This window comes from Mustela putorius, unplaced genomic scaffold (genome assembly GCF_011764305.1).
Source record: "Mustela putorius furo isolate JIRA1106 unplaced genomic scaffold, ASM1176430v1.1 tig00000228_pilon_pilon_pilon, whole genome shotgun sequence".
Taxonomy (NCBI): Eukaryota; Metazoa; Chordata; class Mammalia; order Carnivora; family Mustelidae; genus Mustela; species Mustela putorius.
Window position 1 is genome coordinate 24,634,743 of NW_025421322.1, and position 113,081 is coordinate 24,747,823.

A 113,081-nucleotide genomic window follows, 5' to 3' on the forward strand; every position below is an offset into this window, starting at 1 on the left:
TGCATTCGACAAATGTCTGTGCGGGGGCCTTAGCAAGTGTGAGGTGAGTCCCAGGCCCCGGGGATCCTGCGACTATCGCAGCTGTCGCGGTACCTTCTCTCCTGGAGCTTACATTCTAATGAGGATAGACAACTGCTAAATAAGTGAATACGGTAATTTCAGCGAGTGAAAAAAAGTAAAGAATATAATAAAATAGGAGTGGCGGGGTGGGAGCAGGGGACTGTGGAAAAGATAGCTACTTTAGATGAGAATGATCAGGAAGAACTTCTTCGGTGAGGTGACCTTTGAGCTGAACCACCCCCGCTACCCCACTACCGCCCCAGGCAAAGAACTGGGGAGTTTTCCACGCCGAGAAAACAGCCGCTCCAACCAGCTTCGAATGTTGGAGGGGCTGAAGGTAGAAATGATCTTAACTATCAAGTAGGATTTTAAATTACAAGTAGAAGAGAATCCGTCCTATTCTTAAAAGAATCTGTAAAAAGATAGGAAGATAGAACTTTTCCTGTTGTTTTCAGATGTAGGTCCTGCAGTTTAAGTTTGATTACACTAAAAAAAAAATTTTTTTTGATTAAGCCATCCAATAAAAACCACTAGGGACACACCTGTAGTCCAGAATTAGCTTTATTTGCTGCAGAAGGGGGCACTGCACTCTAGAGGAACCTGGACCATCTCATCAATCAAAAGAGTGGGTGAAGTAAAATTTTGGTAAAACTTAAATGAAGCAGTGTTTTGGTGGGTTCAAAGCAAAGCAGTGCTGTGTGTAAAAGTGTTAACATCAAGCCTAGGCCTGAGCTGAGAAGCAGACCAGAGGTCCTCTTTCCTTTGAAATCTCAAATTTAGGATAAATGTGGACTATTGGGTCTGACCTTTCAGATCAGACCTTTCCTTATGGAAGGATTTGCACCTAGATTGAAAATCACGTGTTAGAATGACCCATATAGTTCAGATCTGTCGGGGGAGAATGGAATTTTCCATCTATACCAATAAAATTTCAAACAGCAAAGTGTGTTCAACAATGGATTTTATTTTTTTTATTATGTTATGTTAGACACCATACAGTACATAGTACTGTATGTACTATGTACTATGTACATACAGTACATAGTTTTTGAATGATATACTATTTTAGAATTTCTTAGCACAACATCCCTGATGTCCATTAGCAAAAAACAGTTTGTACACAATAAAAGGGCACTAAGTATTCCACAGTCTGATAAAAACATGTAACATTTGGGGAACTAATGGATATCAAGCGTAGTGAATATATGAGAAAACTCATCATTTATACAAAGCTGGTAGGAATATAAATTAGTACAACCTTAGAACATAATTTTGATATACAATAAAAGCCAGAGCATTGTATAAATAACATATTTGAAGATACTGCCTGAGATTCATTCTCTGCACCTCCCAACTACCCATTGTATCCAAGGTACAATAAGAGAAAATGGGTTATCTAGCTTTTGTGGAAAGCCAAGGAAGGTTTCTCTGATGAAATTGTAAAAATTACAATCTTGCTGTGCCTCAGTTTCCTCATCTGTAAAATGGGAGAAGGGAGAACAATAGTACTGCATTCATAGGATTGTTGTTAAGATTCAAATGAGATAAATTCATGTCTAGGCCTTAAAGGAACATCAACATTATTACTATTCTCTTTTCGAAATGTTTTACAGTGAAAGCGTATCACTTTTAGAAATAGAAATCTGCATTTTCAAAACCCTATCCTCTCCCACCATGTGATTCTGATCCAAGTTATCTGCAGACCATTCTTTGAGAACTGTCAGACTAGATGGACATTCAGGATTTTTCTGTTTCTCTCTGTAAAATCACTATATATTGTGATAAACTATTCTGGGCAAGAAAAAGGTGGTTTATTCTTAGCTATCTTAAATAGAGGACTTCCCCAATGTTCCCAAACAGCTTGCTCTAGACTTTAATTGCTTACCTTGTAAGGAAGTCCCAGTGTTACTGTCATTAACACAAGTTATCATTTTAAAACATGCAGATAATGATTAGGTAAGTTCTAGGAAACATTGTGGAAGCATGGGGGAAATAGGCGTTCTTATGAATTATTGATGAGAATATACATTGGTATAGCCTCTCTAGCAAGCACTTTAGCAATATTGAAACGCATTTCTAGGAATTGAAGCTTTAGATAGACTCCCAACTTTTTGTTTTCTTAAGTGCACAAGAGATTGGAAATATCTGATTATCCATCAATAAGAAACTGATTAAACTATGGTTTGTCCCTATGCTCAAATACTATCAACCTTTACTGGAAAACAATAACTTCCTACACCCCAAAATGGAATGATCTCTAATAATATAGCAATAAGGACACGAGAGTTACAGTACAATGTAGACACTATGCCATGACATGGTTGTATTGTACAGAAAGCACACACACAATATACACATGGTATTTGCTTGGAACAGCAGTTACCTCTAGGAAGGGAAACTCAAAGGCTGGGAGACAAGAGTAGGAAAGAGACATTTTACTGCATATTCTTTTATACCTTTTATTTTTTTTAAAGATTTTATTTATTTATTTGACAGAGATCACAAGTAGGCAGAGAGGCAGGCGGGGTGGGGGGAGCAGGCTCCCTGCTGAGCAGAGAGCCCGATTCGGGGCTCGATCCCAGGACCCCGGGATCATGACCTGAGCCCAAGGCAGAGGAGAGGCTTTAACCCATTGAACCACCCAGGCGCCCCCTTGATACCTTTTAAATGTCCCAACTATATGTACTATGTATTTTAAAATTAATTTTCGAAATATGTAGAAAGGAGGTTTGTTCAGAAAGGAACAGGTTCAATGTCAAAAACTTAAGATTGAGAGGTAGAAAAGATGACCGTAACTGTCTTTCCTGCTGTGTTAAAGTGTATTTCCAATTGTTTCTCTTTAAAAAGGAGTTTAAAAAGCTGGTGGGGGAGACCAACAATTACGAGCACAATATTGCCTAGCTCCGAAGCTTGGCACTGAGTGATGCTGACAGACAGGGGCGGTCACAACAGTCACACAGGAACACCATCCTAATGGATGCCTGCAACCCACGTGGCATCTTTGAGAAATTCAAAGCATATTGCAAAGATGTAATTAATCCCTACGTGAACTAGTAGGCAATTTCATTAGCCCCATCTTACAGGTGAAGCTATGGCAAGAATAATCATTTATCTGTCATACCTGGCAGGACCGGTCCTATATTTTTAGTCATAAGTCTGGGAAGCTTTAAAGAGTTTGGCACACCGGGCTGGGGGACAAGGCAGTTACTAAACACCATATAAAGCATTTCACATGTGTTATTTTGATGTGCAGGTGTGCGCATGTATGTATGTGCTTATGTACTAAATAAAGTCAGCTTCTACAACCATAAAAGAATGAATCTGGATTCCAGTCCTGCCTCTGTCCTTTGCTGACTGTATGACCTTCACTGATCCTACGGGACCATGGGCAAGTCCCTAATAATTGTAATAGTATTATCTGCCGCTACATCAAAGTTGTTTGTTGTTTGTCTGTTTGAATTGAGAGGCTGCTGTTTACCAAACTCCAGGCTTGAGGTTCCCAAGTACTGTCTCCCTTCATGGGTACACTAACCCCACAGGCAGGTATAGAATTATTACTGTTACAGAAACTGAGAAACAGACCTCATCTAACTCATCCAAGGTCTCATAACAATGCCTGGTGATTCCAGTGCAAGTCTGAGTCCATCTTTGAACCGCTTTGCTAGACTTCAGTGACAATGTCACTGACAAATGTCAAAGTTCTTTATAAACTCCAAAACATCTCACACATACTAGTTTTACTCTAGTAACCAACACAGAGGGCCAGCAAGTGGGAGGCACTTAATGTTTTTTTGGACGAGTAAACCAGGCTGGCCGGACCAGAGTTTATGCGGAAGTATTTGGGAAAAAATAATCCCTTTCATATTCATAACTATCATTGTAATGACTAAATAATACTCTGCTAGTGGTGTAGCATGATCCTTTGACAGTTGTCAAAGCTGTTAAATACAGCTTGAACATCTTCACATGTATGTTTTGTATACTAATAGCTAGCTTCTTTTTCTTTTTACTAATAATATGTGTTGAGTATTAATAATTTGACACTTTATGGGTATGGGCTTAATAAGTCTTCACAAGAACATCTCAACCTGGGGGGCCCGGGTGGCACAGTCAGTTAATCATCTGACTCTTGGCTTCAGCTCAGTCAGATCAAGATCTCAGGGTCCTAGGACCGAGCCCCATGTCAGGCTCTGCGCTCAGTATGGAGTCAGCTTGAGATACTCTCTCCTTCTGCCTCTCCCGCTCTCACTGGCTCTCTCTCTAAAATAAATAAATAAAATCTTAAAAAAAAAAAAAGAAAGAAAGAAAATTTCAACGCTTCTAGGTACTTTTATTCTTATTTGTAATTGAAGAAACAGCCTCAGAAAAGTGAAGTAACTTGCCACTTGCTAGCAAGTGCAAACATAAGACTTAAAACCAGGTCTACGCAGAGCCCAAGGTTGTACTCTTTAATTCAGCCAGCCAACAGAGTGCTCTAGTCTGGGTGGTTACAAACAACGGAAATTTTTACCTCACAATTCTGAAGGCTAGAAGTTCAAGATCAGGGTACCAGCAAGGGCAGGTTCTGAATTTAGGGTCTGTTTTGAAAAGTCAGTCCAGCCCTACTGGCCCTCCCTCCCACTCCAGCCAAAACCCTCCTCCTCTTCCCTTTTCTTTCCATCGGAAAACATTTCAGATGCCTCAAGGGAATGGCCTTCCAGAATCTTATGACTATATATAGTTTTACAACATCAATAAATTATGTTCCATACGCACTAACAAGTATTGATTGCTTCCACCAAAAAAGATCTCAGTTTGTGACTTCTAGCTGTGAGTTCCACAGGGATAAGATGCTTCTTTTGTTCGCTTCTGTATCTCCAGTGCCTACAACTGTGCCTAGTACCTAGTAGGTGCTCAAGAAATACTCACTGAAGGGATCAATTATTCATTTTAGAAATTGTCCCTAGCCCCCTCCCCACTTCTCGTCACCATCCCCCTGCCTATGTTAGCGCTTCCCCACTTCCTCCACATCCGAGAACACCACACAAATCACCATCATTGCCCTCAGCATATTGTTTTATAATTGTTTCTGTGTCTGTAGGGTAAGGGTCTCATCCTCTAGAGTATACGCTCCTTGAAGTGGAAAAACTGGCTTGTATAACTCTTCATGCAAAACTGAATAAATCTGGGGCACCTGAGTGGCTTAAGTGGGTGGGTTAAGCCTCTGCCTTAAGCTCAGGTCATGATCTCAGGGTCCTGGGATCGAGCCCCGCATCGGGCTTTCTGCTCAGAGGGGAGCCTGCTTCCTCCTCTCTCTCTGCCTGCCTCTCTGCCTACTTGAGATCTCTGTCAAATAAATAAATAAAAATCTTTTTAAAATAATAAATAAATAAATAAATGAAATCTTAAAAAAAAAAAAAAGAAGAAGACTGAATAAATTTCACGAGTGAATCCAGGTTTCTCCAGCTTCAAAATATATCCCCAAACCAACTGCTTTGCAACACCTCCCCTGGACTACCCTCCATCCTGACCTCCTACCCCTTAGCACCTGGGCTTCCTCCGTGGACTCCTGATGGATGCCCCGGCCCTCCAGGGTGTCCTCTGCGTTCTCACACAGGAGCCTAAATCAGCTCCTGCCACTCCCTTGCTCAAAGCTCTGCTGAATTTTATTCTAAGTGTGATGAAAAGCTCTTCCCATGACCTTCAAGGTGCTCGATGATCTGAACCCTGGTTACTTCTGTGACTCATTCCTCCCACGTCTCCCCTTGTCACATCGTTCCAGCCTCATTTGAGTTCCCTGCCCTGGAAAAGCCAAGACAGCACACATGTTTGCTGGACCCATAGCTGGAAACATGCTTCCTCTAGAGAAGGAGTGCTGAACCCTATCAGACCAAATACCCTCTTCTAAAACAAATATTAGCTCCCCAAATGAAAACCATCAGTCACGAATTATAGTTCCAATAGAATAACTCTAATGCTTACTTGTCATAAATGATAAAAAGGAAAATAATTTATACTATAATATGCATTCTAATATATTAATTCCCAGGCACAACTACATTAGCAGATGTAATGCAATAGTCTGGTCTAGACTGAGTAATGTGACCAAAAAGCTACAAACGCAGACAGATACCCACGTGTCGTGTTTGTAACTCAAACATCACCACAGCCCCGCACTGGTTACACGATTATGCGTAATAGATGACAACTGTTGGGAAAGTTCTGAATAAAGAAAAGACATCAAGGGCGCCTGGGTGGCTCAGTGGGTTAAGCCGCTGCCTTCGGCTCAGGTCATGATCTCAGGGTCCTGGGATCGAGTCCCACATCGGGCTCTCTGCTCAGCAGGGAGCCTGCTTCCTTCTCTCTCTCTCTGCCTGCCTCTCAGTGTACTTGTGATTTCTCTGTCAAATAAATAAATAAAATCTTAAAAAAAAAAAAGAAAAGAAAAGACATCAAAATTCATATGTCATAAAATAGCAGTCTGACCAGATTGAGCTATGTAAAAATAAAATTTATTTGCATGACAAGAAAGTCACCAAGTCAAAAGGTAAATGACAAAGTGGGAGAAAATAGTTTCAAGATTTATTACAGGTAAAAGACTACTACCTCCAAATATATGAAGAACTAGTTTAAAAAAAAATTGAGGGAGGAGTACCTCACTGGCTCAGTCTGTAAGGTGTGAAACACTTGATCTCGTGGTTGTGAGGTCCAGCCCTATGCTGGGTGTAGAGATTACGTTTAAAAAAACTTATTAAAAAATGAGAGGAAAAAAGACCAAAACCCAATAGAGAAATGGGCAAAATGCACAGATAATTAACCAGAAAATAGATTATCCTGAAGCATTTTAAAAGATATTCAACTTTTCTCATAATAAGAGAAATGCAACTTTAAACCATACTGAGATAACTATTTTTCACCTAGCAGGTTGGAAAAAAAAATAGTATAATCCCTCAAGAATAGAAACACATATACATTTACCCTTTAACATAACAATGGCAATTTTAGTAACTTACCCTGAAAATAAAGCTGGAAGAGTACCAAAAAACAAACAAATAAACTGTACAAAAGTCAGATACCAGGTTATTTATTGTGTTTTTATAATTGCAACATATTGGAAAGGACCCAAGTGCCCATACAAAGGAGATAGGTTGCAGACTTTTGTACATTCAAACATCAGAATGATTTGAAAGAATAAGGAAGATCTCTCTGAATACATACAGAGTGATTTTCAGGATACCTTAGTAAGTGAAAAAAAAAAACTGCAAATAGTTTATATATAATATGCCATTTTTTATGTAAGACAGAGGAAATTGTACACACATACACATTGGAAACAGTAAGTATATGCACCATAAATTTAAACAATGGTACATGTCAAATACATTAAAATTTAAAAAATGAAACCAAACAAAAAAGAACAAATACAATCATCTCAGTGAGTCCAGTAGCTGCATTCCGGGAGAATTTGGAGCATACTAAGTCCCTGTAAATATTCTTTATGTTTCCATTTAAAACAGAATCAGGATCTGGTTCATATATTACTAACAGGATTTTCACTTAACAGGAATACGTTGGAAACGTTCAGAAGGATGCAGGACCATTTTGTACACTGTAGGATGTCTGCCTAGCCTCCCTGACCCCTTTCCTAAACTCCTGTTGCGCCCTTAGTCATTGTGATAACCCCAAACAATCATGTTAGAAGCTGAAATACGTTCCCCAAATAGATGTATTAAAATCCTAAACCCCGGTACCTGTGAATGTGATGTTATCTGAAAATAGTATTTGCAGGTGTAACCACATTTAAATGAGATCATACTAGATGAGGGTGAGTCTGTCCACTGGATTAGCAATGACTTGCTATACTTACAGAAAGAGGAAATGTAGGGGGAGAGGGCTATGGGAAGACAAGGGCAGAGACTGGAGTGGCACGTGTGTAAGCCCAGGATTGCCCACCCGGACCAGGACCTAGGAGAGAAGCATGGACCGGACTGTCCCTCAGAGCCTCCAGAAGGAACCAACCCTGCCAATGCTTTGCTTCTGGACTTCTAGCCCCTGGAGCTGTCTGAGAATAAATTTCACAGTTTTAAGCCAACCCGTTTGCAATACTTTGTTACAGCAGCCCTGGGAAGCCAATATATATGTCTTCCACAGAGCAGAGAGTACGCTGCCAAAAACCTGTCTTTGTGTCTCCTTCCTGCACGGCGCTCAGCTATCTGCTCAGACAATACCGGCCAGCAGTGACTTCCTTGCACACCTCAACCCAGGTGTCGTCGTGCCCTTCCTGCTCAGCCCTTTACCCTGCTTAAATGTGTCTTCACTTCGGGGTGCATGGGGGGCTCTGTCGGCTGAGAGTCCTGGGATTGAGCCTGGGATCAAGTCCCGACACCCTGCTCAGCGGGGAGTCTGTTTCTCCCTCTGTCCCTCCCCCCTCACATTGTCTCTGTCTCTCTCTCTAACAAATAAAATCTTCAAAAAATTATTCACTTTTCATTGCCTGACGTGATATAAATTATTTTCTCAATCTTTCTCTGTCTTCTCAACCAGAATGCAAGTCCCGGCTAAGGGCCATTTTTGTCTCATTCACAGCCATTCCCCAGCGCCCAGAACAGCCTTTGCCCACACAGGAGCACCACGGATATTTATCGAACTAGTGAATGAGGACCTCCTTTGCAGGGAGAGGGCAAGTGTCGTCTTAATACCATGAGGAGTGGAACAAAATAGCTTACCTGGCGAAAGCAAAGAGCACCTGTAAGCCAGAAGACTTGGAGGAAAAGTAATTCAAGGTGTTTCGTGGAAGCTGGCTATGCAAACTCCTTTAGTCATGGGACGTTGTTGCCGATGCCACAGATGTAATGTGCAAACATGGATATGCTTGACTGGCAAGGCACTGGAACCGAAAAAGCTACATCTGTCACGTTTGTCTGAAGCCAGTCCAAGTAGACTGGACATGCGTTTAGAGAGCTCTGAAAGCGTTTTCTATCTTGTACATGCTGTCAAAGGCAATAGGAAAAAAATGTGTTGGCAAGAAAGAGTGCACGCTAAGCAGCCAGATTTGTGTGTGTGTTGAGATCCACGCGGGGTCTCACAGCCCCAGCACTGTTGACACCTCGGGTCAAACAGTTCTTTGTTAGTGAGGGCTTCCCTGTGAATGGTAGGATGATCAGCAGCATCTTTGGCACCATGAGACAGTAGCACCCGTCTTCTCGGTTATGACAATCAAAAATGTCTGCAGACATGGCCCAATATCCTCTGGGGTCTGAGGGCTTAACTCTTGGTTAAGAATCACTGAGTTGCTTACAATGCTTGTCCACTCTTCCTCCTACATTTGCAACATCCCTTACCTCCCCAAGATGCGCTCGCGTGTGTGCATGCACCCGCGCGCGCGCACACACACATACACACACACACACAGTAGGACAACCCTCTCATACCCCTTCAAAGGAGGATGTATTCCCATATGTACTCCCACTGAATGTGCCTCTGGGATTTCCTGATGTCATCTGTGGTCAACCATCACATTAGGCATCTCCAACAAAACACATCTCTTGGGATCATGCAGGTGTGTAGTTCCCTTCTCCACTGAGTCTAGACCGACCCATGTGACTTGTTTTAGCCAATGGGACATTAGCAGGCCTGAGGAAGCAAGCAGAGGCTTGGTAAACACTTCTTCATGCAGGCCTATCCTACTAGAGCATTCCTGTCTTCGAGCCCAGTGCCATATAAAGAAACTCCAGCTAGGCTGCCAAATGAGGAGAGGCCCTGTGGGCAGAGACATTGGTAGATGAGAAGCCATCTTGGATATTTAATCCCCAGATGAGCTCCATTCATGACCAAGGCTGTAATCCTTGGAGCAGCAGGACTGTTGAGCTGAGCAGGGTCAACTCACAGAACTGTGGAATTTAGGGAATCATTTTTGTTTTAAGCCAATAAATTCTGAGGCAATTTGTTACACAGCCACAGACCACTGAAACGTTGGATGACTTGAAAAAATACCACGTTTTACAATTATCAGTGGTCTTGAGGTTATTTGTGTCCATTGTATCTGTAGAGGGATAGAGGGAACATACTACGTAACAGTGTACTATTGCTGACCTCTTTCCGATGACATCCCGTTGCTAGCTTGAAATTGGTCTTGAATTGTAGGAATATTTGCATGCTACAAACCAGGGCTTTTTTTTTTTTGTCCAGAGGGTCAGTTGTTCCATTTATCAGCACATCACTGGTACTTTCCTTAGAAAGGCTTAAATAGCAATAATGCGATATTTAGGAGTCTGTGGTGTGTTGAGAGGGAACAAATGAAATCATCACGCAGAGGATGGATTCCCGTCATAGCTTAGCAGAGTATGCTTTGAGAATACAGATGAAGGTAGCACCAGAGACATCCTGGGTGTGCACATTTTTATCGTATTATTATTTTGTGTATATTTGTAGTGCTAAGTAATGGTCATGGAGCCCTCCAAATGATTGCTCTGTGCTACACTGCCAGTGAGAAAAGCATAATGTGGTTGCCCATTTCTTGTCTGTAGATAATAACCAGCAACGTCTGTAACATTCTGGGTGGTCTCATAAGGGAAGATATAAAAATTAATAACAGTCATGATAACAGCCAGCATTCATTGAGGACTTCCACATGCCAATACTGTTCTAAACTCTACACAATTCTATGGGCTTGCTCCTATCGTAATTCCAATTTTACAGATGACGAAATCACAGAGAGGTTAAATGCTATGCCCAAGGTTAGCGTACTGGGAGACGTTGGAGCCAATGGACTTAGGCAACATACTTCCGTGGAGAACAGGTCGGACTATGCAAAATTAAGACTCTGTGTTCATGGTACGCATGAGTTAGAGATTTTAATTTTATGCAAACCCAGATTACTCAGTCCCATGGGACATAGCCCCATCATTCTCTGACTCCAGATAGGTTAGGCCACTACAGGCAGAGCAACACCCTTTTAGTTCTCGGGGTGAAAGAGGCAATCCCATAGTGCATACCCTATCTTACCTTTCCTTTTCCTCATGCAGGAAGTTGCTTGCAGTATTTTTCAAAGCCATTATTTAACGACAACAGAAGTACTTGGGTAAAAGGGAGACGGGAGGGACGAGTAAGTGCAGAACAGAGGATTTTTAGGGCAATGAAAATACTCTGTATGAGATTATAATGTCCACATCCATAGAATGTACAACACCAGGAGAGAAACATATACCCCAGGGGCTCTGGGAAATAATGATGTGTCCATGTAGGTTCATCAGCTAGAACAGAAGTATCCCTCTCTGGGGTGCCTGGGTGGCTCAGTGGGTTAAGCCTCTGCCTTCAGCTCAGGTGATGATCTCAGGGTCCTGAGATCGAGCCCCACATCGGGCTCTCTGCTCAGCGGGGAGCCTGCTTCCTCCTCTCTCTCTGCCTGCCTCTCTGCCTACTTGTGATCTCTGTCTCTCTGTCAAATAAAATAAATTAAAAAAAAAAAAAGTATCCCTCTCTGGTAGGGGCAGGAGATATACGGGAAAATCTGTTTACCTTTCTCTTAATGTCTCTGTGAACTTAAAACTGCTCTAAAAAAATTATTTTAGAAAAATTACTTGGGGAGGCACATGGGTGGCTCAGTTGGTTAAGCATCTGCCTTTGGTTCTGGTCGTGATCCCAGGGTCCTGGGATCGAGCCCTGAGTGGGGCTCCCTGCCCAGCTGGGAGTCTGCTTCTCCCCCTCCCTCTGCTCTTCTCCCCACCCCCAGCCCCGCACAAGCACGCTCTCTCTCTCTCTCTCTCTCAAATACATAAATAAAATCTTTAATTACTTGGGAAAGATGGTTTTTACTGTTGAGTAAGGCCACATAAAAATCAGAAGAGACTGGAGAGCCTGCTCTGTTAGGGGCAGATTTCTTGCGGGTCCCCCTCACTGGGCTGTCACACACGGCCCAGAGTGTGCACTGGAGGAAGAAGGCCACACGGTCCTCGAATCCTTTAATGCACAATAAACACTTTGTCCAGTTCGCCTACCCTCCCTTACACAATTCGAGGTATTTTACTCACAGTTTACTGGCATCCTGTCACATGTGATTGATAGCCTGTCCTCTGAGCCCGCAAATGTCATTAGGAATTTGTGAATCAAGATTAGTTATTCAGCTCTGTGGGACGTACTCCCCACACTCTGACCCTGAGATCCTCTGCTCAGGGAGACCTTGGGGATAGACTACCACCGGCAGAGCACAATGTCAAGGTTTAAGCTTCCAACAGAACCTTCCCATGCTGCCTTTGACTAGTGCCTACCCTACCGCACTTAGACATTAATGTCTCTGGCATAAAGTCTGCATATAATTTTTTAAAACCCAACGGCCAACAATAGAGGGATGATAAAATTACACCCCATCCGTCAGAGGGGATAGGATGCGGTTGGGACTAAGAGGGTGGCTACCGGCTGTCTTTCTTAGTACAGTTGTGGACATGATCCGGGTCAAGAATTCCACAGCCGCCTCCTCTCCCGCCCACGTGAAATGGCTGTAAAGACTGGAACGTTGCAGCCACGGCCCATTCTGCCATGGAATAGGGAGCTTAGCTCTCTGATCTCCTCCTTCCTTCAAGCCTGCCCGAGGCCTTTTAGAAACCGCAATCTATGTCAGCAGTGGGAATGATCATTGCATATGGGGAGGGCCTGGTCGCCTGTCTCAAAATCAACATCACGTTTCCCCCGCCACTTTGATACTGGGCCATTCCAGCTGTGGTCGCCACATCCTTTTGATGACACAGGAAACACTGCCCTCGGTTGCTTTCATGTCTGTTTTATATGAGAACACCTAGACATGAATATTTATTTAAGTAACTTGGAGCATGTCTCTTTGATTTTCTTTTTCTCTTCTGAGTCGTGTTGAACGGGTGGGGGAGGGGCGCTGTGTCACAGTTCACCTGTAGTGGCCCTTGCCTCGTGCGCCCCCTTCCCCACCACGCTGAACAGCTGAGTCATCTAGGAAATGGAAAACATGGCCTGGGTTTGCATCAGTTAGCAGCGTAACACCCATTTCTGTTTCACTGATGAAACACAACTCTTTCCTTTGCGATGTCAGCTTTCCTACAGGATACATCAGGGCACCCTTGTCATCGTAGCTCTTGCCTGTTTGGATTCCTTTTATGGTGACTGTCTCACGTGAAACAACAGCTCCCACCCTCCTCCTGCCTCAAGCCTCAAACTCTTTTAAGTAATCTTTCTCCTGCAGTCAGAGGGATGTGTCCAGAAACCACAAGTTTCCCTAGAACCTTTTTTAGAATAAGATCCAAAGTCCTTAGAATGGCAGTCTGGGTCTCTTCTATTCTGACTTTGACATGTGTCTCACTCTTCACTATTCATCCACATAACAATAGTACTTGCTGTTGTTATTATTATGGAGGGTTTTTTGGTGCTGAACACTTTACCTGCATAATATCTCCTTGTGCGTCCTGTGCTTTAATTACGCTAAGCATTTTTAGTTTCTAGAAGTGCCCCTGTCTTTCTGCAGATGCTCTTTCCCTCCCTAACGTCTCTGCCTCTAAACCCCTATTCATCTTTCCAGACCCAGCTCATGTATCACCCTCTTGAAGCCTTCTCTGACTTTTTTTCCTTCCAATTACATCTATTTTAGAAATAGAAAGCAATGTTTTAGCTCAAATAACCAGAGTATAGGAAGGACAGGAGTCCAGGAAAGCTTCTGGGACATTTAGAGCAAGAGACATAAATGCTGCAGGAATAAAATGTTCTTTCACTATCTCTCCTTTTTTTTTTTTTTTCTTTCTCCTCCCCAAGCTCCCAGCCTTTGCTACCAGAGACTTGGGAGCACTCAGTCTCAACTTCAAAAATCCCAAAAGAGGGGCACCTGGGGGGCTCAGTGGGTAAAGCCTCTGCTTTTGGCTAAGGTCATGATCTCAGGGTCCTGGGATGGAGTCCCACATCAGACTCTCTGCTCTGTGCAGAGCCTTCCCCCCCCTGCCTGCCCCCCCGCCTGCCTCTCTGCCTACTTGTGATCTCTCTGTGTGTGTCAAATAAATAAATAAAATCTTTTTTTTTAAATCCCCCCAAATCTCTGATTGGCTCAGCCGAGTCAGACCCCACCCCTGAACCAATCATTTGACCAGTGAGATGTGGGCTAGAAGCATTTCCCAGAAGTGTGTGTAACAGTGCAGGGGCAGGGAAGTGTTGAGGAGATAGGGGGCCAGGGTAGGGACAGTGCTAGACAGGCAAAATTATCCCTGTCTACTGTCTAACCATACCCTCCCCCAGCCCCACTTGACTCAGTGCTTTATTATTTTTTTTTTTTTAGTGCTCTCAACATCTTTGTTTACCAACACTCCTTTTAATGTGCAAATAAACCCTTTTTCCAAGGAGATAAAACAGAATCTTGTTACAAAAGTTCCCAGAGATTTTTAACCCACGTTCGCAATAAATTATTTTCTGGTCCAGGAAATAGGTCTTCTGGAAGAATTCAGAACCACACCAATCCGGTGCAGGAACAGCAAAGTGAGATAATGGAGCCAGAGAGGTCTACATTTGTTTTATTTTGTTTTGTAGTGTTATTTATTTATTTAATTTTTAGTAATCTCTACACCCGGTCTGAGGCTAGAACTCACAACCCTGAGATCAAGAATGACATTCAGTTCCGACTGAGCCAGCCAGGCGCCCCAACATTTGACTCTGGCCTCAATAGTTTCATGACCTTAGACAAGTAAACAGGGATGCCAATACTTGTTTCCTCATTTGCAAAATGGGAACAAAATTACTCTATGAGACAGGATGGTTTCCCTTACGCTGCAGTAACAGCAGGGGGATCCCGAATGCGTGAGCAATCAATGTTCATGGTTGAATGGCACAGAGTTTTGGTGGCTGCATTTTCAGAACAATACTGCAGCTCCTGGTAACTGACTCAGGAGGACTGCACTTCCTGGCCCCTTCTGTTTGGATGGAGCCATGGTTCTGGTGGTGAATTGGAAATAAAAGTTATAGTGACATTTCTGGGCTCTGGAGTGTTTAATTGCTGGTATGAGACCCTTTAGAACTCTCTTCCCCCTGGACAGCAACCCAAAACTTTTGAAATGTTGGCTACTCTGTCAACCCCATTTCCCTAGAGACTAATAGGAGTGACACATGCTGTTGAGTTGTTTTAAGCCACCGAGTTTTGGAGTCGTTAGTGATTATGGCATAACTTCGTCTAACTGAACTGAATGAGGGGAGAAAGGGTATTTGAAGAAATTTGCTAAAGGCTATTAATTGCTTTTTACTTGGTGCTCTTTGAGAGATTGCAGGAAATACTTGAATTGTATTTTCAGTTGTCTTTGGTTACCATACCGGTCTGATTGACTTGCTCTCTCCTTGACTGGCATAGGTGTGGGGGTGTTGGAGAACTGGGTGCCAGGGGATAGCTGTCCTTTACCTTTTAAATATGTTGGGATTTTTTTTTTTCCCAAACAGAAAGGGTTTTCAGATGTTAAGCAATCCAAATGTCCACTAAATGCCCTCTAGCAAAGTTGGCAAAGTGGAAGTGCTTCTCTCTCCGGATGATAGATTATCATTGCAAAAAAGAAGTCATTCGGCCTTGGTAAAAGTGGGATAAGCAAGAGGGCAAGGAGAAAGGACTTTGCAAATCAACTCCCTAAAATCCCTTGGACACACATAACATTCCGTCCATTCTGAGGATGTATTTGAAATATACATAAAGAAGAAACCAGGAGGAAATCTTTGTGACCGTGGATTAGGTAAAGATTTCTTAGATATGACACCAAATACACAATTCACAAAAGAAAACACTGTTGGGTTGATCTTCATCAACACTAATAGATCTACTCATTAAAAGACATTGTTAAAGGAATGAAAAAACAAGACACAAAAGGGAAGAAAATATATGCAAAGTGCATATGTGATTAAGGGCTTAGATCCAGAATATGTAAAGAACTCTCAAAACTCAATAAGAAAAAAACAGCCCAATTAAACATAGGATAAAATATTTGAACAGATACTTCACCCAAGATACACGCAGAAAACAAACGATCACATGAAAAGATGCTGAATGTATCATTTGTCATTCAGGAAAGGGCGGTTAAAATCACTGTGGAGTACCACAACACTCCTAGTATGGCTGCAATCACACAGATTCATCATAGATAGGGAGCATCTGGAACTATTCTACACAGTTGGTGGGTTGCAAAATGACACAACTACTCTGAAAACATCTGACACTTTCTTAAAAAGTTGAGTCTCTGCCTACCTTATATGGCCCGGCTATTCCACTTCTAAGAATTTACCCAACAGAACTGAAAACATATGTTTACGCAAAGACTTGTACTGGAATGGTCATAACATCTGTCTTTGCAATAGCCCCAAATTGGAAACAATCCAAATGTTCCTCAAAGGTGAATGGATACATTAATTGTTGTGTATCAATACCATGGAATGCCACTCAACAATAAGAACAGGTAAACTGCTGGGGCACCTGCCTGGCTCAGTGGGTTAAGCCTCTGCTTTCGACTCAGGTCATGATCCCAGTGTCCTGGGATCAAGCCCCGCATCAGGCTCTCTGCTTAGCAGGGAGCCTGCTTCCCCCTCTCTCTCTCTCTGCCTACTTGTGATCTCTGTCAAAGAAATAAAGTATTTTTTTAAAAGAACATGTGAACTGTTGATATACCCAACAACATAGTTATTCTCAAAATAATTATGCTGAATGAAAGTACCAGGCCAAAAAAAAAAAAAGAGTACATAGTTTAGGACCTATTTATATAAATCTCTAGAAAATATTCACTATGAGACAAAAAGCTGATTAACGGTTGCCTGCAGGCAAGATGTGGTGGGGATAGAAAGAGATTGAATTGCAAACAGGCAGGAGGAAACTTTTAGGGGTGATGGATATGTTCATTATCTTGATTATGATGATAGCTTCGCAAGAGCATATTTATGTCAAGTCATTAAATTATACAATTTAAATACATGCCGCTTATTGAATATCAATTACACCTCAGTTAGGCTGAAAAAATGTATTTATAGGATTCATCAGTTATTGACTGAGTAATGATTCAGGAAAGAACTAGCAAATGGTCTACCAACTTGGATTATAAACATTGGGAAATTATAATAAATAGAAGGCTGACAGCCTTTGGGGGCATGTCTCGTCATTCGCCAGCCTGACCTTCAGATATGGCCCAGATTCAATCCAAAGATAAGCGCAAAGTGGGTGTCCAGAAGATCTGTAATATGGAAACCTCTTTAGCACATACCTGAAGTTGGACAGGATGGTCACATGGGCTGTGACAGCCCATTCAAGCTGAACTTCAGTCTGGTTAAACCAAAGTAGTTAAGGAAATCATTCAGCACGTTTGTCTCTGCTACTGATAAAAATGTTGCTTGGTTACCTGCATGGGATAGAAATATGAGAAATAACCTGTGTTTCAAGTTAAGTGCCCATAAGCTTAATATCCTAAGTTTCCTGACGAAAAACGCAAACATTCACACGCACAGTTTATTATCATCTCAAATCATATAAATAAAAATGAGGAATGTGATTGTCTCTCCTGCAATAGGTTATTAAAAGTTGTGTGGTCTCTTAGAGCCACCCCTTAGTAACAATACGAAATATAAAATCTGCATTGGTCAATTTTTGTGAGAGTTTTACTTTTCGGCAGAGTTTGAGATTTTCAAATATCATGGCCTTATAATTTTGTAAAAACTCATTTTTCTGTTGTAGAAAACACGGAGACCAAGAATGAAAAGACTAAAAATCTAATCACGGCTCTCTTACTAACTCAATTCCTTGTCTGCAAAATGGGGGTAGAAGAAGTACCTACCTGTAGTAGGTTGAACACTGCCTCCCCGAAATATATATCCACAACCTAATCCCCACCCAGAACATGTGAATGTTGCCTTATTTAGAAACCAGTCTTGGGGTGCCTGGATGGCTCAGTGGTTTAAAGCCTCTGCCTTCCACTCAGGTCGTGATCCCAGGGTTCTGGGATCAAGCCCCACATCAGGCTCTCTGTTCAGCAGGGAGCCTGCTTCCCCCTCTCTCTCTGCCTGCCTCTCTGCCTACTTGTAATCTCTGTCTGTCAAATAAATAAATAAAATCTTTTTTTAAAAAAAGAAAGAAAACAGTCTTTGCAGGTGTACTTAAGAACCTTGGGATGAAGAGATCATCTTGGATTACCCAGGTGGACCTTAAGTCCAACGACACGTGTTCTCATAAAAGAAAAGCAAGAGAGATTGGAAACAATGCAGAGAGTGGAAGGCTGGAAGGGAATGATGTGGTCCCAAGTCAAGGAAGTCACCAGCTGGAAGATGCAAGGAATGGAATCTTCCCTAGAGCCTCTGGAGGGAGCCGCTGGGCCAACACCTTGATTTCTGATTCTGGCCTCTAGAATATGAGAATAACTTTTTTTTTTTTTTAAACCAAGTTTGTGGTCATTCATTTCTGCAACCGCAAGAAACCAATGTACTGCCTCACAGAGCACAAAAAATGAGAATAATAGTACTACCAACATTGTAGGTTTGCTATAAGGATTAAATGGATTAATATTCGTAAAGCACTTAGAAGAACGCTTGATACCTGGCAGGCACGAGAGAAGGGCTAAGTGAATATTTACAAAAAGGAACTCTGATGTCAGCGCCACTGGTTGTTGATGACATTGCTTTTCTGGTCCATGACCGGTGAACTAGACACCATGATACCGGCGCCTCTTGTTACATTACAACTGAAAAAGGAATTGCGACGGTGAAAAGGACAAGAATAGACTCTGTTGAGGTTCTTTTAAGCCCGAACGCTCCATAAAAAGGAACACCGCTATCCTCAACGCATTTGCATGCTTCTCTATTAGTGGTCTCTACGACCCCTTAATCCCTAAACGCAACGTAGAACGCAGCGATCACGGGAGAAAACCACTTTTATTGGCCTGGGTGGGGAACCTAAAACCCCGCGAGGCCCCAAGAGTGCAGAATTCTCAAGCGGATTGCCCACGACCCGTGCCACCTGCAGAGAACTACCAGTCCCAGAAGGCTTTGGGCCCCGGGCTTGGGGGCGGACCCCTAAAAGGGGCGGAGTCTAAGAGAGGGTCGTTGGCCGGTTCCATTGTCCAGGGTTGCAGGGGTTGCCTGGGCGGAGTTGGGAGGAAAACCGCCTCCCTATTGGCTGTGAATAGAAAGGTCGGCGTCGCGGGGATTCCCGGACGCCGGGGCGGGAGCTCCAATCTCCCGGGTCGGGAGCTTAAATTTCCCGGGCGGGGAGCGCGGGGCCTGCCGGGAAGGCGCCCGGTCGGTTGCGCACCCGGCAGCGGTGGCGGCGGCGGCGGCCGCGGGTGGGCTTCGCCATGCAGAGCACAGACCTGGGCAACAAGGAGAGCGGCAAGCTATGGCACCGCAAGCCCTCCCCGGCCGCTCGCGACGGGTAAAGGCGGCGGGCTGCGGAGGGGCCTGGAGGCCGGCGAGGGGCGGCTCTGCGTGCTTGCAGAGGCGTTGGAGACGCTGTTGGGGAGGATCTCCGGGAGGAGTGCAAGGGGCCGGGGGTGGGGGGAGATTCGAGCTCTGCCTCGGATCCCTGGGCGGGATCCCTGGCCCGGATGACCTCTTGAAAGGCAGGTAGCCTTAGTCCTGCCGTGCTCCGGGCGCCGAGGTCGTCGGGGAACCCTTCCTGGTCATGGGGCGGGGGTCGGCGAGGTGCACGAGAGGATGGGTACCGGGGTTCTGCCTGCCTGAATGATCGGAGCAGTCCCGTAGCATTCCCGGCGCTCAGTAGATGCTCAGTAACTCTTTTTTACGATTGCACCTGGAAAAGAACTCAGGAAGAACGGTGCAGGGAAAGGGGAAAGGTGCACGTCGACCCCTTCCAAATGCGGCAACTTACCCATCTTAAGTCATCGTTTATATTCAGACAAGCATACATCCATCAGCTGTTTGTTGAGCATCCACTCTGTGCCAAGCTTCTAAGGTCTGGGGGACAGCAGTGGAACAAATCAAACTTCTGGCTTTGTCGAGTTGACACGTTAGCGTGTATGGCACGTGACCATGGGACTACATTGTACAGTGCAAGGTGGTTAGCGCTGCTGCTGCTGCTGATGGTGGTTTTTTTAAGTAGACTTCTTTTTTTTTAAGAACAGTTTTAGGTTCACAGCCAAATTGATAGGGACAGATTTCCTATATACCCCTGCCCTCACATATGCTTAGCCTCCCCATTATCAGTATTACCCATCACAGAGGTGTTTTAATTGCAGCTGATGAGTCTGCATTGGGACAGCATTATCACCCAAAGTCTACAGTCATGCTAGGGTCCACTTTGGGGTTGTATGTTCTATGGATTTGGGCAAATATACAGTGACATGTATACATCACTGTACTATCATACAAAGTATTTTCACTGCCCTAGAAGTTCTCTGTGGTCTGCCTGTTTTCCCCTCCCTCCCCAGCCTCTCCTTTTCATTCTGGTCCCGGATAGCTGATCTGTTTGAGTCTTAGCCACTCAAGACTTTAACGGAAACCTTTGCCCCAAGTGGTGCCATCTTGGTTCCAATTGCTGCACACAGATTGGTGCCATTGCTTTTAATTTCCAAAGATTTTGTGGCCTTTGGAGCATCACTTGAATTCATGTTTTTATTCCTGGTAATTTTTCTGTTGATCCTTTGGTAGCTTCTCAACAAATCAGCAGACTTCACGTGCCAACTTTCCTCGCTCGAACCACCGTGTAGGACGTTGTACTAAGAGCTCCTTTGATTTCTGGTTCTCTCAGCCCCCTAGCCATGCTGCTGTCCCATCAATTGTATTGAATAAAAATTTTTGGTTAGGGATTCTTCAGTAGGGATTTTCATTTCCAAACTTGAAGTTTATGTAAATACTACCCTAACTTCTGATGCTCTCTAAATGTTTTAAACGTTATTGCCAACCCACAGTAATTCTGTTTTTTGCTGTTATAAAATATCCAGATATACATGCAAGATCGAAGGAAGGAAAGAAACAATTTTATGGAAATGTTATTCGCTTCCACTAAACCACAGCTTTCTTTTTGTTCATCAAAACCCATTGCTATGGTCTCAAGAGAGACAAGGGGCAGAGACTGAGTTGAAGTTAATGTCCAGTTACTAGTTCTGTGACCTTGGGCAAGTTAATCACCAAGACTGCAGGTGAAGATAATCGTTCCTACCAGACAGGGTCATCTTAGGGCATTAAACAGTGTCTCACGCATCTTGGTGTTCGGTAAATATTTGATCTTTTAATTATGTTGAAGGCCTGAGAAACTGTCAGGCAACCTGTGAGCAATTGAAAGGCAGTTCTGAAATAAATGCTGGTAAAGACAGTTCTAAAATAAATGTTGGTATGTGTGCGTTATGTGAAATCAGAGGGGTGGGATGTTGCTATTAATTGTGATTATTATCTAGATGGTAGAGTTATAATCAATTTCATTTATTAGTGTTTTTCTGTTCTTTTCTTATTTTGAACAATGATCAGATAATTTTGTAACTCACACACATAGTAAATGTTATAGAAATAAAACCCGAGGGAAGAGTGGTTCACTCTGTCTGGTTTTAATTGCCTGGGAACATTGATATTATTACTCATTTCACTATATTTATTCTCACCCTCTCCCCTTTGGGGATGTCAGAGGAAAACCAGAGCTTGGCAGTAGTTGAAGTAAAAACAGATTTTATTCCTCTGTTGCAATAGAGGAAAGGAGACTTCAGTATAGAACTGGGCTCAGCTCCGGCTACAGGCTAGGTGAGTGAGGATGTACTGCCAAGGAGCATGGGGAGAGGCAGGAGATGGAAAATCACTAAAAGGAAATATCTAGGTTAAGGGAGTTCTGGGTAAACCAGCCTAAAAGAGATTCTTGAAGAAAAATGACTGGATGTCAGCTGGGAGCTGGTGGAGAATGAGAAACTGATCAGTTACCAGGGATGATCAGGGGTTCTAATTAAACAGACTGAACAGGATGTTAAAATTAGATTTTACAAGGGAAGCCCACGGATGGAGAAGTGCCCCCTGAGAAGGTTCAGGAGCCAAACTAAAGCTTTGGTCAAGCAAAGAATCTTTGTCCAGATCTTGATAAACATGAAGTATCATAAGAATTTTGCTGTTTCACCCAGTGAAAAGCCTTATGTTTAAACTGAAGAAAATGTTTAATACATTTAATTCAATTTAGTATTTTTTTAAAGAATTTATTTATTTATTTATTTGACAGATCACAAGTAGGTGGAGAGGCAGGCAGAGAGAGAGGAGGAAGCAGGCTCCCTGCTGAGCAGAGAGCCTGATGTGGGGCTCCATCCCAGGACCCTGGGATCATGACCTGAGCCAAAGGCAGAGGTTTAACCCATCGAGCCACCCAGGTGCCCCCAATTTAGTATTTTTTAATGAAAAATAATGAAGAGGATAGACATTTCTAAGATTTGAGTTCAGAAACTCACAAAAGGTCAATTAACATAAAAATGTTCATGATTAGAAAACTATTGTAACAAAGAAGGGGATTATTCTGGTCTTTGTGACCTGAATAGGCACACATAAACTATTTTAAGAAGTTATTCATTCTGTGCTCCAAGTTTTGTAACAGGTTTCTTTTCAACAGATACATGGTACGTGATCTTAAAAAAAAAAAAAAAAAAACAGTACCTTTAGACCAATATAGCCAAAAATAAAACTCATGTACACTTAGTTCACTTTGGAACACTTTATATTACAAAATTTCATTAAGGTGTTTTAAAATGAAGATATTGAATTGGAATTTTTCTTACATGCCGTGGCCTGTGGTTTATATAAAACTACTTTTCACTTATTACATCATTGTTTTTAGCATGTGTTTGTTGCTTCATGTAGCGATTTGACTCAATCAAAAATACATTCTCTTATATCTTGTTATTGTCTATCACTTAATCACAGTTTACGAAGCTTTTCATATGTGTGCTTGTGTTTTTCAATATCTGTCTTCACCACGAAACTGAAAGCTCCCTGAGAAGAGGGCCTGTGTCCATCTGTTACTTTCAGGTCGCAGCTTCTGCAGCATCTGACACATAGTGGGTTTTCAAGTATTTGATGAATCTGTATGCACAGTAGCCACGTGGATAATAACTTTCTCCATGGCTTCCAGAAATCACTAGGATGGCTTCTAGGAGAGTAGCAGGAGAGGGAAGAATGGGTAGGCAGGAAACTTCAAAATTAGTGAAATTACCATAAAAATTACCGTGTTTTTCATGAATAATGCTTGACATAGAATTAAGTATGTTGTTTGTTTGCTTCTGACAGGATTATCGTGAACATCATTCACAGCTCTTCTGACTACCTTCCCAAAGTCTTGCGATTTTTGAATGTGGCTTTTGACAGCTCAGGTGATTGCTTAATTGCTGGGGACCATCAAGGAAATATCTATGTTTTTGACTTGTATGGAAACAGGTGAGCAGACACCTTTGATCCAGATCATATTTAACAAGTCATTTACTGCCAATTTTAGTACCTCCTATTAATTATTCATTCAGCAAGATTCATCAAGTTCTTACTATATTTCAGGTACCTTGTAAAACCCTGTCATAAATGCTGACAGAAGAAAGTGGGAAAGCATAGAATATATGGTTAGATTTTTTTTTTTTTTTTTTTTTAGAGAATTCAAGTTTCCAGTTTGCACAATATCTCTAGTAGCTTGTTATTTAAATTTAAAATTTTACTATTGCTCACTTAGCAACATCTGGTACTTTGTCGGGCCATTTAGAAAGAGCACAATTTCCTTTGGACGTTATTGTCACAGTTTATGCATCTGGCAGCTTTAAAGAATTGATCCGCACTCGTCTGCCGCCTCTCCCTTTGCTCAGCAGTTTGGTACAGAAGCAGTGAGATGGGATTGATGGAGGGAGTCATGCCTGCGGTGGGGGGTGGGGGGTGCGTGGGAGAACCAGGTCCGCCTGCCAGAGTCAGAAGGCGTCTGTGTGGGGGATGGGGCAATCATGGGAAAGACCGGAGGCTCCGATCAAGTGAGTAAATATGTTGAGGATAATGGAGGCCAGGTATCTAACAACGGAAAAGGGGATTTGCTGATACAGAAAGGCAGAGAACAAGAACAAACCCTGGGGTACTGGATTGGAATGGGATATATCTGTGCGCACAGCTTGTTTTGAATATATTGACATAGAGGTAAATAGAAGCGTGTGAGTGAGTGAATGCATTATAGGTACATGTGTTTCTTAGCTTTGTCCGTTTACAGGACCTGGGAACAACAACCCCCCAGTAGCAATGAATACATTCATTGCCTGGTTCTGTTCTAAATACCACGCTCTGCTAAAAGCAATCAGGGATCCTTGCAGAAACGGCCAGTTTCAGGATGGAGGCAGGTGAGCCTGGAACATTTTGTAGCCAGAAAGGAGGAATTCTTTTAAAAAAGAGTGTCCAAAGGACATTAAGGTCAGCTTTAAAGCTCTCCTTGCCATATTGGAGATGATTTGAGTATCAAAATAAATGATAGTAAGGGGTCATAACCCATTGAGTAAAATAGAAATCTAGAACTTCATTCGGTCATCGAACAATGGTTCAATGAGAAGGGATACTCGCACAGTCACAAAGCAGCTCCCCCCAAAATACTGATTAATTATAGAGGGGAAAAGATGAATTTTGCAGTGAAGAAGTCGAGCAAACACTACCTTATCAAATGATGACACGAGTAGTGGGACAGATCAAAATTCATGTGCCCCCTGACAGCAGCGGAAAGAGCAGACTGTCCCTTCTGTGGTATTCCAGCCAGGGACAGGGCACCTGGAATCATCAGACGGACAGAGCTAAATTAAGGGATTGTGTAACAAGATGGCTCGTCATCTTCCCAAGGGTCAAGGTCATGAACATTGTAGAAAAACCAGAACTATTCCAATCTGAGGAAGACCAGAGCCATGACAAGTAAAGGCATGCATCTGGGCTGATCCCTGAAGGACATTCTTGGGGACCAGTGGCACAACTGAATGGGGTCTGAGGATTAGGTGGTGGTAACAGATCAGTGGGATTTCCTGATTTGGATAGTTGTATTGTAATTATATGGGAGAATTTTCTTGTTTATGGGAATCCTGATCTCGCTAACTTATCCTCAAATAGTTCAGGGAAAGAAGGGGTCGTATGTAATTAATTTCTCTGTGATTTATTAGGTATGTTAATCATTGTTTCCACTCCTTACCAAAAAAATAACCATCACAATTCTCCCACTTTTTATTCTTGCCTAACACACCCTGCCCGTTCTCAATCTTAAATTCATAGAACTGTCGCTTCTCTGTTCCCACTGCTAAAGAGAACAAAAATTGGTGTTGAGGGACTCCATTACTGAATAAGGGACGTCTGCATCAATGATGCTTCCTCTTCATTTGCTCATCAGCACTTACTACTTCTCCCACTGTCCTCCAGCTTCCTTGTCTTTGCCTGCTTCCTTGTCTTCTTGGGTACGAGCCCACTCTTGCTCGCTCCCTGGCCTCCCAACCCATGAGGAAACAGACACTTTCCAGCTTCCCTTCCCCTTCCCAAGCGCAGCCTCAGATATTTGGCCGTCCGTCCCAGTGGTCGGTTTATTCATAAAATAAGGGACCCTAATTTCTTCCCATGCTAATCTCGATCGGTAGCTACCCCTGGGACGTGGCTCCACGAGTGTTCCTCCCTTATTTTGTCCACTGTCCCTTTTCTCTCTGTCTATGCATAATCACAGCTGAGCGGAGGAGTAAGTGTCAGAGCTGAGACTTGAAATCAAGCCCGTCTGATTCTAACGCCCACCATACTGGGGTCCCTCGGAAATCTTACTTGCCTGATTCACTCGTCTCTCTTCAATTCTCATCTTACTAATACTCATCTCTACTTCCTCCCCGGAATGTTTTTCTTTTGCTTCAAGGGTCAGCTCTTTCCTGAATTTTCTACTTCTCCGATCATTTCCCGCCCCCCCTCGTTTTGCTGACTCTTCTGCCAGTGCCTACCCCTTTCTGTGCTGCTCAGGCATCTGTCCTTGGCCTGCTCCCTTCCATGTCCTCATTCATAATCTCAGCAGCACCAAGCCCAAGGCTTCAGCTGCAGTGCAAAGACTGTTAACCCAAATCTACCTCTACTACATACGGGATATCTTCTATGTTAAGCTGTCTGGTGCGGTAGCCACTAGCTGTGTCAAGCTCCGGAGCCCGTGAAAGCTGGCCAGTCCAAATTGAGATGTGCTGTTAGTGTAAAATACACACTGGGTTGGGAAGACTTAATATGAAAAAAAGAATGTAAAATATCTCATTTGTAATTTTTTATTGATTCAATGTGGAAATGATAATAAGTACATATTAAGTAAAATGTGCTATTAAGATTAATTTTACCTTTTTTCTTTTTACTTTTTCAAGATGGCTCCTAGGAGGTTTTAAATCACACCTCTGGCCCGCACTCTGTTTCTAGGATAGCACAATTTTTAAAGGCCTTGAACTCATGTATTTAAAACCAGACTTATTTCCTACCTCCCAGACTTGTCCCTCTTTTGCCCAATCTTGAAAACTTGATTTTTTTTAGTAAATTAAACTCTAGCTGTGTGCCAAGTACTCTGCTAAGCACTTAGCATATGCTATTTCATTCAATCAGCCTGTTAGTTCACTTGATCTCTTAATCATGACTCTTTTCTTACCTTCCTTTTGCACGTGAGCAAATTCCAGATTCCTCCCTTTCTACCTCATTTCAGTGTGTCACCAGCCCTTCTCCCGCTTGACTCCTTGTCCTGTTTGTCCTTTCCGTGTCAGCCCCGGAGCACTGGTTGACCTGCTCCGTAGTGGCTTGCTTCATGATCTTTCCATCCATTTGCCATTGCCAACAGAATCCCCTTCCCGGAAGCCCTGGCTGGTCGTAATTCTGCTAAGCTTTAAACCTGTTAAGTAAATTCCAGATTCCTGTACGTGCTGGACAGCACTCTTGGTAATCCATTCTTGGCCTCCCAACATGAGGGTTCATTTTTCTGGGTTTCATTTTCTCCCTCTCTAAGGACTCCTCCAATGTAAAATTGATGACTGCTGGAAGACTTTCTGATACTAATGCGGTAATCTCTTAATAGGTTTAATCTTGTTCAGCGAACAGCACAAGCTTGCACGGCTCTGGCCTTTAATCTCCGTAGGAAGTCTGAATTCCTTGTGGCATTAGCTGATTATTCTATTAAATGTTTCGACACAGGTAAGAAGTCCTCCTCTTTATCTTTTGAATAAGAGTCAAATTTAGGCAGAAGTACCGCGAGGAGTTTGCCGGTCTGTACAGTCTGCACTCGCTGCCGACATCAGCTGCAAGTTTGGGGGTCCCGGGACTATCCTCACATCACATGAGCTGTTTACAAACCCAGGGTTTCCCACAACTATCCTCAGGTTTGATAATTCACTGGAATGACTCCCAGAACTCAGGAAAGCACTCTGCTCGCGATAATAGTTTGAATGCGGCGGCTGGCTACAAATTAGAAGCAGCCAGAGGAAGGGTGCGTGGGGCACAACGTGGGTGGCTCCCAGAAGACAAGCTGCCCTTATCCTCAGGGACATGTTCCCTTCCTAGCATCCGTGAGTGGCTGTCCATGCAGAGTATTGCCAAACCAAAAATTCACCCAAAGCTCTGAGCTCTGCGGCTTTTTATGGAGGCTCCGTGACATGAGTACGGCTGATTGGATTACTGCCCGCTGGTCTGAACTCAAATTTCCAGCCCTCCTCTGGAGGGTGGCAGATATCACGTGACCCCAAAGCCCAGCCTACCAGTCACTCCCATGGCTGGCCTTTCCCATGCGGCAGCCCCCACTTTGAGGTTCTCTCCATAGATAAGCCAGCTGCTGTTGCCTGAGGGACCTGCCATGAGTAACAGAGACACCCCATCACTGGGGGAATTTTGGGGGTTTAGAGATTGCCTCCCAGGAGCCTGGACAAAAGCCCTACCTTTCTTTGAAGCCCTAGCTCCTTAGTCCTTCGGTACAAGAATAATAACCTTCTTAATATAGCCTATGTATGATATATCACTTCATCTAGTTCTAGAGAACTTAGAGTTCTGTAAACTGAACCTCTTAAGAAAATAGATATCTCAAGTGTATTGTTTTTTCATGTGATTAAAGTGATTGATAGAATATGTAGAGATAATAATAACCAGGGCGCCTGGTAGCACAGTTGGTTAAGCGTTCGACTCTTGGTGTCAGCTCAGGTCATGATCTCAGGGTGCTCTCTCTCACTCTCTCTCTAACAAATAATTTATTTTTTAAGATTTTTAAATTTATTTGATAGAGACAGAGCGAGAGAGGGAACATAAGCAGAGGGAGTGGGAGAGGGAGAAGCAGGCTTCCCATCAAGCAGGGAACCTGGTGCGGGGCTCAATCCCAGGACCCTGGGATCACGACCTGAGCCAAAGGCAGACGCCTAATGACTGAGCCACCCAGGCGCTTAAAGTTTTAAAAGAAGTTTTAAAAGTTTTAAAAAAAACTTTAAGATAATAACCATAGTAATGTGTTCTAACACTTAGTGTTTACTCTCTGCCAGGTATACTGTTGTGTGACTTTATACATATTAATTTTAATTGTCATAAGACCCATGGACGGGGATAGTGTTATGTCCATTTTGCAGATGAGGAGACTGAGGCACAGAACTAACTTGACCAAGGTCCTGTGGCATGTAAGCAGGGGAGCAGGATTCCTAAGCTGGAAGCCTAGCTCCGGGGGCTCTTCTCTTCATCGCTGTTCTGCTCTCACTGTGCGTTAAAGACCCATGTGTGGACCCATGCACTGGTCCATGTTTTTATGGTCAGGACCTATCTTTCCAGTCTGGTTTTTCTGCATATACCTTTTTTACATTCTTTTTTTTTTTTTTTTTTTAAGATTTTATTTATTTATTTACTTATTTATTTGAAAGAGAAAGTGCACGGGCACAGACAGGAAGGGGGTGGGACAGAAGGGGAGAGAGGGGATCCTAAGCAGACTCCCTGCTGAGCGGAGAGCCCCAGATGGGGGGCTCCATCTCACAGCCCTGAGGTTATGCCCTGACCCCAAACCAAGAGTTGGCGGCTTAACCAACTGAGCCACCCAGGCGCCCACCTTTATCACATTCCTTTTTTTTTCCCTTTTAAATATTTTATTTATTTATTTGAGAGAGAGAGAGAGAGCATGAGAAGGGGGAGGGTCAGAGGAAGAAGCAGACGCCCTGCCGAGCAAGTAGCCTGATGCGGGGATCAATCCTAGGACTCCAAGATCATGACCTGAGCCGAAGGCAGTCGCTTAACCAACTGAGCACCTGAGGCGCCCCCTCTTTTACATTCTAACAAACATGTGACCATCCTTTCTAGATTCTTTGGTGGAATCATCTTCTTAACCTCGTTAAAAATCTGTGCAGCATTTTAAAATGAGCATGTAATATTCCGCTGTGTAGTTGTCGGCAGAACGGTAACCATTAAACCTGTTCTCTCTCAATGGACTTGAAACCGCCGCCTCCAGGTCTCGGTTACAGAAGCTGCTGCCGCAGAAAGTCTAAAACACTGAATGTTGATACTCATCTGTGATTTTCCCTCAGATTCTCTCTTCTCAGGTCCCTCTTCTTGCAGTCTCTTCTGGGTGTTGAGCCCCTTCCCCCACCAGTGATGTTGTCTCCAACTCCATGAGTACCTTCCTCTTCACTGCTAAAGCCCCGGCTTCGTAGCCTGCAGCGGCCGATTCCGAGTTAGAATTCTTCCTCCCGCACTCCCTGCTCCTCTAAGGTCCTTAGTGACCTCTGATTGTTGAAACCCTCTTTGCACTTGCCCTTCTGCCTCTCGGTAGCGCTGAGCACTCTGCTTCAGGGCAGGGCCTCCGCGTCCTGCTCTTCTCTCCACGTTCTCTTCTACTCTCCCGACGGCTTCTTACGAGGCTCCCTCCTGGGTTATTGGAGTGGTCCCTGGACTTTGGGATTTTTCACCCAATTAAAAGGAAAAAGTAGAGGAACAGCTCAGACGGGTTGTCAACTTTTAATTTTGCTAAATGACATTGGAAAAAACAATAGAACTGCATTTCCTGAAATGAGATTTTTTTAAACATAAAAGAAGTTAGAAAGATATAATCCTCGATTAAAAGGTAGTACTTTAAATTTAAGCTTCATTTCATTATCCTTATTTTTCTCATTTCACTGAAAACCAGTGAAAAATTGATCATTAACTAATGCCAGACTTTAGACTGGTGTTGGGAAACTACTGCTCGCTCCCCAGCGGCTTCTCTCTGTTCCCTCTGTTTTCATTTTTGACCTACTTTGTATCTTAATGTTTCCCAGATTTACATCTTGCTTTCGGACTATTCTCCCCAGTTTCTTCTTTCTGGAGGAAAAACTTCCGATCGTGAAAGTAAAACTTGCCTACCACAGCAAATCTGGAAACACAGGAAAATGAAAAGAGAACTTAAAAATCACTTAACATCACTTAAAATTCTATAAACTGAGCGGAAGGCAGAGGCTTAACCCACTGAGCCACCCAGGCGCCCCTCTCGTCTTTTATTTCAACACCTATATTTGATCACAAAGTCCTTTGCATTTCTCCTTCATAGTTCTCAAATTTGTTCCTTTCTCCATTGTCACGTTTTTAGTTCTAGACCTTCCTTGTCTCCTTCCTGGATTATCACAGCAACAAAGAAATCAGTTGTCTCATCTCTGCCTTCTTTCCAGTATATCCACCACCTGTCTTCGAAGTGCTCGGTCTAAAATACACACCAGATATGCTGCTCTTCTACACCAAACTACGCCTCCCAAGGGAAAGTCCAGACTCCGTACTGTCCCACTGAAAGCTGTTTTTTTTTTTTTAAATAAAGATTTTATTTATTTATTTGACAGAGAGATCACAAGTAGGCAGATAGGTGGAAAGAGGGGAAAGCAGGCTCCCTGCTGAGCAGAGAGCCGATGCAGGGTTTGATCCCAGGACCCTGAGACCATGACCTGAGCGGAAGGCAGAGGCTTAACCCACTAAGCCACCCAGGCGCCCCTGAAAGCTGTTCTTAAGCCCTTCCTCATTTGGCCTTGTCACCTTGCGTGTTGGTGACGGGCATGTTATGTGCTCCGTGGTGCGTTTATTCTACTGGCTTTTTCTTTTGTAGATGTTGAGCGCAGGTGTCTCGTAAATACCAGCCATCAGTGAATCCGGGCTGGGATGAGCTACAGTATTCTACCTGTGTAACTTCTACTTTCTGCCACAGTTAGCAAGGAGCTGGTTAGCTGGATGAGAGGACATGAGTCGTCCGTGTTCTCGATCTCCGTGCATGCCTCCGGGAGATACGCCATCACCACTTCTTCTGACACGGCCCAGCTGTGGGACTTGGATACCTTTCAGAGGAAAAGAAAGCTGAATATTCGACAGTCTGTGGGTATCCAAAAGGTCAGTGGAGGTGGGGTGCATCTTGGCCTTTTGTGCTTCTCGGACTAGTTTCTTGGTCAGTAGGATTTATAGGTGACATAAGAGTAATGAATGATTCACTTTGTCCCACATAGCTGTGTTCTCGTAACACAGTAACACGCAAAGCAGAGTGGCCCATCGGAATGAAGATGTTGCCTGTGGCTAAAGTTTATAACCTACTGAGCTTTTTGTCTTAAAAAAATTTCAAACATAGGGGCACCTGGGTTGCTCAGTAGGTTAAGCTTCTGCCTTTGGCTCAGGTCATGATCTCAGGGTCCTGGGATCGAGCCCCGCATCAGGCTCTCTGCTCAGCAGGGAGCCTGCTTCCCTCTGTCTCTCTGCCTGCTGCTCTGCCTACTTGTGATTCTCTCTGTCAAAAAAAAAACTCAAACAGAGTAGATTTGTAAGAATTTCACAGTGAACCCATATATTCCGTTAGATTCTGCCCTTAACATGTTCCTTTATTATCTTTTACTGTACTTATGTCCCTAGACTGTATTCTGGGTCTATCCATCTTTCTGTCCCTCCATTTATTCTTTTTTTTTATTTTTAAGATTTTATTTATTTATATATATGTCAGAGAGAGAGAGCACAAGCAGGCAGAGTGGCAGGCAGAGGCAGAGAGAGAAGCAGGCTCCCTGCCGAGCAAGGAGCTGAATGTGGAACTTGAACCTAGGACCCTGGGATCACAACCTGAGCCGAAGGCAGCAGCCCAACCGACTGAGCCACCCAGGCATCCCTTTTTTTTTTTCATTTTAAAGTGAATTGCAGACGTCAGTATACTTGCCCAAAAATATTTCAGCCTGAATTTAATTGACTAGGTTTCAGTATTTGTTGATGTGGAATTTATATATGATGAAATGCACAGATCTTGAGTATTCATTTGTTAAGTTTTGTCAAATACATACACTTTTGTAACCTGTGCAGACCTATTACTTTCATCATTTGAGAAAGTTCTCTCTTTTCCCTATCCAGGGAAGCACTATCCTGATGTCTTTCCACCGTAGATAAGTTTTGTCCTAAAATTTCAAACAGAGAACTAGTCAGAAATGGTAATTGTAAAGCTTTTCTCCTTCTGCATGAGGGTTTTGAGATTCATGCATGGTGTTGGACTTACCCGTAGTTCATTCCTTTTTATTGTTGATCTCTATTCCTTTGTATGCATATATCAGTTTTAAAAAAAATAACGACTTCTTTTGCCTTTAAGGCTTAATTTTGCTTTCTCCATTTGATTAGCCTAATATTGTTTTCAGGATCGTCTGAGTCTCCTGTGTGATTCATTCTGTTGCTTCTGGTTATATTGTCCATGCGGTATTGCTTTTAATTTCTTGGTCGTTAATGTGAACAGCTAACAGTGCATGTCAACCAGAAATGTATTTTGTAGTCTCCATGGAAATCTCAGAGTTCTTTAGATTGTCTTTAATAATTAAAAAGAGATAAAAGTTGTAGCCACCTTATTCTTTAGGGGTTTAGGCCAAATATCTTAGTAGGTCTTTTCTTCTTTAATTGCTTCAGCATTAAATTGAATTCTAAATTCAAAAGAAGAACACATTGGGAATTGAACCCACAATGGAAACAGAGTTATGAAACAGTGACACAAAAACCATCTGTTCTTTTTACCATGAAGTTAAAATTACTAGATGCTGGATCGTTGCCAATTCTAACCTTGCTTGGTCATTTAGACATCTTAGTTTAAAAGATGGGACTCCAAATGTTAGCAATATGAGAATAAAATAAAGAAAACATATGTAGAATATGCAGTATGCATATAGGTATATTGTTCTAGAATAATAGGCTATCTTAGTCTGTACATTACCTGCAAACTTTTTCTCGAAGGACCCACTAATAAATATTCTTGGTTTTACAGACCAAGAGCAAAGTTGAGGATATTATGTATGTACTTATATAACCATCTACAATGAAATAATTTTAAAATGTAAAAACCGTTCTTAGCTTCTGGGCTATACAAGAGCTGAAGGGGCCAGACTGTTGCCACTCCTGGCTTATTCTGTTGAAAATAGAAAGTAATTTTAAACTAATCTTAAAGTAAAACTTTATTCTTACCAAGTTTTTACTAAATTTTTGTTTTTTTTCCAGTTTCTGATTCTTTATTTTAAACAGAACTTTTGTGACTTTGTATGTGTGTGTGTGTGTGTGTGAGAGAGAGAGAGAGAGATACAAGGTGACAAATGATGCTGTGCACAGTCTCCTTTTATCATGGCTCCTTTTAATCTAAAATAGTCTTCTACTGGGGCACCTGGGTGGCTCAGTTGGTTAAGCATCCGACTCCTGATTTTGGCTCAGGTCATGATCTCCAGGTGATGAGATCGAGCCCCGCGTTGGGCTCTACCCTCAGTGGGGAGTCTGCCTAAGATTCTCTTGTCTCCCTGTTCCTCTGCCTTCCCCACACATGCCCCCCACTCAAATAAATCTTTAAAAATAAAATAAAATAGCCTTTTACCATTTATCCCATGACATTTATTCATTTATTTATTTTGAGAGCAACCAGGCTAGTTGTCCTAGAAAATGCCCCAAATTCTGAATAAGTATAACTATTCATTCATCATTATGTCATTTAACTTATTCTTTCATTTGCATTTCTTGTCAGACAGAAGTTGCGTCTAAAGTCTTGAGTAGATTCCTGTTCAGCATTTTCGACGAGCTATTTACCTTGTGTGTAGGATGCAGATGGGAGCAGCAGGTACTGTAGGATTGACTCCAGGATGGGATGTGATCGCTTATACAGAGCACTGAGCACCTAGCACCTAGCACCTGCTCTGGTATAACAAATGCTTACAACCAAGTCAGCTACAGCTGCTGCGGCTTTTGCTGTTGTCTGTTGTTCTCATCTGTTATCTGGTTCTGCTGCGGGATTATCTCAGTGCAGTTAGTTATCTTCAAAAAGCTGTAAGGGAACTGTTCTGTCTCTTGTGAACTACATGAAATAGATAAATAGTGTCTCATTAGCCATACAGAAACCCGGAAGTTTTCAAGTAACTCACTTCATGGCAAAACCCAATCTTGTCTGAACTCATCTGGCAGCAAAACCTGAACTGAACCGCCAGGAGGCTGAAATGTTCATATATTTGAGTAACGGAGAGTTGCTCTGGGTTCCCCAGGGGTTCTACATACTGTTCCAGAACATACCTCATATTACCTTTCTCAGATTGGGAATAATTCTGAATTCAGGCATACACATCTAACACCAAGGGTTTCAGAAAAATAACTTTGGACCTTTGATTTCAAAATGTTTTTCTTTTCTTTTTTTCTTTTTTAAAGATTTTTAAAATTTAATTTAAAAAGGGGGAGCGTGCATGCATGCGCCAGCAGGGGGAGGGGCAGAAGCAGAGGGAGAGAGAGATTTTCAGGAAGACTCTCCACTGAGCACAGAGCCCAGCACGTGGCTCCCTCTACATCTTGAGATCATGACCGGAGCCAAAATCAAGCCTTGGACACTTCCCCGACGGAGCCACCCACGCGCCCCTGATTTCAAAATGTTTTTTAAAGAACCTGTCACTCCAACATCATTCCACTGGTTTTTGTCCCCTGTTATGGGAATAATCAATACCAGTTGTTGAGTTTTACTATATAACTAACAGTGTTTGTTATTTTTAAACTTAAATAATCCTAAAAGTAGATGCTATTCTCATTTTACAAATGGGGAATCTGCAGTTCAGAAGCATTAAGTAATGTGCCCAGTGTCACAGAGCTCACCAAAGACGTGTGGTTTGAATCTAAGCCTGTCTTATTCCAGAGTCACTCTATTGTACCGTATTGCCTCTCGGGTAAGCCAATTACACCTCTTCCTATGAGTAAATTTTGATTATTTTGTTGATGTTGGAGGTAGAATATTTAAATTAAATATTTACTTTGGGATTTTTAAAAATAAATCTTAGGGTTTCTGATTACTGTGGTTCAGTATGTATCGGAAAAGGTTGTGATGGATATGAGGAAATGTTTAAGAAAAAAACATGTTACTGAATTTAGTCTCTGTATACAGTGGGCGCTCACTAAATTTCCGCTGAATTGTGTATTTGGTTTAGCTTGCTCTTTATTATTGTACTGAACTCTCAACTTTGGAAAGAGTTCACCTAATTCTCACAAGTGAGTTGGAAAGGCTAGGATTTTCATATTTTATGAGGAAAACCTTTTACCCAACCCTCCAAAAAGTGTATTTTGTTAGTGCTTTTCAAGCTTTTTCTAAGCTTTTTATGATTGTCAAGAGATAACACTATCTGAATAATGACACGATTCATTAGGAACAATTTTATAATCATTAAAATCTGGCAATTAAAATCACAAATCTAGTAATGAATAATCATGTAGGCAATAATCTATCACAGCTCTTCCCCTAAAATAGCAGTTGGTGTTCATTAATTTTTAAGCTTTGGCTTCTCCCAGTAGGAATAAACTTTATTACTTTTTTAGAAAAATATTGCTAATTGTAATAAAAATCTTAAGTCACTTTTTTTGACATCGGCTTTCAAACAGCATTTCCGTGCAATAATTATAGATCACAATGTGTTTATTTCATATTCTTTCAATAAGGGCTGTCATAAATCTTCCTGAACCAGTTGGCAAACCATCTACCAGAGATAGTCTTTGACAAAGTGAGCCAAGGACAAAAGTGGGGGTTGATTCAGGCAAGGACAGCAGTCGAATTAGCATTTTTTATTTTGTCTTATTAGCATTAACACTGAGTAGATTGTTTTAATTAACCGGTAAGTCCCGTAGTGCATTATGTGTGTGTGTACGTATGGGTTGTGGTTTTTTTTTTTTTTTTAGCACTATTATTTTAAGAGATACTGTTACATGCATATGAGAAAAATAGTTCATGATAAAACCTTCAACTGTCATTATAAAATTTGTAGGTTTCTTGGGGCACTTGATATACATAATATCAGTCAGTTGAGCGTCTTACTCTCTATTTCCGCTCAGGGTCCTGAGATGGAGTGCTGTGTCAGGCCCGTGCGGGACGTGGAGCCTGCTGAAGATTTTCTGTCTCCCAGCCTCTGCCCCACACTCCACCTCTAAGGGGGAAAAAAAACTATTAAAAAAATTACGGGTTTCAATCCTCTGAAATTTTGATAGTAATATAGTAATAACATTAATTATTAGAATCATTTCTTAACTGCATATATATAATAGACTGGGTGACGACACAAATTAGATGCAAGGTTGCAGAAGTATTGCATTTAGGTGCCTTACGGATTCATTATGTTTGCGATGCTGGCGGAAGCCACGGGCGATTTGGTTTTGAGCCTGCTTTCCCCCAGACAGTCGTTTTGGGTCTGCTCCCTGTCATCACTATGATGACGGCCTCCAGACTAAATACTCAGGAGAAATTCCAGTGTTCCAAACGTTGCGCACCTCATTCCCAAAGAATGTAGCATTTCAGAGAAGATGGGCCTCCTTCGGACACTAGAAAATGGTGAAGGTGGGCTACCAGTCAGGGGTCAGAATGCGAGGCTACAGATTGTTCAAGGTGTTCTGCCTCCGGGGTGAGTCCCTGTTCCGCTGTAATACGAATCCAAATCATATATTCTTTTTTTTTTTCTAAAGATTTTATTTATTTATTTGACAGACAGAGATCACAAGTAGGCAGAGAGAGGGGAGAAAGCAGGCTCCCTGCTGAGCAGAGAGCCCAATGTGGGGCTCGATCCCAGGACCCTGAGATCATGACCTGAGCCGAAGGCAGAGGCTTTAACCCACTGAGCCACCCAGGCACCCCCAAATCATATATTCTTAAAAGAATAATAAAGCTTATAAAGACAGACCAGCAGAAACAAGGACAAAATAAATTCCAATATAAAATATTATAATAAGCTGTAATGCCAGTAAGAAGGCTATTCCAGCTGGGAGTCAAAAAATAAAGAGCTAGAGATGTAACTAAGGATCCACCACGTGAGATGTCCCAGGCTATGCGAGAAGACTATTTTGAGATGATGGGCAGGAGTATGTTCTTCGGGCACAGGTTTCTTCCATTTTCTTTCCTTCTTTTCTTTTCCCTCCCTCCCTTTGTATGCTTTACACAAATGACACACAAAATCGTACTAGAGGCCATCAACATTCTCATGAGAAAATGATGAATTTTAACTAAAATTTTGTATGATCAAAAGCAGCATTATTCAGAGCGTATGTAATAGAAACACAGAAATTAGAGTAAAATAAGTATTTCCAACTTTGCTACAAGCTTAGTTGCAATTGTCCATGAAATAAGTTGAGTCCCTTAACAAAACATCATGGTTTTGTTTTCAACTTTTTACTTTAAAAAAAAAAATTTTTTTTTTAAGATTTTATTTATTTATTTGACAGAGATCACAAGCAGGCAGAGAAGCAGGCAGAGAGAGTGGGGGAGGGAGGCTCCCCGTTGAGCAGAGAGCCCGATGCGATTTGGGGCTTGATCCCAGGACCCTGGGATCATGATCTGAGCCCAAGGCAGAGGCTTTAACCCACTGAGCCACCCAGGCGCCCCTCAACTTTTTACTTTTATAAATAATGCTCAACAAACATTTGTATACATTTATCTCAAAGCACCTTGTTGATTTTTTTCTTCCAAAGGATTAGCTCTTAGAAACACACTGATTGGTTCAGAAGAGATATGTATTTTCAAGGCTGTTGAGATAGGTCATGTGGTGTCTGTAATCAGTTTTTATTACCAGCATCCTGGTCGGACATTGCCCGTTTCCTCTACTCTCAGCAGCATTTAATATGTAATCTTTATGAGTAGTTCCTGTTTCATGTCATGTTGATAGTAGTTGTAGTTCATGAACAGAGTTCACATGTTAGTGTATGTCTAGCTTATATATGTGTTTATGTTATTTTTAAAGTCAGTTTGATACACATAGTGTTATTTTCACTTGAAACTTTTATAAGGGTAAATATTTTTAAATTGTTACTTTGTATTTTATGAACTGCCTAGTCAATTTAGTCCCCAATTTTTTTATTTAAAGAGTTTTACCTTTTCTTTTCAGTTTTATAATAGTATACGAGATTTCAGTGTTATCCCGTCCTGTGTCATAAATGTATATTTTTTTGAGTTTAAGAAAAAGTAATTTTTCAAACTAAAGATCGACAACTTGTATAATTTTAAATGTAAAGAGAGCTGTGGGCTACACGAACAAGAACTGTTTTTCTCCCTCTCTAGGTATTCTTTTTGCCATTAAGTAATACGATCCTCAGCTGTTTCAAGGATAACTCCATCTTCGCCTGGGAATGTGATACTCTTTCTTGCAGATACCAGCTGCCAGCTCCACCTGAAAGCTCTAGTATATTATACAAAGTATTTGCCGTGACCAGGTAAGGTGCATTTCACTTTTTGGTTTGACTTTTTTTTTTTTTTAACGTAATCCCTCTACCCATCCTGGGGTTCAAACTCATGACCCTGAGATCAAGAGTCGTACATCTCTCTGGACTGAGCCAGCCAGGCACCCTAGATGTAAATTTTTTAAAAAATGTTATTTTATTTAAATTCGGTTGATTAACGTGTAGTGCATCCCTAGTTTCAGAGAGAGCTCAGTGATGCATCAGTTGTGTGTGACACCCTGTGCTCATTCTGTCCTGTGAACTTGAGGCCTGTCACCCAGTTACCCCCTCCCTCCCCACCTCCCCTCCAGTAACCCTTACTTTGTTTCCTAGAGTTAAGAGTGTCTTACGGTTTGTATCCCTCTCCGATCCAAATGTACATTTTTAAAACACAGAATTTTTAAGAATTCTAGCTTCCAGGAAAATTTAACGAATTTTCATTCTGTTTTCATTATCTTATCGTCATGTGAGAAAATATTCCTTCGAACTTATATACGTTCTGTAGAACTTTTTCTTTTTAACTTACTGTGGCAAATTTCAAATGTACATAAAAATAGAAGAATACAGGAAACCCTAATTGTAGCATTCTCATTAGCTATAATAACTTATAGCCATTTTTATTTTATCTATAACTCAACCTGTTACTACCTTCTACTGCCTACTGCATTAATTTAAAGCAAAACCCAAGCAATATCATTTCATCCATAAATATTTCAGTGTGTATCTCTAAAGAAAGGGTCCTTTTTGGAACATAACCATAGTACTATTGTCACTTTTTCCCCCCCAAGTTTTTATTTAAACTCCAGTTAGTTAACCCATTTATCACACTTTTTAAAAATGATTAATTTCTTAATATTGTCATATAACAGTCTTTGTTCAAATCAGGAACCAAACAAGTTTCACATAGTGTCTTGGATGATATATCCCTTTTCTAAGGTTTTCCTTGCTATTTGCTTGTTAAGGAACTGGTCTTTTGTCCTATAGCACTCTCTATATTTTAGGTTTTGCTTTTTATATCCCTGTGTTAGTGTTTAATATGATCCTGTCTTGTCTGTATTTCCTGTATACTGGTCACACCTAGATTTCCTATAAATTGGAGGCTTGGTCTGATTCAGGCTTGATTTGGGGTCAGGAAGACATGATAATGATAATGGTTTGCATACTTTCATCAGAAGAACACTTCTTTCGTGATTTAGTGGCTAGTGGCCATCGATGATCATGACCTAGAACCAGTATTGCCTTAAAGGTTAGCAAAATGGTGCCAGGCTAATTCTGTCATTCCTTCTTCCCTTATTTACCAGAAACCTTCTGTAGAGAGGAACTTCCTCTCGTCCACTCTTTGGTTATTTTATAACTGCAAAGGAAAGTCAGGATAAATGCTTGCTTTCCCCGTCTTTAAAAAAAAAAAAAAATTTTTTTTTTTAGTGGAGCCCAGTATGGGGCTCAATCTCATGACTCTGAGATCAAGAGTCAGACTGACTTTGACTGTCTGATTTTTTTTATGAAAAATAATAAATTGGTTTATTGGCATCTTTCAGAGGTCGCCAGTGAGGGCTTTGTCTCTTTGTGAATGAATGGATTTAATCATAGTCGAAGTGATTCAGTCTGTTAACATTATCCGTAGTAATGCTCCCGTTCTCTTCCCTGTGACCACTGGAATTCTTTCAAGTTGGCTCTGAAAACCCTTTGATACAACCTGAGTTGTCTGTTTTGAAAGCTCTCATTCTTGCTCATCTGACGAGATGTGTTCCAGGCTTATCTCACGCATTTTCTATCCCAAACCTGGAATCGGCCATTTTTCTAAAGCGCCTGGATTTGTTTTAGGGGGTGATGATATTTCAAAACCCAGTCTGGATGCTAGGGGTACTCCTCGTGTGACTGATCTGGTCACTGTCCTTGGGCCTTTTCAGTGGAAAGAGCTAGAAAATACATGTTATTTCCTTATTTTCCTCTCACCATCTTCGAAGTCATGAATAAATTCCATGAGTTCCACCGAGTGATACCGTGACTTGGTCTGACCTGTGCCTTGTCACAGCTATTACCCTCCTCCCACTACCCTGGCCTCTTTCGGACTCCTGTAATAGTCGCCTAATTTGGTCTCCTTGTTTTAAATTTCTTTTCCCTTCCTTTTCTTTTCTTTTCTTTTTTCTTTTTTTTTTTTTTGAGTTTATTTATTTATTTTGAGAGAGAGAGAGAGCACAAGCGGGGAGGAAAGGGGGAACCAGGCTTCCTGCTGAGCCCGGAGCCCAATGCAGGGCTCTGTCCCAGGACCCTGGGATCATGACCTCAGCCAAAGGCAGACGCTTAACTGACTGAGCCACCCAGATGCCCTGATAGAGTGGTCTTTTCTTTCTTTTTTTTTTTTTTTTAAAGATTTTATTTATTTATTTGAGAGAGAGACAGTGAGAGAGAACATGAGAGGCGAGACGGTCAGAGGGAGAAGCAGACTCCCCATGGAGCTGGGAGCCCGATGCGGGACTCGATCCCGGGACTCCAGGACCGTGACCTGAGCCGAAGGCAGTTGCTCAACCAACTGAGCCACGCAGGTGCCCTAGAGTGGTCTTTTTTTAAGTCATAAGTCGAATCATGTCACTTCCCTATTGAACTCCCTGAAAAGGCTTTACCTTACAGTCAGAATAAAATCCAAACTCCCCATAATATCCCTGAGGCCTCTGCCATCTGGCCTCGGTTTTCCTCGGTTTCCTCCTATTTACTTTCCCTTTAACACGATTCTGGCCACGATGGAACGTGCCTTCTCTGTCTTCCTGAGGGGGCTAACCTTATTCCTTTCTCAACAGCCACACATCGACCAGTCTGGAATACCGACCAGCATGGGATTCTTCCTCCAGATCATCCCGTAACTGGCCCACTCACATTTTTTAGGGAGTAGACCGTAGACCTTCCTCCTTTCCCAACCCTGTAACTCCCATCTCATGTTACAGCTCTTTATAAAACTTACCGGCAGCTGAGATCCCGTGCGTCTGTTTGCTGCCTTCCCTTCCTCTCGACTGAAAATCCCACAAGAGCCGGGATCCCGCCTGCCTGGTTCCCATTGTGTCCCTGGTGCCTGACAACACCTGGCTTGCAGTAGAGGCCTTGCAAGTCCTTGATGAATAAATGAGCAGCAGTGTCGCGAGCTAGTGCAGCGTATTACTTTTGTGCCTTGAAGAAGCAGCTTGGTTTGCGCAGGAAGAGAAGAAGTTGGGGCTTTTTGGGTTTTCATGTAGCAGTGCGGTACCAACTCAGTTTAGTCCTGTGTGAAGTAGAGGAAGTTGGGGAATGGTAATGACTTCGAGATTTTGGTGTAAAAGATAAATGTTACTCAGAAATCCTCAGTGAAGTCATCAAACAAGCATTTGTTAAGCTGGTATCTTGGTACAATACGTAAAAAATACACAGGCCGTAAACCTGAGCTTTCCCATATGGTAGCCACTGTTTGCATGGGACTGTTTAGTAAAAAATGAAGTTAATTTATTTCCTCAGAAGCATTAGGCACATTTCAAGTTCTCAGTCACATGTGGCCATAGTGAGCACGTTGGGCAGCGCGGGGAGAGAACATTTCGATCCCGCTGGGTCATGTTGGACCTCGCTGCTGGCAACAGTCCACCTGGTCATACTCCCTCACCTTTTGTTCCACAGAGATGGTCGCATCCTGGCTGCCGGAGGGAAGTCAAATCACCTTCACCTGTGGTGCTTGGACGCTAAACAGCTGTTCAGAATTATTCAGATGCCTACTAAAGTCCGAGCCATCCGCCACCTCGAATTTCTCCCCGATAGTTTTGATGCTGGTTCTAATCAGGTTAGTAAAATAAAGGTAGGACACTACACAATTTCTGAACTGTCTTTGCTTTTGTCCCGTGGTTGTTATAAGGACTTGAAATTGCTAAGATTACATGGAGTCTAAAATTGAAAAAAATTTACAATATTAGCTTCTGTGTATTATTGACAATTTACCCTTTTTCTAAAATCAGTGTGCTCTAACTATGTGTCAGGCTCTATGGTTTACAGGGTGCTTTAGCATGTTGTTTTTTATTTGCACCATTACGTGGACTGACATTAAAACTTAGAAACATGAAGTGATTTGTCAACATTCCTATTAATTGTAAGGATTAAAGGGGGAAGTAGAATTTAAATTTTTCTTTTTGTTGTACTGTTTGATCTACCATAACTGTACCTCAGTTTTGTGAAACATGTTTTCTTTGTAACTTGCCTTAGTTTATAGAGTACCCCCACCACACATAACATTTTGTAAAAATTTTCTTTGCTTATGTATTTTATTTCATTTTATTCCTTTTTAAAAGTAGACTCCGCACCCAACATGGGGCTTAAACTCACGACCCTGAGATCAGAGTCACATTCTCTACAGACTGAATCAACCAGGCACCCTCACACCATTTTTCTTTTTAATAGTTGAGTAGTCAGACTTTAGCTTCCTTATCATAATTTGACTGTTTTGAGTCTTGTACTTTAAAAAGTTATATATAACTCATGACCCTGACATCAAGAGTCACGTGGTCTGCCAACTAAGCTGGCCAAGTACTCCTAACATAAGGTTTTTGAATAGACAAGCATTCACAACATAAAAACATTTAAAAAAATAAATAAAATAAAAGGAAAGTAAAAACATAAAAGATAAAAAAAATAAAATATAAAAAACATTTAAAAATAAGACAATGATGTGAAATCTCTTATTCTTCTCTCCCTTTTGCCCAGTTACTCACTCTCCATAACCTCTGTTGTTCTAAGTCCAGTCTTTCTCCCACTTTTTTAATGCAGCTTTGTGCCTTGCATTTCTTTACTTTTTTTTTTTTTGCTTTTCTTCACTTAATTGACCTTAAAGATTGTTCTGTATCAGTACAGAATTTCTTTTTTTTTTTAACATCTCTATAGTATTTCATAATTTTTTAACCAGTGTTTAGTTATTGGGCACCTAGCCTATTTTTAGTTCTTCTTTACTACAAATAATGGTGCACTGAGCGGTGTCCTGATGGCTCAGTCAGTGAAGTGTCTGCCTTGGGCTCAGATCATGATCTCAGGGTCCTGGGATCGAGCCCCAAATTGAGCCCTGCATTGAGCTCTATACTCACCAGGAAGTCTGCCTCTGCCCCTCCCCGTGCTGTCTTATTCTCTTTCTCTCAAATAAATAAAATCTTAAAAAGCAAACAAACAAATAACGGTGCGCTGGATAACTTTTTGCATGTACCATTTCACACACCCCATTTCACCCAGAGCTGAAACAGTAGGGTCAAGGTGATGTGCGTCTGTCATTTTGAGGATCTTGCCAAATTGCCCTCTAGAAAGGTTGCATCAACTATGAATGGGGGGGGTTCCGCCAGCCTGACCCGACAGAAGAGATTGCCACCTCCAGACTGCTTCCAGCCACTTCCAGACTGTCACCTCTCGTGTAGCAGGTGACGTCAGCATCTCGGTGCAGCCCGTGGTGGGCGGAGAAGCCGGGTGTGGACAAGCCAGTAGAGGGCTCTACTGTGTATTGACTTACACTTTTTTAGTACTTATTTTTAATTTTTCAAATTACGTGAGTTAAAACTAAGTTTTCCCCCCTTTAAAAACCAGTTTCCCGTTCCCCTTCCTTGCAGCCCACAGGCTTGCTTTCTCTATTCCCTCTTACACCTGCCAGAGTCAGGTTTCTGGCGACGCAGCAGGACCCGTGCTCGTTCTGATCAGGCCGTGGGGCTGGTGAACGAAAACAAAGCCTCCTCCCTCCTTGCCTTGACAGCCAGAGCGGAGGCCGAAGTGAAGGACTGTCTAATCAGCCGTATTCCTCTGAAGGGTCTGGTACGGATGCTTCCTGCCACAGTCCCCTGGGATGGGCACCTTGCTGCTTCTGGTCAGAGCCAGGCTTATCTAGACCTAAAAGGGGCAAATGTACATGAGCCTTAATTAGGAATTTTGAATGCAACGTCTCTTTACCAGTAGAATCTCTGACTCTCCTCCCCTCAAAAAAAGAAAAAAACAAGCCCATATATAACTATATACACATATGTACATGTAAGTATGTGTAGTTTCATGTTAAGGAGTTGACTGTTTTTAATTGTATAATTGACATAAAACATTAGGTTCATAATGATTTGATATTTGTACACATTGTATAATGATCATGTAGTAACTCTAGTTAACTTCTGAGACCTTTGACTTTCTAAATGTGTTTTTGGAACTCATATTGTTTCTCTTTACCCTTAGGTTCTTGGAGTGCTAAGTCAAGATGGTATAATGAGATTCATCAATACACAGACTTGTAAACTTCTCTTTGAAATTGGGAGTCTTGATGAAGGAATTAGCTCATCAGTAATTAGCCCACATGGACGGTACATTGCCTCCATTATGGAAAACGGAAGTCTGAACATATACTCAGTTCAAGCTCTAACCCAGGAAATAAATAAGGTATGTGATCAAGTAAAGAACATCACAATTTTTTTTTTAAGATTTAAATGCTGTATCATCAAAAATAAAATCTTGGCGCGCCTGGGTGGCTCAGTCGGTTAAGCGTCAGTCTTCGGCTCAGGTCATGATCCCAGGGTCCTGGGATAGAGCCCTGCATCGGGCTCTCTGCTCAGTGGGGAGCCTGCTTCTCCCTCGGTGCTTTCCCTTCCTTTCTTTCTCTCAAATAAATAAAATCTTAAAAACAGACAAAATTTTTATGCCATGATTTTCTAAATTCCTTGGACCTTATCCATACATCTGGTGTTGGGTTTTTTTCCCCTCTTCCTCCCAAAGCCGCATGTCCCTTACAACCCCAAGATTTAAGATTCACAGGCTCTACCCACTGAGTCAGCCAGGCCCCTCCACCCTGCGCTCAGCGCTGTGCTCCTTAACTTGCTGCCGTCCGCACAGGCATCTGTGTGGGTCCCTGTCCCGTTCAGCGTGCCTCGTGATCTCCTTCCCAGAAGACGTCTTCAATCCCGGCCTCTCCATTTCTGTCCCGGTCTCTCTCCCCATCTTACAGGCTAGAAATCTTGGCGCACGAGGACCGTTTCCATATATCTTTAGATCTAGCCAATATTAAGTCGTAATTCTTAAATTTGAAATAATACCTATATAAATGCAGCCTGTTGTCCCTCTCCACGTTAACCATCCCTGTATTTATACTGACTAACAACTCTTGCGTTCACAGTAATTTAATCCAAAATACCAAAACTCAAAGCCCTTGGGGCCTGCCTCTGCCCATCAGTCCACATTTTATATAGCATGGCTCCAGAAGAATACTGTCCTCATCGTTTCTAAGCAGCTTCCTTCCTTTCGCCTGATACTTGAAATCCACACTCGAAGGCCTGTCAGAGTCTTCTCTAATCTTGCCTACTCTGCTGTCTCACTTCCCCAGACTTGTAGCTTCCCTCACGTCCCCCCATAGAGTCCATTCTCATTTCTGCATCTGCAGCAGTGTTCATTTCACCTCAAGTCTACTTCCCACTTCTCCTTTATGGTTATCTAGAATTTCCCCAGCTTGTTGCCTAGTCTCATTGTCTGTGTGCAGCCTTGCGAGGTCCGGAGTCAGGCTGCTGGCCCTGAGAACTTTGCTGAGCACCTGGTCTGACCCATTTCCTTTTTTTTTTAAAGATTTTATTTATTTATTTGACAGAGAAGTAGGCAGGCGGCAGAAAGAGAGGAGGAAGCAGCCTGATGTGGGGCTCAATCCCAGGACCCTGAAATCATAACCTGAGCCGAAGGCAGAGGCTTTAACCTATTGAGCCACCCAGGCGCCCCGTGACCATTTCCTTTTATGGACGAAGAAGCTCGAGCCTCAGCCTCATCACACAGCTAGTCATCAGCTGGGCCCCGTGTTCGGTTCTTCAAATGACATAGTCTTTGTGCTATGTGTGTGCTCCTTCTCGTGCTCTTTATCTTCTTTTTTTTTTTTTTTTTTTTTTAATTAGACAAGTAATAATGTCGAGGCAGAAAAAAAATCAAAAGATAACAGATAAGTGAAGAGATGAGACTCACTCAGTCCCTCCTTTCTCAGATGATGTTGGGGGGATATTTTCCCAGGCTTTTTTTCCCTCTGTTTGTAAACGTGGAGAGTCCATGCTCAATCTTTGTGGATTCTGTAACAGTGAATTCGCCTCCTGGTAAAAACACACTTGTGACCCGGGGCAGGACTCAGCACACACTGACAGGCGTTCACACCAGCCGAGCCCCGGAGCCCCGAGGGGCTGAGCTCCTCTGCACCGGTCACGCCTGGCTGCGCTCGGCCTTCTTATTTCCACTCTCATTCTGCAAATGAGTGTCCTTTCCTCGGTCTGTTTACTGTCACATTTTTCCCATGTCTGTGCTTTTTGTTGTTGGTTTTGCTCTTTAAATGCCCCCCCACCGACCCCCCCGCACATCACTGACATGCTAAGCGCAGGAAGGTTGCGGTGCGGAAGCTCAGTCTGCGCACACTAATAGTGCTGTGGGCCTGAGTTCGGCGCTCACGAGTCAACCATGTGTGTGCAGCAACGGTCTTTGAACACAGACAGATGCTGGACAAAGTTCTATGTTGATCGGTTGACAGAAATGCTGTGATCACTGGCTCCCAGGGCCGAGCGGTATTTCCCCCAGGAGCGGCGATTCAGTATCACGAACTCGGTACTTGCAGCTTCTTTACAGGACAGGACTGCGGCGAATGCGGAGCATCTGCAATGTGTGTGCGCGTGCGCATTGCTACGTTTTCTTTAACCGTACGGAATCAGCCTCTACTGTTCGCGTAAACATTGGCAATTGTAATGACATTGTTTGCTCTTAAGGAGGGTTTTCAGCTTAGCTGAATTTTGCAGGAGCTAGGTACAGGGTATTAATAGATGTGGGCAGAGAGACCTGGGAAAAACCGGAGAGTAGGTCAGTGACTTCCTCTCTGCCGTTTGTTAAGCAAATTAACATCATACTGACTAGAAAAGCTAGCATATAACGGAAGTAGGATAATCCTTTTTTCTTTTGCTTTTGTACACATTCCCAGCACTATCTGTTTTCCTGACTTTTGCAGGCTTACAAGGAGGCTTAGGTCTGTAGTTTCTACAAAACTGACCCATGTCCCATTCCTTCAAGGTCTGTTTTTTGGCCATTGGAGAATTACTGGTATTGTGCTAATAAGGAAGCTAATTCCTACTTATGTATTGAAGCTTTAACACTACTAAGGTATGGCTATGCAGGCCATATCTTAGGCCCTAACTTTTTGGGAGATTGTATTTCATGGAAGCACGTGGAAGTCAAGAAGAAAAGATGTGGCACTAGAATAGAAAAGAAATTTTCTTTTTATTTACTTGACAGAGAGAGCACAAATAGGCAGAGGGAGAGGGAGAAGCAGGCTCTCCGCCAAGCAGGGCTCGATCCCAGGACTCCGGGATCATGACCTGAGCTGAAGGCAGATGCTCAACCAAGGGAGTCACGCAGACCCCCCTAGAATAAAAATTTTAGTAAAGATTTGGAAGAATGGGTTGAGTTTAGAAGATAATTCAAGGATATTAAAAGTGGGCAATATTCAGAAGTCAGACCAGGTTTAATTGCATTTCATAGATGAAATTAAAGAATTGAAAAATTAATCATAGACTAGGTGGCAATCATACTTTTTTTGGGGGGGGGAACCAGAGCTATTGTTTTATTGTCCATTATCCTTGAGTTCTTTCTTGATGTGAATAAAGGACAATGTCTCTGAGAAAAACACTATTTAAAAAACCTTATTGAGGGGCATCTGAGTGGCTCAGTGGGTTAAGCCTCTAAGGTTAAGCCTCTGCCTTCTGTTCAGGTCATTATCTCAGGGTCCTGGGATTGAGCCCTGCATCAGGCTCCCTGTTCGATGGGGAACCTGCTTCCTCCTCTCTCTCTGCCTGCCTCTCTGCCTACTTGTGATTCCTCTCTGTCAAATAAATAAATAAAACCTTAAAAAAAAATCCTTATAGAAACAGTTACAACTGTGGGCACTTGGGTGGCTCAGTTGGTTAAGCGTCTGTCTTCACCTCAGGTATGGTGATCCCGGGGTCCTGAGATTGAGTCCCACATTGGGCTCTCTGCTCAGCAGGGAGTCTGCTTCTCCCTCTCTGCCTTCTGCTCTGCCTACCTGTTCTTGTTCACATTGTCTCTCTCTGTCAAATAAACTTTAAAAAGAATAAAAAACAGTTACAACTTTAAATGCTTTTTATAGTAATTTCAAAGCAAAAATTTAGTATCTATGCCATGTATATTATCACATTACCTACTGTTTACATTTTACAGTGTTATGCATTCATCATGGCAATAAGGGAAGACTTTTTTTTAAGATTTTATTTATCTGAGGGGCACCTGGGTGGCTCAGTGGATTGAGCCTCTGCCTTCAGCTCAGGTCATGATCTCAGGGTCCTGGGATCAAGCCCCGCATTGGGCTGTCTGCTCAGCAAGGAGCCAGCTTCCCCCCCCCCCCGCCTGCCTCTCTGCCTACTTGTGATCTCTGTCAAATAAATAAATAAAATCTTTTAAAAAAAGATTTTATTTACCTAAATAAAATCTTTTAAAAAAAAGATTTTATTTATTTGAGAGAAAGCACGAGAGAGCTAGTGAGCATGAGCGACGGGGGGCAGGCATTGCGGGGGGCAGTGGGAGAGGGAGACTCCCCACCGAGCATGGAACCTGACACAGAGCTCGATCCCAGGACCCTGAGATCATGACCTGAGCTGAAGTCAGCTGCGTAACCCGACTGAGCCACCCAGGCGCCCCAGGGAAGACTTTTTTGGACTCAGACAGTAGGCTGCACGTTTCAAAAGCAGAAGTCCTAAACCCCTGAAGATAACATGAGAAAAGTCTTTGAAACCTCAAAGTAGTCTTTTAGTCATCTATGTTATAAAAAAGGGTCAAGATGTTTGCTTTGTTCTACTTTTTTCTTCTGGGAGTATGAGGGGAGGAGGTCAGAAAGTTTGGTGTCTTTTCAAAGAGCTTTCCCGAGGAGTGGTTATTCATTTTCATTAGACATTATCTTGGAAGATCACTGTCTGGCTTTCATGACAATGTGAATGCAAGGTACTGTGTCTAACGTGTGTTTTTTTGAAATCTAATGTGTCCACTTGGACATACGGTGTCTTCCCTGGGTTGTTCTTCTCTGTTTTCATATGAAAGGAATAGGAAACTTTGGCTTCCAGAAAAATCTTTTAAAAATCACACATCCACCTTGTCTTTGATTTGGGTCTGGGCTAATTACTAAGAAAACGTTTAGAATAATGGCCTCAAACATTTAAATGGTCTGTGAAAGTCATTGTACTTTCATAATATTTAGAACTCAGGAAGCCTGGGTTGCCTTATCTGCTCATTTCCTTTGAACACAGATCTTTTGGTTTCAAAGTGGTATTATTCATAGAGAAAATGTGCTAGTGAATCATTTTCCCTTAAGTAAATTGTTGGGGTTAATTTTCTTGTTATTTTCCCATAAAAATGAGAGGTGCTGTCCAAATTTCTCGTTAAGCTGTTGATGCCGTAGGGGACTAACAGCCTTCTCCGTGGAGTCAGGAACAGAGAGGCCGGCGTCCCATGCCTCTAGAGGAATGTCGTCTGACAACTCCCTCAAAGAAGTTTACTTGAGCCCGAAGAATACTAGGACGCTTCTCTCCCTGTTCTAGGAGGGCCCTATGTCCAACTGTGCCTTCTCTGCCGATTACCACAACTAACTTTATCACGCAAATGTAAAAAAAATGGATTAGGGGTGCTTGGGTGGCATCTGCCTTTGGCTCAGGTCGTGAAGGTCGTGAAGCCCTGGGGTCCTGGGATCGAGTCCCACATCGGGCTCTCCGCTCACTGGGGAGTCTGCTTCTTCCTCTGCCTCTGCCTCCTCCCCGCCCCGCACACGCTCACTTGCTCTTTCTCATGCTTGCTCTCTCAAATAAAACATCTTTAAAAAAAAATAGATTGATATACTATGATTTAAGGCCAGCTTTCAAGGGATAAATTTTGTGTTGTTGTTAATCATGTATCTTAATTGTGTTCTTCAAAGGAATTTGGCAGAAATTTGTTTTGATTTAACAACAAGGGAACATTCTTGGATATTTTATGGACACTTTTTGTTTGAAGAATAATGATGCATGTTAAGGCACATGATGAAACTGGTCACAACAACTTTTGCAAATCCTGCGTGGACAGGTCTGTTTTCCAAGGATAACCACTAGATTTTATTTTTTCCCCCTTTTTAGCCACCTCCTCCCTTAGTGAAAGTGATTGAAGATGTGCCCAAGCATAAACTGAATTCCGGGGACCTTAAGATGAAAGTAACAACGGGAAGGGTCCAGCGGCCGGCAAAATCAAGGGAAAACAGAATGCAAACCAGAATCCTGAAGCAAGACCTGGCTGGTAGTTTTGAAAATAAAGAGGTAAGAATATAGTATAATTACACTTCTGTTTGTCATAGACTCTGCTGTGGACAAGATACCTTAGGCCATCATCACTTGTCCCTCTCTTAGAAGTTAAAGGAAAGATACGAAGAGAAGAAAGTTGTATCTGAAATGACAACTTCTAAATTTCTAAGTTTTAAATGTATAATTATGTATAATTAGTACATGTTTATGGTTTTTAAAGAAGTCAGACAGTATAGAAGTGCACTGGCCAGTACGCTAGCCGCTAGCCTTGTGTGGCTAATGAGAACCTGAGATGTGCTTAGTCTGAGCTGAGATGTGCTATGCAGGGGAAATGCTCATCTGATATTGAAAACTTCGTAGAAGCAGAGGAATATAAAATATCTTGGGGCGCCTGGCTAGTTCAGTTAGAAAAGCATGCAACGCTTGACCGTGGGGCCATGATTTCACGCTCCACCTTGGCTATAGAGATGACTCAAATAAGTAAATACATTTTTAAAAAAAGGAATATGAAATATATCTTATTAGTAATTTTATGTTGATTATAGGTTGAAATGATAATATTTTGGTTACCTTGGGTTCAGTGAAACATTATGAAACTTAATTTTACTTTCTTAATGTAGTTCTAGAAAACTTAAAATTACATTCATGGCTGGCATTATCTGTTAGTGCTAGTATAGAAGGTTATGAAGGGAAAAATAAAAATACGCCTTTCTCCCTCCTGTCCTGCCCGCTCTTCTCCACACGTCCCTGAGGTAACCACCACTGGTCATTGTTGCTTCCTTCAGAAGTCTTCCCTGCGTGTGTAGACATACACCCGTCTGCTTGTCTTAACCTTCCTATTTCTTTTTTACATGAATGGAATCATACTATAGCACTGTTCTGTGACTTTGATCCCTTAAGGTGTTAACTGTCTGTTCGCATTTATGCCTGAGGTCCTACAACATTTAAAAAATACTTGCATTGTATTGCCCTTGTGGCTCTACCTTGGCCTTAATTTACTCTGCTTAGCTGGCATTTGGATGGTGTCGTGAGTCTCCTGTTAATACAGTCTGCGATGCGGTGCGTTGTCTTACACAGTGATCTTCAAACATTTGGACAAGTGTATCTGGAGAAGGAGAATTTTTAAGTCACAGTATGGACAAAATTTTTTTTAAAAAATATTTTATTTATTTATTTGACAGAGAGAGATCACAAGTAGGCAGAGAGGTAGTCAGAGAGAGAGAGAGGAGGAAGCAGGCTCCCTGCTGAGCAGAGAGCCCGATACGGGGACTCGATCCCAGGACCCTGATTGAGATCATGACCTGAGCTGAAGGCAGCGGCTTAACCCACTGAGCCACCCAGGCGCCCCTGGACAAAAATTTTGATGGTAGAAGCCAAATGGTTCTAAGAAAGAATGTACCACTTTGCCTTTTTGCCTTAGGATGATCTGGTACTCTGTGTGTGTGTGTGTGTGTGTGTGTGTGTGAGATTTATTCAAGACAAACTTAGAAACAACCAAAATGTCCAATGGCATGTAAATTATGATAGAGCTAGACACTAGAAGTCTAAGAATATGTAAGAGGAAAGGGAAATAATTACAGTATGTTAAATATAAAAAGCAAGTTACAAGAACTGTGTGCTTGGATATCAGTTTGATTTAAAAAGAACAGGAGTACCTGTGTATTATTTTCAAAAAAAAACCAAGATGCTAATAGAATTACCTTTAAGGGAAGGGCTTTCAGTCAGTTTTATTTTCTTCTTTCATATATATATTTTTTATTTTCCTAATTTTCTGCAAAAAGCATATTTTACTTTGGAGTTGAAAGTAAATATAAGTATCAGTAAAGAAGTTGCTAACATTTTCAAGGACTTTTAAAACTTTTTATTGACATTAAATCAGTCACACAGAAAAGTACACTTAAACATACAGCTCAGTGAATTTTTACAGACTGGACACACCTGTATGATTGGCACCAGACCAAAAATTGGTCATTACCAGCACCCCAGAAGGGCCTCTCCTGGTCCCTTCCAGACACTTTCCCCCTCTCCCCCAAGGATGACTACTCTCCTGACTTGCAATATATACCTTAGGTTCTGCCTTTTTTTGTCCTTATATAATATAATTGGATCCTTCAGTTTGTACTCCTTTGCATGTGGCTTCTTTCTTGCAACATTATGTTTGATTTATGTTTGAGAAATCCATGTAGTTGTAAATCATTCACTCGTAGCTGTGTAAAATTCCATCGTGTGAATAAACCAGATGTTATCCATTTTGCAGTCAGTAGGCATCTGGGTGGTTTCCTTTTTTATTTTCTGCTGTTAGAAGTAGAGCTGCTGTGCACATTGTGGCTTCTCTGTTGGTGAACATAGGACACGTTTATGCTGAATATAAACCTAGGAACGGAATTACCGGCTTGCTGGCAATGCTTCTCTTCTGCTGTAGTAAGCTGTCAGTTTCCCCAAGAAGGTGATTGAAACAATTTATATTCCCACCAAGAGGTATTAGAGAGCTCTAGTTGCTCCAAATTCTCACCAACATTTAACGTTTGCCACATTAATTTTAATGACCTCTTTTTCCCTCGGAGCATTTTAAAACTGTGAAACCCACATAAAAAGAAAGAGAAAAAAGTGTTATCTACAGGGAAATTGATTAGAAACCCAGGGGCCAGAGTTTTCAGTGGAGGCTGGTTATGTAGGCATCCTCCGTTCAGTCCTCTGTTCAGTACATCGCAAAATCCCAGACTCTGCAAGGAAAACAGGTGTTCAGCCTAAATCACAGTATACGAACAATTTACACACAGTGAGCCACTCTTAGAGGTTCTGCGGATAGTGGGAACTTTCCCAAAACCCAGGTTTCTAGACCCCAGACAACCTTGCAAGTATGCCTTTCTAAGGCATAGCATTCTCAGACTTGCCATGTTAACACTTTTCTGGACATACCTGTATCCACATTAAGAAACAGAGTATTACCAATAGCCTTGTAGCTCCTGTGCTTATCCCTAGCCACATTTCTTTCCCTATCCCATAGATGTAACTATCGTCCTCATTTTTGTGTAAATTATGTCCTCGATTTTCTTTATATTTTTATTCCCTCTATAATCCTTAGCTTAATATTGGTTAGCTTTTTTAAAAATTCAATTTAATATATAGTGTATTATTAGGGATAGAATTTAGTGTTTCATCAGTTGCATATAACATCCAGTGCTCATTATAACAGGTGCCCTCCTTAGTGTCCATCACCCAGTTAGCCCATCCCCCCACCAAGCTCCCCTCCAAAAATATTGGTTACTTTTAGAAAGCTAAGTAGCAGGCACAAATCTTGCTGTGTAAAGATGGGACAATATTGTTCCTGTTCATTGAATGTTCTAATGAGAAAGTAAGCTGAATGATAGCTCTGGGACATGGTCTGACCTCAACTTTGCTGAGAATTTACAGGAGCCTTTTCTGGGAAAACTGGGGGATGATCACAGTTGACTTCTGGGAAATAAAAGAGGCACCACCGTGGAGGTAGCCGGCCATGCTCTGGAATGAGTCAAATTTGGAGATTCTGCAGAAATGGGTCAGGGAGCGGGCTGTTCCTACGCAGTCCTCGGCCAGCTGTGAGGAGGAGGTCTAAGTAGAATCCTTGTACAGGCTGATCTGCATCTCTTCCCCTAATCTTGGCATCCGGGATGTGGAAGGGGAAGTGGAACTCTATCCTTACCTGGTCAAGATAAGAACAGATAAAACTCAGGCCAGACTCACCTGGGTGTTTTCTCTCCATTTACAAAGCGATTGGGTGGCGGTAGGTGTCTTGCGGATGACAAGAGTGAATGTGGCTCCTTCCTTGATTCTGTTGCTCGAGCCCGGTCCTCCGGCTCTGGCGCAAGGCTCTCAAGGGGAATCTTCCTTCACCATCATTTGATTGTCCCTTCGCTCCCTCTTACATTGGATTGCCCTTTTTTTTTTTTTTTTTTTTTTTTTAATGGTATAAAGGGCATTGCACTAAGTCAGAAAAATCTGGCTTTGAGTCCTAGCCAAGACATACTGAGTAGGTTGGTGTCACTGAGCTCTGACCCACCCATTTTCCCCGAAATAAAAACAACATCCCTTCTGTTTCATTGAGTTGTTAGCATCAGATGAGGTCATCTCCAAGATAGGCTTTATCGTCCCCAAATCTTTAAAGTGATTTTTCCATTAAAATTGAAATTGACTTGGGGCACCTGGGTGGGTCACTTGGTTCAGCAACTGCCTTCCACACCGGTCATGATCCCAGGGTCCCGGGATCGAGCCCCACATCGGGCTCCTTGCTCAGTGGGGAGCGTGCTGTCCCCTCTCTGCCTGCGGCTCTGCCTACTTGTGATCTATCTCTGTCAAATAAATAAAATTTTAAAAATAAATAAATGAAACTTAAAAAAAGATTGGAATTGACTTAGAAGTAAGAAGTGGGGAAAAAGAGAAAGGGCGGGGAGAGAGAGAAGGAAGAAAGTACTGGGATGCATTGCCCTTGCTGCAGAGGTTAGCAGCTGACAGCCCAGGGGCCACATCTGGCTTCTCGGCAAATGTTTACATTTTAAACATCTATGTAATATCCCTGATTTTGCCTCTTGGCCCACAAAGCCTAAAACATTCACTCTCTGATGCTTTACAGGAAAAGTCAGATGCAGATCTACAGTAATGTGTCATGAACTTTATCTGCTATGTATATGCTCACTGGAGAGAGAGAGAGAGAGAATAGAGAGTCCTATAATGTAAAAATATTTTTTAAAGATTTTATTTATTTTATTTGACAGAGATCACAAGCAGGCAGAGAGAAAGGAAGGGAAGCAGGCTCCCTGCTAAGCAGAGAGCCCGATGCGGGGCTCGATCCCCAGATGCTGGGATCATGACCTGAGCTGAAGGCAGAGGCTTTAATCCACTGAGCCACCCAGGCGTCCCTAAAAATATTTTTTTAACTGTGTGTTGTGTTATAGTTGGAAAGCCAACGAGGTGCCTGGGTGGCTCAGTTAGTTGAGTGTCTAACTCTTTGTTTCAGCTCAGTTCATGATGTCAGGGTCGTGAGATCGAGCCCAGGGTCAGGCTCCTTGCTTGGCATGGCGTCTCCTTGAGATTGTTTTCCCCTCTGTCTCTGCTCTTCCCCCTGCTTGCTCTCTCTCTCAAATAAATAAATAATGAATAAAATCTTTAAATAAATAAATAAATAAGGAAGCCTAGAAAGCCACTGTGGGCTAGATTTCACCTTTTCAGGTTTGCAATTATATCACTTACTGACTTTTTTTTTTTTTTTTTTTTTTTTTTTAAAGAATGAGTTGTCAGATGGATTAAACAAAAAGCGTTTACAGATCTTATTAAAAGGCTATGGTGAATATCCCACGAAATACAGGTACCATTTACTTTCTTTTATGTTAAATCAGTGTTACCCCCAGATTGTTCTTGGTTAAAATGATGTTTTTATTTCAGAATGTTCATTTGGCGTTCTCTGCTCCAGCTGCCTGAAAACCACACTGCGTTCAGCAGCCTGGAAGACAAGGGCGTGCACGTGGCGTTTCTCAACCTTCACAAGAAGTACCCCATCAGAAGCAGGAAACTGCTCAGAGTGTTACAGAGGTGTGTTTGGTATAGTGCAGCAACGTGTGTACCTTCCTCTAGATGTTTATTAGTTATAAATGGGCAGAGAGTCACTTTATAGCAGAGAAACTTGGCCAGTGCCACCATAACCAAGTCAAATTTGAAATCCCCAGTAATGATGTACATCAGTATGTTGCGCAGCACTTCCCTGGTGTTCTTGCCAGAAATTTAGAACCTCCCTCTAAATCGTGAGAAAACATTGAGGGACAGTCTATAAAATAACTGTGTAGCATTCCTCAAAAATGTCAGTGTCAGGAAGACTGGGAGCTTCCACACGGGAAGAACCAAGAGGAAGGTACACACCTATGCAGTGTGGCACCCTAGGTTGGCAGAACGAAAAAATAACACCTAACAAAATGGGGAAAATGATAAAATCTGAATAAAGTCTGATACAGTTAATAGCACAGAACCAGTTAATTTCTTAGTGTTGATAACTGTACTGTATTTATTATGCAAGATGTTAACATTAGAGTAATTTGACTGATGGGTATACAGGAACTCTACTGCTTTTGCAACTTCTTGTATACCTAAAACTCTCTCAAAACAAAAGGTTTAAAAAAAGCAAACCTTGAAAGTATCAGAAGTAAATATGGAATTATAGCCCTAGAGTAAGGCAGGTCTTTTTAAGCTTGACATATCTAGAAGAGATTGATAGGAAAACAAATCTCTACATGTAAGAACATTCCCCAAAGATATATGTAAAACCGAGAAAGTATATACAAAAAGTAGGACAAATAAAAGACTGGTTTCTATATGAACTATTCATGTAAATGAGTGTGGAATGGGCCAACCAATAAAAAATGGAAAAGGATTGAATGTGTAGTTCATAGCTGGGGATCTGGTTCTTAAGCATGAAAAGATGCTGTACCTCCCTTATAATAAATGCCAATTAAAATTACAGTGAAAAAATATGAATATAGATATATACATATACATATAAAACCACATTGAAATGCCATTTCAACTAGACCAAAGATTTAAAAAGAAGGGTAATAAAGCACATTGGCCAGAGTGAGAGAATGGGTATCCCATTACTCTGCTACTGAGAATGTGAATAGACACTTTTTTTGCAGAGAATAATTTGGCACTGACTATTGAAATTAATGCATATGTTTTTTGACTTAGCAATTTCACGTCTAGGAATTTATCCAAATCTATATTCCTGCATGAAGAATGATGTAAATAAAACATTAAGCGTGGCATTGTTTATAAAGGGTTAGAAACTACTTAAATGCCCGTTAAGGCCAAGTTAAAGAAATTAAGGTGTCTCTGTACAAAACTGTCTTGTGTATCAGAGCTCTGCGTCTACTGATAATGAACTTTTTCCAAGATGCTATTAAGTGAAGAACACAAGGTGCAACACAATGTTTATACCCACCTTTGTCATTTTTTTAAAAAGGATCTATACTTTTAACAGTGGTTCTGGAGAAAAGTAAGCTAGATAATAAAGGTAGGAGGAAGAATTTTCATCAAATATACCTTCTGTAGCAAGTTTCTTATCAGTTGAATGTATTATTTAGTCAAATTTTCATAATAAACTATTCTCTGGTCTTTATTTCCTTACCTGATTCACAGAACCCTATCTGCATTAGCTCACTGGTCTGCCATCTTCAGCGACACGCCGTATCTTCCACTCTTGGCATTTCCGTTTGTAAAATTATTCCAGAACAACCAGCTCATTTGTTTTGAAGTTGTTGCTACTCTCATAAGTAAGTAAATAAGTATTAATAATGAAACCGAGAGTGGATTTCCTGTATCATTTTCTGATGTCTTTGCAGCTTTGCAACATTTAACAATTCTGGTGTTAAATAATTTTTCAGCAGGAAATGGACAGTTCAGACATTTATACATAAACCTTTTCATTTACAAGAAAATTTGGATAGTTGCATTTTAGAAGATACTGTTACAGCTTAGATTTTGTTAGCAGAAAGGAAGCAGGGGCACCTGAGTGGCTCAGTCGGTTTAGAGTCTTGCTCAGATCATGATGGATCCTGCCTTGGTCCGGCTCCCATCTCCATGTGTGCGTGCACATATGCTCTTTCTCACAAATAAATAAAATCTTTAGGGGAAAAAAAAGGAAGGAAGCAGATGCTTTTTTACTTACTGAAAATCCGTTTATTATTAATAGGAAATCAATTTATTATTAATAGGATTGTAGTAATAAGTACGGCAGGATTTAGCACACGGGGCCTGTTGTAGCGGGTGCTAACTGCCGTCCTCATTCTCAGCAGCCAGAGCGAACATTGCTTGAGAACTTCCTGTGTACCGGTACCATTCTCCATGTTTGCCTTTATTAATTTATCTAAATCTTAACAGTCCTATGAGGTAGGCATTGTTACTTCGTATTTTATAACTGAGGAAACTGAGGCACACAGAGCTTAAGTTCCCAAGGGTAGGTTGGTGGCAGAACAAGGAGTTGAAGCCAGACAGACTCTAGCCTGTGCTCCACACCATTGTGTTCACTGCTCGCCATCTACCCTGAAAAGTGGGTCCTTTTTTCATATTGGTATCATCGGGCCAGTTAAACAGTCAATAAACTGAATCCAGTTACAGATTTATTTAACAAAAATAACCAATTTTATATGTCTTTTAAATTGCTTTAAAAGGTTTTCTTGTACAAAGGAGATAAGCACTTAACTGTAATTACAGTAAAATTTTGAGTAGAAATAAAAAGATTCAAGCGTACATACTGTGAATACTATATTTCTCCCTTTTTTTGGTTTATTTAATTGCATTGCATTTGCTTTGATAAATTTTTACTGATTGGAGAAAATATAGGAGAACATACAAAAGAAAAGAAAATTCACCCATGTTCCTCCTCCTCCTTGATAATCTTTGAGGATGTATTGATGAATTTCTTATAAAAGCATTTCCCCAGGGGCGCCTGGGTGGCTCAGTGGGTTAAGGCCTCTGCTTTCGGCTCAGGTCATGATCCCAGGGTCCTGGGATCGAGCCCCACATCGGGTTCTCTGCTCAGCAGGGAGCCTGCTTCCTCCTCTCTGTCTATCTCTCTGCCTACTTGTGATCTCTGTCTGTCAAATAAATAAATAAATCTTAAAAAAAAAAAAAAGCATTTCCCCAAATCATTAAGTATTCTTGAAAAACACAATTTATTCCCCACATAATATAATATTTCATCATTTAGGTGTATCATCAATTAGTCCCCTAACTGCTAGACCATTAGTTTTTTAAATAATTTTTCTGTCCTTTTTAAGCAGTTTTTAAATTTTTGTGATTATACTACTTTTACTTAATATGTTAGATACATTTCTCTTTTTATAAACTTTATAAATATCTTATTGACTGTAATCTTTTCCCCCCTCATGACTCTAACATTCTATAATGTAGAGTCCTAGTTTAATTGGTTGTTGGACATTTAGGTTATTTCTAACTTTTACCTAAAGAAACAGTGTTATAACTGTCTTCACATACAAATATGTATAATATTGTCTCTTGGTCAGTTCTTAGAATTGGTATTACTAGGTCATAAAATATAAATATTCTAATTGATTCCTCAAAAAGGTTTTCCGAGTTTACTCTGGCAACAATACTTGGAGTTTTAAAAGGAAAAGAAGCAACTCAACAACAAAAGGACAAATAATCTCATTTTTATATGGGCAAAGTCTTTGATTAAACTTTTCTCCGCAGACAATACACAAATGGCTAATGGTACATGAAAAGATGCTCCGGATCATTAGTCATTAGGTAAACGCAAATCAAAACCACACTGAGGTACCACTTTATACCTTCTAGGATGGCTGTAATTTAAAAAACAGGGAAAAAAACAAGTGTTGATAAGAATGTGGAAAAATTCTAACCTTCATGTATTGCTGGAAACATAAAATGGTGGTCACTGTGGAAAATTGGCAATTTCTCAAAAAGTTAAACATAAAATTACCATATAATCCAGCAGTTGCATTCTTAGGGATACACCGGAAAGAACTGAAAACAGAGACTCAAACAGATACTTGTATGTGAATGTCGGTGGCGGCGTGATCCCCAACAGCCAGAAGGGGGAAACAGCCCAAGTATCATTGCTGTTAACAGATGGATGGATAAACTGTGTATATGGTGTGTATAGTATACAATGGAACATTCAAATGTATAAGGGAACGGACCCTGAAATCTAGGCGCAAAAGAACAAATTTATGTGAAATATCTCAAATAGGCAAATTTACGGACACAGAAAATAGAGTAGAGGTCACCAGGGCTTAGAGGAGGTAGGAATGGGATGTTAGTACTAAATGGGTACAGGGTTTCTGTTTGCGAAAAGATTTTGCACATAGTGATGGTTGCACAACATTGTGCATTCAGTTACGGCACTGATTTGCAGCTCAAAAATGGTTAAAATGGCAAATGATGTCTTATCATAAGAAAAGCTGTTCATAAGTAGGTAAGTGTGCAAAACTATATTTTATTTCCAGTAAAATCTTGTTATATCGCTGGCATATGGTTCTGTGCCAAGGAATTGATTTTCTCTTCTAGGCCCGATTTAAATCTAGGAGATCCGTCAGGGCCAGCATGAGTAGCTGGGAATTTTCATCGAGGGTCTTAAACCAGTTTTATTCAAGGAGCACTTACTGGGCTCCGACTGAATGTTAGCACTGCTCGCAATAAACCACTGTTCAGCTTTTTGGGTTCACCGTCTAGTTGGGACCTGGGAGAAAGTCTGAAGGAATATAGTCCGTTTGATGTATAATTTGGAATATGTTTATAAAAGTCATCTTGAAGCACTCTTTACAGTCTCTTGTATGACCAAGAGGGGGTTCTTCCGGTTAAATCAAGGAACCGCCCCTCCCCCCGCCCCGGTTACTTGTCTTTATCCTGTTCTCCTTCAGTCCTGTGTCTGGGTCTTCTACACACACTACTGCGGTGACACCACGCAGAATAGAAGAGAAGGCAAATGCTTACGTATAAAGCGGGGTTTCCCTCATGCCTAATTGAGAACAGTGTTCTCTTAATGAAGATTAGTTGTAAAAATCTGGGCTTCGTGTGTGTGTGTGTGTGTGTGTGTCTGTGTGTGGTGTTTTAAAATTCCTAGGGCTAGCAGTATCTGAGACACAGTAGACCCATAGCACGTGTTGCTGAACTGGATTTTTCTTTTAAAGTTAAGAGCAGCAGTTAAAGAAGCTGAAATAATTTCTTTTAAAGCTTAGTTTTTGTAAGAGTTTACTTATGCCTTAATTATTAACTCACATTTACTTACTAATAAAGAATTGACTTCTAGAACTTGTAGGCCCTTTAATAACCAGATGTAATCCAAAATTCTGCCGATCTAAGTCTTCTTTTGCTAATATGAGAAAGGAGATCATATTGTCAAAGGACAGAACCATAATTCAGTGTTTAGAATAAAAATCCGGGGGTGCCTGGGTGGCTCAGTGGGTTAAGCCTCTGCCTTCAGCTCAGATCGTGATCTCAGGGTCCTGGGATGGAGTCCTGCATCGGACTCTCTGCTCAGCAGGGAGCCTGCTTCCTCCTCTCTCTCTGCCTGCCTCTCTGCCTACTTGTGATCTCTGTCTGTCAAATAAAATCTTTTAAAGAAACAAAATAAAAATCCGAATTGAATTATTACGGACGGCTATGGTGATTAGGCATAGTTCATTGAATGAAACTAACTGATCTCACCAGGGTTTTTGAGGAATGTTTTGGGGGTGGTAGTGGTTGCTCAGTGAGTTAATGCGAGCTTTAGAAACATCATGAGCAGAAAGGATTCCGCTTTCCACTGGCTGACTTGCAGAGAATCCCTCAGTCACTGGTTGGGTTTTCAAAGTTAGGTTTACTGAATAAGTTGTTCATCGATGGCTTAGATTTAAAACCAATTCTGGTGGTTACTTGTTATGGCCGTAGAGCAGTCACTCTTGTCCTAGTAATAGGAACGTGTTTATTTTAACATTTAATGGATGGGGAATATAATACATGCCTGTTTGTTTTTATGTGTTTGTGTTGATGTGTAAGATATAATTTTGGGGGTGTCTGGGTAGCTCAGTTGGTTAAGCATCCCACTCTTGGTTTCAGCCCAGGTCATGATCTCAGGGTCATGATATAGAGCCCTACATCAGGCTCCACATTGGGCATGGAGTCTGCTTAAGATTCTCTCTCTCTCCCTCTCCCAACCCCCACACCCCTTTCTGTCTCAAAAGAAAAAGTAATTTTGAACATTTCTTGTAAACTTTTCTAGTTTTGATTAAGTATGAATTTGAGTAGATTTCAGGAGGTTGTCACTTAACATTCATCACAGTTAATGAAGACTTAAGAAGGAAATTTTTGTAGGAGGGTCATTTTGTTAACCAGGAGAAGACGGAAGCAGAGTGCCCTGTGGGGAAGATCAGGAAAACTCTGGAAAGTTCTGTTTGTTTTAATGGACACTCTCATTGATTGCGCTCAGTTGAAGAAATTGGCCAATTTTATGAGCCTGAAATATGACGTTAACAGGATGGAAGTGTAAAATCAAAAGTTCTAGAACTTAAAGAGTTGTTATGTTTTCTTTATTAATGGACATATTGAGGACCTAGAGTGCATATATGTAAGAACTGCTGAGTCCTTTGATAATAGACATGGTAAAGATAAATTTCCATTTTTTTCTTCATAGTCAATTGGTGCCAACACTGGTTTGAATATTTCCCGAATCCTCCCATCAACATTCTCAGTATGATAGAGAATGTTCTGGCATTCCACGACAGAGAACTGCTTCAGCACTACATAGCTCATGACATAACTTCCCAGGTAAGAAGTATGTGGTTTTAGGATAACATGACTTATTTTGGAAACTAACATTGGCTCAGGTATAAAAAATACAAATTTCTTGAAAGAGTATAATAAAAGAACATACTACCTGCTGTATTTTTAATAGCATTCCATTTTCTTCTTCATTAAACTGCTTTCCCAAAAGTCTATAAAGAAGCATCCGTATTAAGGTAGTTCTTTTCATAATCATTTTGAATATAATGATTTTAACAGCTACATCAAATGTAAGAGAGTATTAGCAAGGACTCATGACTTTTCCATAGAAAACTAATAAGTTTTTCCTTATTTATTTTAGCTGTATGCATGGCCTCTTCTTGAAACCATCTTTTCGGAAGTACTAACCAGAGAAGAGTGGCTAAAATTGTTTGATAATGTCTTTTCCAACCATCCTTCGTTCCTCCTGATGACTGTCGTGGCCTACAACATATGTTCTAGAGCGCCTTTGCTCAACTGCAGTCTTAAAGATGATTTTGAGGTAAATATCCTTGTTCTTAAGTAGCAGGTCTCGAGTTTTCATTTATTTCCACTGAAGAATCAGTGCATTAATTGAGTACCTGTTGCATGCCCGGTACTGGTGCCAGGTGGGAGAAACGCCGTGGAGAGCAAGGTGTACCCCTCTGACCTCATCGGTCAGTAACCCAGCGGGCCATCCCGCACACCATTTGTCTTAAAAGTTGTAGCTTCAGGAGGGAAACGCGGTAATACTGGAGTTCAGTGCTTGTTGCCTGTTTTAGGCTGTTTACCTGCTGAGTCATCGTTAATTCTGCGCGTGGTTTTATCAGTGACCCATCCAGTTTGTGACAGTCTGGCTGCCTGTTACCCACAAGAAATGGTTACTCTGAGAATTCTGAGATGTGGCAGGAAGGTTACTTGAAAGAAAGTGCTAAAGGAGGTTTTTGAAAGGACAGGGCCAGTTGGTTAAGTGTCTGACTCAGTTGGTTTAGGTTATGATCTCAGGGTCCTGGGATGGAGCCCCACTCAAGTCGGGCTCTGCACTCAGTTGTGGGGGGGGGTCTTGCTTGTCACTCGCCACTCACCCCACTCGCGCATGTTCCATCTCTGTCTCTCAAATAAATAAATACAGTCTTCAAAAAAAAAAAAAAAAAGAAGAGATGCTCTTTTCGTGGATAGGATGAATTGGGTTTGTTACTTCTTCTGTGGTTCCTGTCAAACTTTGTGTTTTTTTTCAAGGTTTTTAGTTTTTCTTTTTTTGCAAACTTTTTTTTAAAGGTTTTTAGTTTTAGTTTTCTTTTTTTAAGATTTTATTTTTTTGAGAGAGATTGAGAGATCACAAGTAGGCAGAGAGGCAGGCAGACAGAGAGAGAGGGGAGGAAGCAGGCTCCCTGCTGAGCAGAGAGCCTGATGCTGGGCTCTATCCCAGGACCCTGAGATCATGACCTGAGCTAAAGGCTTAACCTACTGAGCCACCCAGGTGCTTCTAGTTTTTCTTTTTTTAAAGATTTATTTGTTTGAGAGAGTGGGTGGGGAGGGGCAGAGAGAGAGGGACAGAAGGAATCTCAAGCAGACTCCCCACTGAGCATGGAGCACATCGAGGGGCTCAGTCTCACCACCCCGAGATCATGACCTGAGCCAAAATCAAGAGTCGGAGACTTAGACTGAGCCACCCAGGCGCCCCTTTCAAACTTCATTTATCCTTAATATTCTCAAGATGCTCACCCATATATATTTTAGAATTTGGACCTTCCAGCAGAACAAGGTAATGTGGAAACATTTCAGATATTTTTACGAATCAAGCTAATTTATTTTCAAATTTATTTATTTGGGATTTTGCAAGGAAAAAATCTGAGCAGAAGAGTGTGCTCCGGGGTGCCTGTGTGGCTCAGTGGGTTAAAGCCCCTGCTTTCAGCTCGGTTCATGATCCCAGGGTCCTGGGATCATAGCCCCACATCAGGCTCTCTGCTCGGCGGGGAGCCTGCTTCCCCCCTCTGTCCCTGGCTGCCTCTCTGCCTACTTGTGATCTCTGTCTGTCAAATAAATGGATAAAATCCTAAAAAAAAAAAAGAGAGAGAGAGTGCGCCATTGTTGGTTGCAGTGTTCTTCTGATACAAAGGAGGCCTTTGGTTTGAGTTAAAGTTTAAAAAGTATTATTTCAGAAGTTTGGTTTTGAAATTCTTTAGACTTTGAAAACATGAAATTGTCTCTTCATCTTAAAACTTGGCTTAAGAAAAACTCCAGTGCGTTTGCCAAGAAACAAGAGAGAGAAAGAAAGACAAGATTAATTCACACTTTTTAAGCTACCTTGTTTTAATTCTACCTTGTAATTGCTTTGTTAGCTAACTCACAATTTGAACACAGCGTTTTCTTACAGTATTTTTTTCATCATCGGAATAACCTGGATATAAGTGTTGTCATTAGAGAAGTCTACCGTCTCATGGATACCACTCCTACCGAGGTTCATCCCAACAGCATGCTTCACGTCTTTGCGGCATTGACAAAAGGGCAGTATCCAGTTTTTAACCAATATCCCAAGTTTATCGTGGACTATCAGACACAGGAGCGAGAAAGAATACGGAACGATGAGTTGGACTACCTGAGGGAGAGGTAATCATGGATAGTTGCTCTGTGTGTGCTAGGAGCAAAATCTGCTAGAAACATAGACAGGGGGTGCCTGGGTGGCTCAGTGGGTTAAAGCCTCTGCCTTCCGCTCAGGTCATGATCTCAGGGTCCTGGGATCGAGGCCCGCATCTGGCTCTCTGCTCCACGGGGAGCCTGCTTCCTCCTCTCTCTCTCTCTCTCTCTGCCCACCTCTCTGCCTACTTATGCTCTTTGTCTGTCACATAAATAAATAAAATCTTAAAAAAAGAAAAAGAAATACAGAATTTTTTTTATGAAAAGCACACGTAAATCACTAAGTATTTGTGTAAAATCAGAGTTTGAAGGCTGGGAATATCTTTAAGGATGTGTAATTCCTGCTTGTAGAAGTAAAACAATGACATTAATCAGGTGTACATGTTGTGTTTTGGTTGTTCTTGGACTTAAATTACTCACTTTTCTTTGCTTGAATTTCTTTGCTTTGCACTTTTTGGGACTTATATAGGACATCCTTTTCAGTGCTTTCTACAACTTTTATGAGATGAATATGAAAGCGAAAGGCAAATAGCAACTTACCTGTTCAGAATCACGTACGCATACTGGGGCCCTGTCTGTGTCCGGATAGAATAGTAAGTTTTCCGTGCTGCAGGCAGATGGTTGAAGATATGCAAGCTGAGGTAGACCAGCAGAGAGCTGAAGACGAAGCTTGGTACCAAAAACAAGAACTGCTTCGTAAAGCCGAAGAAACGAGGAGAGAACTGCTCTTACAGGAGGAGGAGAAGATGATACAGCAAAGACAGAGGTGTGTGTGATCACTTTGAGAAAATCTGGACATGTGTGTTAGTTGAATAATTTTTACCTCCTTTCTTTTCTATATACATAGCATCACCCAGCTGTGGCATTTCCATTAAACAAAAATTTAAGCTAGTAAAAAATCTGCATCTACCACACTTCAAAGAATTGGCTTATGGTGCAAGGTAATTCTGAAACTATGCTGAATATACCTTTGCACTGATTATTTGGAAGTGAGACAAGTCTCATGTACCTTGGAGGACGTTATTGGAAACATTATTGTACAGTAGGCAGAAATGCTTTGTAATACAGTGCTGGATAAATCCCCTTTGGGGGAGCAGAATTTTTAGAATTGTGTTGTAAACTTACCTGTATGACTTGAAAATTGAAGCATAAAATGATTATCTCGTTTTGGATTTCATAATTTGGAGGACAGTATTTGGTGCTTATGTTAATAAGCAATTATTATTGCAATTAAAGCAATAAAATATGTTAATATAGCAAAAATATAGCAAAATATTTAAATTAATTAAGATTATGGGATGAGCATGGAGACGAAGCCTAATTGTCAGGAAGCTCACTTCTGTGAGTGTTTACTGAGTTTTACTCTTGGTTGGGATTTTATGAAACTGATTTCTGTTGAGGGTAAAACACAAGTACTGAACGGAGCATTAATTAGCCTTGTACTAAATAAAGATACAGGGTATTGATTGTACTGAGATGATCTGAATAGACCTGTTAGAACTTTTAATACGAAAAGAAGAGCCAGTTGGTGTGGACCCTTGTCCTTTCCACAAGGGCAGCCATAGGTACCTTCGCCCCGCATGTGTGATGCCATAGTCTCACCGTGGGGGCGGGGTTCGGGGAGGTGTGCCCTCGTCAGTGGTAGGTCCTTCACTGTTGTGAAACGTGTGACTTTTCCACTTACCTCTCTATGGAGCAATGTGTCTATGTGTTCCTCTTGATGTATTTTGTATTTTAGACTTGCTTCTGTGAAAAGAGAGCTGAAAGTCAAGGAAATGCACTTACAAGATGCTACAAGAAGGCGCTTTCTCAAGATGCAGCAAGATCAGCGTGAAATGGAACTAAGACGACTGGACGACGAAATCGAGAGAAAGGTTTACAGTCCATGTCTTACCGCTCACACAGGGCCTCTATCCGCTCCATTTACTCTCCTACCTGCAACTTCAGTGTCCTCGCTGGAATTCGCAGGGAACACCGGCTAGCCTCAGCCTTTCCTCTTCCCTTTCGAATTTCATTGATAGCTAATTATTTTAGAAATGCCAAGAAAATGAGTCAGTTTGACCGGTGTCCTTGGTGACTGTTTCTCTAAAAATAGAAGTATGAGTGAACCATTAACTGTGAAGTAGGGGAAATGCTCTTTTCCTATAAAAATTTGCACCTGGCCAGGATCAGAAAATTTCCATTATAAAAGGCATGGAGTCAAAAATGGACCTTCCTTACTCTTCTCTCATTTCATCCCCAAAATAAACTGAAAAAAATGATGATAACTTTTTTTTCTTTTTATGGCTGCATAGTATTCCATCGTGTAACTGTGTTATGGTTTATTTAGTGACTCTTTGCTGTGGGACATCAAGGTTGTCGGCAGTACTTTGCTATGTGAGACGGTGCCAGGTTATACAGTCTGAGCGCAGATCTTTGAGGACCTGCACATGTCATTTTGTTGAGTACACTCCAAGATCTGCCACATTGTTCTCCAAAAGTGAACCCACCAAAGTCATTATTTTAAGTGTATGTAGAAGGTTGCTTATACCCTAGTCAGTTCGGGAGTACATCGGTCTTAATATTTGCCAGTCTCATAGGTGGAAGTTGTATATTTTAATTTGTCTTTTTTTTTCTTGCTGGTGAGGTTAAGTATCTCTCCGGTTACTTACCATCCATTTGTACAAGAACTGTAAATTGTATATCTATATCCATATCATTCGTCAGTTTTCTGTCACGTTTTTTTCTTACCAACTTACGTGGGCTGTTTATGCCATTTGGGGCAGCAATATCCAGTGGAAATATGATGTGAGCCATGTAGGCAATTTTGTTTTCTCACAGCCATGTGTTAAAAATTAGGATACTAATTTTAATAGCATTTTGTTTAACTCAATGTATTTCCCAATTTTTTAAATACGTAATTAGTATAAAGACATCATGAGTGAGATGTTTTATGCTTTGCTTAGACTAAATCTTGGAAATCTAGAGGTCAGTTTATACTTACAGTACACCTCAACTTTTACTCATCACTTTTTTTTACGGTTTATTTATTTTATAGAGGGAGTGTCAGTGGAGGTAGGGGCAGAGGGAGAGAATCACAAACGGAACCCCTGCTGAGCTCAGAGTCCCACACGGGGCTTAATCCCATGACCCTTGAGATCATGACCTGAGCCAAAAATCACGAGTCAGCCACCTAACCAACTGAGCCACCCAGGGTCCCCTGGTTTTTTGACTCTTTAAATGGTTGAAAGAACTCCAACAATAATAATTTCATGACATGAATATTACGTGACATTTTTAAAAACATGAAATTCATATTTCAGTATCCATAAATACAGCTTTATTGGAACGGTCACACCCATTTGTTGATTAACAGAGTCATTTGCCAACTGATTTTTTATTCAGTGTTAAATTCCCGTGTATGTCTTATCTCCCCCTTAGCGCTGTCTGCTCCTAAGCCGGCAGCCCCCTGAGCGACAGCTTCGTCATCTCACTGCTGGGCCTCGTCCCCACTGTTAATCTGCCTCTTCTGCATTCTTTGCTCAGATGTGTCTCATCTCAAATAGACTTGGAGAATCGTATATTTCTTTCTGAACCCCTGCCACACCCCATCTTAACAGCGTATTTATTAGAATTGCATGGAATTTATAGACTAATTTAGGGAGTTTAAAACCTAGTTTTGGTAAGACACTGAGTATTTTTTCAGTCTTTGAAAGTATTTTGAATTCATTTGTATTAGAAATCTGTCATCTCTGCTACAGCACGAGATAATACTTTTTGTCTTGTTGAAAGCCGGTCAATTTTAAATCGGCTTTTGAAAGCTGTGATTCCTTTTCACAATCTCACTGAGCAACTGAGGCTGATAATTCATTATTCTAGAAAAGCATATGTTCTTCTCCCAGAGTAATACAGGCTTAGAACTCTGACCTCTTGATTCCGAACTCTTTGAGATAGAAGCATTTTTTTTTTTTTTGGTCAAAGAATCTTGTAAAGTCCTTTCAGTTCGCGTGACCTGGCCTCTGCTTACCCTTCCAGCCTCCTGTCCTTCATCTCCCTATTCTGATAGTCAGCTCGGACCTGCTCCACTGCCAGAGCTTTTCTCCTCGCAGCGCAGGCACCAGCAGGAAGGCTGACACGCACGAGTCAGCGCACGTCCATTAGCGGTCAGCGGAGCTGAGCTGGGTTTGCCCTGGCGCTAAGCTGTGTGTGTGTCTAAAAATCCATAAGCAGAAGAGCTTCTCTCATTGAAAGTCCCGAACAGCATGATGAACGGTGCCAAACCTCTCCTCTGCCCACTGGCATTTTTACTACCCTCGTTTGGTGGACTCGAGCATCCTCACTTGGAGCTAGCCCGCTCTCCCAGTAACCTCCTTAAGTTGTACTGGTTGCCAGTCAGTGGTTTCTTTACTTCTCAGGTGTTTGTCCTTCTTGTGCACCCACTGTCTTTTCATCTTTACTCTTTGTTTCTCCAGAGATAGGTATTCAATCCTGTGATCTTTGATCTTTACAATGTCTGATACGTAACGGATGAAATAGTGTGCAGTCGTTATACGTGTGCTGAATAAATGAATGGCGTAAGATGGGGTTATAGTTTGTTTTGTTCTGTTCCTGAAACACTTGTCACTCCTACAAAATGGGGACTCTAGGCAGCCAAGTATTTAAGACCACTCCTAGGATTCTGTCTACTTAAAGAGGGCCTTAGTTGAACCCTCTAGTGGAGAAGAGTGAGAAGCTTCCAAGTAATCAAAATTTGGAGAGTGGTGAACTTTAAATTAGCTGAGTCCAAGCAGAGCACCTTGAACTTGGAGTTACTAGTTGCCAAACTGAAATTATTGAAGTATAGTCATTTACGGGTGTCTGGGTGACTCGATTGACTGGGCGACATATTCTTGATTTCGGCTGGGTCATGATCTCGGGATCCTCGAGCCCCATGTCAGGCTCTGTGCTCAGTGGGGAGTCTGCTTGAGATTCTCTCTCTCCCTCTGCCCTTCCCCCTCACTCGCTCGCTCTCCAAGAAAATAAATAAATCTTTAAAAAGAATTTTCTTTAAGTAGAGTCATTTAATCAAAAGAACATTAAATAATATCATATTTAATAAGAAACATTCTATATTTTTAACCACCACAAATTTAAATTGCTCAAGTTTTTCTAACTCATAATATTGGCTGATACAGTGTGGTGAGAACTGCCATCTGTTCTCGCAGCCTGGGTAGATGAGCGTATGGTAATTGTACTTTCCTTTTTAGAAAATTAAGCTTTAACTTTAACTCAGTCTTTATTCCCAGATTCTACAGTGAATGTTAATAAGCCATCAATTACTCTGGTATCAAAAACCCAATACTTTTTATTTTAAATACTCCGAGTGGGTTGTTTAGATTACAAGATTACTAAATCTGTTGAAGAGATATTATCTTGTATATTGTTTCTGGTGTTCACACTTTGTTGTTTGGCCGTAGGTACACATGAGAGATCAAGAAATTGCTACTACAGCGAAAGACCTGGAAATGAGACATCTGGAACTCGAATCACAAAAAAGACTTTATGAAAAGGTATAAATCACCTGTTTGCAGCATGAAAGCAGGGCTTATACAAACTCTTTTTAGATTGTATTTATTCGTGACTTAATGTTCATCTCTTTTGGTTTTTGTGGGGTTTTTTTAAAGATTTTATTTATTTGACAGAGAGATCACGAGTAGGCAGAGAAGCAGGCAGAGAAAGAGGGGAAGCAGATTCCCTGCTGAGCAGAAAGCCTGATGCAGGGCTCGATCCCAGGACCAAAGCTTAACCCGCTGAGCCACCCCGGCTCCCCTGGGTTTGTTTTTTTTTTTTAAAGCAGAATATAGTGTCATCCAGGATTGTAAGGTAGCCAAAATGTCTGAACGTACAGTTTGTTGTAATTCTTTAATTCATGCTTCTCTTAGCGACTTAGTCTAGTGTCTGAGGTACCAGATGTAAGCCCCAGATTTTGCTTCATGATTTTCTACCAAGTTACTAAGTTTTCCTGTATCCGTGTGATAGTGAGTACAAAATTAGCCCAGTACTTGATAAGGATCTTCGTAAGTAAGGTAAATCAGATAAGAGCTGTAAAGGACTTTAAATTTGAATCTGCTGGAAATAGATTATCAAGGACCTACTTAGAATATATAATTTAGCTTCCACGATGCTGGAAAAAAGAATTTTGTTAATATAAATATTTATTATTTGGAAAAAGCATTTTGTTCTTCATTCATTTAACATGGAAACCATAAGTTTTCACTTCCTTCAGCCCTCTTTTAAAGTGAGACTTCGAAGTTGGTGAGAACTGCAAATATGTAACAGGTAACAGATGATTGTTACTTACATTCAAAAAGATTTAAAACCTATGGCATCCTTTCATATCTGTAACACTTTTTAAGTTCCATACTGAACGACTTCTAGAACTGAGCCAGCAATTTACACCACAGCTCAGTCTCCTGTGATTTTGAATTAGATTCAATTCATTTGGACCAAACCTAAGATTACTTTTTACTGTCTTTTCTTTGGCGGAGGTAGGTGGTAGCCCCAATGGGGCATGGTGTCAGAATCAACAGAAAATTTGCAAGAAAAATACTAAGAATTTTCAAATAGGTTTCTCTCAGATTCTCAGGTATTAGCATGTTGGTAAATTGGCATTAACCTTCTCTGTCTCTGTATGTACCTGGACACATGTAGATACATTTTTTTTTTCTGAACTTTTTAAGAGAAAGTTGCAAACCTGATGCCCTTTTCCCCCTAAATGCTTCAGCATATATTTCCTAAAACCAAGGCATCCTAATCACATGACCACAGAACAATGATCAAAATCATGAAATGAGCACATTATTGTTATCCAATATATAAGCCTTATTCAGATGTTATCAGTTGTGGTAAGACTGTCCTTTAGAGCAAAAGAAAATCTCAGATAATCTGCTTTCTCAGTTGTTATGTCTCTTTAGTCTCCTTTATGTTGGCCCCACTCCTGAGTCTGTCTTTGTATTTTATAACATTGATATTTTTGAAGAATCCGGCCAGGTATTTTGTAGTGTTCCTCAGCATTTGTCTGTTGTTTCCTCACGGTAAGGTTCAGCTTATGTGCTTTGGGCAGGAATGCCCCAGAAGCAATGCCGAGTTTCTTCCTGTGGATCATTATCATTTTTGCCCTCTTCTGAGGAAAGTATTCATTAAGCAAACAGGTTAGAGAAGACCAAGCCTGCTTAACAAAACTAACTTATAAATTCCTGAACATTATCAGGTCCGTTAGATTCAGATGTGCAACTCCTGGCTTTTTCATCAGTTTTAGTAATTAATACTTTATCTGCCAAACTTAGCTCTCAACATCAGTTTGATTAACTGCATCTATTTGTAAACAAATTATATCCCAGTAAACAGACAATATTGTGGTGACCTCTATCGAAAATATATGCCCAATATTCCATATATATCTAATTTGAATAAAAATTTTTTTAACAAAAGAAAAAAATGAAGCACAAACAAATAAGCACATACTGACCTCTGATCCAGATTCCATCCCCTTCCTCTCCTAGAACCCTGGTTCCTCAAGTCCAGTTTCAGCCTCTGTCTCCATCTCTCTTTCAGGCACATGTACCTTCTCCTTGGCCTAGGACCATCCTTGCCAAGACTGTGATGATTAAATGAGTTAATGTCTATATGTCAGTGACAGGAGACCCCAAGACTACCCTCTGGTTCAGTGATTTGCTAGAAGGACTCACAGATCTCAGGAAAAGCTGTTACACTCATGGTTATGGTTTATTACATCAAAGGGATACAGTGTAAACTCAGGGAAGGTAGGGGGCGCCCGGCTGGCTCAGTCAGTGGAGCCCGTAACTCTTGATCTCGGGGTCATGAGTTTGAGCCCTGTGAGGGGTGTAGAGATTACTTAAACAGCAACAACGGAACGCCTTGGCAAAGGTAAAAGGCACATAGGGCAGAACCCAGGAGAGACCAGCACAAGCTTCCCCTTGTCCTCTCCCAGTGGAGTCAAACGGTACCTGATTTTGCCAGGAGAGATGCACAACAGCGCATGGCGAGTTTTGCCAACAGGCAGGCTCACTGGAGTCTCAGCATCCAGGGTTTTATCAGGCGTCAGTCCCGCAGGCATGCAGGATGCACAGTACTTACTTGCTCTGAGAGGTCAGGCTGATACGGTGCGTCCTGTGGCTCCTACCAGAAGTCACGTGATTAGCACGAACTACCTGGCAGAGCCCAAGGGCCCGGGCCTACAAAGACACTCTTATCAGGCAGGGGAGTCAAGGGCTAATCTTTTCATTGGAATGTGCACCTCTTTATGGAGTAGCTAAAATTCTATATTCTGCTTTTCTTTTTTACTTAAATCCTTTTTGCAAATGACTACATATCTTGGTAGTTGTCATTCGTAATAGATATTGACGAACCGTAACTTATTTAAATGTTTTTTTCTATTGTTGGATGTTTAAGTGCTTTACAGTTTGTGGCTATAAGCTTCTTCATACATATATCTTCTCTGCATATAATTGGAAAACATTTTTATTTTCCATTATGAAGGTAATTATGTTACCAGTAGATAATGAGAAAAGTGGAAATAAATCCCTAAATTGAGAAGTAACTACTGATATCATTAATAAGGATAAGTGAGATTATTTAGTACACACAATTGATATTTTGCTTTTTTAACTTAAATTTTCATGAATACTGTTTGCTCTCCTTCTCTTCAACCACGGTACTCATTAGCACTTCCATCCCCAGTCCCCTGACCCTGGCAACCACTTATATACTGTCTTGATGGATTTGCCTATTCTGACATTTCGTTTAAATGAAATCATACAATGTATAGTCTTTTGTGCCTGGCGTCTTTCACATAGCATTTTGTGTTCAAGGTTTATCCCTGTAGCGGTATGAGCGAGTACTTCCTTTTTGTGGCTGAATAATGTTCCATTGTAAGGATAAGACCACATTTTGTTTATCCAAATATCAATTGGTAGATATTTGGGGTGTTTCCACCTTTCGGCTCTGATGAGTTGTCCTGCTGGGAACATTCATGTACAACTTTTTGTTTGAACATGTATTTTCAGTTTTCTTATATTTGTACCTAGGAGCGTAGAATTCTAATTTCTCCACATCCTTGTGAACAATTGTTATAATCTGTCCTTTTGATTATCGCCGTTATGACTGAGCGTGAAGTGGTATCCTGTGGTTTTGATTTGCTTTTTTTCTAATGCTTAATGGTGCTAGTCCACGTGGTGATGCTTTCCTATGTTTATTGGAGTGCTATTTATTTATTTATTTATTGGCCATTCTTGTATCTTCTTTGGAGAACATGTGGTTAATGTCTACTCAGAGTACGTAGAGCCATATTTTGGGTTTTTAATATCTTGTGTAATTTTTTGTTGAAAACGGGATATTTAAATAGTGAAGTGTGGCAGTTCTGAAAATCAGATTCTCCCCCTTCCTCAGGGTTTTCTTGTCTCTTTACTTAGTGGCTTGTCTGAATTAATTCTGTAAAGATTAATTTATGGAATGAAATTAAAGTCGTAACCAGACAGAGACTTCCATACTTGCCTTGAACCAGTAAGCTTCTAGTCTTGGCCGGTGGGCTCTGTGTGCATTACATTGGGGCATGCCTTCAGTACTTAGCTCCGTAGTTTACAGCTCTGTCTTACACTTTGCCTCCTGACCGTGCAGTACCTCAGTACACCAGACTGGACAGCTCAGGACCTTCTCGGATCTGAGCATTCACATAACCCTTGCTAAGTGCACAGCCTTACACATGCATTAGACTTTTAGGGTTCCAGGAACCTATCAGAGCTTTTCAAAGTCCCCTGCAGACATCTAATTCTCCAATTTTTCCTATAAAGCCTTTTGATTAACTTGTGGTTTGCATTGTGGTCCCCTACCTCAGGCAGCCAAGATACTCAGCAGTTTGCTCTGATGTTTTTCAGCAAATGCCCCCAGGAAAAAGGCTGTTCAAAGGAGTGAGTTCTGAGGATACATAAGGACCGCCGTGGGAATGGGTTCTTCCAGAACCACCGCATAGGTCAAATGGTGACAGTCATCTGGGAATGGGAGTTTTCTACTTTTCCAACTCCATTTTTCCCCCCTCCCATTGGCTGTCAGGCTACTGGTTTTCAAGCCTAATGAAGAGTTTAGGGGTGGGGTGAAACTTGGGATAGTGCTAGTTAAAAATGCCCTAAGGGTTACTCTTCTTACCAAGATTCAGCCATTTTTATGAGTAAATGCTCCCCAAATTGCTACAAGCCTTTAGTGAATTTCCGGAGTTCTGAAAAAGTTGGTCATTCCATGTTCTCAATACTTTTTAGGATGAGAGAATTTTCAGGGGTCCTTTCTTGTGTTTTCAGTGACGTCACTGCTGTTTACTTTTTACTTTGAAAATCAGATAACAGTTTTTTATTTGTGTGTTAGTATTCTAGGGGAAAAAAGTGCCATTTTGTGTTCTAGCATTATTATATAGATTTGTGATTTTTTTTTTTACAATTGATTTTTTTTTTAACAGAATCTTACTAGAAATCAGGAAGCTGTTGCAAAAGAAATGAGAGAAGATGCAGATGCCTTTAGACGAAAAGTGGATCTTGAAGAACACATGTTTCATAAATTGATAGAAACAGATCAGACTCAAAACCAAAAAACTCAGAAGGTAAAAATATGGGAAATTTAGTATATATAGAGAGGGGGACATTTTCATCTGTCATCCTGTTATGAAGCATTTCTTTTCCCCTGCCCTGCCCCTCTGCTTCTGTCATCCTTTTAAAAGAAGAAATTCAAGATTAAACTTAAAACCTGCATTAATTGATTTCTTTGCTTCAGTGATCACAATTCCTAGAATCTCACATTAGTTTTAGAGGTTACTCACACCACATGTGTCTTTTATACTCTCTGAGAATTTATTTTTATTATTTTTTTAAAAGCCTTTTTTTTTTTTTTAAGATTTTATTTATTTATGAGAGAGAGGGGGGGGGGGAGAGCGGCAGACAGAATGGCAGGCAGAGGCAGAGGGAGAAGCAGGCTCCCTGCTGAGCAAGGAGCCCGATGTGGGACTCGATCCCAGGACGCTGGGATCATGACCTGAGCCAAAGGCAGCCGCTTAACCAACTGAGCCACCCAGGCGTCCCACTCTCTGAGAATTTAAAGACTTAGGAGAAAGTACAAGGGAAATGGTAACTTTAGAGGTACTGACCTACTATGTTATGTCTCAGAAATTGTCCCTGAGCAGATTAGTTGCAAAACATCAGGTCTTTGCTGTGTATATAAGCCAGCATTTCCAAAGTGTATTCTGTAGAATATTAATAACTATTACTCAGTAAAATGGGGAGTGGCAAGTAAGTGTTGGAAGTGCTATTTAAAGTTGGGTTTTTTCCCTGCCACATTTGAGGATATGGTACATTGTGACTCTTTAAGAAAATTTCCCAAACTTCCTTTCTAGAGTATCTGCGGAGCTCCCTTTCAGAAACGCTGGCTTAAGTGAATTGAAACAGAATGTGGGAACTTCAGAAAAGAACTTGCTCTGTTACCCAGTTAGCAAAATGCTAAATGGGTCTGCGGCCAGGCCTGGCCCTGGTCCAAAAGCCAGGAATAGTGTAAGATCTCCCTCCCTTCTGTTCAACCACAGTCCCTTAGGGGTTCCCCCCAGAATAGCCCACCATTTATTTTTCCTTGAAGGCTTTTGTCCAGTCTGTAAGAATGAGCTCTTCTGACTCCTTTTCAAAAGGTTGAAAGAGGGAGATTGTTCAATCTCACTCATTGCTTAGCCTCGAAATTCTCAACCTTGACTATGTATGCCTTAGAACCACCTTTGTGAAAGTTCCAGTATCCTTGGGGCGCCTGGGTGGTTCAGTGGGTTAAGCGTCCGCCTTGCACATAGACTTTTAGGGTTCCAGGAATCTATCAGTTTTTCAAAGTCCCCTGCAGACATCCAATTCTCCAACTTTTTCTATAAAGCCTTTTGATTAACTTGTGGTTTGCACTGTGGTTACGAGGTTATGATTCCAGGGTTCTGGGATCGAGCCCCGCATCGGGCTCCCTGCTCAGTGGGGAGCCTGCTTCTCCCTCTCCCTCTGCCTACTTCTCCCTCTGCTTGTTCTCCCTCTCTCTGTGTCAAATAAATAAATCTTCAAAAAAAAAAAAGTTCCAATATCCTGCCACCCCAGGGATTGATATATTCGTTTGTGTTGGGTCCTGGACACCACAGTTTGCTTTAAACACTGTGAGGTGATTCTAATGTGCAACCAAGGTTACAAACCTTGGGGTGCTTGGGTGGCTCAGTCAGTTAAAGGTTGACTCTTGGTTTCAGCTCAGGTCCTGATCTCTTGGTCATGAGATCAAGCCCTGGCCCAGGCTCCGTACCGGGTCTGCTTAAGATTCTCCCCCTCTGCCCCTCCTGCTGCAACCTCTTTCTTTCTCTCTCTCTCCAATAAATAAATAAATCTTAAAGAAAAACAAAAAACAAAAAACCACCCTAGACACGTGGATGCATTGAACAGATATACTGTATTTTCTATATAGTCTGACCTTGTTTCTGAAATTTGCAAATATTTCTTAGTTAATTGAAGAAAATTTGGCAGAAGCTGAACAAGCGTGTCTGAATGCCGACTGGCGAATTGAGGCTCTACGTAAACAAAGATGTGATGATCTGCAGCGCCACGAGTGTTACCGGGAAGTGGCCAGACTCCTTCGGGAAAACAGAAGGACCGAAACAGAAGTAGTAGACGCGATGATGGGGGAGGAAGCTAGAAAGGTCAGAATCGTGTCACACATTTTTTTGTTACTCCTCATTTAAATTTTGAAAGTTTAGGGGCCCCTGGGTACTGGTTAAGCCTCTGCCTTCGGCTCAGGTCATGATCCCAGGGTCCTGGGATCAAGTCCCACGTCTGGCTCTCTGCTCAGCAGGGAGCCTGCTTCCTCCTCTCTCTCTGCCTACTTGTGATCTCTCTCTGTCAAATAAATAAATAAAATCTTAAAAAAATTTTTTTTTTGAAAGTTTACATAATCAAATGACAAAAATTAGAATTCTTTCCCTAAAGAAGAATGAAAGGATTTGAGGAGCCAACTAGGAGTTTATGTCCCATCACACAGATGTCCCCTCCGGTTGATCCCATGAGCGTCTCTGGTGCCCACACGCTGCAGATCTTATCACGGACACGCAGACTTCCCTGAGGACACGGAAGAACTAGGGAGAGATCAGGAACCAGAGAACTGGGCCTAGTTCCTTCCTCTTCATGCTGCTCTGTCGTGCTGTCTCTCCCAAAAGCTTTTTATAATGTATTTCCTTCAGGTCACTCTTCTTTTCATTTCCATGCTACCCCAGCTGAAGGACACGTGGCCCTGTCTGATCACACTTTGAGTCAAGGACAGGGAGCAGTGGGGGCGATGCCCGCTGAGGCTCCCCAGGAAAGTCATGGTGGAGGCCCACGTCTTGAGGATTCCTGACATTGGCCCCCGACTGTGCCATGTCAGGTGTTGCTGGACGAGGGGGGAAATGGTGTATTTGCGAGTGGGCTCAGAATCACTGTGAGGGCTTTTCCTGGTACACAGAGGTGCATCTTTGTATCTGCTGTCCCGGGTTCTAAAGCTTGACTACTGTGTGGCCTTGAAATCACTCAGACTCTCTCTCCTCTTCAGTAACAGGAAAGGACTGGATTTCTGTGGTCCTTCCTGGCCCTAACGATTCTTTAAGTTTTGTTATTTCATGCATTAGCATTTTTATAACATAAAAATTACATGTGTGTTTGGATGCGAGAGTTGTAGCATAGAACACCGATGAACTTAAGGAGTTGTAGGATATCTTAACTGCATTATTTTTGTTACCCTTGGGCTAATTTCAAGATAATCACTTTCTCACTTTAGGAAAAAGAAAGTCGGGGTTCATAGAAATTCCTTGATGTCCCTGTAGTCAGCATGTGTACTGGAGCTAGGCAGATTTTATTAAGGGATAGGTTCAAATTAAATAAGACAGTTGTCATGTATTTTAAAAACGAGCTTAATCCCACAAGATCTGCCATGTATTCAAAGGACTTGTTATTTCAAAGACAGTGGGCTCCTGTCTGTGTGCCGTGTGGTCCGCTGACGTCCTCATGGGTGGCACGTGAGAAGTGCCTCTACCCTCGAGGTCCAAGGCAGGCACTCAGTTTACCCTAAAACCAAACAGATCCTGCGTGCCATGGGAATCCCAAAGGAAGTGGGGTAGAAAAGACAGATGGGGTTTATTCCACTGTCGAAACCGCCATTACCCCAACTTTTAGGTGATTTTTCTTTTCTTTCGTTTATTGTATTTAGTGGGAGGAAGCTAAAGAAAAAGACTTTCATTTGAAATCAGAAAAGAAAGCTTCGGCTCTCGCAGATGCATCCAGAAAGTGCTTTCTACAGAAAGAGACAAATGATGCTTTAGAACATGCCGGACATGGGTACAGGAAAGGTGAGTGTCCGTGAGTGCCTTTCTCTCCGTGCTGTCACAGACCCGTCACTGAGTGTGCTCTGCTGTTACAAGTCCCCAAGGTGTACGTCATTCACGTCAATGCTCAGCTGAAAGGTGACCACTAGTCGCCTTTTCATTGGTTGCTAGGACTCGTTTTTTGTTTGTTTGTTTGTATGTTTGTATGTTTGTTTTTAAAAACTCCGATCAAGAAAACTCTCACCCACGCTGTGTAGTTCTGTTTTATTCCCTGGTTCCATGGTCCTGGTTAACCTCCTTAATCTATGAGAATATGATTTGCTCCCAAAGTGCTTCTAGTTTCTTTTGGTAAAAATGTGTGCTTCGCTAACAGCTGGTCCTCAAAACAACAGCATAGCAAAGTAGCGCAAGCAGAGTCACTATAACTGTCAGGTTTTGGTGCCGGACTTGCAGTAGCATCAACTGTGAAAACCTAAATTACTTAGAATTCTTTAATCAAATGCAGTTACAATGAATTTTTATTTTACTACATTTTGCATCATTCCAGTCTTTTTTTTTTTTTTTTTACTGTATATGGATTAACCTTTTTTTAGTAACAGTCTTACTGATAAATAATTCACATGCCATACGATTTTATGGTATTAAGTTGCCATATGTAAAAATACATATATATTCACGGAGTTGTGCAACCATCACTGTAATCAATTCTAGAACGGTTTTAGTGCCCAGAAGGAACCCTCTATGCATTTGCGGTCACTCCCCATTTCCCCTCCCCCCTCTCCCAGCCCCTGGCCACCTCGGATCAACATCCTGTCACTATAGATTTGAATGTTCAGGAAACGTCGTATAAATGGAATCACATCCTCTGGTCTTTTGTGTCTGACTTCTTTCACGTGGCGCGACGTTCTGAGGCTCGTCCGTGCATCAGCGTGTCACCCACCTGATGGCCAGTGGTCCACTGCAGACACCTTCCACTCTGAAATTTATCCATTTGTCGTCAGCTGATGAGCCCTGAGGCTCTGTCCATTTCTGGGCGTCTGTGAATAATGTCGCTGTGTGCCTGGCTTCTGTAATTCACACATTCGAAAAGTAGAAATGTAGGTTAGACGCCTTGGCGTTGAATTACGCGTACTTCTGAAACTCGTCATTAGCTCTCAGGCTCTAGATTCGGGTCCCGCGGACCACCCCCGGGGAGGGAGGGAGGCAAAGTCACTCTGCACAAAGCAGGTATTTCCCAGTGGCTCACAAGCGGCAGTAAGCAGGGGAGCTGCTGCCTGCCGGGGACCCTCTCACACTGCCCCCCTCCTCTAGACAGAAACGATGCTTGAGGCTGTTAGAGAAGCTGTGGCTTTAGAAACAGGAAAAAGGAGGAAACTGCAGCAGAAGTTTCCCCTTCTGTCTTCAGTCACCTTCCCGCTGGGTCTTCCCACCGTGCTGCCTGTTTTTATAACTTTACTAAATTTCACCAATGAGAGATAATTTGGCTAATAATCATCCATTTTTCAAAAGGCAAACGGCTACGGATTTGTCACTTTCTTAATCAGGGTGTATAAGTGAAATCAGTCATTTGCTCTTAACACTGGGAGATAATCAGCTGTAATTAGGAAAACAGCATTTTGACTTTTGATTGGCGGCGAGCGCCATTTGTTTGTGCCTCAGGGCCTAGAATGGAGGCACCAGGAAGTAGGAAACTGGTAAGAATCTGCCAGGGGCAGGTCATTTATTTAAAATTTTTAAAATGTCAGGGGGCCACCTGGCTGGCTCAGTCGGTTAAGTGTCTGACGGTTGATTTCGGCCCAGGTCATGATCTTGGGGTGCTGGGATCCAGCCCCGCAGTGGGCTCTGTGCTCAATGGGTAGTCTGCCTGAGATTCTCCATCTCCCTCTGCCCTCCCCACACTCATGCTCTCCCCCAAATAAATCTTTTTTTTTTTTTTTTAAGATTTTATTTATTTATTTGTCAGAGAGAGAGAGGAGCGAGAGTGAGCACAAGCAGACAGAGTGGTAGGCAGAGGCAGAGGGAGAAGCAGGCTCCCGGCTGAGCAAGGAGCCTGATGCGGGACTCGATCCCAGGACGCTGGGATCATGACCTGAGCCGGAGGCAGCTGCTTAACCAGCTGAGCCACCCAGGCGTCCCCCAAATAAATCTTTTTAAAAAATAAATAAAAATTTTGCTTAGTGTCAAATTTTTATTGCCAGGGAGGAAGAAATTCTTGCTATTTTCTAGAAAACAGGATCTTCTGGACAGTGTGAATGGCCCTTGCTACCCCTAAAATCCATGGTCCCTAAACTTAAATTGTAACTGAAAAAGCCATGTCCTATAAAATGATATTAGCGCAGTTTTAAATGGGCGAAGGATTTGAATATACCGTTCTCCAACGAAGGTACAAATGGCCACAGTACACACACAAAAAGACGCTTAACCTCATCAGTCACTAGAGCCATACAAACCAAAACCATATGAGGAAAAAAAAATGTAAAAATACAAAAACAGAATGAGATAGTAGCGTGACTGTAATCCAACACAGCGAGTGTTGACAAGGGTCCTAGAGAAAAGGGGATGGTGCTGCAGGTTGTGTGAAGTGGCAGCCACTTTGGGAAATAGTCCGGCAGGTTCTCAGAAGGTCAAACACAAAGGGGTTATGTGACCCAGCAGTTGCGTACATGGGAGATGGGAAACGCGTCCATACAAAAACCCGTTCAGGAAAGTCGCAGCGTTGCTACCATAATAGCCGGGAAGTGTAAACAGCCTGGAGAGCCATCAGGCAAGGAATGGATCAACACAGATCCATATGGTGAAAACTTAGCTGGCAATAAGAAGGAACTAAGTACTTATTTATGCTGGAAATTGGAGGAACTTTGAAATCTCTGTACTAAGTCAAAGGAGCTAGACATCAAAGGATACATATCCTATGATTTTATTCGTATGGAATGTGTAGAACAGGCAAATCCATAGACACAAAAAGTAGGTTAGCAGTCTCACAGGGTTGGGAGGGTGACTACTGATGGGGAGCTTGGGGTGACAGAAATGTTCTAGAGTTAGTGGTGATGGTCGTGCAACTCTGAACACACTAAGAACACTGAACCGTACACTTTCAAGAGTGAATTTTATGGCATGTGGGTTCTATCTCAGTGAAACTGTTACTTTAAAAGAAAACATGAGTACATGGCTGTTACCAGGTGGGGACCAGGTTTCTAATTACTGGGTCTTTAAAAAAAAAACAAACGAACAGGTTTGGAGCATCGGGGAGCATACTTCAGAGGGAGGATTTCACAGTGTGGTGTTGGTTCCCAGACTAGGTGGCAGGAGCCCTGAGTCCTAGTGCCAGACTTATGGTAAATGAACACAGGCGTTTAAGTAAAGTTGGCCAGAGTCATGGATTTATTCAGAATTGGTGACTGGTCTTCAGTTTCCTCATTTGTAAAATGACAACATTATAGACCAGGTAGTCTTTAATTTTGTTCCAGTGCACCATTTTCTAGCCATTGATGGTTTGTGGGCCTCTCTGAGACTCTTCCCAGAAATATGCACAAGCACATAGACACACAGAATTTTCCTTTATGATTCTTGTGGGTTCCCCAACCAAAGCCTCCATGAACCCTGCTCATATAGGACAGAACTTGCTAGATGTAATAATCAATGGAAGAAAGTTGCCTGCCGTGGGGATTGTTAGACCAGCTGGAGAGAGCTCATGTACAGGATACTTAGAGATGTTACTGGAGAAGATAGAGGATAGGGACCTTCAGTGCCAGGCTCAGGAAGTGGGCCACGTCCTGTCTGCCACGCTGGCTACCCAGCAGAATGACCTGGAAACTCTACTGTTGGGCTCACCTCCTGGGTAAAGAACTCGGTGCCTGGGGTTAGAACGGAAGAATTTTAGTTTGTACCTTTTTAAAATTGTACTCTTAATACAAATTCAGCAAATAAATACTGATTTAAACTAATAAGAATCACCTTTGGGGCTTTAAAATACATTACATTAATAAGAATAAGTTGCAGTACAATAAGTACAGGAAAGAAACTTCAAATTTTTGCTTTATTCTTAATATGTTCAAATGTGTTACTATTAGCATTTATTATTTTTTTGTAAATTGCAGATTTTTTTTAAAAAACCCTTTTAAGGACCTCACCAACAGTGGATTACTTTGGCAGATCTAGGATAGGAACTAGGAAGCTGGATTTTTGTTTTAAAATTTTTCTGCTCAGCCAGTATTTGAAACACAGCTGTTGGCAGAGGGAACCATTCCGTGCTAGAAGAGAAGTGGTGTTCACACCATGGCCCTTCCGGAAGAGGAAGTAAACAGCCAGGGGCAGGACGGCTTTTGGGGGACAGATGATAGACAAGGGACAGTGAGATCTCAAATGTGGAAAGATCTGGAGAACCAGTATCAGATCAGCTGTGTTTGTAGTGAATGCCGGTTATCCTGCTTCTGCCGGAATGTTCGGGGCTGGCGAACTCCCTACCTGATTCCACTTCTGCCAGTATTTTATTTACAAGCTCTGCCTCGTAACGTAAAATTGAATATGCCTTTTTTTTTTTTTTTAATTCCCTCATTAGAAACAGTTCTTTGGAGCAAACGCAGATTACATGTACTACCTCTGCCACAGGACAGCCCTTCAGATGTTTGACGATGACTCTCACATCCCATGTCCTCACACCCGTTCAAATTAGTCATTTGGTAATCAGCCCCAAACAGTCTTAATGACTCATTGAGCTAAAACTGTGAGTTAAAACCATTAGCTGCAGCCCTTAAGACCAGGGAAAAGGCATCTTAATAAGTCAATGTAACTCAGTTTGGGCCTGACTCCTGGAAGCTCGGACCCTGTGATGGGAGTAGAAAGGAACAGTCAGGACTCTAGCTGGGCTGAAAAATAGAAAAAAGGACCTGGGTGTCTTCACTGAAAAGCCATAGGAGTTGGGGGAACGGTGAAAACATAGCCGAGGGACCAGTAAAACTTATGAGATGAGAGTGATCAAGGAACAGGGGGAGGCACCCTGCTCCGCTCACGGTTCTGGAAGTTTGCAGGGGCAGCCTGCCTCTCGCTGGTTCTCCCGTGCTCTCTATTGGCTCCATGAGGCCCTGCCCGCTGGTAGCTGCCAGGGGTGGGCCCTGGGGAGTTCTCATAATCTTGTCCAAGAAACATTTGGGATCTCTATCCTAACATCTCTGTTTTTGAGTGGTTTGTTTGTTTGTTGGCTCTTTGTTTTAGCTAAAGGTGTTTTTAAAATATGTCACCGAAACTTCAGCTCATAACTGCCCTTGCCCTGCCCTTGGAATGGGGACAATGCTCTTCCCAGAATAGAAATTGGGGACTTTTCATCCTTGGCAGATGTCATTTCCTGGGGACCATTTAGAATTCAAAAAGGCTCTCCACTCACTCCCAAACCTCTTCTGCATCTCCTCCCTGTTACAACAGCAGCGTCCAGGGACCAAAACGGACAGGTCGCCTCCAGCTGTCTGCCTCGAACCTCACAGCTAAATGACATTTTGGAAATGGATTCTTCAACATGCAGTGAGTTGATAAGCAAGCACTGTTTCTTCTCTCATTTACAATTTCACCTTCATCTAAGCAAGACTGTGGCTTGAATCGTATTTGCGCCATTCTGATGCCGTTTCTGCAGGGCGTGGGGATAATGGAAATCCTGAAATGGAGACAGCAGGGTTCTCCGCTCTTCCAGCTGGGGAAAAAAAAAACTGGATCAGACCGAAACCAAGTAGAGAAAATTTGCCAGATGGATGGCACTGATGCGATTTCCTTTCTCTAATACTAGTTGTAGGTGCCTACACAAGTCTGTCACTAGCTAAAGTAATGATATTCACAACTAGGTTTTACACCCTCGTGGAAAGAAAATCTGAGCATTAGTTTTCAAAGCTATTGTGTATTTGAATTTTCTGAATGTTCTTCTGGACTGGGCTCTTTCCAGGAGCCACTGAAGACAGGGGTTTGCTGGGGGTGGGGGCGCTGTGATCCACAGCTGGGGCCACTCCCCGGGGACCCGCCCAAGACAAACAGCTTCATGCTGATTGGCCAACATTTGCTTCCCTGCAAGTTTTTATGTTTGCATAAAAGTTTGCATAAAAAATTTTATGTTTGGAAACCTGATACAGAAATACAGTCACAGCTTTAGCCCATAAAGGAGCTGAAGGTTTTCCCAATAAACTATTTGATTTCTTTTTAAAATGGGGGAGGGAACAAGGAACATTTTCAACAAAACTATCATATAGAAGAAACAGAATTTAACGAGATCTTTTGAGTTCCTTTAGAAGAACAGAGTCTTACACAGTGTCCTCTGAAGACAGGCTTTATAAGAAATATATCTAGTAATGAGTCGTGAGATTGCAGTGTTATAAATTTTTGCTGACTCATGCTCTATATGCATCTATAGATTCTGTGTCAGAATAGGAATTAAACCAAAAGTCATGCATAAGTTGAATGAAAGTACACGGAACTTTCAGCTGTTCTTTATTCTGACATGTCAGAACTTAAATTTTTAGTTAGATAATTCTAAATTAGAAAATCAAGTCAAGACATTTGGTAAGCTTAGGTATTTAGCAGCAAAACAAAACACAAAAGTGGGATTCCTGTGGAGGAAAATAGAGTTTTCAGAAATTGGAGCTGTTTGAATATGTAACTAAGTTTGAAAGAATTATATTTTTAAGGTCCTTTTTATTTTTTTCAGATTCCAGTGTTTACTAGCCCCTCAAACTCAGTATGAAATGTCTGTTGCACTTGGACACATTGTAATATTTTAATTGGACTCTCCCTTTGTTGGCCACTATGAAACCATTTGATTTATTTATTTTTATTTAGTCATTGGGAAAATAGTCTTGGTGTACTTTTCTAAATATTAATTTTGGCAACTTGGAGTGCTTTTTCTCACGATCTTTATTCTAGTGAGGGAACTGAGTGTTGCAAAGAACTCTCTCAGCCTCTCTTGGACATGATTTGTTCCTGATTCAAACAATTATTTATATCCCCCAAAATTAAAAACAAGTGCTACATAACCAAAAGCAAGTAAGTTCTCTGATAGCCTTCATTCAATTTTACCAGTAAGTATTTGGCTTTGTAACTGGAACAATGTAGGAAACAAGATGTTAGGCTTTTTCGTTCAAGATGTTTAACTTTTCAAATATTCATTTCATTATTGGGTTTTGGCAACGTATTTACCTTCAAAATACATGCTGTATCTAACATCGGAAAATTAAACTATTAATTTTACTCTTTTTTTGAAGTTTCTTTAAATCAAAGAAGAATGCAGTGGGACACCACGGAGCGGGATCTTATGGACAGAGTAAGAACTCTTCGCCAGAGACTCACCGCCCAGGCCCGCAACAGATGTCAGACACCTCATGTTTTGGCCACGTAGAGGGCTTGAGAGAGTCGGAGAGATACCTATTTTGCAATCAGTGACACTGATTTTTAGATTATTTATTTTATATCCCTACAGAGGGCAACTTTTTGTATAGGAAAAAAATGTGTGTATAAAAATTATGTGTACTATTTCATTCTGATGCTTTTGGCTTGTAAATGGCTTCTTGCACTTTTCATAATAAAAGGTTTTAAGCTCTTAGGGGCGCCTGGGTGGCTCAGTTGGTTAAGCGTCTGCCTTCGGCTCAGGTTGTGATCCTGGAGTCCCGAGATCGAGTCCCTTATATGGGCTCCCTGCTAAGTGGGGACTCTGCTTCTCCCTCTGACTGTCCCCCTTCTCATACTCTCTCTCTCTCTCTCAAATAAATAAATAAAATCTTTAAGAAAATTTTGTTTGAAGCTATTAAAGCTTGTTAGAGTCTTTCAGTTTGCAAGGACCCGCATAAACTTCTGACTTGAGTTGACGAGGGTTTATTTTAAAAGTAAATGGAGGGGCACCTGGGTGGCTCAGTGGGTTAAGCCTCTGCCTTCGGCTCGGGTCATGATCCCAGGGTCCTGGGATCGAGCCCCGCATCGGGCTCTCTGCTCAGCAGGGAGCCTGCTTCCTCCTCTCTCTGCCTGTCTCTCTGCCTACTTGCGATCTCTGTCTGTCAAATAAATAAAAATCTTAAAAAAAGAAAAAAGGTAAATGGAGAAACAAAGACAGGAAATCATCTCAACAACTGTGCAGCCAAAAGTGAGAGAAGTCAGCAGGACATCTAGAGCCCCACTGTGTCTCCACAGCCCCTTGTCACTCAGCAGCTGGGTCTCCTCTTCCCCAGTGAGCCCACCCTGCTCAGAACATTGCCGTCTCTGTCTCTGCTCCCCCACACAGCCCCGGCTCCACAGCAGGGCTACTCGCAACTTCATCATCTTGGATAATTATTTCCAGAACCTTCCTTGATCCCATTTCTAAAAGGAGAGTAGAAATAGCTCAGGGACCTGATGTGGGGATTAAAATGTAAAATTCTACTACTGTACTTGACGTAGAGCATGCAATAATATATAGAAGTAATTCTTGTGTCTGTGGTTATAAAGCATAAACTCTTTTTTAAAAGCATAATCCTAGAATAAACCAAATATTCGCAGTAAGCAAAATGCTCTCTTGGCCAGCAGGCAAAGTGCTAATGCAAGGCACTGGTTTCCCAAGAGCACTTTCCTCAGCCTACTTTCCTGTCCATTTTCAGGCAGCTGCAAACAGGCCTTCATGGGCCACGCTGGTGCGTGTTTGGCAACAGCAAGTCACAGGATATAAAATGTACAGGGTAGAATGGAAAGCGGGGTGAACTCGAAATTGGTGAACTCAAAATTGCTTGCTCACCTGAAAGGATTGGAATTCTAAAATATCCTGATCCTGCCAGCCAGAATCAGCTACATAAAGTCAGATTTTCACCTCTACCTCAGGTCCCCTTTTTACCAGGATGCACACCACTCAGCCTGGTTTTGCAAATACACACACCTCTTTCATGGTGTTGCAGTATTTTTTTTAAAGATTTTTTTATTTATTTGACAGAGAGAGATCACAAGTAAGCAGACAGGCAGGCAGAGAGAGAGGAGGAAGCAGACTCTCCCTGCTGATCTGAGAGCCCGATGCAGGGCTCGATTCCAGGACCCTGAGATGGTGACCTGAGCCGAAGGCAGAGGCTTTAACCTACTGACCCACCCAGGTGCCCCGCAGTATTTCATTTTTTAAGCGCCTGGGTGGCTCAGTGGGTTAAAGCCTCTGCCTTTGGCTCAGGTCACGATCTTGGGGTCATGGGTTCGAGCCCTGCATGGGGCTCTCAGCTCATCAGGGAGCCTGCTTCCCAGCCTCCACCCCACCCCACCCCGACCCCCCTGCCTGCCTCTCTGCCTACTTGTGATCTCTGTCAAATAAATAAATAAAGTCTTTTAAAAAAATAAATAAGTTTCCATTTACCCAGTGACAGTTACACATACTCTCAACCAGATGAAACTCTTCCTGTGAATTCCTCAGTCTTCTCTGACTAGTTCTCCCAGGAACAATGTTGATCATGTCACTGCCGTCACGGATTTCAGACATTGGGCATTTTCAGATGCTATCACACGTAATACCTGAACTACATTTCTGATGCTCTCTGTCTGCTTCTCGACTATCTTCAACTTAACCCCAATGTCTTTATAATCTAAATTCTCTGGGACTTGAAGAAAGCTTGAGCTTAGCTAAAATTTCTTCCTGCTCCAGACATCTTCTTGAAGTTTCTCTCAAGAACTTCCTTGAGCTTGTTAAAGCAGAGAGGTTCCTAAAGGCCTTTTCATATTTATTACATCCATAAGGTTTCTCTCTGGTATGAAGTGATCCATGTTGGATAAATTTGGGGCTTCAGCTGGATTCTCCACATTGGCTACACTTCAGAGTTTCTGTCCAGTATGAATTCAGTGGTGTTGAATAAGTTATTAACTTGGTTTAAGGCCTTTTCAGATTTATTACATTCATATGGTTTTTCTCCAGTATGAATTCTCTGATTTTGAGGAATAGTGGAGCATTTGCTAAAGGCCTTTCCACAGTGATTCCGTATTGACCAGTACGGCAGCAGTGGTGACAACAAGCGCCACCAATGGCTTCATATGCCAGCAGGGGTGCACTCGGCACAGCTGCTGGAGTTCAGGTCTAGACCCAGCCAGGAGACAAACCATTGGGCAGTTTGAACAGGAAAAGCTTCAGGTCCTAGGTGAGTTACTCAACAGTGATAGGAGAGGAAGTTAAAGATGTCCAGAGTGTTCTACAGGGTCCCTGGGACGGAAGGAGAGGAAAGGGCCGACTGGGAAAGGAGACCCCTCCCTCCGCAAGGCTCTGGGTTAGCCCTGGTGGGAGAAGTTCTATGGATTGCCAAGACCAGAGTTAGTCAGTCCGAGTCAGGGGCACAGACAATCCAAGGCTGCGGGGTGGGAGGGCATGGGGAGGCAGCGCAGCCGCCCCTGAGTGTGGTCAGGGTGGCTCTGCACTGTCCCGGTGAAAGGGCCATGGGAAACCGCCCTGCGGGCCCCATGGGGGCAAAACAAGGCTGGAAGGCAGATGCCCAGAGTGGGTGGGGTGTTGCCGCTGGCATCTGACCTGGAACGTTCCCTGTGATGGGAGGATTGTGACAACGCGGCCATCGGCAGAGGCCGTGAAGTCACCACGAGACTGTGCACTCTGGGCACACAGCCGGGGCAGTAGCACTGGCTGTCCCCACACACTCCCGCTGACCACAGGGAAGCAGGAGCCAGGGGAGCAAAACAGCACCTTGGGAAGGAGAGGAGAAGGCCCATTCCTCCTTTGGCCGTCCTCCGGCGCCCCCTACTGCCACTTTGGCATCCTGCGCCCTGGGGAAGGGCTCCAGGAGCCCCGTGGGTCGCCGCTGCTCTCAGTTTACCCTGCTGACACAGAAATGTGGACGCAGTGTGGGTGCCTTTATAATCGCGTTCAGACGCCAAAGGTTGCCTGGCATGACGTAGATGAAGGTATCCAGACGCCTAGGAGGGTAGGAACGCAGGCGTGGGTGGATCACGTAGGAACTTGTCGCTCATGGGCTCTGGAAGATGCTCCCCTCCAGAAGGACCGAGTGCAGAAAGGATCTGCCAACTTGAAAAGCTCGGTGGTGGTTCTGTGGGTGAGACAGTGCCAGATGCCTCTGCTGACAGGCCCCCTGATTTCAGGGGAGTTGAGGGGGTTCCGTAGCGATCTGCTACCAAGGACAAACCATTCGGAGTCGTGGGCAGAGGAGAAGCAGTAGTAGTGGGGGCCGGGGGCTGTTGGTCATGGATTATGTGGTCCCTAACAACGAAGCAGTTGGCCTCTCCTAAAATGTGGCTCGATGCAGGTAACAGGAAAGCGTCCCGATCTGGGGCTGAAAACCTGCCTTGAGTCACCGCAGTGGAGAGCCAGGCCTGCCGCCCTTTCCAGACCTAAACTTATTTCCAGATCCAAAGCCTCCTGACCCAAGGCAAGGCCAGGTCCCCCTGCTCCCCCACACCCCCGCCCCAGGAAGGATCCTGCAACAGCGAGTGCCACGTATTATGCTATAAGTAACCCCCAAGTCTTCCCAAAGGGACCTGTTGCCGTTCACCTGAGGGACTGGACCCAGCCCTTCCAGGGGCTCCGAGACACTGGCCGTGTCCCCCGAAGTCAAGGCTCACGGCGGCAGGTGGTGGGTTTGGGGCCGAGCTGGAGTCCCAGCGGAGGCAGGGCCGTGAAGCCGGCTGTGGTTGGTTTCCGAGTACCTGAACCATCACCGGGCCCGGCCTGGCTGGCAGACGGCAGGGTCTCCGCGCTGGCACCACGACGCGTTGAGTAAGGGGCCTTATGGCAGAAAGAGGGCCGGGAGAGCCTCGGGAAGGTGCTCCCTGTCAGGTCAGTGGAAGTACTCTCGCACCGTCGGGGAGCTGCAGAGATTCGTGCCGCATCAGACGGCTGCAGGATGGGGGCGTTCACAGCCAGCGCAGCGCCATCGGTTGGCCGCGCAGGAACCGTCGGGGACCACCGCGGTGGCCGGTGCACCTGCTTCGGCCGCAGTGGCAGCAGGGCCCCCGGTCCCGCCCCGCCGGCGGCCGTCGGCACCCCTGCTAGGAGCGCTCCCGACCCCCCTCCCCTGCCCCCTCGGGTCCCGCCGCCTCCCAGCGCCGCAGGCCCACGCTGCCCCGTGGTGCTCAGGGACCTCCGCCGCCTGGCCGCGCGCGACGGCCCTGCCTCCGGGGCCAGGGCGGAGCGACCCGGGAGGGCGGGGTGGCAGGGGTACTGCGCCCTGGGGAAGCTGCGGTTCTTTGTCAGCGGCTTACGGGGTCGCGGCCAGTGTGCCGCGTGTGTCCCCCTGTCGTCACGCCTCGGCCTTCCTTCCAGTCCTCAGTCCAGGGCCCGGAACACAGAAGGGAGACTTGACAGCGTGCGAGGACCGGTTTTTCCGGCAGGCGAGGCGAGCCAAGCGTCTCCCCGGAGACCCCTTTGCGGAAAAGCGCGGGTTCTGGGGTCTCCCTGTGCACCCGGGGGCAAATAAAATCCGTCGTTCTGGCTGGAGTGGAGATGTAGAGCCAACAAAAGTATTGTGCCCCGTGTGAGGATCGAACTCACGACCTTCAGATTATGAGACTGACGCGCTACCTACTGCGCTAACGAGGCACCTACTCTGGGCTTTCCGCCGGAGGATAATGAAGCTAGTGCTGGGGCCCGGTGCGCATGCTCAGACGAGAAACAGCGGCTTCATTTCTGTCTGCTCTGAGTTCCCGGACGCGAGCGCCAAAGCTAACGCAGATCACCTCCCGCCGACTCTCGAGTCTTCCTCTGCTTGCTGGACGGTCAGCAAACACTGGGGTTTGCTTGACCCCACTGGGCTGAGTAGAGAGGACACGAGAGGTGGGATTCTTCCTGCTTCTGTACTGTCCTATTTTTTAAATAGTGCGTCAAAGCGTTTGCATACTCGGGATCTCGAGAAACACTCACTGGCACCTGCTGTATTCCCGGCCCTGTGCTGGGTGTTCACCGGGACATCCCCAGCCCCCAAGGGTTGGAGCGGAGGCGCAGGTGCATAATGATTTGAAAACACACACATTAAAAAAAAAAAAAAAAGAGGGAAAGAGAAAAGAAAAAGAAAGAAAGGAAGAGAAAAGAAAGAAAGAAAGAAAAACACACACATCCAGGCAAGCACACACGCCCGCCTTTCCGGCCCCCACCGCGGACCCGGGATCCAGCCGGGGCCCCGCCCCTCCCGGCGCCCCAAGTTTGCCCGCTGCAGGCCGAGGCCACTCTCCCAAGCGAGAGCAGCTCGGGAAACAGCCTCAGCACCTTGGAAGCCCCCCACCCCATCCTTCCCCCAACCCCCAGTCCTTTACAGCAGCTCATTAACTACCTTCCTTGTTAAGGGAAACTATGTCACTACCATGCAAGGAAAATGGTAGTGGGTGGGTTGGTTTGTTTTCAACACAGGTTAAAATAAACACATTGCTATTAAACTAGAAAACACTCTCCCACGGACCATCTAAAATCAGCCACATCACGGCTCACTTAACATCTGTGTATTTCTCTGGATGTCAATTTTACCTTCAAAAACGTAAATGAAGAGTGAACTCCAGCCAGCGACAGGCTTGCAGAAGGGCTTTGGAGGAGTGTCCCGACGGTTGCCAAGCTTTTGAGAAGCCAGGAGTTTGCTGGCCCGCGGCCTCGAGGCCCTGAGATGTTCAGGTCGATCCAGGCGCGGGGCACACTGACACGCACTGCACAAGTCTTTCAACGTTTTCTATTTTCTGAAATGTGTCGTTATAAAATGTTGCGGGAGGAGTTGTTTAAATCACCCAGAACTGGGGAGCTACGGTGGGATGTGGAAGGGAACGAATGGCCATGCGTGTAAGGAGGTGGGAAAATGCCATTATCATCTCCAGAGCGGGCACCAGGACTCCGGGGAGTTGGGTGGGGGGAGAAAGTCAGAGGTGGGGTGGGTGAAAGATCTCTATATTGGAGAAAGACCCCTGGAGTGGGAGGTCAGCGCGACCCACAGGGGGAAAGACAGGGCGAGCTCCTGGGCAGGGGAGGCTGGGGTGGCGGCACGGGGGAGGGGGTGGGGGAAGACTCCTAAGGGCACCTTCAAGTCTCCTTAGGAGGAGTCGCGGGGTGGAGCAGACGATCCTGGGGGAGTTTCCCCCACCCTCACCCTCCTCAGTGGAAGCCCCACGATCACGCAGTCCTCCCACCCATGGTCCCGGGGAGGTGGGGGTGGGGGGGTACCTCACAGGGGCTATGCTCCAGGTGCGGTCACCGGGGGCCCCAGGACAGCCGGCGGGTGCAGGATGGCGAAGAATGGGGCAGAGGGGACAGAGAGGGAAGCCCCCAACACACACACAACTCAGAGGAACCTTTATGGGGTCCCTGTCGACTACAGTTACAAACGACTCTCTCCTGGGTCCCTGCAGGCCAACGGACAAACTCTCCCCCCTCCAGGGTTATGCCCTCAAGTCATGTTAGAACTGCAAAAATCTTGGAAAGCTCCCAAGTCCATGAACAGGGAAGTGGCCAGAGGAATGAGGGTCCCTCCAGAAGGAAAACAAGAACAGGGCAGACTCCATGCCTGATATGAAACGACTGAAGAAAGCAAGGGCAGAACCGGGTGTGGGGTGCGCTGCCATTACTGTATGAAGGGGGGCAAGAGTGTTCATAGTTGCTCGTGTTTGCACGTTAAATCTCTGAAAGGACACACAGACGACCAAGATCAATGATTAATACGTGCCGGGAGAGGTGGAAACTGCCTGGTTGAAGGCAAGGATAGGATGAAGACTTTCAAAAAAGTGAACTATTACGTGAGCAGCTTTAGATTTCCAGAGAAATCGTGGACAGTAGAATTCCCCTAAAGACCACCCCCAGTTTCCCCGATTACTAACACCCGGCATTAGTGGGGTATGTTGGCTACAATTAATGAACCAGTGCTGATCTAGTATTGCCTGGAGTCCCTCCTGATTCAGATTTCCCTAATTTTCCCCAAAGGTCCTTTTTCTGTTCCAGGATCCCTTGCAGGATCCCACGTTTATAATGGGATCCTCCCGTGCCTCCTCCTTAGGCTGCTTCTGGCTGGGTTAGTTTCTCAGACTTGCCTTGTTTTCCATGACCTTGACAGCTTGGAGGTGGACGGTCAGATATTTTATAGACTGACCCTCAGTTTGGGGATTTGTCGGAAGTTCTTCCGGGATGAAAATTTTTCACAGTATACCTTTGAGTAGTTGAAAATAAGATATTTGAACAATGTTCATGTATTCCCTATTTAAAATTTTGAATCAATTAACCTAAAAGACCCAAAACTGCAGGAACAAGGAAGGGGGGAGAAGGAAGGAAGCAGAGGGGAGGAAGGCGGAGGAGAGTGAGGAGGGGAGGGTGAAGATGAAGGAGAGGGAGAAGGAACGGTGGAGAGAAGGGGAAGGAAGGAGAAGAGAGAGCGAGGGGCCGCCCTGCGCTGGGCTCCCGCGCGGTGCACCCGGACGGCCGCCAGGGGGCGCTTGGCCCAGCGGTCCCCGCCGTCACCCAGGCTGGTGCGTTTGTCCTGACGCTGGAGGGCCGGCCGGTCCGTTTGGCTCTCGAGTTTCCCTGGGCCCCGCAGCCCGGGAACTAGGGCGGGGGGACGGGGAGCGGACGCGGGGAGGGAGGGGCGCGGCCATCTGGTCAGGCTCGGGACGCCGCGCCACGACCGCGCGCTGGGCCCCCACGCGGGGGACCGCATCATCCGCATCCAAACCTACTTATGGGAGCGGAGCACAGGGGCGGGGGTCCGGGGTCGGAGGGAGGAGCGGGCCCAGGTTCCACTCAATAAAATATCTTCATGTTTTAAACACCTGTGCCACAAGTTTTCAAAGACTTTTCTGAGCGAGTCCGAGCTGGGAGGCCCAGCCTGCTTCCTCCCTGCCTCCATGAGGCCCAGGGCCAGCAGAACCCCGGCGGGTGCCGAACCCCCCCCCCCCCCCCCCGCTCTCGGATGCTGCACAGGGAACCCTTGACTGCCTGTGTCCGGACTGTGTCTGGAGTAAGGGGTGGTCAGTGTCACCTGCCCACCAGGGTCGCAGACGCAGTGATGATGGCCGAGGACCCACAGGGCCTCAAGTGGTGTCCGCGGAGGGGATCCCCAGACAAGCCCTTTCCACCTCTCGGCCCTTTGGACCGGCTGTTCTCCAGGCGGGGCCGGCCTTTTCCACCCCCAAGCACCTTGTCAGGGACCGGGATCTCTTCCTTGCCTTTCTTCAGCCAGCTAAACCGTCACCCCTGTAAGGGCGTATTTAGCCAGAGCAGCTCCATCAGTCAAACAGTGATTTTGTTGTTTATGCAGGAAAACTTAAACTGACCCTGCCCCCCACCCCAAGGAGCTTAAAAACAAGTCTGGGAAACCAGTCCCAGGTAACAAAGCCCAAATACAAGGGTGGGTCAGGCCACGTGGAGGTATCCAATCTGTGGGGGCGGCATACTGTCTCCCTAACTACCAAGGAGTATGGACCCTGCCCTTTGGGGGCCCTTTTGGGCACCAATTCTGACCAAGGTGATAGGCTCGTTCAAATATCTACTATAGGGTAAATTGCAATTCAATTGGTCACTTATGTGTGACCTAGCATGACTCTGCAGCTTTCTCTGTGTATTATAATCTCGGCCACCTGTGCATGGCCAGGCCCAACCACATGGCCTTTGGCCTTAAAAGCTAGTCTGTAAGGCAGGGAGAGGTCGCCTCTTTGCAAGAGACAGCCCCAGCCGCTAGGTTTGATTCTTGATTCTTGGCGCAAAATAAAGATCTGCTTGACCTTCGCTTTGTATCAGTCTCGCTCCTTTGATTATGGACCCAACAACCCCCTCTGCAAGAATCGGATCCCCAGTTCCTTCCTCATCCGCTTCCTTCCCTACGATGCCACCCTTGGGTGGATAGTGGGTGCTGTTCCTTCCCGGCTGAACACTTCCTCTGCAGCCGCTCACTTACTCCTGGAGCAACCAGGAGGGCTCGGTACCGCCCTGTCCTTCACTCACAGGTGGGCAAACTCAAACTGAGAGGGAGGAGGGGACCTGCTCAAGTTGGGACCGCTGGTTGCAGGGGAGGCAGGACCCCACGCGAGTGAAACAACACTGGCCTCTCACAGCCTCCCCTCACCCCCAGCAACAACCAGCCAACATGTTTCTCACGTGCACCCCCTAAAATAATTCTGAAACATCTACGCACGTCCTTGAATAACGTTGATTCCTAAAATTTCTCATTGTAAGTTCAGTTACAAAAGATGCAATTTCCAGGAAATGCAGATTTTCTAAAAATAAAACTATGATTTTTTTAAACATGCGTCCAATGAAATAAAAACATCCTATGGATTCCATACAAACCACTATGTATTTTTTTTTTTTAAGATTTTTTTTAAAACTTATTTGGGAAAGACCGTGTTGGGGGGCGGGGAACAGGGAGAAGGGTAAAAGCAGACTTTGCTGAGCTTAGAGCCCCAGGAGGTTCTCGATCCCAAGGCCCCGAGATCATGACCCTAGCTGAAATCAAGAGTCAGATGCTCATTCCAATAAACCACCCAATCCTACCCCCACCCCCCCGAAACCCATCATCTATTTAAAAAAATTTTTTTAAGAATTTATTTATTTACTTGACAGACAGAGATCATAAACAGGCAGAGAGGCAGGCAGAGAGGAAGGGAAGCAGTTCCCCTGCCTAGCAGAGAGGCCGATGGGGGGGCTCGATCCCAGGACCCTGGGACCATGACCCAAGCCAAAGGCAGAGGCCTCAACCCACTGAGCCACACAGCACCCCCCCCGCCCCCATCACCTATTTTAAATACGTCTGAACAAGCTCCCTTTTAACGCTTGGTAAGTTAACATTTGTTTCCCCTTCTGAACTCCTATTTCCATTCTACTGCATCCTTGGCAGAGTTTTGTCCTTGTAGAATACATGTTCCATGTTTGAGTGGTTATTGATCACCCTAACATGACTCTCAGCAACAAAAATAGGTACATACATGGGAATCTTCTTGTTTCCCATGACCGTAAGACTCTAAGGGCCAAACTTTCCTTCTAAAACTGACATGTTGTTATTTTTATTAGTACTCAATGAATCAAAACTCATAAATACATAGCTGTGAAGCCTAATTTTTATTTTTTAATTTTTAAATTATTTTTATTTTTTTATAAACATATAATGTATGTGAAGCCTAATTTTTAAATTAAAAAAATATAAAATTTTATCCAAAACAAATATCCAAGACATGAATGCAATGTTCTTTTTTTTTTTTTCTTCAGAGAGAGGGGGCATCCACATTCAAGGGAGGGGCAGAGGGAGAAATAAATTTATTTATTTATTTATTTATTCATTCATTTATTTATTTAAATTTTCGAGAGAAAGCTGGAGCAAGCACAAGTTGGGGGAGGGGCAGAGGGAGAAGCAGACTCAAGGCTGAGAAGGGAGCCCATAGGGACTCAATCCCAAGACCATGGGATCATGATCTCAGCCAAAGGCGGACGCTTAACCAACTGAACCCCACAGGGGCCCTGGATGCAATGTTCTAATCCTATGTTGTTCATATAGAGCATAGGACTATTACTTTTTGCTGGAATAAGATGGGATTCAACATTAGTGTTATTCCTATTTTTCGTATTTACAGACATGAAAGTTGAGAAACTGTTCACATAAAGAAGAAAAAAGGGCAGAGATCGTTTTGCTTCAGCACCAGAACTCAATTCCTTCAGCATGTTTCAAGTTCTAGCCTAAAAAGCACTTCAAAATTAATTTTCATCCATCTAGCAGTGTTTTGAATTGGAAGCCCCATTAATTAGTCATTAGAATCTTCAGCTTTCTCAGCTTCTAAGTGATGTTGAATGGAACATTCCCCTTGCTGGTGGTTCTAGAGGTTTCCATACCCGCCTAGTAGTAGGATCCTAAAAGTGGAGGAAGAAGAGATGGGAGAGGGCAGATGGGGAAGGAACAGTGGCCTGCCCCTCTTCCAGCTGGTCAGCTTTAGGACCTCTTCACACACCCCTGGGGGTACTGACAGGAGGTAGAGGCTGTCGTAAGTCGTAAACCCATTTCACAGGATGGAACATTTGTGTGCTTAAGTGTGTTGCGAATTACTGCTCTCCCACAGCCTGGATGGACCAGGCAGGGAGGCCACCCAGGGAAGCAGACAGGCGATCCAGACCCAGGAGATGGCTCTGGAGACCGAGATTAAGGAGCCAATAGAGACAAGTTCTCCAGGAACAGCCAGGACTTGGATCTGGTTAACAGCCAAGGACAAAGAGAGAAACCAAGAGTCATTCCAAATCAGGATGAATAATGTCCAGAAACATTCTGGTGCTACCACCAGGCAGGAAAACAAGAAAGAGGGGCCTGCTTAGGGGGAACCCAATACATGCTGATTTTGCATCCTTTGTATTATGAAAATAATACGTGCTCAGTATAGAAAACATATGCCCATACATACCCTCTCCGTCAAAAATTGCCAGACTCCTGCTGCTTTCACAAATCATTTAACACCCAACGGCTTAAACAAGTATGTTTCTTTCTTCCTTTCTTTCTTTCTCTCTTTCTTTGTTTCTTTCTTTCTTTTTTTAAGATTTTATTTATTTATTCACAGAGAGAGAGAGAGAGATCACAAGTAGGCAAAGAGGCAGGCAGAGAGAGGAGAAGGGAAGCAGGCTCCCTGTCGAGCAGAGAGCCCGATGCAGGGCTCGATCTCAGAACCCTGGGACATGGCCTGAGCCAAAGGCAGAGGCCTTAACTCACTGAGCCACCCAGTATGTATTTATCATGTTTAAAAAATAACTGTACTGAAATGCCATTCACACACGATACCAATTCATGACCCAGTGTGTTAAATCCAATGGTTTTGCTCTTTTACATTATTTTTTAAATTGTGGTGACAGATACTACACAAAATACACCATATCAACCATTCGCAGTATGTAATTCAGGGGCACTAGGTTCATTTACGATGTCAGGCAATCATCTTAACTATCAGTTTCCAGAACCTTTGCTTCACGCCAAGCAGAAACTGTACCCATTAAGCAATAGCTCCTTATCCCCTTCCCACTCCCCATAGCCTCTAATCTACAATCTATGGATTTGCCTATTCCAGACGTTCACATACATGGAATCGTACATTTGTCCCTTTGGACAAAGGTTGTCTCCACGTTCTCCTGGGACCAGCCATTTCTGGCCTATATTCTTCTCACTGAGGGTCATGGCAGCCCGGGAGGTGAAGCTATGCTAAACAAGCACATTTAAAGCCTCTGCTCTGGGTACCTCCATCAGAATTCCACTGGACCAACCAAGGCCCCTGGCCAAGTTCAACGTCCATGGGGTACGGAAAGAGACTTGGCCCACAGCGGGAGAGTTCAAAGCCAGGGCAAGGGACGGGGTGAACCAGTCTGCAAACAAGTAAAGAAAATCCCCCTCATCCCACTCTGGGGCCCAATCTGTTCCCTCTCCAGAGGGCGACCACCCATATCAGTGTCCTATTGTCCTATGACTAAGAGCAAGCCTGGAACTATTTTTCCTGCCAACACAGATAGATCTTCCTGTTCTTTGTAACCATAGCAGAGTGTCCCTGAGAAGGGGAGATCAGGCTGGACACACGCAAGGGAGAGACCATGTGAGGGCACAGGGAGAAGATGGCCATGGACAAGCCAGGGAGAGAGGCCTCCGAGAAACGCCCTGCCCACACCTTGGCCTCAGACTTTCGGCCTCCAGAACTGTGACAGACGCAGTGTCTGTTGTCCCAGCCACCCCGTCTGTGGTACTTTGTGGCGGCAGCCCCAGCTGCTCTAGTCTTCTGATTCTGGAATATCTCATCCTCGCCCGTCAGTAACAACTGCTGTAGTGAACATTCTCGTGCGTGTGTTTGACAGGCGACGTCTGAGGAGCTTGTGGACAGCCACTTCGTTCCGTCTTGGGTTCTGGTGGATTTGCTGTGTCTCTCCCAAGGGAGCACATCTAGAATTTTCCGGAATTTTCCATTTACCTGAGGGTGAAGACCAGAAGCTCCGGGATCGGTCTGCACCAGGGCGCTCCCGGCTGTTAGGAGCTGGGGCTTCTCTTCTCACGCTGACCTCTCCCTGCACTTCCATGCCACCCACGGGCCGCTGACTCCATCTGTTTGGCAGGGTCACAAACACATGGTGAGCCGCCTCTGACCTGACCACAGCCCGCAGCCCGCAGCCTCTCTTTCCTCAAACAGCTCTCCGGTCACTGCTCCAGCCAGAGGGAGGTCAGGGTGAGTGGCTTCCAGGGCCCATGCTCATTGTGAGTCTCATCTCCTTTCCAGCTCTCTCTGCTTTGAAAATAAAATAAAATAAAATAGGGGTGGCTCAGTCGTTCAGCGACTATTTTCCGCTCAGGTCATGATCCAGGGTCCTGGGATCGAATTCCTGCATCAGGCTCCCCGCTCAGCGGGAGGCCTGCTTCTCCCTCTCCCACTCCCCCTGCTTGTGCGCTCTCACTATGTCTCTCTCTGTCAAATAAATAAATAAAAATATTTTTAAAAATAAAATTAAATTAAAAATTTCATCTATATGTATATATACACATATATAGAGAGCGCCATGTAGAAGGCTGAGTGAGAGGAAAGGCCATCAGGGAAGGAAGGACGCTGGGGAGAAGGCCGCCATTTCTGGTAAGTTCGCCTGTGGCACTCTGGGGAAGCAGCAGGCCTGGCCCCTTCCCAGCCAAAACTCAGTAGCTGGCTGCAGGCCCTCGTGTCTCATTTCATTATTCTACTGTGACAAGCCAGGAGCGAGGGCACAGCCAGCCGGGCAGCTGGAGGGGAGGCGGAAAGAGGCCGGAATGTGGGGCCGGAGGAGGGTTTTCCTCAGACTTTACCCTGTGGAAGTCCTCCTGTGCCCCCAGAGGCCTGAGCTTTGGAGTTCCTCTGTCCCCTCCCCTCACCACCCTCCACACAACCCCTGTGGGACCTGGGTGCCCATTCCCTCTCCCCTCCCCCAGCTGGTTCCTACCCGTCCTGCTGGTGGCCACCTGCACTTGGCTGTGACCCGAGAGAGGCCTCCTGAGCCCTGGGCTAGGTCAGGCCTCTCTGATCTGCCTTCTCTTGGCTCCCTTGACCTTAATGCTCATCCTAATTTGACATTGTGACTTCTCCTTTGCTGTCTTTCTGGTGGACTGTCAGCACCTCCATGACAGGGTCTGCCGTAGGCCGAGCAGAGCGCGGGGTGGGTCCTCCAGGGTTTGCTGAGGGGGGGGCGCGTCTCACATCCTGCAGTAATTACTTGTCTTTCCTGGAGGGCAGGGACTCCGGCTGGATCATTTCTACATCCCCACCTTTTAGTCTCATGAGAGACCTGTTTATTAGTTCCAAATGGGGGCAGGATCAGATTTAATAACCAAGTGGCCTTTCCGTGGCCTGGCCAGGAGTGGACTCCAAGATCCACTGGCCTCTCCTCACATACGAGGTGAGGCGGGTGACGAGGTCCCCTAGCCGGACGACAGGAAAGGGTGACAGCGCTCACTTCTCAGGGCCCTCCTGTTCCACCCGCCCCCACCCTCCGTGAGACAGGTGGGGAAGGGTGTGGTCCCAGCAGCCATGGGGCTCCCAGCAGGTGGGTCACACCTAGATCAGGACAGTGGTTTTGCGTACAGATCCAACAGATACAATGGCAGGGACATGGGTCCCAGGGTGCTTCCCGGCACCCCAACTGGTGTTAAGACACAGAGGCATGAGACCCCCTTGGTCACAGGGCTAATGGGCGTCATGGTTCCTACCTGCAGTGGCCAGGCATCCAGGCAGGGCCTGGGCTCCTTAAATACTAATGTTTTCAAATCGTATCACTAAAATCTACTCCTGCACCTGGATTTCAAACATAGCTTTTGAGCCTGAAATTGCACAACTACCTTGTTGTGCCATCTGGCTCCTACTTTAAGGCTTAGAGGCTCCAACTACTTTAGGTGACAGTCTGATAGCCAAAGGGAGAAAGTCTGATTACAAAGCAGACTTGGAGGTCCAGGCTTCTTCTTGCTCTTCATACAGACAGACAGAAGGACACAGTAGGGTGCCTGGGTGGTTCAGTGGGTTAAAGCCTCTGCCGTCGGCTCAGGTCATGATCTTGGGGTCCTGAGATCAAGTCCTGCATCAGGCTCTTGGCTCAGTGGGGAGCCTGCTTCCCTCTCTCTCTCTCTCTCTCTCTCTGCCTGCCTCTCTGCCTACTTGTGAGCTCTCTCTGTCAAATAAATAAAATATTTTAAAAAAAAAAGAAAAAAACATGGTAGACACGTGGTCAGTGTTTGAGGAATCAATGATCTACCTCTGAGTCTGTGGTTCCTTCTATTCAGAGAAACGGTGCCCACTTAACACAAAGACATGCACACACTCATCGCAGAGCAGGTCTTTGCTTCATTGAAGGGAAGCAGGGAACTGGCCATGGTGAGCTCATTCATCTATACAACCTTAAGTAACAAGAGGCGGGGGTGGGGGGGCAGGGAATGGTTCAAGCCGGAATCTTCTAAAACACTGCTTTTCTCCGTGAAAGAGGCAGCAAGTGTTGGCAGGGAAGGCATACATGCAGGAAGAATACCCCCAACTTGAGCCACAGAAGTGGCTGGTGCTAGTACGTTCACTCTGGGGCAAGCTAAGGGCTGCTGGAAAGGACCAAATATTTCACTCGGCAAATACTTACCAACGGCTGGTCAGAGGCCCTGGGATCAAAGTGGTCCATGAGCTTCCTCCCTCATTAAACGGTATGAAGTAGGGGCTCCTGGGCGGCTCAGTCGGTTAAGCATCCAACTCTTGATTTCAGCTCAGGATCATGATCTCAGAGCCTGGAACTGAGCCGGCATCCCGCCCCGGGTCCTCGGGCTCCACGTTCAGCGGGGAGTCTGCGGGTCCCTCCTCTGCTCCTCCCCCGCCAAATGAATCAATAAATACATAAAATAAAATAAAATAAATAAATAATAAAATAAAATCTTAAAAAAAAAAAAAAAGACAGAGAGAGAGAGCTATTAAGTAGGAAAACGAATACACAAGTAAGGCGATTGCATTTTCCCGTGAGGGCTGTGAAGGAGTGTGGGAGAGAAGCTGAGGCTCCGGCAGGGAGGTCTTCATTGAAGACAACAGGACCCACTCTCGCTGGCCGAGCAGAAGGGGATTTGTTGCAGAGGATCAGTTCATGGGTGAGTTTCCAGGAGGGCTAGAGAACCATGCTCGGGTGCCAGAGAGGTGAGGACAAGCCCAGGATGAGGCCCTGCCCCACCAGGGATGGTTCCAGTGGAAACCCTGCTCCCAAATGCTCTCCACCCCGGACACCTGGAACCTCACTCCGTGCTGGGCCGCAGGGTGCGGGCGGTGGGGGTGTGGCATGCTCTAGCGGGAAGTTGCTGTGGGTCCCGAGAGATGCCATCAACACTGTTGCCCCAACGCACAACAAATGTCAAAAATTATGATTCCATGGGTGTGGCTGTGGAAGATAGGGTGTAGGTTTGTTTTCCTGTTTTTTTCATTTTAATGCATTTTATTTATTTTTGCTTATCTGTGTTTTCACAAATGTTTAAAAGGAACATGTAATATTCACGAAACAAAAGGCAGAGCCAATGGAATTATTTTCCAAAGCAAAGAGACGGGGTGGGGTCCTGCAGAGGAAGAGTTTCCCTGTGGGGCTTGGAGGGAGGGTCCCTCTGAGGACCCACACCAGCCCCATGGCACCTTGGGCAGGTTCTGACCACTTGCTGACCTGTACCAGGAGCTCTGTGAAATTCCTGAGAATCATTTCTAAGTTGTTGCGACGCTACTGGGTTGACCTACTTACACATTCCTTCCTTTAACAGCCGATAGCTTCAACCTTCCTACCCCAGCCACTCCTGCTGTGTGTGGTGGGGGTCGTGGAGGGGGAAACCTCAGTGCTCTGGCCCCATCCTGCCCTGACACGGGGGTGGAGGGAGCTTATTCCAGCGCAGCGGGTTTCTCTGAAAACCGACTAGAATTTCCTCAGCACCCGTGGGTGCCCTGGCCAGGCCAGGAGCTGTGCTGTAAAGTAAGAATAGAAGCTGTGTTCTGCATTCTAGAAAAAGGAACAATGCTGGCAGAGAGACAAAGCTTGAGTGAATTACCTAAGGAACAACACCCTAAACAATGTCATGAGCTTGGATCTCTGGGATGAAATTTTTTTTGATATTATAAAAGTATTTTAATTTTAGGAGCACCTGGGTGGCTCAGTGGATTAAAGCCCCTGCCTTCGGCTCAGGTCATGATCCCAGGGTCCTGGGATGGAGCCCCCGCATTGGGTTCTCTGCACAGCAGGGAGCCTGCTTCCCCCTCTCTTCCTCTGCCTGCCTCTCTGCCTACTTGTGATCTCTGTCTGTCAAATAAATAAATAAAATCTTAAAAAAGTAAATAAATAAAAATATTTCAATTTGTTATCACAAATGACAAGCACAGGAAAGAACTCCTTTCTCCAGGCAGCCTGTGTAGTTGGTCACAGAGGACCGGGGCTCACAAGGGCCCTTTATGCTCCATTGAAGGCTCTGCTTTCACCATCTTGAAATTCGAAATGATTTTGATCATTGAACTTGGGGTTTGTAAGTGAGGTCCAATGGCAGTGTGAGCACATGAGACACAGGCACGGAGCCCCTCTGCAGCTCCCAGGTGACCTTCCAGCACAGACATTCACAGTGTCCGTGACCTCAGAGCTCCAGTGTGCCCATGGTGTGTGGGGAGTCGGTGACACGCCCCACAAAGACGAGGTCAGTCCCTCACCTCTGGGACCCAGGGTGGGTGAGGGCAGACCCGAGAGGCCACACTTTCTGTTGGAACCGGAATTTGCTTCAAATGCAGGAAAGGGCAACTGTGTTCTAAGAAACAACCAAGGAATTGTACCAGTGCTCACTGAAGGGAAAGAGAGAAGATACTTCCTTTGTCACCAGTGGGCCAGAGGTAGAGAGTGTTGGTAGAACACGTATGTAGTAAAAAGTGAAATAAAAACAAGTGAGCTCGTTTTGTGCAGTGTTTCTACTTTCTGGAAAAAACAAAGTACATACACACGTATGAACGAAATAAGAATTGTGTAATTTCAGGGATCCTACAGACAGGTTCAATGCACTCCCGTTTGCATTTGAAATAGCATTGCACAATATGAAGATGAATGGTAAGATTCATGCTAATAATTTTAAATTTTAATGTTTCTTTTTCAAAACATGGAATAGCAAATGGGAAAAAATACTAGCATGGGAACCTGAGAGAAAGACTACAGTAGAAAGGAAAAAGCTTTCTATTTTAATACTATTAATGGCAATTTTTTCCTTTTGTTTTGATCATGGGGCCCGTGTTTTCATTTTGCATAGGGCCCTGAAAATTTTCCAGCCGAACCTGCTGTCCACAGCAATGGGCATCACTGTTTTTTGCCATGTATGCCCTAGCAAAGATGCGAAGCTCCTGGAAGTCTCATGCGTTGCTGGTGGGATGAAGAATGGTACAGGATTTTAGGACAGTTGGCAGTTTCTTATGAAGTTATCAACACACCTGCCTTAAGACCCAGCAGACGGCCCCCCTAGGAATTTATTCAAGTGAAGTGAAAACTTGTGTTTGTACAAAAGCTACATATATGTGAATATTTATAGTGGCTTTGTTCATAAACACTCAAAACTGGAAACAACCCTGTGTCCTTCAACTGGGAAACAGATAAACTGATACATTTGTGTTATTATAAGACACTACTCAGCCGTGAAAAGTAGCTAACCACTGACACACATCACAATATGGATCAATCCCAAGTGCATTCTGCTAAGCAAAAGGAAGTCAGACTCAAAAGGTTCACGCTGTAGGATTCCATTTATAGAACATTCTGGAATAGGTGACACTTTGGGGAGAGATCATGCATTCATGGTTGCCAGGCGATGGGAGTGGGGAGCAGGGGAGTGTAGGGGATAGAAATGTTCTAGATCTTAGCTGTGGTGTGGTTACATGACTGTATGCATTTCTCCAAACTCAGAGAGCTGAACTCTAACAAGGGTAAATGTTACTCACTTAGCTCTACCTTAACTTGAAAAAAGCATCTGCAAATTTACTAGCCCAACACTGGGAGCTCCCACAGTTTTTAGGCATGTTTATGGTTTTTTAGGCACACCAGAAATCCTGAGCTGGGAACTTGAAAGGAGGAAGCTGGAGAAGGCGGAGGGACGATGCAGCTGAGGGCCCCTGGGAGGGAAACTGGGGTTTTGCTGGGTGCCCAGGATGGAATCGCTGAGCCCAGCCCGGGAGAGGCTGCTCCGGTGAAAAGCCACTGTAGAAGGCCCTGTGGGTGGGCTTTAGCGTGCCGGCTGGACATCCTGTCCCATTTTCACTCCCACCCCTGCCCCCGCCCGCCAACAGAAGGAGCAGCTGCCTCGGTGCCTCGCCTGCCTTGGCTGAGCTGATTACATGCAGAATGGATTGATTGGTGTTGACAGGGAGCTATTTACCTGTCTAATTAATTATGCCAACTAATTTCAACTTAATTGCACTTCTTGGGTCACTGGGTATTGAGACTCTACAGTTCTCATGCTGCTGCAGGCCCGGATGGAAAGGTGGTAGGGAGAGGTGGCAGCTGCTCCCTAAGGTCAAACAGGCACCCTGTTCCTCCAGGCTCCTGGACCCCAAGGCCAGGCTCTCAGTCCCCGGCTGCTCCACAGGCAAGCTCGGGAATCCTATTCGGGTACATTCTGTGTGAGCGGGCCTCTGCCCCAGGAGCACATCGCCATCCATTCGCCCAACATACATTTATTAAATGCCTGCTGTGTGCCAGCTCCAAGTGGCATAGACACTGAGGGTGCCAAGAAGCTAAGTCAGGGCTTGCTCGTTCCCCGTGTCCCCGGCCCTGAATTGCTCACAGCCAGAAGGAGGAGAATCTCACCTAAACCAGCAATTACGGAATCTGGAATCCGGGTAGTCCTGAGTATAGACTCAGGGTTTCCTATTTTATTTTGGGTATTATAATCCTTTTTTATTTTTTTAACCATTATTCTGGTTCTCCAGTTGTGCATGTTTTCCAGTGGGAGCTGGCTTCTGTGTCTTTTTGACACGTCTGTGTTATCTTTTCGGCACTTTCTGTCACAAGATGTCTCAGGATCATTTTTGTGTTTTCCCTGCCCCAGACATGAAGGCAGCCATTTCTCCAAGAGCCCTGGGCCCTCTGTGTAGACATCATTATAGGAGTGTCGCTGTCAGTGGGCAAACCAGGGACCCAGGGAATACTCACATATATTTATATGTTCTGTTTACATTTTATGTCATTCATTTTCTATGAGTACACATGTATCATTTATATTTTATATATTAGAGTCCATATAACTTAACACCTCTAAATTATCAGTATTTGAAACTGTGAGTTCAAACCACCATCTCCAGTTTATATACAACCTTCAAGATTTCTTTCTGGTCTCCCTGTTTTCTGTATTTTAACTCCCTGTTCTAATGGCTAGAGACTTGGTTTCCATCACCCTTAAAATATTTCTTTCTTTTTTTCCTTTTTTTAAAAAAAAGATTTTATTTATTTGACACAGAGAGAGAGAGCAAGAGATCACAAGTAAGCAGAGCAGCAGGCAGAGAGAGAGAGAGAGGGGGAAGTAGGCTCCCTGCTGAGCAAAGAGCCCCATATTGGGGCTCGATCCCAGGACCCTGAGATCATGACCCGAGATGAAGGCAGAGGCTTAACTCACTGAGCCACCCAGGCGCCCCCAAATATTTATTTCTTCGATCAGTGTCCCTATACATAACCATTTTAGTATTTCCCTGGCGACCTCTTCCCGCTCAGGTGCTGACACCCCATTCCAGTCCACCCCCTCCCCATGTGGACCCTCCTTGCTCTGCACTTCCTCACGCAGCTCGGGCTCTGACACCTGCTCCAGGCCACCGTGCCCTCCTCATCACCGTCACCCTCCTGGCTCTAGCCCACCCAAGTGGCTTTAGGACTAAACTGTTCAGTCAAGGGGGTGCCTGGGTGGCTCAGTCGCTTAAGCATTCAACTCTTGATTTTTGGCTCAGATCATGATCTCATCAGGGTCATGGGTTCAAGCCCCATGCATGTCAGGCGCCACACTTAGCTTGGAGTTTGCTTAAGATTCTTTCTCTCCTTCTGCCCCTCCCCCTGCTCTCAGTCTCTTTCAGATAAATAAATAAATCTTTAATTAGTAAATAAATAAGCTGTTCATTGAGAAACAGTGTGGAGTAGAAGAAAGAGGGAAACATGGACATTTTTGAGTGACATGAGAAACAGACGTCTGAGTAATGTTATGTTCCTAAAGAAAGTAAGATAGAAAATTGCATGTAGAATACTATATCAGCTATGTAAAAAGCTCAGAAAAAAATATTGGAGCTGTGTCAGGCTGTGAAGGGGAGCAAAAATGGAACAAGGTTTGAGCACCTATGACACAGGGCTTCCCCATTAAATCTCATGCACTCTGAGGTTCACCCCATGAGGGAGGCAGAAGGTTCTAGTGGATACCGGGTGGGACCCTGGGACCAGACCACCTATGTGTAGCTCCTGGCTCGGCCACTTCCCAGCCGGGTGACCTCAGGCAAGTTAGTTCCGTAACCTCTGAGCTTCGGGTTCCCTTACCCATGAAACAGGATTGGTAAGAGCACCTACTCTTGGGGTTGCTGTGAGGACTGAGTGAGTTCAAACACGTGAAGCACTTAGAATGGTGCACGGGACATGTTCGCGGAATGTGAGCTGTTAGTATATGGACAGAACAGAGAAGTTCAGTGACAACGTCCGAATTACCGACCCAAGGTCACAGAGTGTCACTGGAACCCAGTTGTGCCTGTTCCGAAGGCATGATGCTTTCTCCCTTGCAGTGGAAAGACAAAGCGCACGTCCGGTACAAGACTGACTGAGGCCGGTTCCGTGAGCACCTGGTGGGTTCAGAGGAGGAAGGAAGTCAGCAGCTTGGGAATTAGCAGGGAAGAATCCAGAAAGATCCCAGGCGCTGAGAAAGCTTGGACCAAGTTGTGATGGTGGAGGCAAGGACTTCCAGCAGAGGGGACACGCTGAATACGGGCAGGACGCCAGACCTCCCCCACGAGCAAGGGTCTGTCATCCACTCTGAGGTGTCCAGGCCGTACCTGCCCAGGCTCTCGCACTACCGACATTTGGGGCCAGTTAACTCTTTGTCGTGGAGGCCATCCAGTGCATTGTAGGACGCAGCAGGATTCCTGGGCTACACACCCCTGTTGCCAGCAGCCTCACCCCCATAGCTGTGACAACCGAAATGCCTTTCATTGCCAGATGCCCCCTGGGTGAAGAACCCAAACTTCCAAGCCCCACCACCCTTCATTTCATTCATTGGCTAATCTTCTTCCTCTCCTTGTGGGTGTCATCAGTTGCCGGGGAGACTACGCTTCAGGCAGAAGGCAGAAAGGAGGTAAGTCCTCTGCAACCCACCATGCCTGCAACTCAGGGGTCTTCGGTAAGAATTTCTCATCATATGAAGGTGTGGCTCAACAGCTGGCCAGACTTCCCAGTCCAGGTGCACAATCCCAGGCAGGAGAACGGTGATGGTCCACAGGAGCGGGGCTGTGAAGGAGAGGAGGGAAGGACAACCCCGATGACTTGCACAGACGACCAGATGCGTGATGTCCCCTCTCTGTGCTTCTGTTCTCTCATCAGCAAATGGAGTGCTTGTGGTACATCCAAGATTCCTCCAGGGGAGGGCTTCTCTCTCAGCCCCATGAAGGGCAGGGAGGGTTGGTTCCCAGTTCCTGGGGAAAGAGTTCTGGGATCCACTAGTCATGTCTGCCAGGCGTGCAGGGATGGTTCCCAGTTCCTGGGGAAAGAGTTCTATGATCCACTAGTCATGTCTGCCAGGGACACGGGAATAAGGTGTGCCAACATACATAGACTGTATCTCTGTCTATTCTGAAGGGTTTAAGTAGAATCTCTGGGTCTTGTGAGGGCATGGAGATAAGGAAGGCAGAAACAGGATCTTCTTCCAGCAGCTCTACAGGTGAAAGTTCCATTTAGATTTTTTTTTTCTGCAATTAGAACTGCTCTGCAAGTGCACAAGTAAAAATAGTCCCCACAGGCGTGGGAGACCGGCCACCATTTCAGGGGTCCCTCAATCATTTATTCATCGGACAGAGAGGATTGGGCCTGGGTGAGAGGAGAACCCCATCCCACCCACCCCCCCTTCTTTCATTCTCCCCTGCATACATTCTGGAACTGGTAAGAGGATGTGGATTATTCTAAGGGTAGAAGGAGAAAGGGGAGGAGAAGGGAAAGGGTGAAATTTGGCACAGTGGAAAACACATGGGCTTTGGGGTGACAGTGCCCAGGCTATGCCACTCAGCAGCTGTGTGATCTTGGACAAGTTACTCAACCTCTCTGAGCCTTGGTTTCCTCATCTGTGAAATGAGGCCCACTAATCAGTGTCTCCCTCAGCACAGATGGCCAGCCTGCAGAGAGCCCTCAAGCATAGCCAAGTGTAGGAGAGGTCAGGTGGGCCTGTCGACACAGGTCTCAAGCACACAATGTCTCCAACGCAAACCTTGGAAACAGTACTTAACAAGGCAGGCCATGGAGAGCCGTGGTCAGATTTCCAGCCGGGGTGTGACCCAGAACAAACCCCAGGCATCATTACTCCCCTCCGCAGGTTGGTTTCATCAGACTGGGCACTAGAGAGAGGTGACACAGAACAGGAGAAGGGGCTGAGGAGGGCCAGACAGGAGGCAGGCTCAGAGGAGAAAGTGGGCAAGAGGTTAAGCCTATCTGCATCAGCGAGAGTTGGCGGAAGGGACAGGTGTACGGGCGCGGAGCCAGCGAGCACTGGGCAGAGAGTTTGTGAGCCTGTCGTCAGGAGGGGTCCAGGGATTAGATAACATCTGATGAAGGGAGGGTCGCTGAGGGTGTGAACTGGATTTCTTCAATGACCTTCAAAAGAAGAGAAGAACGCTCTTTTTCTCTTCTTTGGACTGTACCTTTCCAAATACTGCCTCTTACTGGACGGAGCTACTGGGACCACTGCTTCAAAAGATGCCGACAGCCATTTTCTTCCAAAGAACAGATGAGCCCCAGACAGACTTCTGGCTCCTCCTCTATGCCAGCCGTGCCAGGACCCCATAGTCCCGGTGTTCTGGCAGAGTTCTCTCAGCAGACATTCCCGGGGCCCTACTTCCATCCCCTGAGCCCTCCCCTCTCTCCGGTGAGTCTCTGGCCGTGCCCCTGAGAGCCGGACCACATGCTTCCTCTGGCTTCAGGGCCGTGCCTGGTGAGCACAGGGCAGGCCCCCTCCTGAGGGTCGGTGTGGACCCAGGAGCAGCGCTCTGCCAATGACAGATGGAGGCTGGCAGATAAATTCTCACCCTTTGGGTCACAAAATTCTAAGAGGTACTCCATACCGTCTCCCAGGGGGCCCTGCGGGAATGACCCCACATGGTCCCTCGTTATTCATAAATCTCAGATGTGCACCACCGTGGCCTGCTCGTAATCATGCCCCCTGGGGGCTCCCCACCTGTCCTGTCTCACTCCTCCCTTCCCCATTGGCCCTTCTTGGAATCACCTTCCAGCGAGCTACTTATTATACTCAAATCCTGTCTCAGTCTGTTTCTGGCTGAACCCAAAGACAGACATGGCATTCCGCCGACATGGACGTGACCGTGACCTGACCTGGAAAGAAATGTGCCTTCGCCCTTAGTGTTCCTATACTTCAAACACACCTGCTGTCACCTGCTGCCTCTAGCTGGGAGACGACGGGTCCCAATGCCCCGGTGCCCAGACACCGTGACAGGGTCCTCTCCAGGCCGTACTCCAAGCAGGTCATGCAGTCCCCAGACCAGAGCTTCTCTGGCAAACACAGTAGGGGAGAGAGGGAGCAGAGCAAAGCTTTTTCAGAGGACCAGAGGCTGGGACCTCATTGTCACTGGAAGAAAAGAGTGTGCCTGGTGGACAGCTCTGCCTGGCCTGTGTTCAACTTCCCTCCCCATGCTGGTGCAGTCTCAGGGAAACCTCTGTCCCCCGCAGGGGAGTT

At 43.9% G+C, this 113,081-nt stretch overlaps 1 protein-coding gene and 1 non-coding gene across 6 annotated transcripts; one reads left to right on the forward strand and one right to left on the reverse strand.

Moving 5' to 3' along the window:
- The first annotated feature begins 19,180 nt into the window (after positions 1–19,180).
- On the forward strand, positions 19,181–87,814 carry TBC1D31 (TBC1 domain family member 31). Of its 5 annotated transcripts, none has more exons than XM_004743503.3 (22): positions 19,181–19,420; positions 23,257–23,403; positions 27,038–27,153; positions 31,145–31,323; positions 38,489–38,640; positions 42,286–42,445; positions 44,848–45,048; positions 50,787–50,963; positions 56,210–56,289; positions 56,367–56,513; positions 58,110–58,243; positions 63,124–63,257; positions 63,574–63,753; positions 65,608–65,840; positions 66,481–66,633; positions 67,606–67,741; positions 71,303–71,395; positions 76,351–76,491; positions 78,394–78,588; positions 80,127–80,265; positions 85,663–85,755; positions 87,477–87,814. In XM_004743503.3, exons 1-22 carry the CDS (start codon positions 19,344–19,346, stop codon positions 87,608–87,610), a joined length of 3,201 nt encoding a protein of 1,066 aa, XP_004743560.1. In that variant the 5' UTR covers positions 19,181–19,343; the 3' UTR covers positions 87,611–87,814. The 5 variants fall into 5 exon arrangements, with proteins under 5 accessions (XP_004743560.1, XP_004743559.1, XP_044934024.1 ...); XM_004743502.3 differs by having other exon boundaries at positions 19,182–19,420; positions 85,660–85,755; XM_045078091.1 differs by lacking the exon at positions 27,038–27,153 and adding an exon at positions 23,102–23,149 and having other exon boundaries at positions 19,183–19,420; positions 85,660–85,755.
- A 4,877-nt stretch (positions 87,815–92,691) lies between these two features.
- On the reverse strand, positions 92,692–92,764 carry TRNAM-CAU. Its single transcript has one exon. It is a non-coding gene; the product is annotated as a tRNA-Met (tRNA).
- Between the last annotated feature and the right edge of the window lie 20,317 nt (positions 92,765–113,081).

Excerpts from the sequence above, each read along its gene's own strand:
- TBC1D31 (XM_004743502.3), top strand. The coding sequence starts at position 19,344 with ATGCAGAGCACAGACCTGGGCAACAAGGAGAGCGGCAAGCTATGGCAC. Across the intron at positions 45,049-50,786 it reads TAACCCAGGAAATAAATAAG|CCACCTCCTCCCTTAGTGAA; the intron begins GTATGTGATCAA and ends CCCCCTTTTTAG. Across the intron at positions 56,290-56,366 it reads GAATATCCCACGAAATACAG|AATGTTCATTTGGCGTTCTC; the intron begins GTACCATTTACT and ends TTTTTATTTCAG.